General features: G+C 41.7%; 3 protein-coding genes and 2 non-coding genes across 10 annotated transcripts; 1 reads left to right on the top strand and 4 right to left on the bottom strand.

Annotated features, from left to right (window-relative positions):
* Positions 1 to 270: 270 nt before the first annotated feature.
* Positions 271 to 63,576, bottom strand: PUS7 (pseudouridine synthase 7). Of its 3 annotated transcripts, none has more exons than XM_064374649.1 (16): positions 63,360 to 63,576; positions 52,180 to 52,612; positions 49,773 to 49,857; positions 49,541 to 49,642; positions 46,218 to 46,362; positions 39,023 to 39,134; positions 35,887 to 35,964; positions 25,890 to 26,018; positions 24,978 to 25,103; positions 14,979 to 15,040; positions 13,650 to 13,810; positions 11,309 to 11,435; positions 8,953 to 9,054; positions 6,005 to 6,134; positions 2,660 to 2,751; positions 271 to 1,709 (listed from the first exon to the last, which is right to left on the bottom strand). In XM_064374649.1, exons 2-16 carry the CDS (start codon positions 52,578 to 52,580, stop codon positions 1,573 to 1,575), a joined length of 1,989 nt encoding a protein of 662 aa, XP_064230719.1. In that variant the 5' UTR covers positions 52,581 to 52,612; positions 63,360 to 63,576; the 3' UTR covers positions 271 to 1,572. The 3 variants fall into 3 exon arrangements, with proteins under 3 accessions (XP_064230719.1, XP_021528795.1, XP_021528801.1); XM_021673120.2 differs by lacking the exon at positions 63,360 to 63,576 and adding an exon at positions 40,798 to 40,815; XM_021673126.2 differs by lacking the exons at positions 2,660 to 2,751; positions 63,360 to 63,576 and adding an exon at positions 40,798 to 40,815 and having other exon boundaries at positions 1,622 to 1,709.
* Positions 63,577 to 72,573: 8,997 nt separating this feature from the next.
* On the top strand, positions 72,574 to 105,925 carry RINT1 (RAD50 interactor 1). Of its 2 annotated transcripts, none has more exons than XM_064374617.1 (15): positions 72,574 to 72,750; positions 73,212 to 73,257; positions 75,994 to 76,175; positions 81,462 to 81,703; positions 84,937 to 85,110; positions 85,217 to 85,366; positions 86,826 to 86,982; positions 87,713 to 87,819; positions 87,910 to 88,135; positions 89,207 to 89,344; positions 91,579 to 91,778; positions 99,979 to 100,193; positions 101,565 to 101,745; positions 101,818 to 101,936; positions 103,709 to 105,925. In XM_064374617.1, exons 8-15 carry the CDS (start codon positions 87,736 to 87,738, stop codon positions 103,899 to 103,901), a joined length of 1,356 nt encoding a protein of 451 aa, XP_064230687.1. In that variant the 5' UTR covers positions 72,574 to 72,750; positions 73,212 to 73,257; positions 75,994 to 76,175; positions 81,462 to 81,703; positions 84,937 to 85,110; positions 85,217 to 85,366; positions 86,826 to 86,982; positions 87,713 to 87,735; the 3' UTR covers positions 103,902 to 105,925. The 2 variants fall into 2 exon arrangements, with proteins under 2 accessions (XP_064230687.1, XP_012311726.3); XM_012456303.3 differs by having other exon boundaries at positions 87,709 to 87,819.
* On the bottom strand, positions 101,302 to 119,913 carry EFCAB10 (EF-hand calcium binding domain 10). Of its 3 annotated transcripts, none has more exons than XM_012456306.2 (5): positions 119,757 to 119,913; positions 106,106 to 106,270; positions 105,908 to 105,995; positions 104,027 to 104,070; positions 101,302 to 101,903 (listed from the first exon to the last, which is right to left on the bottom strand). In XM_012456306.2, exons 1-4 carry the CDS (start codon positions 119,899 to 119,901, stop codon positions 104,034 to 104,036), a joined length of 435 nt encoding a protein of 144 aa, XP_012311729.2. In that variant the 5' UTR covers positions 119,902 to 119,913; the 3' UTR covers positions 101,302 to 101,903; positions 104,027 to 104,033. The 3 variants fall into 3 exon arrangements, with proteins under 3 accessions (XP_012311729.2, XP_064230698.1, XP_064230696.1); XM_064374628.1 differs by having other exon boundaries at positions 106,106 to 106,157; positions 119,797 to 119,913; XM_064374626.1 differs by lacking the exon at positions 101,302 to 101,903 and adding an exon at positions 103,423 to 103,700.
* On the bottom strand, positions 108,536 to 108,675 carry LOC135274595 (U4 spliceosomal RNA). The gene has a single exon (XR_010342382.1). It is a non-coding gene; the product is annotated as a U4 spliceosomal RNA (small nuclear RNA).
* Positions 114,988 to 115,092, bottom strand: LOC135274280 (U6 spliceosomal RNA). The gene has a single exon (XR_010342122.1). It is a non-coding gene; the product is annotated as a U6 spliceosomal RNA (small nuclear RNA).
* Positions 119,914 to 120,137: the final 224 nt, after the last annotated feature.

The raw sequence follows: 120,137 nt of genomic DNA, 5'->3' as shown, positions 1-120,137 counted from the left end.
ACTCCCATGGAGCAATGCTCCTGGTATGGGAGCTCTTTCCTATTTATTTCTTTTCTATTCCAGAAAGCACACTGGAAGATGAGTGAGTGATTCCAATGTAAGAATAACCTGGAGTCCAGTCCAATACAGTCAATTAAGCATAGCATTTGACTCATTATCCTCATACTTCACAGCTGATCACAAGACATTTTGGTTTCAACATCATTTCTGATGAGGATTCCTCATTCATTTCATTTAGTTCCTTACCTTCAGTCAAGGTCAAGATTCTTATCTGCACTGATTTCATATATTTATTTGACTTATTTACATAACCAGTAGAAAGGAGATTTTAAAAATATTTATTACATTTGTTTCTAGAAATCATAGAAAATAAAACTTGATACAATTATGATACACAACTTTAGAAAGGCGTATCTATCCTTTCATACCAGAGAAAAGTTTATGCAGTGTCAGACACGGAAATACCAAAGCCACTGGTGACAAAGGGCAAACAAACGCTACTGATAGATGCTCTTGTACATTTCTATAGTTTTCTTCTCTACCGTTATTTATTTTATAGCAAATACCAGTCCAGTGGAAAGAGTTCTGAACATAAAAGGCACCTAGAGTAAAAATTACACCTTCACTAGTAAAAACAGCTATACACGATTACATAAAGAAAAAAAGCCCGGCCGGCACAGTGACTCACACTGGTAATCCCAGGAGTTAGCCTCCGCAACATGGCAAAACCGTCTCTACAAAAAAAGACAAAAATCAGTTAGGCGTGGTGGTGTGTGCCTGTACTCCCAGCTACTCAGGAGGCTGAGGTGGGAGAGTCACTTGAGCCTGGGAGGTCTAGGTTGCAGTGAGCCAGAATTGAGGATTGCAGGATTGCACTGCAATCCAGCCTACACTATGGAGTGAGACCCTGTCTTGGAAAAAAAAAAACAACAAAGGATAAAAGAAAAAGGTTCTATCAATGCAAATCTCCTGCAAGGCATTGATAATATAAATGTAAAAGCCACTGCAACTAAAGTCTATAAATGCTTGCCTGAATCTAGTACATAAGCAGGATAATGATGATCACTGTTTACAAATTTGTAGATGTTTTATTATCATTTAAATCAGCATGAGTACTGTATTAATATTCGTGGGTGGCAGTTATCAAATTATTTACCCACAGTCCAGATTTGTTTTGTTGCACTTGCTCTTAAAATGTACGGTTGTATACTCCATCATAGATGTGTCAAAAACTCCTGCTGTCTTTTGAGAATGGAGCAAAACCTAAACCTGATACTTTAAACCAAAGTCCTTTTTTTATTATTGTAAAGCTGACATCTCACTCTGATTGAAGCACCTGAAGTTTATTTGGACCAATTCATATTCTGAGCTAAAATTAAGAACCTCAGGATTTGTGTACATGTACAAATATTGCAAATTATTTCTTTAAGCTAATAAAAAGTTTAAAAAATACAAATTATTTTTTATTACAAAGATTTGAAATCCATATGAATCTGAACTAAGCCAGAAATGCACAGGGAGCCAGGAAGCAAACACTTGTGTGCATTTGCTGATCTGTGGACAAGGTACTGCTCAGCGAAGCCAGGTGGTATTCAGCTGCGTCTGGTTCTTGATACTGGTATCCATTTTTAGCACTTCTCGAATGGCCATGGTGGCATATGTAGAAGGGGGTAGAGAAAAATCCATTTTCAAAGCCCTGTATTTGCCTTCTGCCAGGCAAGAAAGAAGAAAACAGTCAGAAAATGAAGGCAACTGCAGAAAGACCAGAGAGTGTCACATAATCTCTACACAAATACAAAGAACTGTGCTCCTTTCCTTAGACTCTGTTTCCCAGGAGGCCTCCGAGAATGAGACTATTAAGAGATCTGTGAGTGTGAACCTGCGGAACGGTTACGGAAATTCTACCCAGGAGCTTTCACAAAAGGGCAGATGACAGAAGAGCACAAGAGAGAAATGCATGTAAAGTTAAAAAATAATAATAAAAAATTATGGCCTGGGAAGAAAAAACAGAAAAAGGAATGGCAACAAGAATTTAATGATGAGAATGCCAATTTAATTTTTTTTTTTTTTTTGAGACAGAGTCTTACTCTGTCGCCCAGGCTGGAGTGCAGTGGAGCGATCTCGGCTTACTATAACCTCTATCTCCCAGGTTCAGGTGATTCTCCTGCCTCAGCCTCCCGAATAGCTGGGATTACAGGTGTGCACCACCACATCCGGCTAATTTTTTTTTTTGTATTTTTAGTAGAGACAGAGTTTTGCTATGTTGGCCAGGCTGGTCTGGAACTCCTGACCTCAAGTGATCCACCTGCTTGGCCTCCCAAAGTGCTGGGATTACAGGTGTGTGCCACCATGGCCTGCCACCAATTTTTTAGACTCTTCCTGAATTTTCACTCACCTTTGGTAACTCCCTGTAGGGGTTGGGGAGAAAGACTCCATCACCTAATATCACAACCATCTGTAACACTCATTCATTTTCAGGAGGATTTACCGGTTTGATTTACTAACCTCCAGCCATAATCATGAAAGTAAGGTCATAAAACACAACAATGAAATCATGGGTGCTGGTAGTGGCTGTAAGAGCAGTTTTCAAAAAAAATTAAGTTTTTGTTTGAGAAAATATTTCAAAGTCGACACAGAGCTGATGACTGAGTAAACTTACCAGAAGCAAAAACTGGTGGTGGCTTCCCTTCTAGGTTGTCCACATCTGTGTTGAAAAGTGGAATTTTGGGATCATCATATGCAACAACTTCCCTTCAAAATGTATGAATAAAGGTAAGTATGAATGTGAACTTTCATACTAAGCCACTCGCCATCATTTGTTTAAGAAAAACACATAATTTACTGTAAATAATTACAGTTAGGACTCCTGAATAACAGAGCAGGGCCAGATTTTATACTTAAGTTTTGCATACATATATATAAAATTTTTTTTTTTTTTTGAGATGAAGTCTCACTCTGTTGCCGAGGCTGGAGTGCAGTGGCACAATCCTGGCTCACTATAACCTCTGCCTCCTAGGTTCAAGCAATTCTCATGCCTCAGCCTCCCCAGTAGCTGGGACTATAGGTGCCTGCCACTATGCCCAGCTAATTTTTATATTTTTAGTAGAGATGGGGTTTACGATGTTGGCTGGGGGGGGTCTCAAACTCCTGGCCTCAGGTGATCAACCTGCCACAGTCTCCCAAAGTGCTGGGATTACAGGTATGAGCCACTATGCCTGACTCAATCCAATTATATTATATTAGTTATTTAAAAACATACAACTGGGGCCAGGTGTAGTGGCTCATGTCTCTAATCTTAACATTTTGGGAGGCTGAAGTGGGATGACTGACTAAGCCCAGGAGTTCGAGACCAGCCTGGGTAACATGGTGAAACCCCATCTCTTTATATTAATAATTAAAATTTTTAAAATGTACAATTGACAGTTCTTTTTAAATGAAGTTGATAAGTAGTAAACTTCACTTTGCACAGTCGTGACCAAATCAATTATGGCATTTACATTTTCTCCAGAGTGGGTGCCACAACCAACAACATCTTGTTACTAAGGAAGAACAGTTCTCTGGAGTGGGGAAGACAAGGTCCAACCATGTGGACCTCTTGCCATAATCCAGAGAAGAGGAGGGAAGAAAGATGGAGACAAGAAGGAAATAGGGAATGAAAGAATTTCCAGGGAATAAACAACTAGTTCAGGATTTCATTTTATTTTATTAATATTTTTTTTTTTTGAGATGGAGTTTCGCTCTTGTTACCCAGGCTGGAGTGCAATGGCGCGATCTCGGCTCACCGCAACCTCCGCCTCCTGGGTTCAGGCAATTCTCCTGCCTCAGCCTCCTGAGTAGCTGGGATTACAGGCACGCACCACCATGCCCAGCTAATTTTTTGTATTTTTAGTAGAGACGGGGTTTCATCATGTTGACCAGGATGGTCTCGATCTCTTGACCTCATGATCCACCCGCCTCGGCCTCCCAAAGTGCTGGGATTACAGGCTTGAGCCACCGCACCTGGCCCAGGATTTCATTTTAAAATTATCAGATAAAGCTTTAGGTAATACTAGGTATTAAAATTTGTTTTTGAGACAGTTTCGTTTTGTCACCCAGGCTGGACGGCAGTGGTGTGATCATAGCTCACTGCAGCTTCTATCTTCCAGGCTCAAGCAATCCTCCCACATTGGCCTCCCAAACAGCTGGGACTACAGGTGTACACCATCACACCCAGCTAATTTTTGCATTTTTTTGTAGAGACAGTCTTGCTATGTTGCAGAGGCAGGTTTCAAGCTCCTAGGCTCAAGTGATCTTTCCACCTCTGCCTTGCAATAAAAAAAATTTTTTTTTGAGATAGAGTTTCACTCTTGTTGCCCAGGCTGGAGTGTAATGGCTTGATCTTGGCTCATGGCAACCTCCGCCTCCCAGGTTCAAGTGATTCTCCTGCCTAAGCCTCCCAAGTAGCTAGGATTACAGGCATGTGCCACCATGCTGGGCTATTTTTGTATTTTTAGTAGAAACGGGGTTTTTCCATGTTGGTCAGGCTGGTCTCGAACTCCCGACCTCAGGTGATCTTCCTGCCTTGGCCTCCCAAAGTGCTGGGATTACAGACGGGAGCCACCACAGCCGGCCATAAAATATTTTTAAATGAACTAATACAAGTAATCTTTTCCTCTCTGGAAATACGATGTTAAAACAACCAGAGCAGTGTTTGGAACTCACAGCTAATTCTAAGTAAGGTAATTTGCTCAGGGATAGCTCTTTAAGCAAATCTAAAGTTTTCAGAAATAGGAAAAAAGTTCACTCTGTACAAACTACTTCAATAATTCAGTGAAGCCAACAAAATGTAAATGAATTCACTTTCTGTAACTGTTTATATTCAAAACAGCCTCCTTATTTCTTTTCTTTTTTTAGAGACATGGTCTCACTATATTGCCCAGGCTCCTCTCAAATACCTGACCTCAAGCAATCCTCCCACTTCAGCCTCTCCAGTCTCTGGGATTACTTATGAGCCACTATGCTCAGCTTACCGTCATTTACTTCTTGATGACTTGAAAAATACATAGTAGCAGAAGCAGTAACAACAGTAATAATAACAATAATAACTAACACTTATGAAACACTTACATGCTGGGTTCTAAGCACTGAAAAATATAGTCATGCACTGCTTAACAACAGGTACATGTTCTAACTCTTGTCAGGCAATTTCATCACCATGTGAACATCAAAGAATGTACTTACACAAACACAGATGGTATGGCCTACTACACACCATGGTTATAGAGTATAGCCTATTGCTCCTAGACTACAAACTTATAAAGCATGTTACTGTACTGAATACTGAAAGCAACTGTAACACAATGGTAAGTACTTGTGCATCTAAACAGAGAAAAGGCACAGGCTGGGCGTGGTGGTTCACGCCCATAATCCAGGTGGGAAAACTGCTTGAGCCCAGGAATTTGAGGCTGCAGTAAGCCATGATTATAGCACTGCATTCCAGTCTGTGCGACAGAGAAAGAACTTGTCTCTATTAAAAAGAAAGGAAAAGAAAAGAGAAAAGAAAAAAGGTAAGGCTGAGTATGGTGGCTCAAGCCTGTAATCCCAGCACTTTGGGAGGCCGAGGCAGGAGTTTGAGACCAGCCTGGCCAATATGGTGAAACCCTGTCTCTACTAAAAATACAAAAATTATCCAGGTGTGGTGGCGGGGTGCCTATAAGCTCAGCTACTCCGGAGGCTGAGGCAGGAGAATCATCTGAGCCTGAGAGGTGGACGTTGCAGCGAGCCAAGATAGCGCCACTGCACCCCAGCCTGGGTGACAAGAGTGAAACTCCATCTCAAAAAAAAAAAAAAAAAAAAAAAAAGTAAGTAAAAATATGGTTTTATAATCTTACAGGACCACCATCATATATGCAGTCTGTCACTGACTGAAAATTATTTGTGCAGTACATGACTCTATATAAGTGAAGCAAGAGCTTACAACTTATATAGTAGTTCAGTTCTATTTCATTCCAGATTGATTACTCACCAGCTAACATTCTGAGGACGAATAATGATCTTTCGGTAGGCCCCTGACAAGGAATAATCTCGGATTTTGTGTCTCATGTTGTCAATATCAAGATTGTCAGCTGTGAGCATTTCCCTGTAGGCTTCTCGAACTAATATAAAATATAAAAAGTTAACTGAAATGCAGCCTGTCAGCCAAGTTATCTTGAACTATATTACAAATAGAGTAACATGTAAGCTCAGTTAGATTGCCCTAATAAAATTAGTCACCTTAATTTATAATCCAAAATCTGTTCCCTGGAATCAATATTTAGTGACTGAGTAACTAGAACTAGAGGATGTATTCAGCTTTGGTTTGGCCAATTTGTAAGTTATTTTTGCAACCAGTCAGGGTACCTGTGGTGTAAGCTTCCCAGGCCAACTACAAAAGGCCATTTCATCCGAAGTTGCTAAACTACATTTTATATGGGCTGAGAGTTGGAAGACACTATATACGGAGGCTTCAAACTCTCTGTGGAAGGGCTAGTTATAAATAAATGTATAAAAATAAGAGACCTTGGAAAACCATCTGGCTCAACTGCGCACCTGATGTAGAGTCTTTTTTATAACACTCAAGAGAGACGGTTTTCCAGCCTTTGCTTGGGAAATACTTCTTCCTGAGACATGCAATTATTAGAAAGTTCTTCCTATTCCAAGCTGAAATCCATTTTCTTATAACTTGTGTTTACTGCTTTGGAACACAGTAGATTAACCGTCCTCTTTCACATATGGTCATAAGTACTGGATCTTTCAGCCATACCTCTTTACACCAAACGATGCTTCCCACAGCTGTCCCTCCTTTAACATTTCTGTATATCCCATCAAACCTTTTATCTGACCCAGGATAATAGGTTCGTATACAACAAAAACACCAGATATTTTAAACTTTTTATACAAACTACTATCAAACTGGGCCTTTTCTATCAGCATTTGGTCACTGGGAATAAATGTGGGAATTTACATTTATTCCTATTAAATGCCTTCTGCAGTTTTTTTTAACATCTTACTAAATTATTTATTGCAAACTTGCCCCTCTATTACAACTTCTGCTAGGCTTCTACTTATTCAGTAACTAATACAAGACACTGAATATGAGGTGTCATACATATTGGATAAATTATTGAACAGATAAATACAAATACAATGAAATCGAGTTTTAAAAAGTAATACTGCAATAGAATATTATGCAATTCTTAAACACATTTTTCATATAATTAATATTAACTATTTTGTACAACATGCAAATATAACAAGCAAATTTCTTTTTTTTTTTTGAGACAGAGTTTCGCTCTTGTTACCCAGGCTGGAGTGCAATGGTGCGATCTCGGCTCATCGCAACCTCCGCCTCCTGGGTTCAGGCAATTCTCCTGCCTCAGCCTCCTGGGTAGCTGGGATTACAGGCACGCACCACCATGCCCAGCTAATCTTTTGTATTTTTAGTAGAGACGGGGTTTCACCATGTTGACCAGGATGGTCTTGATCTCTTGACCTCATGATCCACCCGCCTCGGCCTCCCAAAGTGCTGGGATTACAGGCTTGAGCCACCGCGCCCGGCCCCGCAAATTTCTTTAAGTTACTCATAAACAATATTGGCTAGAACAGGGTTCCTCACTACACACTAAGGACAACAGGGATCCCTAAATCAAGCACTGTCAGATACCAGGTATGCATATGTTACATACCCAGAAACCTGAAATATCACCCATCCAGTCTACAAATGGCCATCCTGGTTAAAAGGTTTTCATGGATGGCTTTGTCAAAGGCTTTGCTGAATTTATGTTCTCATTGGTACCAGCAAAGTTCCTGATCCCGAAAGGTTTAAGAGAAAAGACGAAAATAATGTTTTCTTTCTTATGATGGTTGATTTTGAGTGTCAACTTGACAGGGGTAAGGGATACCCCAGCAGCTAGTAAAACATAATTTATTTTCACTGTTTCAGTAAGCACTGAGCTCAGGCTTCTTCTGAGAGGGAAATCTAGGCATTTGATTAGAGTGACCGGACTATGCCAGGTGTGTCGGTGAGGGTGCTTCTAGATGAGACTCGCATGTGAGTTGGTGGGCAGAGTGGAGAAGATCTGCCCTCAAGGTGGGTGCACACCTCCAGTTGTCTTGGGGCCTGGATAGAACATAAAGGCAGAGGAAGGGTGAATTCTCTCCCTCTCCTTCCCAGAGCCAGATGCCCTTCTTCACCTGTCTCTGGATGTCAACTTCAGGTTCTCTGACCTATGGACTCTGGGACTTATATCAGTGATCCCCCAAGTTCTCAAGTCTTTGGCCTCCAAATGAGAGTTATATCATTGGCTTCCCTTGTTCTGAGGCCTTCACACTTGGACTAAACCATGCTACCGGCTTTCCCAGTTCTCCCACTTGCAGATGGCCTGTCGTGGGACTTCTCGACTCCACAATCAAGTGGGTCAGTTCCCTGAACAAATCACCCCGCCCCTGCTTTTATTTTTTTTGAGACAGAGTCTTGCTCTGTTGCTCAGGCTGGAGTGCAGTGGCGTGATTTCAGCTCACCACAACCCGTGCCTCCCAGGCTCAAGCCATCTTCCCACCTCAGCCTCCCAAACAGCTGGAACCACAGGTGCGCACCTCCAGGCCCAGCTAATTTTTTTTTTTTTCAGTAGAGACGGGGTTTGCCAGGTTGCCCAGGCTGGTCTCGAACTCCAGAGCTCAAGTGATCCACCCATCTCAGCCTCCCAAAGTCCGGGGATTACAGGTGTGAGCAACCATGGCTGGCCTGTTTATTTTATTTTATAATTTCAACTTTTATTTTAGATTCGGAGGTAGAGTTTCTTAATTTAAATTATCCATGTGAATGCATCCCTTTCTGGGAGACTGTCATAAATAACTCAAGTTTATACATGTTTGATATAGTAGCTTCATTATGTTAAACTTGTTTTAACTATTTTCCCCATACAGGGAACTTACTTTTATGCTTTGGGTAGATAACATCGAAACCAGGCAAGGGCATCACCACATCATGGATAGAGTAATTATTAACATCATCTTCCTCAATATAGGTGGGTGTGGCTGTAAATTCACAAGTGAACAATAAATTAAGAAAATAGGCAACATTTTTATGAGGTCAATCTTCTAATTATACACATCTAAGCATGTCAGAAGTTCAAGTTAGTACAGGTTCAGTGGCCTAGAAAGCTTAAAGAAATTAAGCGGGGGCCAGGAGCAGTGGCTCACACCTGTAATCCCAGCACTCTGGGATGCTGAGGTGGGCAGATTGCTTGAGCCCAGGAGTTCCAGACCAGCTTAGACAACATGGCGAAACCCCATCTCTATAAAAAATGTAAAAATCAGCCGGGTGTAGTGGCAGACACCTGCAGTCCCAGTTACTCGGGAAGCTAAGGCAGCAGGGTCACCTGAGCCTGGCAGGTTGAGGCTGCAGTGAGCTGTGATTGTGCCACTGCACTCCAGCCTGGGGGTTGGAGTAAGACCCTGCTTCAAAGGGAAAAAAAAAAAAGAAAAAAAGAAAAAGAAATTAAGTTTGGAAACATATCCTTCTGTCTTTTCTGCTTTACTGAAGAAATAAAAATCAAGGATTTAGAAAAAGTAAAAAAAAAAAATTGTTTTTTGAGACAGAGTCTTTCTCTGTCACTCAGGCTAGAGTGCAGTGGTGTGATTAAGGTTCACTGCAGTCTCGACCTCCTGGGCTCAAGTGATCCCACTGCCTCAGCCTCCTGAGAAGCTGGGACCTTAAGTGCATGCTACCAGGCCTGGCTAGTTTTTAAATTTTTTGTAAAGATGGGTCTTACTTTGTTGCCCTGGCTAGTCTTCAACTCCTGGCCTCAAGTGATTCTCCTGCCCTGGCCCCGCAAAGTACTTGGATTACAGATGTGAGCTTCTGTGCCCAATCTAAAGTAAAATTTTCAATGAAAATTTAAAAACATTTACCTCTCAGCTACATCCTCAGTTTTTTGGAATGCCTACTATTTAAAATCAAGAAAACATTTTGAAAAGCCATCATACTACAAAATCGTATTTGCAATGGCATCATAAATGGATGCATTTTGCTAAAAAAAGATAAACAATTAAAAAAAAACAGTGTGTACTTAAGAGGATAAAACACAGCAGCACCCAGGATATTAAAATACACTGAATGGGATCAACACGGCATGAGGAAAACTTGTTAAATCAAGAAAAATAATTTAAAATTTCTGAACAAAATTAGAAGCTTAGTGGGTTTACAGGGTCTGCCTGCAGATGGGCAGACTATGTATTCAGCTAATAGATGGTAGCCTAGTATGCCAGACACACATGGAATTTGGAATCAAACAGACTGGACTCTGAATCCCAGTTTTTTCTGTTTTAACTAGCTGTGGAACCTTGGGCAAGTGACTAAACCTCATCTGAAAAACAAAGAAAATACTTCACAGTAACACTGGGGGCTCTAAATGAAAAGACACAGGTACAGGGCTTAGTGCCAAAGCCTGGCACACAGTACAGGCTCCATAGCAGATGGGATATTAGCACTGTCTTGGGAACATTTTGGGTACAGCATATACTAAATGCCCATTCTATCATAGCCCACATGCAAAGTCAGTGGCAGTCTGGTGTTGAGTTGAAGAAACTCTTTATGCCTGGCTGACAAGATACATCCAGAGGTATATTTATTTGCTAGACCTACATAAAAGTTTCGAAAGAGATTTCAGCTATCATTTAGCTCAAATCCTATTTGAGTTGAGAAAAGGGAGGCCCAGAGAGAGGTGGGGTTCGTGGCTCAAGCCTGTAATTCCAGCACTTTGGGAGGTTGAGGTGGGCAGATCACCTGAGGTCAGGAGTTCGAGTTCAAGGTGCTTACTCAAGCAGATGTGTATTTTTTCTTTAAAGATACAGATAAAAACTAACCAATGTAAGTTACTAGACATGTTTTTTTTTTTTTTTTTTTTTTTTGAGATAGAGTCTCACTGTGTCACTCAGGCTGGAGTGCAGTGGCGCTATCTCAGCTCACTGCAACATACACCTCCTGGGTTCAAGCAATTCTCCTGCCTCAGCCTCCCATGTAGCTGAGATTACAGGCGTACACCACCACACCCGGCTAAATTTTTGTATTTTCAGTAGAGGCAGTGTTTCTTCATATTGGCCAGGCTGGTCTCACCTCCTGACCTCAGATCCACCCACCTTGGCCTCCCAAAGTGTTAAGATTATGGGCATGCGCCACCACGTCTTGCCACATCTCTCTTAATTAGTAGCTGGGCTGGATTTTAAAGCCACTAATGGCAACTAACTGAACCCTAGCTTGGTTGAATAACAAAGACATTTGCCTTTTTACCTCCTTTGAGAACAAGGTCCCCTGGAACAGGTTTCAGCCCATAGTCTTCTATCCTCTTGCTTACCATATTATTCCACACGTAGCTTTGGTAGCTATGAATATACATCAAGCGATTATTTCTGGGTATCTGGAGGGAAGAAAAAAATAAGCAAGAAAACATATTCTGAATATAAAAAGTGTTGTACTTTTTTTTTTTTTGAGACAGGGTCTCGTTCCATTTCCCAGGCTGCAGTGCAGTGGTGCAATCTCAGCTCACTGCAGCCTCCGCCTCCCAGGTTCAAACAATTCTCCCACCTCAGCATCTCGAGTAGCTGGGATTATAGGGGCATACCTCCATGACCTTTTTTTTTTGTATTTTTAGTACAGACAGGGTTTCACCATGTTGGCCAGGCTGGTCTCGAACTCCTGACCTCAGGTGATCTGCTCACCTTGGCCTCCCAAAGTGCTGGGATTACAGACGTGAGCCACCACACCCAACCAAAAAGTGCTGTACTTTCTACCTTGCTTGTTCAGTGGTAATCCTAGTATAAGAAACTTCTACTATATTTATTTATTTATTTATTTATATTTATTTTTGAGACAGGTTTTCACTCTGTCGCCCAGGCTGGAGTACAGTGGCATGATTATGGCTCAGTGTAGCTTCAAACTACAGGCTCAGGAGATCCTCCCATCTCAGCCTATTGAGTAGCTGCAACTACAGGTGTGCACTACCATGCCTGGCTAGTCTTTTGTATTTTTTCTAGAGACAGGGTTTTGCTATGTTGCCCAGGCTGGTCACAAACTTCTGGGTTCAAGCAATCCACCAGCCTCAGCCTCCCAAAAGTGCTGGGATTATAGGCATGAGCCACTGTGCCCAGCCAAAACTTTTACTTTAATCTCTCATTTTTCTTTTTTTTCTGCTACTTTAACTTCTCATTTTTTTTCCTCTACTTTAATCTCTCATTTTTCTTTCCTTTTTTTTTTTTTTGAGACAGGGTCTCACTCTGTCACCTCGGCTGGAATGCAGTAACACTATCTTAGCTAATTGCAACTTCCGCCTCCCAGGTTCAAGTAATTCTCCCATGTTAGCCTTCTGAGTAGCTGGGTGCACGCTACCATGTCTGGATAATGAGGGTTTTTTTTTTTTGAGACAGAGTCTCGCTTTGTTGCCCAGGCTGAAGTGCAATGGCGTGATCTCGGCTCACTGCAATTTCTGCCTCTCAGTTTTAAACTATTCTCCTGCCTCAGCCTCCCAAGAACCTGGGATTACAGATGCCTGGCATTTTTTGTATTTTTAGTAGAGATGGGGTTTCACCATGCTGGCCAGGCTGGTCTAGAACTCTGGACCTCAGGTGATCTGCCTGCCTTGGACTTTCAAAGTGCCAGGATTACAGGCGTGAGTCATTGCACCGGCCTGTTTTGTATTTTTAGTAGAGACAGGTTTCGCCACACTGGCCAGGTTGGTCTCAAACTCCTGGCCTCAAGGGATCTGCCTGCCTCAGCCTCCCAAACTGATGGGATTACAGGTATGATGCACTATGCTCGGCCATAATGTTTTTTAATTTTTTATCTTTTTTTGTTTTTTTTCGGCCATAATGTTTTAAGAAAAGTTTATAAATTTGTATGGGGCCACATTCAAAGCCGTCCTGGGCTGCATGTAGCCCACAGGCTGCAGGTTAGACAGGCATGCCTTACATCAATGGCACAGTGTGCAAACTCAAGGAATTTACACATCAATTTTTGAGCTAACAGTGCTTTTTTTCCCATAATGCCATGGAAAGAGAGAACCTAAATTATTGAACTGACAACTAATTTCATGCACTCAGAATTCTGCTTTCTTTGTGCATCTGGGAAAAGACTTAGTTTAAGGGTTAAACTTTAACATGTCCTGGATTATACATATCCAAATACTGGCATGGGCTACACTTGCTAGTATGGTACTTCCTACTCTTGAATCACCATGATGAAACCAGACTAAAATGCAACTATTTAGACTGCCTGCTGTTCAATCCTTTTACTAAAGCAGTTTATAGTTCTGGCGATGGAATGATCAAGAAATGACTGTACAATAGATTCTGAATTTCTCCAATACCAAGAGACTTAATTTAAACAGAATTTCCACTGAAGATTATGGTTTCCACATTGATGCTTTTCTTGTGCCCTCAATAAGTAATGCCCGCATCCACTCCCTCATCACCACTCAGGGTCTGAGCAAAGACTACTCAGGTCAAACAGCTCAGAGATCACCTAAGAATCCTTATTTACATTCTGCTCTTTCAAAATTTAGTAAAATCCTTAAGATGAAGTTTAAAAAGCATTAAAACACCTTAAGCCATTGCCTGACTTCACAAATTGCACTCACTATGCCAAATGCAGAGACTATATTCTTCATTCCATATTTTGAAAGTCCTCGAAGCAGCTGCCCTTCCACACACCTTTTGACAGGTAGTTTTCTGAGGGCAGCAGTTGGGTCTTTGGTCTTCGCCCATTCTTCTCTGCATTTAACCAAGTAGCCCTTTTCAGCTGAGGGGGAAAAAAAACTATGAATAAATGACTTACCCAACAGACAGACTTCCATAACTTAAAGTACAGTTCACAGAGAACATAAAATTAGAAATGCTATTTGATATAGGTGCTGTTTAGAGCTTCCACTCATCTGAGGAAGTGCAAAGACGGGAAATGTAGAAAGTTTACAGAACTATTTGGCTTTATCAACATGCTATCACCCTCTGGTCAACAGTACAAGCCATTTAACTGTTCATTATCATAGCTGATTTAACATGACCAAAAGTTGCTAGTACTTTTTTCCTTCTCTCTTTTTCCATTGTAATGTCAAGTTTAACGGGCAGGGTGTACTTGCCTTAAAATTAGATAACTTCATCTTTTTATAGTTTGCAAATGAATCATCAAAGTGAGCATAATTATATTGACAATCAGTAAAGCAGTAATTAAATCTTTTTTCATTCAATGTGATTTTAGAGATATTTTCTGGAAAATTTTTGGTGAATTCTTCACACTGCAAATCCTCAAGATGTTTTTACCAAGTTTTTATATTCTATTATACTATGTTTTAACAAAATAACCACAGGTGAAATGTTTTAGATTTATATACACTCATATTTAGAAATGAATAAAGAAAAACGTATTTATTTTTAAAATATATTTATTGTTATGAATTAATACACTGAACGAGCTAAAGAGCTAAAATAGAGGCCAGGAGTGGTGGCTCACACCTGTAATCTCTGCACTCTAGGAGGCTAAGGCGAGTGGATCACCTGAGGTCACGAGTTTGAGACCAGCCTGGCCAACATAGTGAAACTCCGCCTCTACTAAAAATACAAAATTAGCCAGGTATGGTGATACATGCCTATAATCCCAGCTACTCAGGAGGCTGAGGCAGGAGAATCACTGGAACATGGGAGGCGAGGTTGTAGCATTGCACCCCAACCTGGGAAATGAGACTGAAACTCCGTCTCCAAAAAAAAAAAAAAGCTAAAATAGGATGTAAATTATAAATCTTAAATACATACATAAAACTGTTGAAACATATACATAAATGTATACTTTTATTGTAAAAACAAATAAAATACTGAAATAATCCCAGTTTGCACAAATGCTTTTATTCAAAGCAATTTCATGAATACCTAGCCATACATTCTATTTATTTTCTTAACATGAATTTTATTCTCACCTCCAGAGCGGGGTTTCAATATTAAATCCATGACTTCTGTCCAGGAATTCTGCAGTATAGCTCTAAAATTAAACAACATTTATTTTACTTAATTTTGCATGAAGATAAACTTTATATGCACAAATCTCTGAAAAGTCAACAAATCACATTAACTATATATTGAAGCCTTGACCTCCCAAGCTCAAGCGATTCTACCAGCTCAGCTTTCCCGCCACCCTGATGGTAGCAGGAACTACAAATGCACACCACCATACATGGCTAAGTTCTTAATTTATTGTAGAGATGGGGTCTCACTATTTGTCTTAAAATTCTGGGCTCAAGTTATCTTCCCACCTTGGTGTCCCAAAGTGTTGAGATTACAGGCGTGAGCCACTATGCCTGGTCCTACATTATCTTATTAAACTTAAGAGTAAGCAGAGAATCTAGTATGATGCAGATTTCAAATGTAAAAGGACTTCTACCAAAATAACTTTAAAAAAAAGAGAATAAAATTGAAAACATAATGCTTACCCATAATATTTAATATCATTTCAGTTTAAATGTGTTAATAGTACAAATACTACCTAGTCATGCTTTAAGTAGTTATACATGTTATTTATTTATTTTTGAGACAGAGTCTCACTCTGTCACCCAGGCTGGAGTACAGTGGCATGATTTCAGCTTACTGCAACCTCTGCCTCCAGGGTTCAAGCGATTCTCCTGCCTCAGTCTCAGAGTAGCTGAGACTACAGGCACCCACCACCACGCCTGGCTAATTTTTGTGTTTTTTTTTGGTAGGGGGGTGGTTTCACCATATTGGCCAGGCTGGTCTTGAACTCTCGACCTTGTGATCCACCCGCCTCGGCCTCTCAAAGCGCTGGGATTACAGGGGCCAGCCACTGTGCCCATCCCACATGGTATTATTTATATAAATCACAGTTAACTCTTTATGTGTGAAAACATGTTTGAAACTTTGTGTGAAACTCGTTTGATTTCTCCATGTTAATACCTTCTTGGTATTATCTAGGCAATAGAATACAATTTGCTCTTCTATATTATTCTTGTCAGAATGGAAATATCTTGATTATCTGATGATTATAAAATTTATATATGCTTTTTAAAAATTTTTATTTTTTCAAAGATGGGGTTTCACCATGACGGCCAGGCTGGTCTTGAACTCCTGACCTCAGGTGATCCACCCACCTCGGCCTCCTAAAGTGCTAGGATTACAGGGGTGAGCCACCACGCCCGGCCCATATGCTTTTTTTAAAATTTAATTTTAATTTGTTGAGATAGTCTCCCTCTGTCTTTTAGGGTGGAGTGCGGTGGCACAACCTTGGCTCACTGCAACCTCTGCTCTTGGGCTTAAGCAATTCTCCTGCATCATCCTCCGGTGCAGCTGGGACTACAGGTATGAGTCACCATGCCTGGCTAATTTTTTATTTTTTGAGATGGAGTCTCACTCTTCTGCCCAGGTTGGAGTGCAGTGGTGTGATCTCAGCTCACTGCAACCTCTGCCTTTCAGGTTCAAGCGATTCTTGTGCCTCAGCCTCCCAAGTAGCTGGAATTATAGGATTGGGCCACCATGTCTGGACAATTTTTGTATTTTTAGTAGAGAAGGGGTTTCACCATGTTGGCCAGGCTGGTCTTGAACTCTTGGCCTCAAGTGATCCACCCATTTCAGCCTCCCAAAGTGCTAGGATTACAGGCATGAACCACTGTGCTCAGCCCATTTTTATATTTTTAGTAGAGATGAGGTTTCACTATGTTGGCCAGGCTGCTCTCAAAACTCCTAGCCTCAGGTGATCTGCCACATTGGCCTCCCAAAGTACTGGGATTACAGGCGTGAGCCACCATGCCTGGCCTATATACGCTTTTAAAAAACTGAACGGTATATAAGGCAGGTTACATGTTACTCAATCTCTAAGAAATGAAGCACTGTTAACACTTCAGAGTGTATTTTTGACCTTTTTGGTGAATCTGTAAGTATGTAATTCTTCCTTTAACTTTTACTGTATTATTGCTATACTCTATCTGAAAATTTTTTTCCTTTAAGATTTCTGGTCTTGGAGTCTTACTTAGCAAGACCTTTCTCTATCAAAAGAACACAGGAATCCCCTTCTAGTAATTTTTCTGTTTTTCTAGTTAATTATGTTTCTTCTTTTTCATATTGAAGTTACATAATAAAGGCCATTTCTGGATATTAAACTGTTTAAAATGCTATTTGGTATATATTGATGACATCATATGGATTTTCAATCCAACAATGTAATTACATCAACAGATTTCCTATTGCTGGCCATCCTCACAGTCCTGGAACAAGCCATGTTAAATCAGTCTTTAAATCATTCCTGGGGTGATAAATTATTTACTTGGATAATCCTTTAGACAATATTGACAAAAAGAGTAGAGTACTAGTTGGTACTAGGCACTGGTCTGCCAGATATAATAGACATAGATTTTTACACTTAAAAACCTTGGTTAGGCAGGGTGTGGTGGTTCATGCCTGTAATCCCAGCACTTTGGGAGGCTGAGGTGGACAGATCACAAGGTCAGAAAATTGAGACCATCCCAGCTAACATGGTGAAGCCCCATTTCTCCCAGAAATACAAAAAAATTAGCCGGGCATAGTGGCACGTGCCTGTAGTCCCATCTACTCGGGAGGCTGAGGAAGGAGAATTGCTTGAACCCAGGAGGTGGAGGTTGCAGTGAGCCCAGATCGCGCCACTGCACTCCAGCCTGGGCGAAAGAGTGAGACTTCGTCTCAAAAACAAAAACAAACAAGCAAGCAAACAAAAAACCTTTGTTAAGTATCAATTACAGCTTGCAGGCCTAATCTGGTTGTCCACCTAATTCTGTAGTTTTATTGGAAAACAGCCATGCTCATTGATTTGCATACTGTCCATGGCTGCTTTTGCAGTGTTAACTCCAGAGCTCAGTACCTGCAACAAACATTAAATGACCCACAAAGCCTGAAATATTAACTACCTGTTCCTTTATAGAAAACCCTTTGCCACCACCTGACATAATAAACAGTTTCTTTCAGTTTCTACCTTTTTTTTAGACGGAGTCTCTCTCTGTTGCCCAGGCTAGAGTGCAGTGGTGCGTGGTGCGATCTCACTGCAATCTCCACCTCCCTGGTTCAAGCGATTCTCCTGCCTCAGCCTCCTGAGTAGCTGAGACTACTGTACACCACGCCCAGCTAACTTTTCTGTTTTTAGTGGGGTTTCACCATGCTGGCTAGGATGTCTCAATCTCCTGATCTCGTGATCCACCTGCCCTGGCCTCCCAAAGTGCTGGGATTACAGGTAGGAGCCACCACGTCCGGCCCTAAACTGTTTCTTAACTGCAGGACTTTTCAACACCTTTAAGATGCCACCATATACTGTAAAGGTTCAGTATACAACGCCACATTAAATATAAACAGATCTTTACAATGGGCCATCCTACTTAGCACACTACACATTAAGGTGTTTTGTACTTTTCTTACTTTATCTTTCCTTCTTCTACCTTCTTTTATTTTACTGTGGTAAAATAAATATAACATAAAATTTAGATTTTTGGCTATTTTTAAGTGTACAGTTCTGTGGCATTATGCACATTTACATTGTCAGGGCAACCATCACCACTGTCCACCTCCAGAACTTTTCAATCTTCTCAACTGCAACTCAATACCCATTCAATAAAACTCCCTATCTACCCATCCCCCTAACCCCTGGCAGCCACCATTCCACTTCCTGTCTATGGTTTTGACTACTCTAGGAACCTCATGTAAGAGAAATCACACCATATTTGTCCTTTTGTTACTGGCTTATGTCAGGTAACATAAAGTTTCCAAGGCTTTTCCATGTGAGAGCATGTATGAAAATTTCCCTCCTTTTGAATTACTCAAGCCTGGGAGGTGGAGGTTGTAGTGAGCCAAGATTATGCCACTGTACTCCAGCCTGGGCAACAGAGCAAGACTCCATCTCAAAAAAAAAAAAAAAAAAAAAAAAAGCAAGCAAGCAAACAAACAAAATCCCTCCCTTTAAAGGCTTACATACTCCATTGTATGTATATGCCACATTTTGTTTGAATAAACACTTGGGTTGCTCCTACTTTTTGGCTATTGTGAATAGTGCTGTTATAAACGTGTGTACAAGTATCTGGTGAGTTCCCACTGTCATTTCTTCTGGGTATATACTGAGATGTGGAATTGTTGGATCATAACATAATTTTTATTTATTTTTGAGACACAGTTTCACTCTTGTTGCCCAGGCTGGAGTGCAATGGCATGATCTCGGCTCACCGCAACCTCTGCCTCCCAGGTTCAAGCCATTTTCCTGCCTCAGCCTCCCAAGTAGCTGGGATTACAGGAATGCTAATTTTTTGTATTTTTAGTAGAGACAGGGTTTCTCCATATTGGTCAGGCTGTTCTTGAACTCCCGACCTCAGGTGATCCACCCACATCGGCTTCCCAAAGTGCTGGGATTACAGGTGTGAGCCACCACACCCAGTCTATATTTACTTTATTTTTTTAGACGGAGTCTTGCTCTCTCACCAGGCTTAAGTGCAGTGGTACGATCTCGGCTCACTGCAACTTCCACCTCCTGGGTTCAAGAGATTCTTCTGCGTTAGCCTTCTGAGTAGTTGGGACTACAGGCGCTCGTCACCACACCCAGCTAATTTTTGTATTTTTAGAAGAGATGGGGTTTCACCATGTTGGTCAGGATGGTCTCGATCTCTTGAGCTTGTGACTAGCTAGCCTCAGCCTCCCAAAGTGCTGAGATTATAGGACTGAGCCACCATGCCCAGCCTATATTTAATTTCTTAAGAAATCACCATACTGTTTTCCACAATGGCTACACTATTTTACATCCTCACCAGCAAAGCCCAGGTTTCTTATTTCTCTGCACCCTTACCAACACTTATTTGTTTTCATTGTTTTGTGATGGTAGCCTTCCTAATGGATATAAAGTGGTACCCATGGTGGTTTCAATTTGCATCTCCCTAATGACTTGTGATGTCAAACACCAATCTGTGTATCTTTGGAAACACATTTATTCCACTCCTTTGCTCATTTTTGCATTTTTTTTTTTTTTTTGGTTGTTGTTGAGTTTTAGGAGTCATTTAGTCCTTTATACATTCTAGATATAAGTCTTATCAGATATATGATTTGAAATATTGTCTCCTATTCTGTGGGTTATCTTTTCATTCCATTGATAATGTCCTTTGATGCACATGTGTTTTTTGTTTAAAGTCCAACTTATCTATTTTTTTCTTTTGTGTGTTGCCTGTGCTTTTGGTGTCATATCCAAAAAACCACTGACAAATCCAGTATCATGAAGCTTCCACCCATGTTTTCTTCTAAGAGTTTGTGTAAGTGCAGCTCTGCTCTATGTTTAGATCTTTGATCCACTTTGAGTTTATTTTATTTTTGAGACAGAGTTTCACTGTCACCCAGGCTGAAGTGTAGTGGCGCAATCTTGGCTCACTGCAACCTCTGCCCCCCTGGGCTCAAGCAATTCTCCTGCCTCAGCCTCACAAGTAGCTGGGATTACAGGTGTACACGCCACCACCCCCAGTTAATTTTTGTATTTTTTAGTAGAGATGGGGTTTCACTATGTTGGCTAGGATGGTCTTGAAAGCCTGACCTCAAGCAATCCGCCCACCTCGGCTTCCCAAAGTGCTGGGATTACAGGCGTAATCCACCATGCCTAGCCTATTTTAATTTTATATATGGTGTAACTTGTAAGGTAAGGGTCCATTTTCAGTTTTTTGCATGTGGATATCCAATTTTCCCAAAAATTATTTGTTGAAAAGTTAGCCTTTCCAATTTGAATGGTCTTATCACCCTTCTCGAAAATCATTTAAACAGATGTGAGGGCTTACTTACTCTACTTTTCTTTCTTTCTTTTTTTTTTTTTTTTTGAGACAGAGTCTCACTCTGTCACCTCTGCCTCCTGAGTTCAAGCGATTCTCCTGCCTCAGCCTCCCGAGTAGCTGGGACTATAGGCACATGCCACCACACTCAGCTAATTTTTATATTTTTGGTAGAGAAGGGGTTTCACCATGTTGGCCAGGCTGATCTCGAACTCTTGACCTCAGGTGATCTACTCACCTCAGCCTCCCCAAGTGTTGGGATTACGGGCGTGAGCCACTGTGCCCAGGTCGCTTTCTTTTTTTAAAAGTTTTTAAGGTATTCAATAATTCACATACCATATAATTCACCCATTGAATTTTAAGTGTACAATTCAATGGCTTTTAATATTTTTAAAGAATCGTGGAGCATTACAGAATTTTAGAACATTTTTATCACCCCCCCCCCAAAAAAAAACTCCTATCCCACTGGCAGTCACTCCCCATTTGGGCTGTTCCAGCTCTTTCTCTATAGATTTGCTCACATTGGAAATTTCATAGAAAATTTCTTCTGATTGTGGTTTTGAAGTAAAAAAAAGAAAAAAGAAAGAAAGAAAAAACAAAGAAATGGATTCATTCACTCATTCACAGGCAGGGTCTTGCTCTGTCACCCAGGCTATAGTGCAGTGGTGGTACACTGTTCACTGCATCCTCAAACTCCTGGGCTTAACTGATTCTCCTGCCTAAGCCTCCTGAGTAGCTAGGACCAAAGGCAGGCAGCACCACACTCAGCTAATTAAAAAAAACTTTTTTTTGTAGAGATGGGGCCTTGCTATGGTGCCCAGGCTGGTCTTGAACTCCTGGCCTCAAGTGATCCTCCCACCTTGGCCTCTCAAATGGGGTTACAGGCATGAGCCACAGTGCCCAGCTTACTTAGCAATATGTTTTCAAGGTTCATTCATGTTGCAGAACGTTATCAGTATTTCATTCCTTTTTATTGCTAATATTTCATTGTATATTATTTTATATTATATATTCCATTGTATATTTTGTTTATCCATTCATCAGTAGGTGGACCTTTGGGTTGTTTCCAGTCTTTTGGCTGCTATAAACATCTGTATAAATTTTTGTGTGAACATATAATTTTCAATTGTCCTCAGTATATACCTAGAAATGCAACTGCTGGGTCATATGCTAACTTTGTAACCTTTTGAGGAACTTCCAGGCTATTTTCCAAAATGGTTATACCATTTTACATTTCCACTAGGAATGTACAGGGGTTCCAATTTCTCCAGTCCTCACCAACACGTGTTATTCTCTCTTTTTTATTTCAGCCATCCTGGTAGATATGAAGTGGCATCTCACTGTGGTTTTGATTTGCATTTCTTAAAGATTAGTGATGATAAGCATCTTTTTGGGTGCTTATTGGCCATTTGTTTATGTTATTTTAAAAAAGGTCTGGCCGGGCGCGGTGGCTCAAGCCTGTAATCCCAGCACTTTGGGAGGCCGAGGCGGGTGGATCACGAGGTCAAGAGATCGAGACCATCCTGGTCAACATTGTGAAACCCCGTCTCTACTAATACAAAAAAATTAGCTGGGCATGGTGGCGCGTGCCTGTAATCCCAGCTACTCAGGAAGCTGAGGTAGGAGAATCGCCTGAACCCAGGAGGCGGAGGTTGCGGTGAGCCGAGATCGTGCCATTGCACTCCAGCCTGGGTAACGAGAGTGAAACTCCGTCTCAAAAAAAAAAAAAAAAAAAAAAAAAAAGGTCTATTCAGGCCGGGTGCGGTGGCTCAAGCCTGTAATCCCAGCACTTTGGGAGGCCGAGGCAGGTGGATCACGAGTTCAAGAGATCGAGACCATCCTGGTCAACATGGTGAAACCCCGTCTCTACTAATACAAAAAATTAGCCGGGCATGGTGGCGCGTGCCTGTAATCCCAGCTACTCAGGAGGCTGAGGCAGGAGAATTGCCTGAACCCAGGAGGCGGAGGTTGCGGTGAGCCGAGATCGCGCCATTGCACTCCAGCCTGGGTAACAAGAGCGAAACTCCGTCTCAAAAAAAAAAAAAAAAAAAGGTCTATTCAGACTCTTTGCCAAGTTTTAGAATGGGTTGTCTTTCTGTTCTTGAGTTGTAAGAGCTTTCAATATTTTAGATACAAGTCATTTTTCCACCTATACAATATAAACAGAGTTAGTTTTTGCCTTCAGGAAATTCTATGGTGTTAACAATGGGTTTCTTTGAAAGCAAGAGATATTCTTATGCTGTAAAAACAAATGATTTGGAATTCTGAGCTGACAGTACTGACCTTTGGGCATGCTATGTAATTTTTGTTGTGGGATAAATTTGATCTCATTTTAGTTATTTACGTTTGTTTACATTATCTTTGAAGTACAAAATTTATAGGGTTCCACGGCTGTCCTTCTGCCAAATTAATAACAAATTTATAAGCTGATACAGCCCTCCCTTAAATATTCTGTCCCGTAATACAAATCACATTTTTATTGTTTTTGTCAATGCCCTCTGACATTAGCAAGGTTGAAAACATATTAGCACTCACTATATTCTAGGCATAAAAATAGATGTGGCCTCAACATCATTTCACTTCATTTTCATCACCTTCTGAATTGGTATTATCATCTCCATTCTACAGATGAGTAATTTGAGGCTCAGAACTCAAGTCTGATTTCACCTGAGCTTTTTCATCTTCTCAATACTACCTCAAAGAGGCAGAGGAAATATAGATTTTTATCATTTTGCACTTTTAAAATCACAAAAACTAATGCAACTTCACATAGTTAGCTGCTAAAACAATGGACTGGAAGCCAGGAAAACTCTATTTCCAAACTACAGCCAATCAACTAATGAGTTCAGACAGTCCTCGCTAAGCCTAAGTTTGCTAACCTGAAGGGTCTGAAACACAAGGCAGAATATGAACACTCAAATCATTTCCAACCTGTAACTACTACAATTCTAACTGAATAACTAGTTTATGTAACACAGTCTCTGCTGAGCAACAGGATTCCAGAAGTACATTTATGAACCCAACTATTTATTGATGGGATTCCCACTGTAGCTTAGTCTAGAGGGATTCTTATTAGTTTAAAAGTAAATCAGAGTTCTTAAACTCCATGTCACTAATTTTATCCTTTATTACTTTCCTTAAAGAGTGAGGGAAGGGGCCAGGCACGGTGGCTCACACCTCCCAGTTAGGGAGACCAAGGCGGGCAGATCACTGGAGGTCAGGAGTTTGAGACCAGTTTGGTCAACATGGCAAAACCTCGCCTCTACTAAAAATACAAAAATTAGCTGGGCATGGTGCATGCCTGTAGTCTCAGCTACTTGGGAGGCTGAGGCAGAAGAATCACCTGAACCCAGGAGGCAGAGGTTGCAGTGAGCCGAGATGGTGCCACTACACTGCAGCCTGGGCAACAGAGCGAGACGTCATCTCAAAAAATAAAAATTAAAAAATACATAAAATTAAGAGTGAGAGAAGGGCGTATCAAATTTAACTTGTTAACACAGATCATAAAATATATCACCTCTGTAGGGCTACTTTGGGTCTGAGTTACCCAACTGATTACTGTGGAATCACTTACTGAGCCAAGACTTACCTGTTAAAAAATAAAAATAAAAATAGGGCCGGGCACAGTGGCTCACACCTGTAATTCCAGTACTTTGGGAGGCTGAGGTGGGTGGATAATTTGAGGTCAGGAGTTTGAGACCAGCCTGGTCACATGGTGAAACCCTGTCACTACTAAAAAGACAAAAAAGTTAGCTGGGTGTGGTGGCAGGAGCCTGTAATCCCAGCTACTCAGGAGGCTGAGGCAGGCAAACTGCTTGAACCTGGGAGGCGGAGGCTGCAGTGAGCTGACATCACACCACTGCACTTCAGCCTGATCAACAGAGAAAGACTCTGTCTCAAAAAATAAAAATAAAAATAAAAATAAAAATAGATCCCCTGGATGGGTTACCAAGAGTGGTAGGAAAGCTCAATTTTCAAGTCATATTCTTTTGAACTCTGATTTTTTACCTTGTGCATGCATTATCTTAAAAATTATGAGACTGTAGTTCGTTTACCCCAGACATGAGAGAACGTAGAAATAATTAAAAATGCCACCACCAACAAATCCTGCTTCTTTTATGAAAAATCTCTTTTTGATAAAAGAAATTCAATACCAACCTTCCAACCTGATACGTAGGGACAGCTGTGGTTCCAAATCTCTGCATTCCATAGTAGTTAATAAATCCAATCTCCTTGAGAGAGTTCATAGCTTGCTGTACTTGGTCATCAGTTCCTGTTATATTTCTACAGGGACCCAAATTATCCAGAGAAAAAAAGTCAAACGTTCAGGGAGGCAGATCGTAAACGACTAGTGTAGCTTCGTGTCTTTCGTTCACTCCCCTGCAGCTTTCTCTCTACCTCCTGAGGGCTCTTTCTTTTTTTAAAAGTTGTGATAAGTGATTTATAATGTAATTTACCATTTTAGCCATTTTTAAGTGTGCAATTTGGTGGTATTAACCCATTTATGCTGGAGGTTGTAATTTTTTGAATTTTTGCAATCAGACTTTGGGGATGATCTTGAGCAGTATGACAGAAATAACCCTTACATACTTAGCATTCCAATAATGGAACACCAGGCATAAATGGGTTAACTACATTCACAGTGTTGGGCAACCTTCACCACTATCTACTTCCCAAATTTTTTCATGTTCCCAAAATGAAACTCTGTACCCACTAAACAGTAACTTTCCATTACTCCTACCCTTTTCCCCTGTAACCACTATTCTACTTTCTGTGTCTATGGATTTGCCTATTCTAGGAGCTTTGTCTTAAGTGGAATCACAGGCTCAGTGTCTTTTACCACAGTATTTGAAGAAAACGGTGTCTTTCCAAAGGCTGTGCTAGGTTTCCAAGGGGCAAGGTGTCTGTATTTGCTCTCCCAGCCCTGCCAGGCCCTGCCCTACCGTCCCTTGCTGCCACTCCTGTTTTGTTAGTACCAGCTCACCAGGACCTTATGACCAATGATGAGTAACAGACTCACAATGCCCCAGCCAGACCCTCTGGTCTACATTCCCACCTGCAGGTCTTTACCTGAGAACAACAGTGAAGTGGTTTCCTTGAAGCTCTCCCAATTTCAGAGGCTTTTTCTGATAGCTGAAATTCCCTAGCTTAAAGTTCATCAAGCACTTATTCAGGTGGGCAAGTCTTTGTGCAGTTATTCTTAAAAAAAAAAAAAGGAAACGCAACAAAACAAAAAAAGAGTAGAAAGAAGATCGTAAGATATTGATTGTCTGCCTGAAACAGTACAGGAAACAAGATACAGCACAGCTCTGAGCCCCCGAAAGGAAAAGGCACTGCAGCACCTGAGGTGTGCATGTCCTTCTCTTCTCTCTGCATTCTTCCTTCAGTGTAATGGTACGTGCTCCTGTTGGAACTATGTACTCCTGGCCATCCATATTTTATATACTTAAGACCTCTTATTATTTATAGGCTGATGAGTAACAGAAAATATCTGAGGAATTTTCTTTTTCTTTTTTTTGAGAGGGAGTCTCGCTCTGTCGCCAGGCTGGAGTGCAGTGGCATGATCTCGGTTCACTGCAACCTCTGCCTCCCTGGTTCAAGCATTCCTCCTGCCTCAGCCTCCAGAGTAGCTGGGACTACAGGCGTGAGCCACCACGCCCAGCTAATTTTTGTATTTTTTAGTAGAGACGGGGTTTCACCTTGTTGGCCAGGATGGTCTCGATCTCTTTACCTTGTAATCCGCACACCTTGGCCTCCCAAAGTGCTGGGATTACAGGTGTGAGCCAACGCGCCCAGCCTATCTGAGGAACTTTCTACTTTTTGTGGGGTGAGAGGTGAGGAAACAAATGGGTACAGGGACAAATCCCATATAAAGAATGGTATTAAGCATTTTTTTTTTTAAAAAGGTTATTATTTTTGTCTATCAGAAAAATATTGTAAACTCGTTATAGAAAACTTGGAAAATACAACAGAGAAATGGAAAAGAAATTCATACTTCTATTGCCTGAAAAAATTTCCACTGACATCTAACTTTGTATTTCCTTTCTTTTTTTAAAGACATGTTATATATAGCTGGAATTCTGCCCAAACCTATACCATGCTGCTATCATTTAATATATAGATATTTCCTGTGCTATCAAATTTTCATTAGAAATTCCTTGTCTTCTTCAATAGGAAATATATGTAGAAAAACAGAGCACTGAAAAGCCTTTCTCCCCTTTTTATCTCTAGTGTCACCACTGGCAGCCAATGTTGTTGTTGTTGTTGTTTTTTTTTTTTGAGACAGTCTCACTCTGTCATCCAGGCTGGAGTGCACTGGCACGATCTCAGCTCACTGTAACCTCTGCCTCCCGGGCTCAAGTGATTCTCCTGCCTCAGTCTCCCGAGTAGCTGGGATTACAGGTGTGCGCTACCATATCAGCTAATTTTTGTATTATTATTATTATTATTTTTGAGACAGAGTCTTGCTCTATTGCCAAGGCTGGAGTTCAGTGGCGTGATCTTGGTTCACTGCAACCTCCACCTCCTGGGTTCAAGCAATTCTCCTGTCTCAGCCTCCTGAGTAGCTGGGATTACAAGTGCACACCACCACACTGGGCTAATTTTTATATTTTGTATTTTTAATAGAGATGGGGTTTCACACATGTTGGACAGGCTGGTCCCGAACTCCTGACCTCAGGTGATCTGCCTGCTTTGGCCTCCCAAAGTGTTGAGATTACAGGCGTGAGCCACTGTGCCCAGCTAATTTTTGTATATTTAGTAGACTGGTTTCACCACGTTGGCCAGGCTGGTCTTGAACTCCTGACCTCAGGTGATCCACCCACATTGATCTCACACAGTGCTGGGATTATAGGCATGAGATAAGTTCAAGAGATTCTTCTGCCTCAGCCTCCCGAGTAGCTGAAAATACAGGTACATGCCACCACATCTAGTTATTTTTTTTTGTATTTTCAGTAAAGACAGGGTTTCACCATGTTGGTCAGGCTGGTCTTGATCTCCTGGCCTCAAGTGATTCACCTACCTTGGCTTTCCAAAGTGTTGGGAGTATAGGCGTGAGCCAGTGGGCCTGGCTGTCTTCGTTTGTTAGGCTTCCAGGATCCAACTGAGGATCATACATTGCAGTTGTGATGTCTGTTTGGTCTCCATTAAGTGATCTGTCTAGACTTGTTTTTTCATGACATCTGGCTCTTAGAAGAACCCAGGCCAGCACTTTTACACATCTTTCAATGTGGATTTGTCTGACTGTTTCTTCATGTAAACATTTTTGGTAGAAATACTACTTAGGTGACATGGCCCTTTTTGATGCATCACATCAAAAGGCAGAGATTGAGTTTGTCCATCACTAATGATAACTTTAATCATTTAATTAGGATAGTATGTACTAGATTTTTACACTCTAAGAGTCTCTTTCCCTTTGCTTTTAATCAGTAATCAGTGGGGAAATACTTTTGAAATTGTGTAAAAATCCTGTTCCTCCATAGTCTTTTACCCAATTATTTAGGTACCCAAGCATGATTATTGGCTGAACTGAATATTACTGTGTTGACTGAAACTGTGTTTTTATATTTGTCATTCTTCTGTAAAGGAAAACTATGTAGGGGCCAGGCACGGTGGCTCACACCTATAATCTCAGTACTCTGGGAGGCCTAGACAGGCAGATCGCTTGAGCCCAGGAGTTCAAGACCAGCCTGGCCAACACGGCAAGATCCTGTCTCTAAAATTAAAACAAACAACTATATAGAGAAATTTTCGTTAAATTCATGAACCTTTTCTTCTTTAAAAAAAAAAAAAAAAATAGCATCCCGGCATGGTGGCTTATGCCTGTAGTCCCAGCACTTTGGGAGGCTGAGGCAGGTGGATCACCTCAGGTCAGAAGTTTGAGACTGGCCTAACAAACATGGAGAAACCCAGATGGGCGTGGTAGTGCATGCCTGTAATCCTAACTACTTGGGAGGCTGAGGCAGAAGAATCTCGTGAACCCAGGAGGTGGAGGTTGCGGTGAGCCAAGATCATGCCATTGCATTCCAGCCTGGGCAACAAGAGCAAAACTCCGTTTCAAAAAAAAAAAAAAACCTCTGGGACTTAAGTCACACTTAGGATGTTGCCAGAGTTTTTTTTGTTTTGTTTTTTGTTTGTTTGTTTTTTGAGATGGAGTCTCCTCTTGTGTTGCCCAGGCTGGAGTGCAGTGGCATGATCTCAGATCACTGCAATTTCCGCCTCCTGAATCCAAGAAATTCTCCTGCCTCAGCCTCCTGAGTGCCTGGGGCTATAGGCACACACCACCATGCCTGGCCAATTTTTGTATTTTTAGCAGAGATGGGGTTTCACCAGGTTGGTCAGGCTGGTCTCAAACTCCTGACTGCAAGTGATCCACCTGCCTTGGCCCCATTAAGTGTTGGCATTATAGGGGTCAGCTACTGCACCCGGTCAGAAGTTCTTTTTTTTTTTTTAATCTCAAATTTAAGTAGATTAATTCTACAGTTGCATTTTTATGTTTAAATTTATGATCCACTTGGAATTTATCTAGCAAAGGCAAGTGAGGTAGGGGAGCCACACTTACGTTTTTTTAAATGGTTACCCAGTTATCCAACATTTTTTGAATCAACCATGTTTCTCCACTAATCTTAGATGATACTTTCAATACAGACTAAATCCTTGGATGTATTTGGGGCTATGATTATTCTACCTAGTCATGTTCCAGTATGAAATTGCTCTAAGTGCTATATTTCTTTTTTCTTTCTTTTTTTTTTTGAGAGAGTCTCACTCTGTTGCTCAAGTTGGAGTGCAGCAGTGTGATCTACCCTTACTGCAACCTCTGTCTCCTGGGCTTAAGCAAGTCTCCTGCCTCAGCCTCCCGAGAAGCTGGGACTACAAGCATGCGCCACCACGCCCAATCCACCCTGGCCTCCCAAGGAGTTGGGATTACCAGTGTGAGCCACCACGCCTGTCCAAGTGCTATATTTTTTTTTCTTTTTTTTTTGGTGACAGAGTCTTGTTCTGTCACCCAGGCTCCTAGATCATGCAATGGCATGATCTCGGCTCACTGCAACCTCTACCTCTTGGGTTCAAGCAATTCTCTTGCCTCAGCCTCTCAAGTAGCTGGGATTACAGGCACCTGCCACCACACCTGGCTAAAAATTTTTGTAATTTTAGTAGAGACAGGGTTTTACCATGTTAGCAAGGCTGGTCTGGAACGCCTGACCTCAAGTGATCTGCCTGCCTTAGACTCCCAAAGTGCTGCAATTACAGACATGAACCACTGCTCCGAGCTATGTATATAGACTTTTGTATATTTTTCTTGTCTTATATAAGTTTTTCTTTCTTTTTTAGAGACAGGGAATTGCTCTGCCACCCAGGCTGGAGTGCAGTGGTGCAATCATAGCTCACTGTAATCCTGAACTCCTGGACTATGTGTGGGGACAATGGTAGAACCCAAGGGCATGAATTAACCAAGGAATTGTATCCCAAGGAATCTAGAAGCGGAAGATCAGTATGAATAGAGTGATGAACAGGAGGACAGAACTCCTCTTCAGGCAGTAACTACTGCTGTAGAAACTGATACAACAATTCAGAATCAGAAGCTGTCCTACAGAGAGTGTTCCGGACACTGCTTCCTAATGGTGCCACAGAAGTGCCTGGTAGCTCTGCTCTTTTTTTTTTTAAAGTTGAGATAAAGTTAATATAAAATTCAGAAGGCTGGGTGCAGTGGTTCATGCCTGTAATCCCAGCACTTTGGGAAGCCGAAGTGGGAGAACTGCTTGAGATGAGGAGTTTGAGACCAGCCTAGCCATGATGGTGAAACCCCACGTCTACCAAAAATACAAAAATTAGCCAGGCATGGTGGTGCATGCCTGTAAGCCCAGCTACTCGGGAAGCTGAGGCAGGTGGATTACTTGAACCAGGGAGGCAGAGGTTGCAGTGAGCCCCAAGATTGTGCCACTGCACTCCAGCCTGGGCGACAACAAGACCCTGTCTCAAGTAAAATAAAATAAATAAAATTCACCATTTTAACTGTTATAAAGTGTATACTTCAGTGATTTTTAGTATGTTCACAACAATGTGAAACCATAACCACTATATACTTCCAGAACATTCCCATCACCTGAAAAAGAAACCCTGTACCTGTTCAGCAGTCACTCCCATTTCCTCTCCCTCAGACCCTGGCAACCATTAATCTACTTTCTGCCTCTAAAGATTTTCCTATTTCTTACACATGATAGAAACAGAATCATACAATATCTGATCTTGTGCACCGGACTTCTTTTCCTTTCTTTCTTTTTTTTTTTTTAAACTAAGTCAGGCAGGAAAAGCACCTGATTTCTTAATGGAATTTTTTTTATGGTTTGTCCATGTTTTAAGTATATATCAGTATTTCATTTCATTCTTTTTTGCAGCTGAATAATAATACAAATTCTTGAATATACCTCTAAATGTCACTGATACTGCAAAACAGGAACTATACTCAGTGCTGGTTGGTGCAGGTGCTCCCCGAGAAATGGAATGAAACTGACAAAATCTTCATGATACTATTCACAGTTTTAATTGTGATGATCCCTGATGAAGCTTTCTGGTTGTAAATTCACAGCTAATTCAGTGAGTAACTACTAGGGAATATGAAAATCTTGCTTTTAAACATCAGGAACCAACTAACCAACATGTTGCACAGAAAATCTTTATTAACAAAGCCAGGGAAATACTGGCCCAAGTTCAGAAAAGAGACTGGCAGGAACAGGCAGGAAAAGAAACAAATCATTCTCAGTAAGAGTGTTCCTGCCTGAGATCCTGCTAAAATTCACAGGTGGCTTTAGAGTTTCATGAAGCTGAAAAGAAGTATTGCTTATCCCCAGGACTGATCGATCCAGCAATCATTCAAATGCTTGCATGGCAGAGTGGGTTTCTCTGGTTCATGAATTCCCACGGGAAAGGCCAATCTGCCTGGCCCCATGCATCCATTAGGCAAACTAAGGGTGTAGCCTGTATCCGTGAGATAAGTGCTTTGTGCTTTCAGAGTGCCAACACTTAGGTGGCTAATATGGTTTCTTACTAAGTCAACAGGAAGATGATAAAGTCAGCAAAATCTGGGGACAGAGCAGCGTCCTGATAAAGTGTGACACCTGCTGGCTGACCAAGAAAAAAAGAAATATTCTCAGTCTTTAACTATTCAGACTTTGAAAAATAAAATAATGAGATGCCATTTTTTTTTCACCCTCAAATGACTCCCCCTCAAATCATAACACTTTGCTGCGAAGACTCTAGGGAACTAGAATAAAGGTGGTAAATTGGTAGCACTTTTTTGCAGGAAAATTAGGCTCTGTTACTTAAAAAAAAAAAAAAGAAAGAAAAAGAAAGAGAAAGAATTTCTGTTTTGACCAGCAAATGCAAAGAAAAAAGACAAACGTTGGAATGTCATAATTCCTTTTAAGTCAGTAATCTCATTGCTAAGTTTATCTTAATGAAGTTATCACAGATGTATGCCAAGATTTAGCTACAAATATGTCTGTCATGGACTGCCTTATAATAGCAAGAAACAGGAAACAATGTAGCATTCAAAAATAGAGTAATAGTTTAAATTAGGATATATCCGTATGTTTAAACGTATTTTGCTATATACCTACAGGAAATAAGGTATGTTATCTATTGTTCCAAACAATATACTTAAGTATTTTTGTTTAAAAATGAAAAAAAGGAGGACCAGGCGCAGTGGCTCACGCCTGTAATCCCAGCACTTTGGGAGGCCAAGGCGGCGGATCATGAAGTCACGATATCGAGACCATCCTGGCTATGGTGAAACCCCATCTCTACTAAAATACAAAAAATTAGCTGGGTGTGGTGGCATGCGCCTGTAGTCCCAGCTACTCAGGAGGCTGAGGCAGGGGAATCGCTTGAATCCGGGAGACGGAGGTTGCAGTGAGCCGAGATCATGCCACTGCACTCCAGCCTGGCGAAAGAGCAAGACTCTGTCTCAAAAAACAAAAAAAAAAAAAGAAAAGTCTCTCAAGAAATATATACCATGTCGTGAATACGGTGATCTCTGAGGGAGTACAGTTATGGCAGACCTTTCGTTTTCTAGTAGTTCTTTCTGTGTTAAAAAGAAAATAAGCATGGCGCGGTGGCTCACACCTCTAATCTCAGCACTTTGGGAGGCTGAGGGGGGAGAATTGCTTGAGATGAGGAGTTTGAGACCAATCTGACCATCATGATGACACCCACGTCTCCTAAAAATACAAAAATAAGCCAGGGGTCGTGGTGCACGCCTGTAATCCCAGCTACTCAGGAGGCTGCGGCATGAGAATCACTTGAACCTGGGGAGGCAGAGGTTGCAGTGGGCTGAGATAGTGCCATTGCACTCTAGCCTGGGTGACACAGCGAAAGTCCATCTCAGAAAAAAAAAAAAAAGGAAACAAAACAAAATAAATCAACTTTTTTTTAATCAGGAGCAAAATTCACAGAGCCAGTCAGAAATCACAGGAGGTGTCTAAGTATTTTAGATGCCAAAGAGAAGGTAAAAACCTTCTGTTGTGACCTCTATCCACAGAGGATGAGAAAGCCTGCACCTTCAAACCCATGTCCCCCTACCCCCATTCTTCTCAGTTTCTGGGGAGCCCCTGGGCCATTACCCAAAAGATTATTTCGAATCTCCACTCTTTCAAAAGCTCCCTTACCCACTCCTGTTCCTTCACTGTCAGCAAATGACTCCACATTTTATATGCCACAAGGAGAAAGTAAAACCAGGCCACTAGGTAGGAACACCATCACCTTCATGTATTTACTCCTGCTCTCTTTCAAAAGCTTCAATATTTGCACACACCATCAGTAAAAGCAACAGTGAGATGAATGCTTTTATGACTACATCACGCTACTGTCCCAAGGTCAAGGAAGAAAAAGATCTGGAATAAACATTAGGATGCAACCAGTTCAACAACTACATTATTTCAGGTGAATCAGAAAACTGGTGGGAAAGAAGCCCAATTGTAGAGGATTATTAAGTAAACAGGAGATACTCCCTCAAATTCTTTATAAAAAGATAAGGGAATTCAAAATAAATATATGGGCCCAGCACAGTGGCTCATGCCTGTAATCTCAACACTTTCGGAGGCTGAGGTGGGTGGATCACCTGAGGTCAGGAGTCAAGACCAGCCTGGCCAACATGGTGAAACCCCATCTCTACTAAAAATATAAAAATTAGCTGGGCGCACTGGCACATGCCTGTAATCTTAGCTACTTGTGAGGCTGAGGCAGGAGAATCACTTGAACCAGGAGGTGGGGGTTGCAGTGAGCCGAGACTGTGCCATTGCACTCCAGCCTGGGTGACAGAGTGAGACTCCGTCTCAAAAGAAAACAAAAAACCAAAATAAATACATGTATTTAAGTAAAGGTAGTAAACACAAGGGATTTTATTTTTAATTGCAGTATGACTGACATAAACTGTACACGTTAATGTACAAGTTTTAGGCCAGGCACAGTGGCTTATGCCTGTAATCCCAGCACTTTGGGAGGTTGAGGCGGGCAGATCACAAGGTCAAGAGATTGAGACCATCCTGGTCAACATGGTGAAACCCCATCTCTACTGAAAATACAAAAACTAGCTGGGCATGGTGGTGCACACCTGTAGTCCTCGCTATTCGGAAGGCTGAGGCAAGAGAATCGCCTGAACCTGGGAGATGGAGGTTGCAGTGAGCCAAGATTGTGTCACTGCACTTCAGCCTGGTGACAGAGCAAAACTCCATCTCAAAAAATAAATAAATAAAATAAAATGTACAAGTTCTGACATGTGTAAGCCCATGAAATCATTACCATATTAAAGACAATGCATCCATCACCCCAAAAGTTTCCTTGCCCCTGTTATTTCTCTCTCCCACCATTCCTTGCCTCTGGAGGTGTACTAAGATGAAAGCCTAAATGTGTCTGACACCGTATAGCTGTTAAATTCATCCTTTCTCTTTTACCTTCACTGTGACTAACTGGGTTCACACCCCTATTCTCCCTCTCCAGAATATAACAATAGCCCTGGTCTCTGGTTTCATGTGTCCTGCTCCACCTGCAATCCACAATCCAGTCTCTACACACCACTCCCCCTGTTTAGATTAAGGTCGAGGTAAAGACCCTCAACCTGATCTAAGAGGCCCTTTGGGATTTGTATGTCCTGCCTAACTCCTAGACCCTTACTTCTTGCTATGCTCCCCTGAAACTAAAGGATGTGCCAGGTAACAAATGTGCTTTCGAATGTCTTTTCTTAAACTGCTTTCTTGGTTTGGAAAAAACAACCCTAAACCCTACCCAGCCCCAGGAACTCTCTACTCATCCTTCTAGAATCTAGACTAGTGCTTCCCAATCAAGGACAATTCTGGCCCTCAGGGAATATCTGACAATGCCTAGAGACATTCTTTGCCATCATAACTGAGCAAGGAGTTGCTACTGCTACACAGTGGGTAGAGACTAGGGATGATTCGAAATATCCTGCAATGCACAGGACAGTACCGCAACAAAGAATTATCTAGCCCCAAAGGGCAACAGTGCAGAGGCTGAGAAGACCTGATCTATATTAAAATCCAAGCATCCCATTTTCTGTGAAAGCTTTCCTGTGTGCTCTACACATCAAGTTCCATGCTTCTTGACAGGCATACGTGAACATCCAAAGGATATCTCTATTTCGGCATTTATCTTGCTGCAGGAGAAGTTCTGATTTACATGTCTGTCTACTCCACTAATTATAATTGCTTCAAAAACACAGACCATCTTTTTTATCTATACATCTCAGCTGTACAACAAAACAGCAGGTTCACTGTTTTGCAATTTTAAATAACATAGTTATATTTAACAATGAATGAACAAAAGAGAGAGAAAAGCATTTATTCTCTTGGGTCTATAAAAAAATCCTTTAAAAACTACACAAATAATACACGGTTCACAGATAAGAAGAAAAAAACAAAATGAAAAGTGATTTTTAAATAGGCAGAAGCACCATCTAAAGTTGAAAGAGAGAAACCCCACAAAGTAAATTTGAGAATTCTGAAAAGCAGTGCCAGAATTTTTACAGTATAAATTCTGTTATGTACTCTCTACTTACTTGAGAACAGCAATCTCTTGTACTGTTATAGCCCTTTTATCTTTGGTTCCCATGTAGGAGAATATGTTTGGCTTGACTCTGGTAAGACAGAAACAAGATCATCTAAAGAAAGTCACATACCATAATATCATAAGGAAATCCTAATTCTCATAATTAAGTTTTAATATAAACACTTAAAATCATAACACAGTAAAAGAAGAATGAAGAGAAACTTTATTTTAAAATAAATCCAGGGAGGCAGCTCATGTCTGTAATCTCCAGTGCTTGGGAGGCCGAGATGGGTGGATCACCTGAAGACAGGAGTTCAAGACCAGCCTAGCCAACATGGCAAAACCCCATCTCTACTACAAATACAAAAATCAGCCAGGTGTGGTGGAACGCGCCTGTAATCCCAGCTACTGAGGAGGCTGAGGTGCGAGAACCACTTGAACCCAGGAGGTGAAGAGTGCAGTGAGCCGACATCATGCCACTGCACTCCAGCCTACATGACACAGCAAGACTCTGTCTCAAAACAAAAAAAAGTATCTAGTCAAAAAAAAGTATCTAGGAAAACAACATAAATTCATATGCATACTAGAAAAGTAAATGACAGCCAGGTGTGGTGACATGCACCTACAGTCCCAGTTACTGGGGAGGGCGGAGTGGGGAGGACTGTCTGTGCTCAGGAGTACGAGGGTGCAGTACCCTATGACGGTGCCTGTGAACAGTCACTGTACACTACACTACTGCCTCGGTGACATAGTGAGACCTGGTCTCTTTAGAAAAAAAAAGCAAATGATGGCCAAATAATTCCTTTCTTAGCAGTATCAACATTTGTGGCTATTAGTAAATAACTGAGGTTTTTCAAAGACTTGGCTAGCTAGCAACAAAAAAGGCAACAATACACTTCTTACCCATCACCTGCAATTCATTACATTACCTAAGGCTGTGAAAGCAAAGAAAGCATTCTTTGCCATCATAACTGAGCAAGGAGTTGCTACACAGTGGGTAGAGACTAGGGATGCTGCGAAACATCCTGCAATGCACAGGACAGTCCCGCAACAAATAATTATCCAGCCCTGAAGGGAAAGAAAGCAAAGAAGAAATGCATTCTAGAGATACAATGCACCACTATGAAAATTTATCTTCAATTCTTAAAAAGTTAGTGTGTGAATTTTCCTAAAATGCTGCTACTGCTTTGTATTAAAAAAAAGCCAAATGAAATGCTAAAACTGGGATCTGAAGAGTTCTGATATAAAGATATAAGTAACCTAGTTAACTAAGAAGTATTTTACAAATTTAACCGTTGCATACGAGAAGGAAAAAGCCATGTAGATCTTTTTTTTTTCTTTTGAGATGGAGTTTCACTCTTGCTGCCCAAGCTGGAGTGCAGTGGCACGATCTCGGCTCACCACAACCTCTGCCCAGCATAACCGCCGCCTCCTGGGTTTAAGTAATTCTCCCGCCTCAACTTCCCAAGTAGCTGGGATTATAGGCATGTGACACCATGCCTGGCTAATTTTGTATTTTTAGTACAGACGGGATTTCTCCACGTTGGTCAGGCTGGTCTCGAAGTCCCAACCTCAGGTGATCTCCCTCCTTGGCCTCCCAAACTGCTGGGATTACAGGTGTGAGCCACTGCACCCAGCCGGAAGGATTTCTTAAACCCTGAGCAATCCTCAACTCCTAATCTTGATGGAACTCCCTCCCCACCCATCTATTCCTGTCAAGAATGGTCTGTTGTCTCTGGCTCAGGTACAGGCATAGTATCACAGACTCTCTCCCAGGAAATTAATAAACAGAGCAAAATAAATGTTACTTAATTGGGTACTGTGTATTATGGGCTGAACTGTCTCCCCGCCAAAATCAATCTGTTGATGCTCTGACCCCCCAGAACCTCAGAATGAGACTATATTTGGAGACAGGGCCTTCAAGGAGGTGATTACGTTAAAATGAGGCCATTTAAGGCAGGCCCTAATCCAATCTGACTGGTGCCCTCATAAGAGGAAATGTGGACACACACAGAGACACCAGGGGTGTACGTGCACAGGGAAAATGCCACATGAGGACACAGTGAGAAGGCAGCCATCTGCAAGCTAAGGAGAGAGGCCTCTGGAAAAAAAACAAACTTGCTGACACCTTGAGTTTGGGATTACTAGCCTCTAGAAGCATAAGAAAATTAATTTCTGTTAAGCCACCTGGTCTGTGTATTTTGTTAAGGAAGTCCTAGCAAACTAATACACTGTGTTACCATATTTAAGCTGAGTTAAATATATATTAGAAACCAAATTTCCACAGCATACAGACTTGCTGTGGTACGTAGCCACTTCCATTTTTAAGAAAAGCTTTGGCCCCGTGCCTACCCCCAGAGATCCAGCCTCTGCTATATTTACATTCCTGTGAGAAAATCAGACCGGACTCAGGTTTAGTCAGTCTCCAGGAATTGAGAGCTCCCAGTCTGGCAAGACCAACCTCTGCAACCACGTCAAAGGACAAGAATAGGCTTTCAGAAGAGAAAGTTAATTTTCGTTTTCAGCCAGATGGACTGGTAATTCTCAACTGCATGAGAATCATTTACTTACAGAATTTTTATCTCGAATTATTGGCACTACGCATGTGGGGATCAAAAAAATTAATTCATCCATTGCCTAAGACATCTATCCTTGCAGCCTGGAGCAGTGGCTCACGCCTGGAAGAAACAATGCATTTCCTATCCATGAATGGCGATTCTTAATGCCAGCACTTTGGGAGGCTGAAGTGTGAGGACTGTTTAAGTGCAGGAATTCAAGACCAGCCTGGGCAATATAGTGAGACCCTGTCTCTAAAACCTAATAAAATTAGCCTGGCATGGTGGCACATGCCTGTAATCCCAGCTACTCAGGAGGCTAAGGTGGGAGGATTGCCTGAGCCCAGGAAGTCAAGGCTGCAGGGAGCTGTAATCATTCACTCCAGCCTGGGTGACAGAGTGAGACTCTGTCTCAAAAAAAACAAAAACAACAACAACCAAAAAACAAAAAACAAAAAAACTATCATTGGAAGGTACACGTGCTATCTGTAATCTGTGCTGCTCCTGCTCATTTTTCCATTATCACGGAAAAAGGAATACACATTTCTGTTGTTGATTTAATTTTGTATAAGCATAACAACAGTAACTCACCTTAAGTATCTGGAGAGTACATTAATAGCATCCATGGTGTCTTTGTTTTCCTTGTATAGTACAAAGTGGCAGTAACTTCCCCTAGATTTTGGCCAAGAATGTTTTCTTGGATCTTAAAAGCAAAAAAAGTAAACATTATATACACCGTAATTAAAGTTATGGGTATAAGAGCTCATTTTTTTGCTATAGAACCTTTGAGTGGGAAATCAGTACTAGTCTGATAAAGAAATATTGGATATCCTCTCTGGTATCAAAAATAAAAATAAAAAATAAAAAGCAAAACAAAGAAATATAGGTTAAGTGGTTATAGCTGTGTGGACTACAGGTATTACAGTTTCTGCAATTGGACACTTAATGGTATCTATCCATATTTAAAACAAAAAGCTAAAATGTGACTGGGCACAGTGGCTTATACCTGTAATCTCAGGACTTTGGGAGGCCGAAGCGGGTGGATAGCTTGAGCTCAGGAGTTGAAGACTGGCTTGGGCAACATAGCAAGACCCATCCCACTAAAAATAGCCAGGCGTGGTAGTGCACACCTGTGGTCCCAGCTACTCAGATGGCCGAGGTGGGAGGATCACTTGAGCCCGGGGGCTGGAGGTTGCAGTGAACCAAGATCATGCTACTGCACTCCAGCCTGGGTGACAGAGTGAGACCCTGTCTCAAAAAATAAGTAAAAGAAAAGTATTTTTAATTTTAAAAAAGAAGAAAAAAAAATTAGCCAGGTTAAATGCTAACTTCTGAGCAACTAGTGTTACTTCAGTTTTCCAATCCCGTGTTAAAAAATGTAAGATTTAGGCCAGGTGTGGTGGCTCATGACTGTAGTCCCAGCACTTTGAGAGGCTGAGACAGTGGATCACTGAGGTCAGGAGTTTGAGACCAGCCTGGCCAACATAGTGAAACCCCATTTCTACTAAAAATCAAAAATTAGCTGGATGTGGTGGCGGGCACCTATAATCCCAGCTATTTGGGAGGGTGAGGCACGAGAATTGCTTGAACCTGCAAGGTAGCCGTTGCAGTGAGCCAAGATTGTGCTATTCCACTCCAGGCTGGGCAACAGGAACAAGATTCTGTCTCAAAAAAAAAAAAAAAAAAGGTTAGATTAAAGCTGCTCAAAGTGTTTTGTTTTGTTTTTAAAAAATACTTTGGGACAAATATGTAAGCCAAAACTGCACTTCGCAGATGTTGTACAATAACATTCATGAGTCCTGTGTGGCACAGAGCGACAGTTGATAAACACATCAAGTTCATTTGTTTACTGTAACTCCATCAAAGAAAAACAAAAAATACTTCATACAACAATTTCTAGAAAGAGTCCTCTTCTTTTAAAAATAATCCTCTTTCATGAACTCATCATGAATCCTTTACCTTCAGAGGCTTAAGATACTGCTGGTACTGAAGTTGGTACTTGGATACCTGGCTTCGTCAAGGCAAAAACACTGTTTGGTAAGTTAGTGATTTAAGCTACAATGAAAGAACAAAATAATCCATAAACCATTTCAAAAAACTGCCATAGCATGTATGCCTAGTGAATCACCCTTCCTTCTTGATAAATATGTGAGTTTTTTCTGTCTTGGACAGAAAAGTATTACAAGTATTTCTTTAGCTCTTGGTGTGAATTCCTCACAAGTTCTTCAGAAAATTGTTGAGTAGGAACATCATTTTCGAGTTTCCTTCCAGCTCACTATCAGTTAAGCTAAGTTGTCTATACTTAGCACTTGTGACAAAATCTTTGGCATTTCACTTTACGTACATGAAATGCCAAATGCTCTTACCTGCTGCAGTTCTGACCTCTGTCCAAATGCACAGCATAAAGATTACAAAAGAGCAATATTTAATTTATAATATTAAAGTGCTTTAGAGGTGAACATGCAAATGATCTCATGGTTTACACTGAGGACTTCTACAGCACCTGGGAGTTATGGGGTGGGTTAACAGCCATTTAGACATTAACAATGGAATGCTGTAGAGGCAAACAATGAACAACTAGAAAATTCTTCTACAGGTACAGCCTCCTTGTCTCAACGTCTTCACAATGAGCATGTTAGTTCATCCTCAAAGCTGCACTGTCTGAACCCCTGGGATAAAGCAAAATGTTTAAGACTAGATAGTAAATCCTTCCCCAAAAAGAGATTTGTTTTCTTAAATATGGGAGGACATCTACCAAATGCTATTTGTGATTATCTGTTTTCTTTGGTGGTTAGGCTACAAGTAATTATTGCTTTGCTTTGTATTTTTCTGCATTTCATTAGTTTCTTGCATTGAATTATAAAGACTTTTAAATTTGAAAAATGTTAAATATATATAGAAAACAGCAAGTTCTTTATAGATTCAAAATAATTTAAGAGATGACTTAAGACTTATGAATGAGTGCAATGTTCTGGCCTTGTCGTCATTCTTCGAACAAGCCATCTGGACGTAAGAGACATTTTTGAGATACAGCAAAATCAAATATGCAGTAGGTATAGGTATGTGGTGGGAAGAAATTACTGATGTTTTTGATTGTGATAATAGCTTGGGGTTTCAGTCCTTATCTGGCAAATACATACCGAAATATTTATGAGTGAAAAGCCATGCTATGTAAAATTTCCCTTAAAATGCTCCAGCAAGAAAAAAAAGGTAGGAAGAATAGATCAACAGAACAACAGAATGTTGGATAATCTTAAAGATGGTTTATGGGTACGCAGGTTCCATATACTATTTCCTCTATTTGTGTGCAAGTTTGAAAATGTCCACAATAAAAACTTTAAAAATACTTGTGATAAAAGTTGATGAAGTATACATACATTTTTCTTAATTACTCCTTCAGAGAATTCATAATTAAGTACAATGGCAAGAAATAAATGAAGTCACAAGACTAAAAAACTAAATGCTGCTATACCTTAAGAGAAACCAGGACAACGGGAGTGTGAGTTTTGGCTCACAAGCATGCATCCTCTATTTAGCAAATCCAAGCACTGAGCATGCATACAATTATCTCCTTTGCAAACAACAGATACAAGTATGCATTCTTTTTCTAAGTGCAATCAATATACAAAATTGTAAGTATATGCATTGATTAACCGGGAATATTTTAAATAACAGAAAATCAGTGAGTCTGAATTTATTTTTGGCAATTTCTATGACTTTATAAAATTCCACCCCCTAAGAATGCTAAGCAGCATATACTTAGCTTTATAATTTGAGTGAATTTAAAATAACTTGCAGACATTTTTGAGACAGTGATTTATACTGCAAATGCACAGAATTCCCAGGCTGGGTAATATGGTTCCTATTTGAAGAAGGCTGCTTCCACCCTCTGAGGGCCTGACAAGGCAGTCCCAGTCTAGTAAAAATGGAAACCAGATAAAAGGGAAACCAAGTTCAGGAAGTTTATGTATTGAGCGCAGAGATCTCCATGAATAAGGAAGGAAAAATGTTTGTAGCTGAGAAAGATGAAAGGATAGAAGCATGCGGAACATTCTTTCCTTCTTATTCAAGGTCATTCCCACCACTGCATCCCTGCACACCAACCTTCAGCTTTTTCAGGGACCCTACTCCATCCATTATCTTTATTTTGTTATTCTCCCTGAACTTTCACCATCCCTCTCCATTGTCTCTTTCCTTTTTCTAAATATTTTTTTCTTTTTATAGAGATGAGGTTTTGCCATGTTGGCCAGGCTGGTCTGGAACTCCATGCCTCAGGTGATCTGCCCAGCTAGGCTTCCCAAGGTGCTGGGATTACAGGCATGAGCCATCACAACCGGCCCTCCATTGTCTCCCTTGCGTATATAAATAACTCACAGCTCTTCCATCTTAAAAACCTAAAATATGTTCCCTCCTCCTTAATCATGTTCCCTTATCTTCTCCTCTTTGCAGGTTATTTGAAAAAGCAGTCTGTATACATACCTTCCATCTCAACCTACTGTGTAAACTGGTTTCCAACCTCATCATTCCACTAGAATGCTCTGGCAAAAAGACACCAGTAACTTCCATGTTGCTAAACTGATGGACAGATTTCAGAGTAATCATCTTGCTGGATCTACCTGTGGCACTTTCCATTGCTACAGAAATGGAAGCAACGATAGTCCATTGACCACTCTGATTACTGGGATTTCCTATTCCTGTGGATTCCAGAACACCAGCCTTTCCCAGAGAGCTTCTTTGTACCTGCCTGGCTCTTTCTCCTGAGTCTCTATGTATTCCTACATACAGGGATCCCTCCTGGGGACCATTCATTTCAGAAAGTATAGAGAACCTATACATATCACATGGCAGAATTTTCCTTTTTTATGTAAGTCGTTAAAAACTGTGTTCTTAGAGGCATTTGGAATGTATACTACCTGTCTCAAAATATAAATTAATTTGCCAGTAATGTTTTAATAGTTTAGATGGTATTTTCAAAAAAATACCACACGTACACTTTGGTAGGTAGAGCGATGTGCCCTATCAGACTGGCTTAACACATAAAATAATGTCTGAGTTTAAACAGTTGGTAATTTGTGGTGTTTGGGCATCATGATTTAAAATCTACCACATCTATGTTTTAGGATGCACAGTTCCATCTGAGAAAAGTTTAGGTTAAGAATATTGTTAATCACGGTGGCTCACGTCTGTAATCCTAGCACTTTGGGAGGCCGAGATGGGTGGATCACAAGGTCAGGAGATCGAGACCATCCTGGCTAACACGGTGAAAACCCGTCTCTACTAAAAATACAAAAATTAGCTGGGCGTGGTGGTGTGCACCTGTAATCCCAGCTGCTCGGGAGGCTGGGGCAGGAGAATCGCTTGAACTGAGGCAGAGGTTGCAGTGAGCTGAGATCACGCCACTGCACTCCAGCCTGGTGACACAGCGAGACTCCGTCTCAAAAAAAAAAAAAAAAAAAGAATATTGTGAATCTGCTAGATATTGCATAACCCACCAATGACAATTTCTATCAGTGTCTGGTAGTAATAGGGTCTGGTAGTAACACAGCTTAAAAACATTTGTAAATTGCAAAGCTTTGTAATGATACTTTAAAAGCTAAAGCATTCAAATGCTAGGCAAGATGGCTCAGGACAAGCTGTCACTGGTAGAGGGACATGAACAACAATATTTGGATACCAGCTCTTCCTCCTTTCCTGAGGATGTTCACTTTAGGCCACTCTCAGCTTGGGGAAAGTGGTGTCTGTAAAAGATAAATGCAGGCTCCTAAGGGCCTATCTGGGCCAGGGTGGCCTTCCATGAGGAGGTGGGAGAGAACAGCTCAGAAGGCAGAGATTTAGTTCATCCTTGAATAAACGCCACAACACCGCAATCCTAAGAAGTGTAGTTCTCTATACAAGGGGGGTTGATCCAATCTGACCTTCCTTCTTGCTTCTTTTTAAAGTGAGAAATTCCTATCTTACTGAAGGTGTCCAAAGGGAAATGGGGAAGGGTAGTTCACATCACATAGCTCAGTACTTCACTTGTAAAATCTTAAGGAAACTTTGTAACAACAAAAAATGGAAAGGTGGGTGTGGCACAAGCAGAAAAAATGTGGATAAAAAACACATGAGAGATCTGACACTGTGTTTATTGAAGGGGATGGGTAGAAAGACTGCAATGGCCGCTTTGGCCCGCAAATGCCCTCCATCCTCTCACAAAACCTAGCTTCCTCAGAAATGATGGTCACTTTCAAAAAGCCACCAGTCAAAAAAACAGTTTTTGCCTTTTCCAACCTGCTTCCTCAGACCACACCAAGCGCAACAAGACCTTGCCTTGTCTTCCTGCCTTCAAAATGGGCAGCACTGCTGACCAATGTGGGCTGTTTCTTAACAAGAAACAACTGCCATGCCCCCTTCCCAACTGGGTTCCCTGAGAGAAATAGGACCACGTGCCTCAAGGCATCGCTGTCTGTAGTGAGTCACCTCTCCTCTCCATCTAGTTACTAGCTGTACACCATCCTTGGGAGAACAGAAGCAACAGTTGCTCAAATCACTTTCCACTGGGCTTACTCCTCTTTGAGCAGCCTTGGCTGAAAAAAGGCTGCTCAGGTGGTATTTTATACTATGACCCAGACATTAAAGAAACATACAGCAACCACACCATTCATTTGTGGAGTGAAGAGTGATTAAGAACTCATGCCCTGAGCAGTGACAGGACACATCATCTGACTCTTCTTTTCAGTGTTCACTGAATACTGGCCTCTGATCTCCACCTGCTCCTCTGTAACTGCTCAGGTATCTTGCTTCTATAGCACTATCCGGTCTTGCTGACTTGCCTAGATTATTTCCTCAAGCATAGCTAAACTTTTTTCCTGTTCTCTTTTTTGTTATAGCCTCTCATTTCACTAGAAACATGGTTATAAGCAATCAAGGCTTCAACCATCACAGTATTATCTTTTGAATTAACCTAAAAGAATACTGATAGAGCCCTAATAAATCGTTTTTTTTGCTATATAGTCTTAGAATTTTGTTCCAACAAATACATCTAGGAATAACTGTTCATTAATACAGGCCATCACTGACAGGAGAAGAGGGTGAGGAAATAACTTTTTCTTGTTGTAATTTTCATTAAAATTTTGTCTGTCAATATGGTAGGTAAAAGAAAAAAAATTACCTAATTTTCCTTAAAGGTTATATGCAAATAAAAACTTTTGTGGCTGTGGAAAACACATTAGAACATAAATATCGGTGACTCATTGGCAATATGCCATGTCAAATGAATGATGCACAACAAAAGATGGGCTGCGACAAAAGGATGTCTTTGTATATATTTCCTATTTTTTATGTGTGACTGAAGAAGATAAAGTTGGAAAGCAAAAGTTCTTTCAATATAGGGGCCTTGCAAAAATATGCCACTGGAATAAGCAATTTTTGTTCATCTGAAAGCTTTATCTCCTCCATGAAGAACACAGAATGAGCAATAATCCTTCCATTTTCTTCTTGAATTGCCACTCAGCACGCTCTGCTCTTCAGGGAACATATCAAATCTCTAAGTCTCTCTCTCAGGCACCACTATAATTTCAGCAAATCTTTACTCACATAAAAGACCTTATGCCCCTTGCCAGACAGGCTGCAGGACTGCGCTGGCATCTGAAATGACAATACTCACCCTCTCTGAAGGAGGGACATGATCAATATTGTTCTCTGAGTGGCACTAGTGTAGCCCTAGAACATGAACAGGCAAGGCTAACAAGCAGTGGGGCCTGCCTTTCATGGCCACCTGGCAGGAGGAAGCCGCTCAGACACCTACTTGCCAAAGCCTTTTTCCCAGCTGCGTGGTAGGCTACAATGTACTTCTTCCCCTCCCTATCCTCTGTTTTTGTCTCTAATCCTGGAAACAGAGATTTGATAGCCTGATGGATGACGGTTCTTTTCTCTTTGGTGTCCTCGATAACCTATTAAAAAAAAAAAAAAGATAGCAACACCACTAAATTAACAAACATTAAATAGGGAACGAATACAGTGAATTAGTAAAAACACTGCTCACCTTATTAACTATGCAAAATAACAAGTGTCTGCATACGATTTCAGAAAAAAATTTTTGTTTTTTTTTTGACAGAGTCTCACTCTGTCGCCCAGGCTGGAGTGATCTCAGCTCACTGCAACCTCCGCCTCCTGGGTTCAAGGGATTCTCCTGCCTCAGCCTTCTGAGTAGCTGGGATTACAGGTACACGCCACCATGCCAGGCTAATTTTTGTATTTTTAGTAGAGACAGGGTTTTACCATGTGGGCCAGGCTTGTCTCAAACTCCTGGCCTCAAGTGATCCACCTGCCTCGGCCTTCCAAAATGCTGAGATTACAGGCGTGAGCCACAGTGCCCAGCCTTAGAAATATTTCACAGCTTCTCAATATTGCAAATCCTGGGAGCCTGTTGATGGAGCACATCCCTCTGCAGACACTGTACAAAGCACTCCGGTCATTTTTTATTTAATCTTTGTAATCTCCCCACATAACACCATTATATCTATTTAGAAGTGAGGAACTGTGTCTATGGTTATATCACTGGAAGGTGGTAGAGCTAGATTTGAAATCCAGACTATTGAACCCGGGGCCACCAACCCAGATACTCCCTCTCGGGGTCTCTGCTGGACAGACACCTCAGGACTTCTGCATGAAAATGCAAGCAAAATCAGGCCTTTTGGTATATCAGAAACGCGATCCCTTTGAACAATCCAACCTACAGCTGCTTCCTATTGAGTTCTATTCTAAATTATTTTATGAGGTTCTAGCACATGGGTTCACTGTAAAGAATCGACATAATGTAAACTCACTGGTTACATGATGTTTTCAGTTTGTGAGTGCATCTCATACTGAGACATTTTCCCTCTTTACTCAATATAACCACAAATGTGTGTGTATATGCTTCATTTTAAGAATCGAAAAAAAATCACAATACAATATTCATACTATTTGCAATGCACAAATATCTTCTATTTTATTATATTATATGTATTTTTGAGACAGGGTCTCGCTCTGTCGCCCAGGCTAGAGTGTAGTGGCGAGACCCTGGCTCACTGCAACCTCTGCCTCCTGGGCTTAACCATCCTCCCACCTCAGCCTCTCGAGTAGCTGGGACTACAGGCACCTGCCATCATGCCCACCTAATTTTTTTTTTATGTTTTGTAGAAATAGTGTTTCACCATGTTGCCCAGGCTGGTCTCAATCTCCTGAACTCAATCGATGTGCCCACCCTGGCTTCCCCAAGTGCTGAATTCCACGCAGCAGCCACTGTGCCCAGCCTTTACTTTATTCTGTTTTTTAAAAATGCTAGTTGAGATCAACCACTGCTAAACTGATTTCATGATCCATTAATGGGTTGTAACCTGCAAGATGAAAACATCAAGATATACTGCAGCTGCTACTGGCTAAACTTGATGATACTTCAACAAAATAAAACATGAAAAAGGTCCCACCAAACTACATTACAATTACATGTAAACCAATTCTTCATAGCAAAAAGTGAGTCTAGATCTGAAATTCCTGATAGGAATGAGAATCGTAGTTTGTATATATGAATACATAGTTAGACCTCGAAAACTCAGAAAGTCTTTTATCTTCATTTTACAAATGAGGAAACTTGCTCATAGTTTACACTTTTTAAAGGTAAGGACTTTGGGTAGATGGGAAAACATCAGTTTTTAAGACGATAGTAAATTTTACCACATGTATATGAAAATACATATTATAAGCCTAAGATAAACCTCTGCATTGTAAAAGCAAAGGAAATCTGAACCATTATTCTGGATTGCTCTAAAAACCTGCAAGGAATTTTCTTCCTGGCATTGCTAAAGATTTCATCTAAAGATTTTGTCAGTAATTGAAGATCTCTAACATTGTAATACCACACACTTTTGGCAAGTTCAGGTGCGGAGGGAGAAAAGGGGCAGATAATGAATTCTAAAAAGCTGCAGTAAATGTATTAACTAGGAGTGATGGAAGGGGGAATTTCAGATAACCAAAAAACCCATAGTTCACTAAAATGTGGTACAAAATTAATTTAACATAATTTTTTTTTTTGATATAGAATCTTGCTCTGTCACCCAGGCTGGAGTGCAATGGTACGATCTTAGCTCACTGCGACCTCTGTCTCCTGGGTTCATGTGATTCTCTTGCCTCAGCCTCCCAAGCAGCAGGGATTACAGGCCCACACCACAATACCCAGCCAATTTTTTTTGCATTTTTAGTAGAGATGGGGTTTTGCCATGTTGGCCAGGCTGGTCTCAAACTCCTGACCTGAAGTGATCTGCCCACCTTGGCCTCCCCAAGTGCTGGGATTACAGGTGTGAGGCATTGCGCCCACTCAACAAAAGCTTTAACAGACATTTACTATTCTACTCAGTAGCTGAGCTCTCCTTTTCTTCAATAGCAGAATCAAACCAGGATGAGCAAATAAATGCTCCCCTACTTCCTTTCCCCATTTCCTCCCCTTCCCAGAGCCCCAGCTGAGACCAAGAAACTGCCGAAGCCAGAACCTGACCTGGGTCACAGACCTGACAGGCAGCAAATGGTGGTCCTGTTAAAACAGACCCATCGTGGGCAGATCACCTGAGGTTCAGAGTTCGAGACCAGCTTGACCAACATGGTGAAACTATGTCTCTACTAAAAGTAAAAAATTAGCCAGGTATGGTGATGCATGCCTGCAAAGAAACAGACCCATGGTATAACAGTTACTCTGTGATTCTAAACAACAAACGTCTTCATTAATTTGTGGTCCCTGAAATTCTTTTTCAGAGATGGGGTCTCACTATATTGTCCAGGCTAGTCTTCAACTCCTGGGCTCAAGAGATCCTCTGGCTTCAGCCTCCAGAGTAGTTAGGACTACAGCCACATAGCACTGTATCCAAATAAAAATGTTTTTAAACAAAAATATAACTTTTGGCAGGATACAGTTTATCTGGGATACTAGCTATCTGTCCCATTAAAAATTTTTTTTAGTGTAATACCCTTGTTAGATCCAATAAAGCAATGTCACCCTTTTGTTAACCATTGTAATTTTTTCCATAAACACTTAACATCAACCCAAAAAGAAACCAAAACCCTAAAAACCTTTCCAAATATTTCTGCATTATTTACCTCAATGGCAACACTGGTTTCCTTATTTTTGAAGAGCTGGAGCTCTTCCAATTGCTGCTTTTCTTCAGCTGTCAAAACTGTAAATATATCTTCTGAAGGGTCCTTTAAAACAACCATGAGAACTCGGTGAATCATACACAGAATTCAAGTTTATTAAAGCTCTGTATTTCTGTATCTCTAGGAAATGCTATTTTTATACAGAAGGTGACATTTGCTAAAGAGCTACTTCTACCTCCTCATCCACTGGAATGGACAAGTCATTCAAATGGCTGATCCGTCCATCTTTTCCTATTTCATGAACAACGAAGTCAGAGTACCTGATGAAAAGAAAACATAAACTTTCAGATAATTAACACTCTGTTTTCTATTAATTTTAGGATAAAGTTCATCAATAGTAAGCCTTACTCTTGTGCAGAACAAGGAATTTTAAAAAATCGTCAGTGTAAAATCACATGGAGTTATTTTTTTTTTGAGATGGAGGCATTTTTTTTTTGAGATGGAGTCTTGCTCTGTCACCCAGGCTGGAGTACAATGATACAATCTTGGCTCACTGCAACCTCTGCCTCCTGGGTTCAAGTGATTCTCCTGTCTTAGCCTCCTGAGTTGCTGGGATTACAGGCATGTGCCACCATGCCCCGCTACTTTTTCTATTTTTAGTAGAGATGGGGTTTCACCATTTTGGCCAGGCTGGTCTTGAACTACTGACCTCAAGCAATCTGCCCAACTCAGCCTCTCAAAGTGCTAGGATTACAGGTGTGAGACACTGCACCTGGCCTTTTCTGTTTTTTTAATGAATGCTTAGCCACACCTTGGCTCAAGTTTCATATGGTAATTTAAGAAAAGACCCTCTTAGCTTCTAAAATATTTTTCCAGAGAAACACAAAAAACAAAAGCTTATTAACATTACCCTATAACTATTCAGACAGCTCCCACTAAATTAAGCCATAAAATATAATATACAGTAATTGAATCAGAACCCAGTGAGTCTACTTGAACTAGCCTGAAGCTTACCTTTATGTTAAATATTTTACAGGCATTATTCAAAATCCTCAACAACCCCAATGTGGTATATAATCTATTTTATTTTATATTTATTTATTTATATTGAGATGGGAGTTTTGCTCTTGTTGCCCAGGCTGGAGTGCGATGGCATGATCTCGATTCACCGCAACCTCTGCCTCCCGGATTCAAACGATTCTCCTGCCTCAGCCTCCCGAGTAGCTGGGAGTACAGGCGTGCGCCACCATGCCTGGCTAATTTTTGTACTTTTAGTAGAGACAAGGTTTCTCCATGTTGGTCAGGTTGGTCTCGAACTCCCAACCTCAGGTGATCCGCCTGCCTCGGTCTCCCAAAGTGCTGGGATTACAGGCGTGAGCCACTGCGCCTGGCTTTATTTTATTTTTTTCAGATGGAGTTTCGTTCTTGCTGCCCAGGCTGGATTGTAAAGGTGCAATCTCAGCTCACTGCAACCTCTGCCTCCAGGGTTCAAGAGATTCTCCTACCTCTGCCTCCGAGTAGCTGGGATTACAGGCATGTGCCACCACACCTGGCTAATTTTTTGCTATTTTTAGTAGAGACAGGGATTCTCCATGTTGGTCAGGCTGGTCTCAAACTCCCTACCTCAGGTGATCTGCCCACTTCGGCCTCCCAAAGTGCTGGATTATAGGTGTGCTGCGCCCATTCTATTTTATTTTATTTTTATTATTTTTTGAGACAGAGTCTTGCTCTGCCCACCATGCCCAGCTAATTTTTGTATTTTTAGTAGAGATAGGGTTTTGCTATGTTGGCCAGGCTGGTCTTGAACTCCTGATCTCAAGTGATCTGCCTGCCTCAGCCTCCCAAAGTGCTGGGATTGCAGGCATGAGCCACTATACCGGCCTGATCCATTTTTTAAATGAGGACGCTGAGGTTCAGAGAAGCTAAGTAACTACTAAGAGAACTAGATTTACACTGGGATCTACCTGGCTCCAAAGACTACCTTATTCTACCACAGCTGTGGCACATTCAAGTGAAAAAAAGAGTTTAAGATTATAAAACAAACTCAGGAGAACGCCTGAAACCATTTAAATGAATTTACTTATTTATTCTTTGAGATGAAGTCTCACTCTGTTGGGCAGGCTGGAATGCAGTGGTGCGATCTCCGTTCACACAAGCTCCACCTCCCAGGTTCAAGTGATTTTCTTGCCTCACCCTCCGAGTAGTTGGGATTACAGGCACTTGACACTATGCCCGGCTAACTTTTGTATTTTCAGTAGAGGTGTGGTTTCACCATGTTGGCCAGGCTGGTCTCAAAGTCCTGATCCCAAATCCTCCTGCCTCAGCCACCCAAAGTGCTGGGGTAACAGGCGTGAGCCACCACAACCAGCCAATGAATTTATTTGAGCCATGATGTTGCCACTGCATGCCATCCTGGGTGACAGAGTGAGACCTTCTCTCAAAAAAGGGAAAAAAATTAATTTAAATTTTAAAATCCAAGGCTATGTATTTATTCAAGCAGGTTTCCTTCATCCTATTCCTTTTGACCAGGAGTATAAACAATCCTTGGAGATAGAAAGCTAAATGGAAGAATATAAAACTGATTTCTTTATAAAGAAGGAACCTAATCAATCAAAATAACTTTATACATAAACTAAACGTACCTTTCTTTTAAGATTCCTGAGAACCCTTGATGAGAACTCACAAACTTGGTGATGCCTACGTCAGCCTCAGTGAGTCCATGCTTCATCATGTCTGCAAAACTCTCTGATTCCTCCTCCTCCTCACACTCCTCTGAAAGTCCATCTTCCTCCTCCTCTTCCTCATCTTCCAACTGAGCCTCAGAATTCTCTCCACCTTTCCCGGCACTGACAGTGTCAGGAGGCCCAGGCACGTCTTCACTGATGGACAGAAAGTCATTTTGTAGCCCATCTTGACCTTTGGTTAGATTGCATTCCGAGAACTTCTGTTTTTTTGTCTCCTCAGCTGGGACCCCACTGTCATTATCTTCGACAACAACGGCCCCACGTTTCAGCGACACACCAGTCATTTCTGTCATCTCCATCTTTAAGGCTCCAAGAAAACATTTAAGAAAACCTGTTAGGGAAGAGGAAAGAGTAGAAAGTAACAATCACCTACATAGAAGCTGGTTTCAGGCCGGGCGCAGTGGTTCACACATGTAATCCCAGCACTTTGGGAGGTTGAGGCAGGCAGATCATTTGAGATCAGGAGTTCAAGACAACAGGAGTTGGCCAACATGGTGAAACCCCGTCTCTACTAAAAATTAGTTGGGCGTGGTGACAGGCACCTATAGTCCCAGCTACTTAGAAGGCTGAGGCAGGGGAATCGCTTCAACGCAGGAAACAGAGGTTGCAGTGAGCCGAGATTATGTCACTGCACTCCAGCCTGGGTGACAGAGTGAGAGACGGTCTTAGAAAAAAAAAAAAAAGAAAAGTTGTTTTAGCAGAGAAAGGCACAGTTAATGCTGTTCATAGGATCCTAAAAACCATTTATAGAAATAATTCTTCCTGATGCTGGCATATACTTTTTGTGATGTAGAAAACCGGCACAATACTTCTGCATGGAATTTGACAGTGTGCATCACAAGCCTTAAAAATATGTATGCTCTTTGAGCCAGTAATACTACTTTTAGGGATTTATCTTAAGAAAATAATTAAGAAAGTGCTCAAAGTTTTAGCTCTAAGGATATTCATCTCTGTACTTTTTTCTTTTTTTCAGTGACAAGGTCTGGCTCTTTCATCCAGGCTGGAGTACAGTGGCATGATCATAGCTCACTGCAAACTCCATCTCCAGGGCTCAAGCAATCCTCCTGCCTCACCCTCCCCAGCAGGTGGGACTACAGGCGCATGCCACCATGCCTGGCTAGATTTTTTTATCTTTATTTTTTTTGTAGAGACTAGGTCTCACTGTATTGTTCAGGCTGGTCTTGAACTCCTGTGCTCAGGCGATGCTCTCACTCTGGCCTCCCAAAGTGTTGGGAATATAGGTGTGAGCCACCGTGTCTGACCACAATACTTTCATATTAGCAAAATATTAAGAACAATGAAGCTTGGCTGGGCTTGGTGGCTCACGCCTGTAATCCCAGCACTTTGGGAGGCAGAGGTGGGCGGATCACCTGAGGTCAGGAGTTCGAGACCAGCCTGGCCAACATGGTGAAACCCCATCTCTATTAAAAAAAAAAAAAAAAAAAAAGAGCAATGAAGCCTGGGTACATAAATTGAACAATACGTAGAAACATTGACAAGAAATTGGGAAAGGTGGTTACCTCTAGCATAGAGTCTAGAAGTGGTGGCTAGGGATGGAGGTGGAAAATTTGCTGTTCTCATTCAATACCATAGTTGTATCATTTGAAGCTTGTTTGATGTGTATGTATCACCCCTTTCAAAAAACTGATTAAGGCCAGGAGGAGTGGCTCATGCCTGTAATCCTAGCACTTCAGGGGGTTGAGGTGGAAGGATCACAAGGTCAGGAGTTTGAGACCAGCCTGGCCAATATGATATAACCCCATCTCTACTAAAAATACAAAAATTAGCTGGGCATGGTGGCAGGTACCTGTAGTCAGGTACTTGGGAGGCTGAGGCAGGAGAATTGCTTGAACCCTGGGGAGGTTGCAGTGAGCCAAAATCACGCCAGTGTACTCTAGCCTGGCTGACAGAGTGAGACTCCAATGCAAAACAACTACCACCAACAACAACCTGATTAAATATTGTATAACCACATTTACTGACATGAAAGCATACCTATAACATACCACATTTTTTAAAAACTGGGGATATGTCATGCAGGGGGTATAGAGTTTTAGTTCTGCAAGACGAAAAGTTCTAGAGAGTGAATGTCTTAACAATGTGAATATACTTAATACCACTGAACTGTACACTTGGTTAAAATGGCAAATTTTAATGTTTTTGACAGGGTCTCACTCTGTTGATCTTATTTGATGCTTTCGGTAAAATAAGGATAAAGGCTTTTTCTATGTTAATTATATACAAGATGCTGAAGTTAACATACTAATGAACCCCGTAAACTTATTCATAAAGAATGTAAATGAGCAGAAAATAAATATTCTAGTTCTCTAAGGCATGGTTAACAAGAAAGCACTTATACAAGCAACTACACCAAAATAATAACAACTAAATTTTAAAAACCCATATTTGATCTTGCCCTGTTGTCAAAAAATCAAGAACAAAAAGAAAAAAACAAGTACATGCAAAAAGTAAAAGCAAAAAAGGATTATGACCGGAGGGTAAGAGAGCTGAGACAGCAGGGACAGTGTGCTTACATGGCTCACAGGTGTTAAGAAGCTCCTAAAATGGCTCAGGGAGTGGCCAAGGAGAGGGACAAGGATAAGGCTTTCAAGTAGAAACAAAAAGAGGAGTAGAAGAAACTCCAGGGGCCAGAAGTGATAGGGAAGGGTCCCTGGTCACAGGTGGTATTAAGAAATCCAGCAAAAAACCAGCAGTTCTTTGTGCTTGAGGCAATGGTGACCCTGGGTTCCATTCCTGTTTACATCTGTATTCCCTGCCATAATATCTTTTGCCATCCATAGCTAGAATGAAGTATGGTCTTGGAGCCTGTTGTACATTTAAGAATAAACTTTCATTAAAAAAAAAGAAAAAAGTAGCTAGACAAGGTGGCTCACGCCTGTAATCCCAGCAATTTGGGAGGTCGAGGCAGGTGGATCACCTGAGACCAGCCTAGCCAACATGGTGACACCCCTCTCTACTAAAAATACAAAAATTAGCTGGGCGTGCTGGTACACACCTATAATCCCAGCTACTTGGGAGGCTGAGGTAGGAGAACTGCTTGAACTTGAGAGACAGAGGTTGCAACGAGCCGAGATCACACCACTGCACTCCAGCCTGGGCGACAGATTGAGACTCCATCTCAAAAAACAAACAAACAAACAAACAAAATAAAAACAAACAAAACAAAAAAGTATTATGGCAGCTACAAAAAGTAGGAGAGAAGGCACTGAACAAAATGTCAGTTAAAACAATTTCCTTTGAAAGACAAGAAACTAAATACAGGAAATGGAAGAACCTGAAACTGGAATAGAAATAGACCACAACTGTAGTTATTAGTATCTCGGGAGGTGGGGAGCTGGATAGGGGACAGCATTAGGAGAAATACCTAATGTAGACGACGGGTTGATGGGTGCAGCAAACCACCATGGCACGTGTATACCTATGTAACAAACCTGCACAATCTGCACATGTACCCCAGAACTTAAATTTTAAAAAAAAAATCTCTAATTCAAACAAGAAAGCACTTATTCTTTGTCCTAAACAGGTGTAGTCAAAAAAAGAATCCTGGTTTATGAAATGCTGATACGATTTCACTCTCGCCTTATAGCAACAAAACTACCCCCAGAGGTTTTGTATAAGTCAAGGAGACAAAAAGAGACCAGGGCTTACACAAGGACCAGGAGAACACGCCGAAGACAAAACCTAACCAAAGACTGCAACGCCTGGGCCAAATTTTGTGGCCTGAGCAAGAGGAAGGAAAAGCAGGGGAAGGGCCTTTGGAGTCAAAGGTACAGCACGTGCAAAGGCTTGGGGGCGTGGGAGCACACGGAGTGCTGGAAGATCCCAAAGAACTCACTGCCCACTGTGGGAGTTAGACACACAAGAAGAGTCTGGGGTTACAGGTCAGGAGGGTGCGGAGGCCACACGAGGCTACATGGAGGAGTCATATCCTGAAAACCAGACCAGCACTGGATTTGTAATTTAGAAAGATTCTGTGGCACGCCTTTGAAGAGAAACTGGGGTCAGGCTGGAAGACCAGGTAAGAGGGTACAGCTGTAATCTGGGCAAGAAATGAATATAATCTGATCTAAGGCTGAAGCAAGGGAGATAGAAGGAGACAATTTTTAAGAACAGCTAGGAAGTGGCAGCAGGGACAGGAGAAGGTGACACATGTGGGAGGAAAGAGGAAATACTTCAGGATGACTCGAGTTTCCATCCTTGGGGAACTGAGAGGATAGTGGTGGTCTTCCTGATACAGGGGCCCCAGAAAGAGGAGCCCACTCATAGTCCTGCGGTGTTGCAGGTACCTGGGGGGACATCCCACTGGAGACAACCTATGGGCAGTCATCACATTGTGTCACACATGCCCTTACCAAAAACGTGCAATGGCTCCCCAATGACCATAGAGGCTCCCCAGCTGGCATCATGGATCGACCAGGAGATCCTGATGCCTTTCCAGAGGCCAGAACTCTCAGTAGGGAGGAAAGAGTGGTCAATAGCAGCCATTCACACAGCTTGACACAGGGACTTCACAGTCAGCAAAATATTCACCTCCTGCTCTTATGCGGAAAAAAAAAAAATCAGGCCTCCCTGCTTCAACAATCTTGGAGCCAGATCTAGGTCTTGCTATTTACCAACTGGTTGACTTAACCTAAGGCTGTTTCTTTCTCTGTAAAAGTAAAATATAATGACTTGGCCAAAGGTCTGTAATAGTTCCTCATTTAACTGTTAGTCCTTAATATTTATTATGGATGATTTATACAGCAGAACTGTATTGTGTCTGGAGAAGTTTTTTTTTTTTTTTTTTTGTTAAAAAGCTTCTATGTTTCTTATTTTCTGGGCTAATAATTAACATGGTTCTCTCTTTCAAGTACCATTTAATTTTAAGAGACCCTCAAACACTGCCAATGGCACAAAATAAACAATATGAAAATAAACAGAATCTAAAAGCTGTTGGAATCTCCAAAACACTCGAAGCCTGGAGGAAAAAGTGACTGTGATCTGAGTCAAAGATGGTTAAAATTTCTGTTTCTCAGATTACAGATTAGCTCACTTTCTTATTTTTCCTGTTCTATACAATGATTAAAGATTCGTAATTAACAACCCTTGTTAGAGATGAACTTTCCCTTTGGTGTCCTGCTTACGCTTAAACCATATGACAGAAAACCCAGAACTATTACACCTTCTCCAATGTACCCTCCCCAAAAAGAAACACTGCCTATAACCAAATTGCTGTAACTATGTGCCAACCCTATATGAAAAACGTTGTAATTCTGCTACAAACTCCTGTCTCTATCTGTATAAAATCTAAAACTTCCCTACTTCAGAACTCTGACTCCATTCCATTGGAACTTGTGTTTCCAGATGGGCAATCCTCAAACTCTGCACTTGAATAAATTCTCTTTATATTAGATTCTGATACTTCTGATTATTTTAGGTTGACAACAGGCCTTTATGTTGCCAGTCTTTTCTTGATATTTGTGGACATTTGTCTGATCTCTTTTTCTTGATATATCTAACTGCAAAGGCAAGCTCATTAACTAAACTCATTTTTTAATTTCAAATGAAATTACATTTTTCATTTGTTTCAGTCAATGGCCCTATCACAGACAAAGTAATTTTTTTTTTTTGACATAGAGTCTTGCTGTCACCCAGGCTGGTGACACAGTGGCACAATCTTGGCTCACTGCAATGTCCAACTCCTGAGTTCAAGCAATTCTCATGCCTCAGCCTCCTGAGTAGCTGGGATTACGGTGTATGCCACCATGCCTGGCTAATTTTTGTAGTTTTAGTAGAGATGAGGTTTTACCAGGTTGGCCAGGCTAGTCTCTAACTCCTGGCCTCAAAAGATCTACCAACCTTGGCCTCCCAAAGTGCTGGGATTGCAGGCGTAAGCTACTGCACCTGGCCCAAATTAATTATTAAAATATACATAGTACCAGTGATTTTAAAATCACTTAATATATATTTTTCTAATTCTGTCCTATAGGCCTAAAAGCTGAGAGCATATTTACCAGAAGAACTGTTCAAAGTTCTGGACTAGGAGAGGCAAAACTCAAATTAGTGTCATTTTCATAAGCAGGAATTACATGAAAGATGAAATAGAATATAATTTTTTTTTTTTTGAGATGGAGTTTTACTTTTGTTGCTCAGCCTGGAGTGCAATGGCGCGATCTCGGCTCACTGCAACCTCTGCTTTCCTGGTTCAAGCAATTCTCCTGCCTCAGTCTCCCCAGTAGCTGGGATTATAGGCACCTGCCACCACGCCCAGCTAATTTTTGTATTTTTAGTAGAGACGGGATTTCACCATGTTGGTCAGGCTGGTCTTGAACTCCTGACCTCAGGTGATCCACCCGCCTCAACTTCCCAAAGTGTGGGATTACAGGCATGAGCCACCATGACCATCCTGGAGTATAATTTTTAAATTGAGGTTGGGGAGAGAAGAGAGAGGTGATCTTGCGAACACAGAAGAGGCCTGAGAGAATCTGGAAAGACAAAACGACCCTGACTATCCCAAGGTGAGAGGCTTGAGGAAATCAGTTTTGCAATCAGGAAAACCCAAGCATTCTACCTTGAATGAAGTTACTAGATGTAAAAAGAGGGGAGAGGGCAGTGCTATGAGGTTTTTGACATATTTAAAAGAAAACATTTTAAGGAAATGTGCTGCACAAATATACTACCCATGATGATAATGATGTGATCTTAATGGTGAAGTAAAACTCTATAAACCAGAAGCAATGCTACAATCAGGAAGAAAATGAACTCCTCTGGTACTTACTCCAAAACTTAAAATCCTTCACTTTTTTTTCCTCCCCTGAGATGAAGTCTTACTCTATTACCTAGGCTGGAATGCAGTGGTGTGATCTCTGCTCACTGCAACCTCCACCTCCTGGGTTCAGGTGATCCTCCCGCCTCAGCCTCCCAAATAGCTGGGAGTATAGGCATGTGCCACCACACCAGGCTAATTGTTGTATTTTTAGTAGAGATGGGGTTTCTCCATGTTGGCCAGGCTGGTCTTGACTCCTGACCTCAAGAGATCCACCTACCTCAGCCTCCCAAAGTGCTGAGATTACAGGTGTGAGCCACTGCACCCAGCCAATCCTTCACATTTCTTTGGAGGGAATGCTAAAACAATGGTTTCTGTTTCCTCTGCACTCCAAATGAGGCAAGTGAGAATAGAAACATTATAATTTTAACAGTATTTTAAAACGCTTTTCAAGCCAGGCAGGGTGGCTAATGCCTGTAATCCCAGCACATGGGGAGGCTGAGGCGGGTGGATCACAAAGTCAGGAGTTTGAGACCAGCCTGACCAACATGTTGAAACCCTGTCTCTACTAAAACCACACACATACACACACAAAAAAAGCCGGGGCCGGGCGAGGTGGCTCACACCTGTAATACCAGCACTTTGGGAGGCCGAGGTGGGCGGATCACCTGAGGTTGGAAGTTCAAGACCAGCCTGACCAACATGGAGAAACCCCATCTCTACTAAAAATACAAAAAAATTAGCTGGGCATGGTGGCACATGCCTGTAATCCCAGCTACCTGGGAGGCTGAGGCAGGAGAATTGCTTGAACCTAGGAGGCAGAGGTCGCGGTAAGCCGAGATCGTGCCATTGCACTCCAAACTGGGCAACAAAAGCGAAACTATCTCAATAAAAATTGAGCCCAGGAGGTCGAGGCTGCAGTAAGCCATGACAGTGCCTCTATACTCTAGCCTGGGTGACAGAGACCCTGTCCCAAATAAATAAATAATAAAATCCTCTACACCTACAACAAAAATTAGGCTTAGCATTTTCAAATTTTTAATATAACACTAGCAAAGTCCCTTGTTTATTTATTTTTGAGATAGGATCTCACTCTGTTACCCAGGCTGGAGTGCACTGGTGTGATCCGGGCTCAATGCAGCCTCGATCTCCCAGCTCAAGTGATCCTCCCATTTCAGCCATCCAAGTAACTGGGACTACAGGCATATGCCACCACATCTGGTTAAATTTTGTATTTTTTGTAGGGCTAGGGTTTTGCCATGTTGCCTGCTGGTCTCAAACTCCTGAGATCAAGTGATCCACCCTACCTTGGCTGGGATTACAAGTGTGTGCCACTGCCCAGGCCAAACAGTCCCTTATTAATTCCTCCAAAATAAACATCAGAAAAGCAGCCATTAGTCTTAATCCTATCAACATATTTCAAAACCATCCATAGCTTTCACTTTTTAAATACATCTTTCCTCCATCTCCTACAAGTTTTTCTAGCTCTCACGGTAGTGAGCATTTTCTTTAGGGCAGGGCACAGAGAACACGCTATATTCTTTTTTTTTTTTTTGAGATGGAGTCTTGCTCTGCTGCCCAGGCTGGAGTACAGTGGTGAATCTCAGCTCATTCCACCTCCACTTCCTGGGTTCAAGCAATTCCTCTGCCTCAGCCTCCTGAGTAGCTGGGATTACAGGCATGGGCCACCACATCCAGCTAATTTTTCTATTTTTAGTAGAGAGGGTGTTTCGCCATGTTGGCCAGGATGGTCTTGGACTCCTGACCTCAAGCAAGCTGCCCACCTCAGACTACCAGAGTGCTGGGATTACAGGCATGACAGCACCGGGCCTGGCAGGCACACTACATCCTAATATGCAAAAGCATTAAGTCTGAGGGTCATTCGTTCTGCAATTTTTTTTTTTTCTTGAAATGGAGTTTCACTCTTGTTGCCCAGGCTGGAGTACAATGGCGCGATCTCGGCTCACTGCAACCTCTGCCTCCCGGTTTCAAGCAATTCTCCTGCCTTAGACCCCCAAGTAGCTGGGACTACAGGCATGCATCACCATGCCAGGCTAACTTTGTATTTTTAGTAGAGACAAGGTTTCTCCATGTTGGTCAGGCTGATCTCGAACTCCCGACCTCAGGTGATCTGCCCACCTTGGCCTCCCAAAGTGCTGGGATCTGCAAATATTTATTGAGCAAGTATCCTATGTGTCTGGCGTTGTTGTAGGCACTGGAGGAAAAGGTAAATTTCCTGTCTTCACGGAGCTTACAATGTATTTGAGAATATATCTGAGAACAAAATAAAATTAATCTCAGTACACGCAAGCTCCAAACAATTAAAGCAGGGTAAAGGGTTGAGAGTAAGAGAGGTGCTCTTCAGTGATGCCTTATCTAAGGAGACTTCTGAGCAAAGACAAGGAAGAACCAGAGAGGAAAAGACGTGTGTGAGGCAAGTTCCAGGCAGCCCAAAAAGCACGTGCAAAGGACTGGAAACCACAGCAAAACCCCTAGTCAACAGTATGACCAGCTGGATTGCTCTCTCTCTCTTCTAGGTAAGGAAAAATGCTGTTTCATTAATACAGTACCTGCATGCCCCTGCCTCTATCAAAAGACATGTTCAAGGCTGGGTGTGGTGCCTCACACCTGTAATCCCAACACTTTGGGAGGCTGAGACAGATGGATGGATCACCTGAGGTCTGGAGTTGGAGACCAGCTTGGCCAACATGGTGAAACTTGGTCTCTACTACAAACAAAAAAATTAGCTGGGCGTGCTAATTAAAAATTAGTGGTGGCGTGGACCTGTAATCCCAGCTACATGGGAGGTTGAGGCAAGAGAATCGCTTGAACCTAGGAAGTGGAGATTGCAGTGAACCAAGATAGTGCCACTGCACTCCAGCCTGGGAGATGGAGCAAGACTCCACTCCACCTAAAAAAATAAATCATCCTTACCACTGTACTGAGAGGTAAAAAATAAAAATAAAAAAAATCAATACTCCTGTTTCTCTCTCTCTTTAAATAAATCACTTTCTAAAAAAAAAAAAAAAAAAAAAAAAATCAATAAATAAAGATATGTTCAAGGCCGGGTGTGGTGGTTCAAGGCCGGGTATGGTGACTCAGGCCCGTAATTCCAGCACTTTGGGAGGTCAAGGCAGGAGGACTGCTTAAGGTCAGGAGTTTGAGGCCAGCCTGGGCAACACAGCGAGACACTGTGTGGTGGCACATGCCTATAGTCCCAGCTACGTGGGAGGATTGCTTGAGCCCAGGAGTTCAAGGCTGCAGTGAGCTATGATCACGCCACTGCACTCCAGCCTGGGCAACAAGAGTGAAACTGTCTCAAAAAATATATATATATATAAAACAAGAACATGTTCACAGGGAGTTGTTAAGTACGTACTGTTGGCTACTTTCCTAATGATTGAAAACAATGATTGCCTAATCTCCTTTTCAATAGGGTTGTACAGTCCATTGGGGCATACTCATTTCACAGATGATTAGAGGCTCGAGGATGGGGGAGGGAATCCCTTAGTAACCTTTTATTTTTGGAATGGAAAAAAAAGGTGGTTTGACGGGACCAAATATTTGAAAAACTAAATTTTTTGCCAACCCTATTCAGCAGGCAACGAAGGTGTGCTTCTAAACCCCTTGGCACACAGCTGACTGGGAGGACTCGAGTTTCAGCCTGCACAGCAGGACCTCCATCCGCTCGTAAAGCTTTCACCCAGCTTGAGGGCTGGAGAAAGCACTCTTAGTCCGCAGCCAGTCCACTCCTACTCTGGGAAATGTATACAAAGCAAGCAGTCCCCAGAGCCCGCGTGGCGCACAGTAGGCTCCCAGTGAGGGGCGACGCAGGACACAGGGCGGAACACCTGGGCTGGACCCACAGAAGGCAGGCGGGGGGAAGCAGTGGCACCGTGAAGGGATTCAGGGAAAAGACCGGTTTTCTTCTGAGGGAGGGACAAGAGTTTAGGGAGCGTCCGGGGCAAAAAAAGGGAGGAGTGGGAAGAGGCCTCCCGGGGGACAGCGCCGCGCAGGGAGGAGGGGAGCGCGCGAGCCCGGCGCCCCCTGACGACGGGCCGGACAGAGGGCGGAGGGCGGAGGGCGAAGGGCAGGGGGAGCGGAGAGCAGGACGCGGCGCCTGCACCGCCGAAGCGCAGGACTCCCGGAGTTCCAGCCACGCTCCAGCAGGCGCGATCCGTAATGGAGGCGCCGCGGGCTCCGACCACTGCGGGGCCGCCTTCCCAGTCCGCACTGCCTCTCGGGGCGGAGCCCTGGGGCTGGGGCTGGGGCCCGAGGAGCCCCAGCGGCCGCAGGGAGGCCGCGCACTTACCCGGAGCCTGGGAGCGCGGGCGCGGCGTGGGCCGGGCGGTGAGGTAGCCTGCGCTCCGCTCGGGGCGCAGGAGGGCGGCGGGGGCCACTCGGAGGAGTCAGCGACTAAGGCGGCCGGGCAAAAGCAGCGCGTTCCGCGCCAGGGACCCGATGCGCTCGCGCGGACTCACCGGCGACCGGGCTCGCACACGTGCGGCGCTGCGACGCGCCGCGGCCCGGCCGGACCCGCCCTGGGGGTGGAGCCCGCTCCCCACCGCTGGCCCCTCCCCCGCCCCACCCCCTCGGAGAGGTCGGCGAGCCAGAGAGCACCCCCACGCGTACGCCCAGCCTGAGCGCGCTCACCCTGGACCTCCCACGCGGCCGCGCCTGGGTCGCACCTACGGCAAAAAGCGATTTCACCAAGCATCTAAGAGACCTTTAGATCTTTAAGAAGTCTAAGACAGCGATTGCCTCCTTTGGTGTTATTATATTCTAAGAAGTGTTTCCTCCACATGGTTGTCGCCTTTTCATGTTGCACTGACCACGCAGTTAACAGTAATGAAAAGAGAATCACTTTAGGGTCTAAATATTGTTTAGACCCTAAACAATATTTGATCTGGAAATGTAGTGGATCTAAGCGCACCATCTTGCTACTTCCTACCGTTCTAGCTTGATGGCTCCCCATAGGATCTGCTTCAAGAAACCTGATCATAGGTTTGTTTTTGTTTTTGTTTTGACAGTCTCCCTCTGCCGCCCAGGCTGGAGTGCAGTGGCGTGAACACAGCTCAGCGCAGCCTCGACCTCCCAGGCTCAAGCAATCCTCCCACCTCAGACTCCCGAGTAGCTGTGACTACAGGTACACCCCAACACACCCAGACTAATTTAAAAAAAAAATTTTTTTTTAATTTTATTTTTGGTAGAGACAAGGTTTCACTATGTTGCCTAGGCTCTGATAGTTTGGCTTTTTATTTTTCCTTTGTTTTTCGTTTTTGTTTTTGTTTTTTTTTTTTGAGACGGAGTTTCGCTCTTGTTACCCAGACTGGAGTGCAATGGCGCGATCTCAGCTCACCGCAACCTCCGCTTCCCAGGTTCAAGCAATTATCCTGCCTCAGCCTCCCGAGTAGCTGGGACTACAGGCGTGCGCCACCATGCCCAGCTAATTTTTGTATTTTTAGTAGAGACGGGGTTTCACCATGTTGACCAGGATGGTCTCGATTGCTTGACCTCGTGACCCACCCGCCTCGGCCTCTCAAAGTGATGGGATTACAGGCGTGAGCCACCGCGCCCCGCTCCTTTGTTTTTCAAGATGAAGTCTCGCTCTTTGTCCAGGCTGGAGTGCAATGGCGCCATCTTGGCTCACTGCAACCTCTGCCTCTTGAGTTCAAGCGATTCTCCTGCCTAAGCCTCCGGAATAGCTGGGCAGGACTACAGGCGTCCAACACCATGCCCGGCTAATTTTTTGTACTTTTGGTAGAGACAGAGTTTCATCATGTTGACCAGGCTGGTCTCGAACTCCTAACCTCGTGATCCGCTCTCCTCACCCTCCCAAAGTGCTGGGATTACAGTAGTCAGCTACCGTGCCCAGCCTCTAATAGTTTGTTTTGTTTTGTTTGAGAGAGAGTCTCACTCTGTTGCCGGGTTGAAGCGATTCTCCTGCATCAGCCTCCCTAGTAGCTGGGACTACAAGCACTCAACATCACACTAGGCTAATTTTTTTTGTATTTTTCGTAGAGACAGACTTTTCTTTTCTTTTTGAGACAGAGTCTTTCTCCGTCGCCAGGCTGGAGTGCAGTGGCGTGATCTCGGCTCGCAGCAACCTCGTGACAGACTTTTCACTGTTGGCCTGGAACTCCTGATCTCGAGCGATCTGCCTGTTTAGGCCTCCCAAACTGCTGGGATTACTGGCATGAGCCACCACGCCCTGCCTAATATGTTTTGCTTTGTTTTGTTTTACAAAATTAAATAAACTATCACCCATACAATTCAGCAGTTACACTCCTTGGTATTTACCTAAAGGAGAGGATAACTATGTTCATGCAAAAATCTTCACGTGTATCATTATAGCTGCATTATTCATAATTGGCAAAACTTAAGGACCAAGAAGTCCTTCTGCTGGTGAATAAACTGTGCTATATTCAAACAATGGAATATTATTTGGCACCAAAAAGAAATGATCTTAGCAATCCATGAAAAACCATGGAGGAAACTTAAATGCATATATATCGCAATGGTGCGATCTCTGCTCACAGCAACCTCCGCCTCCTGGGTTCAAGTGATTCTCCTGCCTCAGCTTCCTGAGTACCTGGGATTACAGGCATGTGCTACCACACCCAGCTAATTTTGTGTTCTTAGTAGAGATGGATTTTCTCCATGTTGGTCAGGCTGGTCTCAAACTCCCAACCTTAGGTGATACTCCCTCCTCTGCTTCCCGAAGTGCTGGGATTACAGGCGTGAGTCACCGCACCGGGCCTTAAATGCATATTACCAAGTGAAAGAAAACTCTGGGCCAGGCGCGGTGGCTCACACCTGTAATCTCAGCACTTTGGGAGGCCGAGGCAGGCGGATCACCTGAGGTCAGGAGTTCAAGACCAGCCTGGCCAACATGGTGAAACCCTGTCTTAAAAAAAAGAAAGAAAGAAAGAAAGAAAACTATCTGGACTGGTCACGGGCACGGTGGCTCATGCCTGTAATCCCAGCACTTTGGGAGGCCAAGGCAGGTGGATCACTTAAGCTCAGGAGTTCAAGAGCAGCCTGGCCAACACAGTGAAACCCGATCTTTACTGAAAGTGTAAAACATTAGCTGGGTGCAGTGGTACACACCTGTAATCCCAGCTACTCGAGGCTGAGGTAAGAGAATGGCTTGAACCTGGGAGGCAGACGTTTCGGTGAGTTGGGATGGAGCTACTGCACTCCAGCAGTAGTAGCTGCGCTCCAGTGACAGAGCAAGACTCTGTCTAAAAAACAAACAAACAAACAAACAAAAACACTAATCTGAAAAGGGCACTATGTTAATCCAACTAAATGACATTCTGAAAAAGGCAAGACTATGAATACAGTAATAAAATTAGTGGTTGCCAGGGCTTAGGAGAAAAGGAAGGATGAATAGGTGGAGCACAGAGAATTTTTAGGGAAGTGAAACTACTCTGTATGATACTGTAATGGTGGCCACATGTCATGATTCATTTCTTTAAGCCCATAAAATCTACAACAGCATCCCCAACCCTCGAGCTGTGGACCAGTACCAGTCACTGGCCTGTTGGGAACCAGGCTACAGTGCAGCATTCCTGCCTGAGCTCCACCTCCTGACAGATCAGGGGTAGGATTACATTCTGATAGGAGTGAGGACCCTATTGTGAACTGCACATGTGAGGGATCTAGGTTGCAATGCTCCTTATGAGAATCTAATGCCTGATGACCTGAAAACGGTTCATCCTGGAACCATCTCTACCCCCTAGTCCGAGGAAAAAATGCTTTCCATGAAACCAGCCCCTGGTGCCAAAAAGGTTGGAGACTGCTGATCTATAACAGCAAGAGTGGGCCTTAATGTAAAATACAGACTTTGGGTGATAATGTGTCAATGTAGGGTCATCAATTATAACAAATATACCACTTTTGTTGGGGAGAGGCTATGCACATGTGAAGTAGGAGGTATATGAGAAATCTCTATACCTTCCTCTCAATTTTGCTGTAACCTAAAACTGCTTTAAAAAAGTAAAGTCTTAAAAAAAAAATTCCTGAGAGGCTAGGCACAGTGGCTCTCATTTGTAATCCCAGCACTTTGGGAGGCCTAGGCATGCGCATCACAAGGTCAAGAGATCAAGACCATCCTGGCCAACATGGTGAAACCTCGTCTCTGCTTAAAATACAAAAATTAGCTGTGCGTAGGGGTGGACACCTGTAGTCCCAGCTACTCGGGAGGCTGAGGCAGGAGAATCGCTTGAACCTGGGAGGCGGAGGTTGCTGTGAGCTGAGATCACACCACTGCACTCCAGCCTGATGAGAGAGAGAGAAAAAAAAAATCTGAGAGTGCAGCCCAACTCTTCATAAACACATTTAGAGGAAAGATTTTTCACATTTCTTTGGCCGTTAGCCAAACTTTACCCTTTTTGCATTTCAGCCAAAACTGCCTAAGACAGAGTACAAGTGAAACATGCATTTTTAATTTTCTGTTTTCCAAAATGGGCAACTCTTTATTTTTTGGTTAAAATAACACAGAAGTGTTCAAAACCTCTTCCCAGTACCAACTTCCTCTAATAAACATTTAACTGTTGAGGCCAGGTGCAGTGTCTCACGCCTGTAATCCCAGCAGTTTGGGAGGTCGATGTGGGTGGATCACGAGGTCAGAAGTTCAAGACCAGCCTGGCCAACATGGTGAAACCCTGTCTCTACTAAAAATACAAAAATTAGCCAGGCATGGTGGCGGGTACATATAGTCCCAGCTACTCAGGAGGCTGAGGCAAGAGAATCGCTTAAACCTAAGAGACGTAGGTTGCAGTGAGCCGAGACATTACCACTATACTCCAGCCTGGGTGACAGAGTAAGACTCTCAAAAAAACAAAACAAAACAAAACATTTAACAGCTGAATGTTCTCCTTGAGTAAAAAATTCCATTCTAACGTGTCTATTATGTATAACCTACAGTATTCAGCTTTTAACTCCACCCCACCCTATAGATTGTAAGTGCCTATCACACACACTTTCTCTCTTCCTTCATCGTTATTATTGCCTACTATGCTGTCCACTCTGATGCCTTTCTCCATGCCTCAGATAGTAGTTCACTGTTTTCTGTGATCCCTCAGTCATTGCAAACATTTCTGTTGTCAAAACTATACATTTAATCTTAAATTATTTATTTCCCTGTATATTTCCTTTATCAGAAAGTGGATTTTTCAGAAGCCAAAATTTGGGTTTAGGACAATCTTTTTTCTCCTTTAATTTCATTTTTAATTGTTATCAGAGTAATTGTTGTAATTTAGAGGCAAATGATTCTGTGGACACTTTGTAAGGTTTGCAGTGAAGCAGCAGGGACTGTATTCCCACTTCAGCCCTCACTTGTTTCCGCCTTCTCAAAGGCAGTCATATTTCACCTCTTTTTTTTCCTTTCGATGGAGTCTTGCGCTGTGACCAGGTTGGAGTGCAACGGCATGATCTTGGCTTACTGCAGCCTCTGACTCCCAGGTTCAAGCTATTCGTTTGCTTCAGCCTCTCAATTAGCTGGGACTATAGGTGCATGCCACCATGGCCGGCTAATTTTTGCATTTTTAGTAGAGACAGGATTTTGCAATGTTAGCCAGACTGGTCTCAAACTCTGGACCTTAAGTGATCCACCCACCTCAGCCTCCCAAAGTGCTAGGATTACAGGTGCGAGCCACCGTGACTGGCCCATTTCACCTCTTTTAATTCATTATTTTGATATTTATCTTAATATCTCCATACAATGTGTTCGTATTATTTCTTGATTTTTCACTTTTAGGCATTATTTACTGAATTCACTTAATGGAAAATGAAGATTTAGCTCTCTTTCCTTCCCCTTTCTCCACCAAACTTTCCATCCTTTCATCTTCGCAGCAGAATTATATTGTACTTTTTTGTGGATTTATGTTTACTTCATTATGACTACGTAAATACCATTCACATTTTAGGCAAGTAAGAAACCATGATTACTTCTCTTCTGTATGGCTTTTGTTTTTCCTCTAGTTAATAATTAACTTAGTTTATTATTCATCACTAGGTCAAGCCCCCCCCACCCCCAATGATTGTGTAAGTCTCCCCCTTCCAGAGGTTTAGATGAGGTGTTCTATTAGTTTCATCTATCTCTGCCGGACCCTCCTGACCTGCGCTAATCTATGCCTGTTCCACAGTTGTTGTCAGGGCGTCTCTGTTGCTGTGTTGAATCTGGTTCCTATAGCCTATGTCTTCTTTATTCTTGGTTTACTCTCTTATTTTAGTGGAGTACAACCTTCAGTAGCTTCCTGAGAAAAGAAGTAAATGAAAGCTAAATTTTTTCAGATCTTGAATATGTTTTTATTCTTGACTACAAGTGTTAAAAAAACATTTTTATTCTAACCTCACATTTGATTCACAGTTTACTAATTAAGTACAGAATTCTATGCACGTGTGAGTTCAGGGGTATATGGGAAATCTCTATACCTTCCTCTCAATTTTGCTGTAACCTAAAATGCTCTAAAAAAGTAAAGTCTAGTTTTTGGCCAGGTGTGGTGGCTCATGCTTATAATCTCAGCAATTTGGGAGGCTGAAGTGGGCAGATCACCTGAGGTTAGGTGTTCGAGACCAGCCTAGCCAAAATGGTGAAAACCCTTTGCTACTAAAAATACAAAAATTAGCCAGGTCTGGTGGTGCACACCTATAGTCCCAGCTACTTGGGAGGCTGAGACAGGATAATCACTCGAACCTGGGAGGCAGAGGTTGCCGTGAGCTAAGATCTCGCCAATACACTCCAGCCTGGGTGACTGAGACTCTTGTCTCAAATAAATAAACAAATAAATAATAAAGGGAGCACTCACTTGTGAAAATGAGAAGGGTGAAAATAAATAAATAAATAAAAAGAGCATTCAGCGGCCAAAAAATATGACAGCAGAAATTAAAAGTCTCCTGGGTTCAAGCAAGTCTTGTGCCTCAGCCTCCCAAGCAGTTAGGATTACAGGTTCATGGGCCACCATGCCCAGCTGATTTTTTGTATTTTTAGTAGAAACGGGATTTCACCATGTTGCCCAGGCTGGTCTAGAACTCCTGACCTCAAGTGATCCACCTGTCTTGGCCTCCCAAAATGTTGGGATGACAGGCGTGAGCCACTGTGCCTGGCCTGTCTTCTGACTCTTGAACTTTTCATTTCTGCTGTTATGTTTTTTCATCTCTGAATGCTGTTTTTATTTTATTTATTTTTACCATTCCCATTTTCACTAGTGAGTGCTCCTTTTATTATCTATTTATTTATCTATTTATTTATTCATTTTTGAGACAGGGTTTCACTCTGTTGCCCAGGCTGGAGTGCAGTGGTGCAATCTTGGCTCACTGCAACCTCTGCCTCTTGGGTTCAAGCAATTCTCCTACCTCAGCCTCCCGAGTAGCTGGGATTATGGGCACCTGTCACCACACCCGGCTAATTTTTGTATTTTTAGTAGAGACGGGGTTTTATCATGTTGGCCAGGCTGGTCTCGAACTCCTGACCTCAGGCGATTTGTTCTGCCTCGGCCTCCGAAAGTGCTGCGATTACAGGAGTGAGCCACTGTGCCCGGCCAATGCTCCTTTTAAATAGTATCCTTTTCTCTCATATGTGGGAGCTAAACATTGAACAAGTTGAATTCATGGAGATAGAGTAGAATGATTGTTATCAAAGGCCGAAAGGGTAGGGTGGAGGAAGGCATAGAGTAGGGATGATTAATGAGTCCAAATATACAATTAGGGGCCAGGTGCTGTGGCTCATGCCTGTAATCCTAGCACTTTGGGAGGCCAAAGCAGGAGAATTGCTTGAGCCCAGGAGATAGAGTCCAGCTTGGGCAACATAATGAGTCACTGTCTCAACAAAAAAAAGTTAGCCAGGCATGGTGGTGCCAGTGTGTAGTCTTAGCTACCCAGGAGGCTGAGGTGGGAGGATCCCTTGAGCCCAGGAGTTCAAGGTTACAGTGAGTTATGATTGCACCGCTGCACTCCAGCCTGAGCAACAGAGCAAGAACTTGTCTCAAAAAGCAAACAAAAAACCAAAACCAAAACAAACAACAACAACGAAAAAAACAGGGTGACAACAGTTAACAATAATTTATTGCCTATTTTAAAATAAAGGGTGGACTTGGACTGTTCCTAACATAAAGAAATAAGTTCTCAAGGTGATTGATACCTCAGTTATTCTGATTTGACAATTACATATTGTATACCTGTATCAAAACATCATCTGTGGGTCAGGTGCGGTGGCTCATGCCTGTAATCCCAGCACTTTGGGAGGCCAAGGCAGGCGAATCATGGGGTCAGGAGTTCAAGACCAGCCTGGCCAACATGGTGAAACCCCTTTCTATTAAAAATACAAAAAAAAAAAAAAATTAGCTGGGTGTGGTGGTGTGCGCCTGTAATCCCAGCTACTCAGGAGGCTGAGGCAGGAGAATCGCTTGAACCTGGGAGGCAGAGGTTGCAATGAGCTGGGATTGCACAACTGCACTCCAGCCTGGGTGACAGTGTGAGACTCCATCTCAAAAAAACAAAACAAAAGAAAAAACATCAGATGTACACTATAAATATATATGATTATGTACCCATAATAAGTAATATAAAAAATAGTATCCTTTTCTTGTTTTATGCTTGCAATGGTAATTTGTAGCTCAGGGTATCGATTATATATCTCAGTGAAATATATTTGATTTTTCTTCTCACCATATGGTTTCTGTTTCCTCTGGGGGTTGCTTTTTTCCCCCTTATTTGTTTTAGTCTCTACGGTACTACCTTCCATGTTAGTTTGTTTATGAGGCTGTCCAGTTCACAGGTCCGCTACCCACCCCTTGCTGCTAGGTAACTGCCTTTTCTCCTCCCTGGTAAAAGACTGGGTTTTGGGCAAAATACGTGTTAGATGCTCTGTTCTCTTTATTCAGCTCCCAGAACGCTTCTTACCACCACTACATCCTCTAGGCAGGATATTAGCAGCCATCTCTAGGGACTCTTAACCAACCTTAAAAGAAAGATCTAAAGACTCTGACATTCATTGGAAACCCCCAACTAAAAATTCGAACAAAATAACCCTGCACGGAAGCTCCTGGTCAACAAGCCCCCTACATTCTCAGAACATCTGGATATTGTCTAAAATAGAAATTTAAACGATTCATATTGAATTTAAGGCGTAGATAGGCCGGGCGCGGTGGCTCACGCCTGTAATCCCAGCACCTTGGGAGGCTAAGGCGGGCAGATCACCTGAAGTCAGGAGTTCAAGATCAGCCTGACGAACATGATGAAACCCCATCTCGTAAACGAAAAAAAGAAAAAAAAGAAAAACAAAAAAGACTTAGAGAGAGGATTATCTTAAAGTTCCATCATTAACAGCGTCAATAAAGTGACTTTTACCGCGGTTGGGAGGGATCGAATCTCTTCTCTGGAGCGCCTTGGGGGCGGGTGCCCGCTTCCTGAGCTGCCGTTCCGACCTCCGGCCAGGAGGGGGAGGAATAGAGCACGGCCGGCGGCTGGGCTGAGAGGAAGAAACCAGAGGCCTCTCTGGGCTGAGAGGAAGAAACCAGAGAGACGTCAAGAGGAAGTCGCGGTGGCGCTGAGTCCTACGTCCTCCGAGGCTGAGCTGGTCAGTGTGTTGCTGGGCTTAGCGGACTCCACAGGTCACGCTGGCTGCGAATGGAGCCGAGGACTCGCGCGGAGGCGAGATGCTACCAGTCGGCGAGATTGGCGCCTCTCCTGCAGTCCCGGTGAGACGGCCCTGGCGTCACTGGGAAAGGACATTGGTGGCCCATTGGGGTGGCACAGACCTCTCGGGGGAGGTAGTCCCGGTGAGGTGGCCCTGTAAGCTTGTTAGGTTAGGCGGCTTAGGTTAGAGGCCCTTGCAAGACCGCCTAGAGGAGGTGGTAGTTCCAGTGAGGTGACTTTGGCGGCCCTGGTGAGATGACAGATCTCGAGGGAGGTGGCCCTAGTGGGCAGGCAAGGTAACTCCAGGTGCTGCAGAGGTAAGACAGACCTCCTGGGAAGGTGGCAGTGGTGGCACCAGGAAGGTGGCACTTTGGGGCACCTGATGTAGAGGGCCCTGGCCGCTCAGAAATGGGGAGAGCGTCTGGAACCTCTCTGGCCCCCAGTGGGTGCTCTTTGGGAGCCCGGTATGAGTTCCATCCACGACTTTAACCTTAATGTGTTTGTCACACCTGTTCTTTTCTAGTGCTGCTCTGAAAGTGGTGATGAAGGGAAGAACCTCGAGGAGAAAAGTAAGCCAGCTGCAAACACCTTAGCTCTTTCTTCCCAGCTGTCCTGCCCGATCTCTGCCTTACAAGGGTCTGCAACCGAGAGTAATTGGGGCCTGCCTGTGATTTTAATGAAACATCAACTTTTATTAAGCACCAGGAATTTGGAGGGGCTCATGATGTAGGACAGATGACCACCACACTAATTAGGTTCAAAGGAGGCAAATGCTAGTTGTTTAGTTCATCTTCAGTAAATTGGCAATTTAAAATTGCTCTGGGAAGAGCACAACGGATAACTTGGGTTCTGGATCTTGGACTGGACAGGAAAGGGGGAAAAAAGGTCGGTCCCACCCTTTCCTCCCTAAGACGGGAGTATATGCCTCCCTAAGTCAGGGATGTGGACTTTTGCCATTTTACTTTAATGGTAGTTTATTGCAAATCAAGGACTCTTTAGGGAGTTCTGAAGTGACGTTTTTTGGGAGATGAAGGGGAAAAGCATGTGATTACTCTCAGGGGATTTTTTTTATTCTTTTGCTATGGCAAACAGTTGGAAAGGAGTAGCAGTAAGAGAAAGGGTGCTCACATTACCACATGGCCCTTAGGAGTAAGACTTGCCTTTAACATGGCTGCTGATAGAATCTGCCTCAGAAAGAAGGCTTTAAGCAGTCCATAGCACATGACTGTCAAAGCTGCCACATATCAGCTCCTTTTTCTTGAAGGATTTGAGAGTGCCCTGTATCTTTGAGTTAAACCCTTCCCTTTCCACCTTTGCCTCATTTAGATGCCTCAAAAGTAGTTTGATGCCTACTGAGCTGTCATTTTAATAAAATAACAGATGTAGACTGTCATATTAAGGACTTTGTCCTTGTTCCTCTTTCTGTGGCTCAAACTGCTTTGCAATTAGGAGTGCTGTTTACAAGAAATAGAAAAAGAGACACGTAAAAACCTCCCATATCACTGGTGTGTCATTTAGAAGAATGTCATTTCACCAAGAATGCCACATTTGAATAGTTACATGTCAAGTAATTTTTTTTTTGAGACCCAGTCTCACTCTGTCTCGCAACTAGTGGTTGCATTAGTCATTTTGATTTTTTCCTACTAATTTGTTTTCTCATACTATTTTCTGCACTGCACTTTAGTGCAGTAGCAAGATCGCGGCTCACCGCAATCTCCGCCTCTGGGTTCAAGTGATTCTCCTGCCTCAGCCTCCCAAGTAGCTGGGATTACAGGCATGTACCACCACGCCTGGCCAATTTTTGTATTTTTAGTAGAGGCAGGGTTTCACCATGTTGGCTAGACTGATCTCGAACTCCTGACCTCAGGTGATCAGCTCTCCTTGGCCTCCCAAATTGCTTGGATTATAGGCATGAGCCACCATGCCCAGTGGGTGTAATTTTTTTTGAAAAAGTGAAGGTAGAATTTCCTCCCTAAGGTACAGCAACTTTAGCATTCACAAAACATTTCCTGCCTCCAATTGTCTGCAAATACACCCACAACTCACTTGTTTTACTTAAAATTAAAAAAAGACATTGTGAGCTCTGTACATAGTAGTAGATTATTATACATTAAATGTGTAAATCCAATGTGTATTGCACTTATTAAATGTCATCAAACAGGTAGTTTATTTGCCATGGAAAGAATTTCACTGTAGACTATATTATTTAGTGGTTGCATTAGTCATTTTTACTTTTTCCTAGTAATTTGTTCTCTTATTTTTTTTCTGTTTCTGACAAAGATATCTTCGTACGATGACATTGAAACTTAAAAACGTTTTTACTTTTTTTTTTTTTTTTTTTTAAAAGAGATGAGGTCTCGCTCTGTTGTCCAGGCTGGAGTATAGTGGTGCATCATGGCTCACTGCAGCCTCAATCTCCCAGGCTGGTCAAGCAGTCCTCCCATCTCAGCTTTCCAAGTAGCTGAGACTACAGGTTCGCGCCACCATGCCTGGCTAATTTTATTACGTGAAGTCTTGGTATGTTACCCAGGCTGTTCTACAACTCCTAGGCTCAAGTGATCCTCCTGCCTTGGCTTCTCACAGTGCTGGGATTATGGGCATGAGCTGCTGTGCCCGGCCCTTTTTTTTTTTTTATTTTAAAACAAGAGTTTTCCTTTGATGTTGCTCTAGACTATACCACTGGTTCCTTATACATTTTGAAAAGGTATTATGCCTTGTCTATTGAAACCTTTGGTTACTGGGTCACACTTTAGGAATTTTTCCTTTACTCTAATACTTTCCTCAGCTCTTAAGCATTTGCAGTAGTTGGTTGATAGAGTGCTTTAGAGCTATTCATCTGGTAATTTCTGTGTGTGTGTGTGTGTGTGTGTGTGTGATTCTTTAAATTATTAACTTTTTTTTTGCTTTGGTTTTGTTTTTTGAGACCAAGTTCCCCTGTTGCCCAGGCTGGAGTGCAGTGGCATGATCTTGGCTCATTGCCACCTCCTTCTCTTGGATTCAAGGGATTCTCTGCCTTGGCCTCCTGAAAAGCTGGGACGACAGGCATGTGCCCCCACGCCTAGCTAATTTTTGTATTTTTGCTAGAGATGGGGATTTACGATGTTTGCCAGGCCAGCCTCGAACTCCTGGCCTCAGATGATGCACCTGCCTCAGCCTCCTAAAGTGCTGGGATCACAGGTGTGAGCCATATTGCCTTTCAAAATTATTAACTTTTGAAGGTAGATACACTGCTTTTACATCTTTTATGTTGTCTTTAACTCTGCAGTACTTAGTGATGTTGAGTAATTGTTTTTCATTTGTTTTAGGTGACATAAATGTTGCAGTTCTTATTGGAAATAAACAAGTCAGTGAAGGTACAGATAATGGTGATCTCGCTTATGTGTCTGCATTCATAGAAAAGGAAGTTGGAAATGACCTTAAATCTTTAAAGAAACTTGATAAACTCATAGAACAGATGACAGAAAGTAAAATGCAGTTAGAAGAACAAGTAAGTATTGAACCTCACTGAAATAATATCAATGATATAATGTAAACATTATTATATATGGAATTATAAAGATACAGAATGTGACAAATAGTCTAATTATTGTAAACTGTTTAAGAGGATTTCAGGACCTACAGTGTACTACCTATTTTACAAATTATGTAAAAGACAAAGTTCCTGCTGATATGATTTGTCTTGAAAACATATTGAGACCTAACATTTTATATAGCTTTTCATACAGTGACTTTTTTTTCCCTTTCAATCTGTTTTTAGTGAACATAACAGTGACTTCTGAATTGCTTTTACAAGCAAATAATTTCATAGGATATAAAAATATATACCATGGTTTAAACACCATTTTGATTTTTTTTTTTTTTTTTTTTGAGGCGGAGTTTCACTCTTGTTGCCCAGGCTGGAGTGCAATGGCACGATCTTGGCTCACTGCAACCTCCGCCTCCTGGGTTTAAGTGATTCTCCTGCCTTAGCCTCCCACGCAGCTAGGATTACAGGAATGCGTCATCCCTTCTGGCTAATTTTGTACTTTAGGTAGAGATGGAGTTTCACCATGTTGGCAAGACTGATCTTGAACTCCAGACATCAGGTGATCCACCCGCCTTGGCCTCCCAAAGTTCTGGGATTACAGATGTGAGCCACTATACCCAGTCACATTTCAAATTTTAATAAATGCACATGTAGGAAACGTGAAAAGAAGTATAACATAATGGTTATTTCTGGATGGGTGGTTGACAAGCGATGTATTTAAAAAATATTTTTAGGCTGAGCGTGCTGACTCATGCCTGTAATCCCAGCACTTTTGGAGGCTGAGGCAGGTGTATCACCTTAGGTCCAGGAGTTGGAGACCAGCCTGACCAACATGGTGAAACCCCATCTGTACTAAAAATACAACAAAAAAAATTAGCGAGGTGTGGTGGCAGGCACTTGTAATCCCAGCTACTCGGGAGGCTGAAGCAGGAGAAGCACTTGAACCCAGGAGGCAGAAGTTGCCATGAGCTGTGATCATGCCATCGCACTTCAGCCTGGGCAACAAAAGCGAAACTCCGTCTCAAAAATAGGTATGTTTATGCATTTATAGGTTTTTTCCTTTTTCCTTTTTTTTTTTTTTTTTTTTTGAGACAGAGTTTCGCTCTTGTTACCCAGGCTGGAGTGCAATGGCGCGATCTCGGCTCACCGCAACCTCCGCCTCCTGGGTTCAGGCAATTCTTCTGCCTCAGCCTCCTGAGTAGCTGGGATTACAGGCACGCGCCACCATGCCCAGCTAATTTTTTTTTGTATTTTCAGTAGAGACGGGGTTTCACCATGTTTACCAGGATGGTCTCGATCTCTTGACCTTGTGATCCACCCGCCTCGGCCTCCCAAAGTGCTGGGATTACAGGCGTGAGCCACCGCGCCCGGCAGGTTTTTTCCTTTAACAATGAACATATTACTTAAATAATTTTTTAAAAATCCAGTGAGTATAAGCTTAAACAAAAAAAAAAGTAGGCCCCTTTACTTGGAATGGGGTGTTTGTCAAAGATAAAATACTTTTGTCATATAGCTACTAAATTAGGTTAAGTAAATTCTTTGTGGGTTATTTCCAGCTTTTTGGTCATCTTATGTTCTCCTGTCCCCATTACCTTAGGCCTCCACAGCTTCCTGTCTTCCCACCACACCTACTGCTAATCTCCAAGTTTAGCCTGGCTTTGTCTGTCTTTTCCACTCCTGCTGGCAGTTTGTTGTGGGCCCAGTTGGAGGAAGTCACAGCTGAGTAGATTGATGCCAACCTATGTGTGTGGTTTGCCACTCTGGCTGAATCTTCAGCTCTGCCAGCAGTCCTGCCATGGGAAGGTCCACTCCTCTGTACTCCCCTCAGCTGTTCTTCCAAATTCTCTCTGAGACATCTACTTAACCTGTCCCTTCTGCCCTTTCCTTTTCCCAAGCAGAAAAAATAGAGGCATAGTGTGAGTTTAGTAGCATTGAATTCGGTTTGTTGAATAGTCTATTCCACAGTCCACAAACTTAAATGCAATCTTTTTTTTTTTCTTTTGAGATGGAGTCTCGCCCTGTCACCCAGCCTGGAGTGTAGTGGCGGCGAGATCTCGGCTCACTGCAACCTCCACCTCCTTGGTTCAAGCGATTCTCCTGCCTCAGCCTCTTCAGTAGCTGGAGTTATAGACACCTGCCACCACACTCGGCTATTTTTTGTATTTTTTAGTAGAGACAGGGTTTCACCATCTTGGCCAGGCTGGTGTTGAACTCCTGACCTCATGATTCACCTACCTTGGCCTCCCAAAGTACTGGGATTACAGGCACAAGCCACTGCGCCCGGCCTGTGCCATCATTTTTTACCTCTTCATTTAGCAGAGGATCAGTCTAAGGCAGACCTTATACCCCAGGTTCTACCTGCCACCTCAGTGAATTTGTGTTACTCTTATAATTTTACCCTGTTTTCCTCAACCAGTTCTATCCCTTCAGCATACGGACATAGACAGGTCTTTTCCATGAAACCTAAACAAACAAACAAAAACCATTCTTCTTTTAGCAGGTATTAGTTCTTTCCTCTGGTTGTCAGGCTTCAGAAATAACCTTTGTTATCTATCTCTGCTTTCTAATTTGCTGTTCATCTTTGATCCACTGTAATTAGGCTTGTTTCCCTAATGACCACAGAAAATTTGGCTGAAGTTCTTTATTGAACCTTAAATTCAGCATGTCCAAAACTACTGATCCATTTTTTAGAGGCTTATTTTTCTTGTTTGGATAATGGCATCACAATCTGCCTGTCACTCAGAACTGAAGCCTAGGAGTCCTGGATTCCTTGTCATCATCCTCTGTCCCTATCACCAAGTCATCTGAGTTCTGCCTCAACATCTCTGGTGTCCATCCCTTCTTTCCCACTTTTTTTTTTGGAGATGGGGTTTCACTCTTGTTGCCCAGGCTGGAGTACAATGGCATGATCTTGGCTCACTGCAATCTCTACCTCCTGGGTTCAAGTGATTCTCCTGCCTCAGCCTCCTGAGTAGTTGGGACTGCAGGCATGCACCACCGTGCTCGACTAATTTTTTTAATTTTAGTAGAGATATAGTTTAACCCTATTGGCTAGGCTGGTCTCAAACTCTTGACTTTTGAGTAGCTGGGATTACAGGCTACTGTAAATTATGCCACCACGCCCAGCTAATTTTTGTATTTTTACTAGAGACAGGGTGTTTCCATGTTGGTCAAGCTGGTCTTGAATCCTCGATCTTAGGTGATCTGCCCACCTCAACCTCCCAAAGCGTTGGAGTTACAGGCATGAGCCAACATGCCTGGCCCCATTTTTCCCACTCTTGGTGACACCATCTTAGTTTAGGCAGATTGGGAGCTTCGTAGTAATGCAGAATCTCAGTCTTACTTCAGACTTACTATGTCTGAATCTGTATTATAACAAGATCTCTAGGTGATTAATATGCATATTCATTAAATATAGCCTGTATATTTTATTGCATTAATCCCACTGTTGAAATTATTTGCCTGCAGCTGTCTTACATACCAAAGTGACCTTAAGGACAGGGGCTGTATCTTGTTTATCTGAATATTTCTAGCACAGTGTCTGGTACAGAATAAGTAATCACTGTTGATTGAAAATTATTCTATAATGTTCTTTGTATTTTGCTGATGACTAATAATAATTATATATGTTTTCCCACATACTATGAGAAAAGTTCATTTAATATATGCCATTTTCTTTCTTTCTTTCTCTTTTTTTTGGAGACAGTCTTGCTCTGTCACCCAGGCTGCAGTGTGGTGGCGTTAGCTCACTGCAGCCTCTACCTTCCGGGTTCAAGTGATTCTCCTGCCTCAGCCTCCTGAGTAGCTGGGATTACAGGCGCGTACCACCATAGCCAGCTAATTTTTGTATTTATTTTTTTGAGATAGAATCTCTCTCTGTCATCTAGGCTAGAGTGTAGTGGCACGATCTACGCTGTTATTTCTGCTTCCCAGGTTCAAGCAGTTCTCCTGCCTCAGCCTCCTGAGTAGCGGGGATGATGGGCGTGTGCCACCATGCCTGTCTAGTTTTTGTATTTTTTGCCATGTTGGCCGGGCTGGTGTCAAACTCCTGACCTCTAGTGATCTCCCTGCCTCGGCCTCCCCAAAGTGCTAGGATGACAGGTGTGAGTCATTGCACTGGCCAGTAAATGCCATTTCTAAAGGTATTGCTTAGATATTATCCCACCAAGTCAGTGGTTCTTAGCCTGGCCTTAATTCAGAATCACTTGGGGGATGTTGGCAAAATAGAGATGCCCAGCCTTTTAGAATGAGATCTTTGTTTGCTTTTTTTTTTTTTTTTTTTTTTTTTTTGAGACAGAGTCTCTCGCTCTGTTACCCAGGCTGGAGTACAGTGGCATAGTCTGGGCTCATTGCAACCTCCTCCTCCTGGGTTCAAGTGATTCTCCTGCCTTAGCCTCCCTAGTAGCTGGGATTATAGGTGCATGCCACCATGCTGGGCTAGTTTTTGTATTTTTAGTAGAGATGGGCTTTCACCATGTTGGCCATGCTGGTCTCAAACTCCCAAACCTCAAGTAATCCGCCCACCTCGGCCTCCCAAAGTGCTGGGATTATAGGTGTGAACCACTGCGCTCGGCCCTTTGTTTGCTTTTGAAGGAAAATATTTAGTAGGTAGAACATGTATTACTAAGTTTTCTCTCGCTGGATCCTCTGCTGAGCCTGTCGAGGCAGACCTCTAGATGCTTACTAGGGGCCAGCGTGTTAGGTCCCTTCCTATACATGTATGTGTATATGTATGTATGCATATATTTTTTACTTATTTTTTTTTGTTTCATTTACTGTTTTCAACACAAAGGCATACTTCTTCCTGACATTCATATGTATATAAAACAGTATTTTATGTTTGGCTTTGGTTGGTATGGGATGAAGAAATTAAACCTTTCTTTTGAAGGTTTTGATGGATGATTTCCAGGTCTGTTACAACAAATATGTATTTTGAAGGGAATGAACTAATAAAAAAGGTTGCATACAGCCTGGAAAACATAGTGAGACCTTGTTTATATTTAAAGAAAAAAAAGAAAAGCCAAATGTAGTGGTGCATATGTGTAGTCCCAGCTACTGGGGAGGTTGAAGTGGGAGGATGGCTTGAGCCCAGGAAGTCAAGGCTACAGTGAGGTATGATGGCACCACTGCACACCAACCTGGGCAACAGAGTGAGATCCCCTCTCAAAAAAAAAAAAAAATTAGAAAACTTCATCTGATTGCTGCTCTTCTTTCTCTCTTTCATTTTTTTTTTCTTTTATTTGTCAGGTACTTACAGTTTCATCAGAAATCCCTAAAAGAATTCAAAGTGCCTTAAAAAATGCAGAAGAATCAAAGCAATTTCTTAATCAGTTTCTGGAGCAGGAAACTCATCTCTTCAGCGCAATTAACAGCCATTTGCTGACTGCACAGCCTTGGATGGACGATCTTGGAGCCATGATTAGCCAGATTGAAGAGATCGAACGTCATCTTGCTTACCTTAAATGGATTTCACAAATTGAAGAACTAAGGTAAAATGGGCCTCTTTGTTCTCATAATTACTATTTTCCTTTGAGGCTTCTGTCTTAAAGAGTGCATGTGTACCATTAAATAATTGAGTTAATTAAAGATTATAATAATTAACCAGTTATGAAAATAGCATGATAATGCTTCTTTTCCTTTATTGTGAATGAACATAAACTTTTCAGGAAACTTAATTAGCATTTGAAAGAAGGTAATGTAAGTATGTTAAACTTAAGTCTCAAAACTGGAATATGAACACATGATAAAAACTATTCTTTGTAATGCCAGATTAATAAAACACATAGTTTGGTAATAGGTATTCCTATTTAATTTTTAGAACTGATCACTTAATAATGGATTGCTTTCTTTCTAATTTGAATATTTTTCAATGGGAATCATAAGAGGTACACAGTATTCTTGGATGAATAACGAGGTATTCTACCTCTGGGTAGGAAAAACAAGGAAGGCTTGACCTTTGTTCTTTTTGAGTTGAATAGCTATCACTGGTGGTTAATTGTATCTAGTTTTGCCTTTCAAACAACCTGAAGTAACATTTCCACCTAGATTAGTAGATTCTTTTGTTTCATGATAAGGTCCCCCAGTCCGCCCAAATTGTACTGTCCCATCCTTGGATTGTTTTAACTAGTACTTGTTGCAAAGCGTTCAGTAACCATTGTTGCCTAAAAAGCCTGAGGGAAAAAGTCATCTGAGGGTTTTAATGTTCTGTTTCAAATGTATCGTAGGTAATAATGTTATGTTTGTTATGGATATTTTATGCATTTATTTTTACTGCATACATTTCCCAAAATTTTAAAGAATGTAACATATCAGTACAGTATAGAAATCTTTGTTTTGCATATATGAGTTTTACATATAAATTGATATGCCTAAGATTGTAGTGTTGATTCTAGAAATTGACTAAAAAGTTTACTTTTTAGAGCATCTCCTTCTTATTTAGATAAATTATATTGCCGTAAAGTAATTTTTTAAATCTTGCTTTATTTTACTGCTTTTCTCCTTGTCCCTGAGAAAGGAAATACCATTAAGGGGCAATGTTAATAACTTTATTAAGTACAATAAGTTATTTGAAACCCTCACTCTTGTAGTAGCCAAAGTAATAGATTAACTGAAATAGGACTATGATTATTGATAACTTTTTTCTTTCCTTATTTTTTTTTAAATTTAATTTATTTCTCTTAAATTTTTTTTTGAGACGGACTCTTGCTCTATTGCCCAGACTGGAGTGCAGTGGCACAATCTTCTCAGCTCACTGCAACCTCTGCTTCCTGGGTTCAAGCCATTCTCCTGCCTCAGCCTCCTGAGTAGCTGGGACTACAGGTATACGCCACCATGCCTGGCTAATTTTTGTATTTTTAGTAGAGAGGGGGTTTCACCATGTTAGCCAGGCTGGTCTCAAACTCCTGACCTCAAGTGACCCACTTGTCTTGGCCTCCCAAAGTGCTGGGATTATAGGCGTGAGCCATTGTGCTTGGCCTCGATAACCTTTTCTGATATCTGAATTGTTTGTAAGGGAAATACGCTGAGGGATTTATGTTAGAAATGTAGATCAAGTTCATAAGCAAGTAGAGCACCGTTATTTTTTTCTCTTTAATAATGTGTTCTTTTCCTGAGGTCTTATAATAATATCTCTATTTCTAGCTTTCCTTTAGAGCTTCTGGGATTTTCTTCATCTCCAGATTTCTTCATAATGGCCTGATTTTATTCTGATGGACATTGTCTTTTTTAAAAGTAGTTTATTCTTGTTAGAATTAGTATCTTCATATTAGCTCTATTTCTTGGATACTGTAGGTATAGCCCTATCACTCTGAGTGAACCCTGTTTCTCTGGCTTTTCCTATGCTGTAAATGTCATTTATGCTTTAGTGTTGTGAGCAAATTTATTTCATTACATCCTTGAAAGCAGTACTCCTGCCAGGCATGGTAGCTCATACCTGTAATCCTAGCACTTTGGGAGGCTGAGCTGGGCAGAGCACTTGAGCCCTGAAGTTCAAGACGAGTCTGAGCACCTTGGCAAAATCTAATCTATGTTAAAGAAAAAAAATTAGCTAGGCGGTGTGGTGAGCACCCCTAGTCCCAGATACTTGGGAGGCTGAGATAGGAGGCTCGCTTGAACCCCAGGAGGCTGAGGTTACAATGAGCTGTGATTGTACCACTGCACTGCAGCCTGAGTGACAGCCTGGGTGACAGAGTGAGACCCTGTCTCAAAAAAAAAAAAAAATCAAATAAAAAAGCAATACTCTTATATTCTGTGTTTGTACATTTGAAATTCTTCTGTAATATTTGTACTTTTTTTTTTTTTTTTTTTTGAAGAGATGGGGTTTCACCACATTGGCCAGGCTTGTCTTGAACTCCTGACCTTAGATGATCCGCCCACCTTGGCCTCACAAAGTGCTGAGGATACAGGCATGAGCCACCATGTCTGGCCCCTGTACATTTCTTAAACATGGTAGTTTTTATTGGAATTACATTTCTTTGAAGTGGGAAATCAAGTTCAGCTAGGCAAAGTAGGTAAGAATTGAAGAACATTGTACTTGACCTTACCAGATGCTACCCATGTTATTCCCTTGGATTAAGATACTGAAGACTTCTGTAAAAGGCAGATTGATCAGAAATGAGTGGTGTCCACAGGAATGTGGCACAAAACAGGTCTGTCAGGAGGAGTAGGAAGGGAAAGGTCCTGGGAGGTCTCCAGAACATAGGCTACAGGCTGCTGCTTTTAGAAGAATGCAGAAGTAGAGGACTCTAGGCTCCCAGAGAGGCCTTGGTATCAGGTTAGAAAACAAAGGCTACCTCAGGGTGGTGCTTCATTCTTCCTTGAATATAACTTTATATAAAACATGAAGAGGAACTTATTCCAAATTTGAAATTATTCTGAGCAATCTGTTCTTTCAATTTGCTTTTAGCTGGGCATGGTGACTCAAGCCTATAATCCCAGCACTTTGGGAGGCTGAGGCGGGTGAATCATTTGAGATGAGGAGTTTGAGACCAGCCTGGCCAACGTGGTGAAACTCTGTCTCTACTAAAAATACAAAAAAATTAGCTGGGTGTTGGGGGGCACGTCTGTAATCCCAGCTACTTGGGAGGCTGAGGCAGGAAAATCGCTTGAACCCGGGAGACAGGTTACAGTGAGCCAAGATCACGCCTCTGCACTCCAGCCTGGGTGACAGAGTGAGAACTCCATCTCAAAAAGAAAAAATTTTTTTGCTTTACTTTGTTTACAGTGATAATATTCAGCAATATCTGATGACCAATAATGTACCAGAGGCAGCCTCCACTCTAGTATCTATGGCAGAACTTGACATCAAACTTCAGGAATCATCCTGTACTCATCTTCTTGGTTTCATGAGAGCCACAGTTAAATTCTGGCATAAAATTCTCAAGGACAAGCTTACAAGGTAGGGAATTTACTACCCATATTTTGTGGTACTTGCTTTCCAATGGGTATTTGGTGATCATTTGGTGGTGATGTACTCAAATGTATGTGTTACTTTTCTGTTGCAGTGATTTTGAGGAAATTTTGGCACAGCTTCATTGGCCATTCATTGCACCCCCTCAATCACAAACTGTTGGCTTAAGTCGACCCGCCAGTGCCCCAGAGACATACAGTTACCTGGAGACACTGTTTTGTCAGCTTTTGAAACTACAAACCTCGTATCTTTGTTGCAGTTGAAAACTTACTAAAATTTCTTCTTTCTAGCATGGATTTGTGGCTTGAGAGTAAAACCTTTTCAAAATGGCCAAGAAAGCCAAACAAGAATCCTGTGTTTGGACTTGGTCTGTAGATGCCCACCAAGTGGTGGACTGTACTCTTGGAAAGTGAATTGCATGTGGGTGGGAGGGCTGTAAGGAAGAGTTCAAGATACATGACTGATCCAAGTTCGTAGCACAAAAAGATCTCTTGGGATGATAGAACAAATGGGCAATTGGGAGGAAACCTTAGTAACAGTATTAATTTAATCAAATGATGCTTGAATTTTTTTTGTTACTAGTTTAGGAAAGTTTTATAGATAAATTCTGATAGCATTTTCGTGGGTTTTTTTCCCCCCAGACAGAATCCTCTGTCGCCCAGGCTGGAGTGTATGGTGTGATCTCAGCTCCCTGCAACCTCTGCCTCCCGTACTCAAGTGATTCTCCTGCCTCAGCCTCCTGAGTAGCTGGGATTACAGGCATGTGCAACCATGCCTGGCTAATTTTTTTGTTGCAGTTGTTAGAGACGGAGTTTTAGCACGTTGGTCAGGCTGGTCTTGAACTCCTGACCTTGTGATCCACCTGCCTTTGCCTCCCAAAGTGCTGGGATTACAGGTGTGAGCCACCAAGCCTGGCCAGTTTTTTTTTTTTTTTTTTTTTTTTAAAAGACGGAGTTTCACTCTTGTTGCCCAGGCTAGAGTGTAATGGCACCATCTCAGTTCACCGCAGTCTTTGCCTCCTAAGTTCAAGCAATTCTCTTGTCTCAGCCTCCCACGCAGCAGTGATTACAGGCATGTTTCACCATGTCTGCCTAATTTTGTATTTTTAGTAGAGATGGGGTTGCTCCATGTTGGTCAGGCTGGTCTCGAACTCCCGACCTGAGGTGATCCGCCCACTTCAGTCTCCCAAAGTGCTGGCATTACAGGCATAAGCCACTGCGCCCAGCCCATTTTTGTGTTTTGAAGACATGGTCTCACTCTGTCAGCCAGGCTGAAGTCAAGTGGTACAGTCACGGCTCACTGCAGCCTTGACTGCCCAGGCTCAATTGATCCTCCCACCTCTTCTTCCTGAGTAGCTGGGACTACAAGCATGTACCACCATGCCCGGCTACTTTTTGTTATTTTTTCTAGAGATAGGGTTTTGCCATATCGCCCAGGCATGTCTCAAACTCCTGGATTAAAGTGATTCGTCTGCTTCAGCCTTCCACAGTGCTGGGATTACATGTGTGAGTCACCATCATGCCTGGCTTTTTGTGCATTTTAATTGAATGTATATTCAATATAAAGTGAGATTACTTATTTGCATAATAATTACTGAGTATCTGATACATTTGTTGGAAAACTTTATTGCGTGTGTATACATACATATGTGTGTGTGTATTAGGTATACTTTTGATTCTTTTTCCTTGACTTGATTATGTCAGAGATGAATTACTTACTGAGCCAAAACAACTCCCAGAAAAATACTCTCTACCTGCATCCCCTTCTGTCATCCTGCCCATCCAGATTATGCTGACTCCTCTTCAGAAGAGGTTCAGGTATCACTTCAGAGGGAACCGGCAGACTAATGTGTTAAGCAAGGTGTGTTTTGCCAGCTCTTGTTCTTCATTTTTATTACTAGCAAATGTTGGAGTTTCTGTACTATTACTGGTTTAAGTTAAAATCTGACTCTATTCACTTTGTTTTTTTCTAAACGGCGAAATTCCTGTTTTGTCACTTCTCTTCATACGTATAATTGAGGACTTGTGTTCATATACTGTAAGAAAATATGGTATTTTTGCTCTTGGGCATCAGATGTTACCGAATTATCATTGCAAAACAAAGCAAAGCAAATATTAAGTACTTGGTATTTCTGCTCTTAAACCTGTATAAGACCTGTAGTTTTTGTAATGCAGACTAGCAAATTTTTTCTAAATTTACTTTTTGAAAATAAAACCATAAGAAAATTATATTTAACAATTATTTTCAAATGCTATTTCAAAAAATTTATAGGCCATCAGTTCTTTGTAATACTCATCATTTTGCATATTAATGAAGTGCTAGGTTTTAAATATATGTGACATTATAAATTTATGAGTTTATTGGCTTAAGTCACATTATTGAAATTTATTGGGAGTACATTGGCAAACATTTGATTATTAAGTCTTGCAGGAGTTAAAAATTCAGAGTAGAAATTGTGCTCTTACATACAGGAATTTTCAACTAATATTTGTAAGTGTTGTGCATATACAATTAAATAGATTCATGTAATTATAACTTTTTAATTGGAATGACTTAAGAATTCAAACTATTTTCCTCCTTCCTTAGCCAGAATGGTACTTCGCTCAAGTACTTATGTGGATTGGAAACCATACTCAATTTCTGGATGAGAAGATTCAGCCAATATTAGACAAAATAGGCTGTTTGGTAAATGCGAGGGTAAGAGACTCAGTCCTGTGTTTCTCTTTTAGAACTATATGTGTGCATGGATAACTTTTTATTTACACACCTGTTTTTATATTTTTTTAGCTTGAATTTTCTCGGGGCCTTATGATGCTGGTTCTTGAGAAGTTAGCCACTGATATTCCTTGTCTGCTATATGATGACAATCTCTTCTGTCATTTGGTGGATGAAGTACTCTTGTTTGAAAGGGAGCTACACAGTGTTCATGGCTATCCTGGCACTTTTGTTAGTTGTATGCATATCCTTTCAGAGGAAACCTGTTTTCAGAGATGGTTGACGGTGGAGAGAAAATGTAAGTGCTGATGTGGCCAGAGGGTAGGGAGATATGTCTGTTTCTGTGGATATAAATTTTTGATATTTTTCTTTTCCAGTTCTGAGTAGGAACTAGAGGCTCTGGAAGTTTCTTTGTCAGGGTTTTCTGAGTTTCCTTCAGAGATAATCTTTTCTTCACATGAAACTTCCATTTTTCCTGGAATTATACTCTACGTGTTTCTAGAGTGGAGTAGTAAAGCCAGTGGGGTGTATAATTGTTTTATAGATTTTATCGTAGAATTTTTTATTTTATTTATTTTGGGACAGACTCTAGCTCTGTTGCCCAGGTTAAAGTGCAGTGGCGCGATCTCAGGTCACTGCAGCCTCCACCCCCTGGGGTCAAGGGATTCTCCTGCCTTGGCCTCTTGAGTAGTTAGGATTACAGGCGCGCACTACGACATCTGGCTAATTTTTCTATTTTAGGATTGACAGCGTTACAACATGTTGGCCAGGCTGGTCTGGGACGCCTGACTTCAAGTGATCTGCCCACCTTGGCCTCCCAGTGTTAGAATATTTTATTTATTTATTTATTTCTGAGATACAGTCTTACTTTGTCACCCAGGCTGGAGTGCAGTGAGCTGATCATGGCTTACTGCAGCCTTGACTTCCTGGGCTCATGTGATCCTCCTGCCTTAGCCACCCCAGTAGCTGGGACTGTAGGTGTGTGCTACCACACCTGACTACTATTTGTTTGTTTTTTGTAGAGATGGGGTTTTGCTATGTTGCCTAGGCTGGTTGTGAACTCCTAGACTCAAGCAATCTGCCCACCTTGGTCTCCCAGAGTGTTGGGATTACTGGTGTGAACCACTGTGCTTGCCAGTAGAATCTTTTTGACTGTAGCTTAAATAGTCAACTGTTTTCAAAATTTGGGGATGGGGGTAAAGTATCCTGTTTAAAATAAAGCATTAATTAAGTCAAATTTAATACAACTAGTGGGAGATTGTAGGGTTTTTTTAATAGAAAAGCCATCATTCCTAAAAAATTACAAATTGAATAATTAGGAATGACTATAACTACTTAATTGATATAATCCTTTTTTTCTGCTTCTCAGTTGCTCTTCAAAAAATGGACTCAATGCTTTCATCAGAAGCTGCCTGGGTATCGCAATATAAAGATATCACTGATGTGGATGAAATGAAAGTTCCAGATTGTGCAGAAACTTTTATGACTCTACTCTTGGTTATAACTGGTAGGTATAAGTTTTTTAAGATACAACTTTGTTTTAAAAGTACTGCTTTCACATGGCATTTTTTAAAGTAGCTCAGTAGGCTGGATGCAGTGTTTCATGCCTAAAATCCCAGCACTTTGAGAGGCTGAGGCGGGCAGGTTACTTGAGCCCAGGAGTTCCAGAACCGCCTGGGCTACATGGTGAAACCCCTGTCTTCCAAAAAGTACAGAAGTTAGCCAGGCATGGTGGTGCATGCCTGTAGTCCCAGCTACTTAGGAGGCTGAGGTGGGAGGACAGTTTGAGCATGGGAGGTGGAGGTTGTAGTGAGCCGTGCTTGAGCCACTACACTCCAGCCTTGGCGAGAGAGTGTAACTCTGTCAATAAGGTAATCAATAAATAAGTGGCTCAACAAATTAATATTATATGATGGTTGTCTTTAAATTCAGTTTCTATACTGGTAGAAATCTAACAATATTCTAACTTTTGGGTTTTTAATTTAAGGATTTAAGCATTAGTGTACATGAAGGGAAACTTCCTGAATAGTTACACAAAAACAGTTAAATAAGAATTTAATTTTATTATCTAAACTCGCTTGTTATTGGGCATTTTAGGTGTCTTCAGTAAATGGTGATTGGCCTATATTTAAAATATTTTCTTGATTTTGATTTATCAAAGATTGCAGAAGAGAGTAAAATAATAAAGTAATTTTAAGGATTGGAATAGTAACAGAAACTTCCGTTATAGTGCAGGGATTCTCTGGCTGGAGGGTAGCCTAGCATCCTCTGGCCCTCGTTGGTCTTTAGGCATCACATTGTCCCATTGTGGGCCTGCTGGTTGTCCAGGTGCCACTGGGCCCTCATGGCTACCATCCCTGGCCCTCTTCACCTTCATCCACCAGCCTGTCCATTTCTTAGGCTTGTCTGGTAACCTGAAGCCCAGTCAGCAAATAATTGCATATTTTTAACTGTAAGAAAAATATGAAAAACACGAAGACAAAAACATTAAGGAAAATTTGTGTGTCTCTTAAAAACTTTTTATTGGGAAAATTTTCACACATACACAAAAGTAGGATAATATGATGAACTCTCAGATACCCATTACCGAAGTTGAAAGCAATTCCCACTTTTCAATTACTTTTTTCTGAAGTATTCTAAAGAAAATTTCAGACATCATGTCAACTGTAAATTATTTATGTTTTTGAGACAGAGTTTTGCTCATCACTCAGGCTGTAGTGCAATGGTGCTATCTTGGCTCACTGCAACCTCTGCCTCCCGGGTTCAAGCAATTCTACCTCAGACTCCTCAGTAGCTGGGATTACAGGTGCCCACCACCATGCCCAGCTAATTTTTTTTTTGTATTTTTAGTAGAGATGGGGTTTCACCATGTTGGCCAGGCTGGTCTTGAACTCCTGACCTCAGGTGATCTGCCCGCCTCGGTCTCCTGAAGTGCTGAGATTACAGGCGTGAGTCACCACGCCCAGCCCAAACTTTTGACCTCATGTGATCCACCTGCCTTGGCCTCCCAAAGTGCTGGGATTACAGGTGTGAGCCACTCCACCTTGTGTGTAAATTCTTAAATTTGTATCTCTGAATTTATCCAAGTTCTTCCTTTTTAAAAAAATGCCATTTATTTGTTGAATAAACTGTCTTTTTTTTTTTTTTTTTTTTTTTTTTTTTTTTTTTTTTGTGAGACAGTCTCACTCTGTCTGTTGTCCAGGCTGGAGTGCAGTGATGCAATCTTGGCTCACTGCAACCTCCACCTCCCTGGTTCAAGCAATTCTCCTGCCTCAGCCTCCCAAGTAGCTGGGATTACAGGCACACGCCACTAGTGCCCAGCTAATTTTTGTAGTTTTAGTAGAGGTGGGATTTTACCATGATGGCTAGGCTAGTCAGGAAGTCCTGACCTCAGGTGATCCACCTGCCTTGGGCTCCCAAAGTGTTGGGATTACAGTTATGAGCCACTGTGCCTGGCTGAAACTGTAACTTTTATATATAATTTACTCGTTTGCCTTTTTAAAAAATTGAGGCATACTTTACATACAGTGTAATGTGCAGATCTTAAGTGTACTATTCAATAAGTTTTGGCAAACATGCATACTTTTGAAAGTCATATCCTTAAGAGAGCTCAGAAATAAATCACACTTGACTAGTCAATTGATTTTTGACAAAAGCACTAAAGCATGACAGTGGGGAAAACTTGTAACTATATCTTGGATGGTACCATAAACCTTAATGTCTTAATAACTTTTTCCACAGACAGGTATAAAAATCTTCCCACAGCTTCCCGAAAGCTGCAGTTCCTGGAGTTACAGAAGGACTTAGTAGATGATTTTAGGATACGACTGACACAGGTGATGAAAGAAGAGTCTAGAGCTTCGCTTGGCTTTCGATACTGTGCAATTCTTAATGCTGTGAACTACATCTCAACAGTACTAGCAGATTGGGCTGACAATGTTGTGAGTTAATATTCTTTTATATTAAGTAATATATTACTAGTTTGAACTATTAATGCTTTTTGAAATTGAATCTATTGCAAGCAAAAATAAACATGCTAGATAGAATCATAGTGCCATAATTAGGAGGTGTAATTAAAATACACGTTTTTGTCAAGCAAATCTCAAGTACTTAAATAATCCTGATATTTTAATGTATTTAACCATTGGAAAAGCAAACCTTTCATGAAATAGTTGTTTATAGAGTGAACCATTTGGAAATATCGTATATGGTAATTGCAATCACAAGAAAAGCTAAGATTAAATAGTGATGTCAAAAGCAATAAAATCCAGGACTATAAGGAACATAAAAAAATGTTTAATACCTCTTGAATGTCTTCAAAACATGACAAATTATAAAGAACCATAAAAATAGGAAGGAAACATTTGAAGTTTTAATTGTTTCATACATTAAAAAACTATTTGGCTGGGTGCACTGGCTCATGCTCGTACTCCCAGCACTTTAGGAAGCTGAGATGAGAGAATTGCTTGAGCCCAGGAGTTGGAGACCAACCTGGGCAACATAGGGAGACCTCATTTCTCCAAAAAATAAAAAAATAAAAGTAGCTAGATGTGGTGGCACATGACTGCAGTCCGAGCTACTTGGCAGGCTGAGGTGGGAAGATTACTTGAGCCCAGGAATTCACGACCAGCCTGTGCAACATAGACCCTGTCTCTACAAAAAATAAAAATAAGTAACATTTTGTGTATCATATTTTCAAATATATGCATGAGTAAATAGAATAGGTAAATGAACTTTGTGGCTATCACTTGACTTCTTACACTAATTTTGTTTTATTTTATGTTTTTTTTTGAGGCGGAGTTTCGCTCTTTTTACCCAGGCTGGAGTGCAATGGCGTGATCTCGGCTCACCGCAACCTCCGCCTCCTGGGTTCAGGCAATTCTCCTGCCTCAGCCTCCTGAGCAGCTGGGATTATAGGCACGCGCCACCGTGCCCAGCTAATTTTTTGTATTTTTAGTAGAGACGGGGTTTCACCGTGTTGACCAGGATGGACTCGATCTCTTGACCTCGTGATCCACCCGCCTCAGCCTCCCAAAGTGCTGGGATTACAGGCGTGAGCCACCGCGCCCAGCCTAATTTTGTTTTATTTTTTATTTTTTTTTGAGATGGAGTTTCACTCTCGTTACCCAAGCTGGAGTGCAATGGAGCGATCTCAGCTCACTGCAACCTCCGCCTCCTGGGTTCAGGCAATTCTCCTGTCTCAGCCTCCTGAGTAGCTGGGATTACAGGCACGCACCACCATGTCCAGTTAATTTTTTGTATTTTTAGTAGAGACGGGGTTTCACCATGTTGACCAGAATGGTCTCGATCTCTTGACCTTGTGATCCACCCGCCTCGGCCTCCCAAAGTGCTGGGATTACAGGCGTGAGCCACAGCGCCCGGCTTCAGGGTGCCCTTAACAGTCACTCTTCTAAGATCATCTGTGAGAATACAAAAGTCAACTTGGGTTTGTACCAACTTGGGTGTTCCATAAAGTAAATTTCATGGCGGAATGCATTAACAGAACTAGGATGACAATGAAATGGTAAAGTGGACATTAAATGTCAAACTCACTGTACTGAATAAATCTGATAGTGACTGAAAATTTTGATATGAAATATTAAATATATAAAATATATAATTGTGTCATAAAAAACAGGAAGATGAAGACAAATGCAATTTTAAAGACAAAAATATACTGTTAGAAGGTGATAGGTAAAGTGAGAATTAAAAAATTACAAGGTTAAATAATTAGATTGATTAATTGAAGATAGGTGATAAATTCCACAGTATAATGGGAAAAACAATTTTCAAGTGTGTACAGATGAGTCACAAAGATGGACAAGGTAAATTAATTTAAAATTTCTGTGCATTATCAAATCTTAATGCAATAAAACGAAATAAAAGCAGAAATGAAATATATTAATTCATGGACATGTAAAAACATTAAATCCTTGGATTAGGAAGTAAGTCTAGAAAACATGACATATTTTAAATTATGAGTTTAAGAAAAAAAATTGTAGTATATTAATGCATTATATAGTACATTTTGTTATATGTAGAACAAAAATTTATGATTACTTCTAAAGCATTGTATAGAAGAAAATGTATTCCTCATAATACCTATTTTAATGTAAAAGAAAAAGCCAAACAAAAAATGTTTTTGTGTTAAATCCCAGGTAATAAGCCATATAAATAGGGAGCAAAAGTAAATATGATCGTTATAGATATAAACAAGATAAACACCTGATAAACACAATCATGGTTTATTCCTATCTGGAATCTGGCTGGGACTTAGTAATTATTTAGCTTTTTTTCTTTTTTTTTTTCCTTGCAGATGCATCAGGATTTTTTTTTTTTTTTTTTTTTTTTTTTTTTTTTAAAGGAATCTTGCTCTGTTGCTAAGCTGGAGTGCAGTGGCACGATCTCGGCTCAGTGTAACCTCTGCCTCCTGGGTTCAAGTGATTTCTCTGCCTCAGCCTCCCAAGTAGTTGGTACTACAGCTGCCCTCCACCATGCCTGGCTAATTTTTTGTATTTTAGTAGAGATGGGGTTTCACCATGTTGGCCAGGCTGGTCTCAAACTCCTGACATCATTCATGATCCACCCAGCTTGGCCTCTCAAAGTGCTGGGATTATAGTCATGAGCCACCATTCCTGGCCTAAAGCTTTTTTTTTCTATAAAAATGTTTTTATTTTTTATTTTTTTATTTTTATTTTTGCATGAAGGTCTCATAATATAAAAATGTTAATAAAGGTCTGATAATATAAAAATGTTAACTGAAATCCATGTGCATAATGTCATTCTGCTGAGCAAGGAAAATAAAACAGTTATTTTATAATATGATTATAAGATAGAGGGTAATGATCAATTTGTTTATAAAGTCAGCTAATCTGGCTGGGCGAGGTAGCTCATGCCTGTAATCCCAGCACTTTGGGAGGCCAAGGTGGGTCGATCACCTGAGGTCAGGAGTTTGAGAGCAGCCTGGCCAACATGGTAAAACCCCGTCTCTACTAAAAATACAAAAATTAACTGGGCGTGGTGTTGCACGGTTGTAATTCCAGCTACTTGGGAGGCTGAGGCAAGAGAACCCTCTGGAACCCAGGAGGGAGAGGTTGCAGTGAGCCAAGAATGCACTGTTGCACTCCAGCCTGGACAACAAGAGTGAAATTCCGTCTCAAAAGCAAATAAAATAAAATCAGCTGATCAAACCCTGTCTCTAAAAATACAAAAGTTAGCCAGGTGTGGTGGTGCACGCCTGTAATCTTCAGCTACTCAGGAGGCTGAGGCAGGAGAGTCGCTTGAACCTGGAAGGCAGAGGTGGCAGTGAGCCGAGAATGTGCCATTGCACTCCAGCCTGGACAACAAGAGCAAAACTCCATCTCAAAAAAAAATAAAGTCAGCTAATCAGCATACATACGTTCATTTTGTACTTTTTTATGTGTTGTCTCTAATTTAAGTAAGTACTTTATTCTCTCAGCACCCCCACAGCTCCATATTCTGTGAAGCATTTTTAGTAATGTGCAACAAATTGTTATTCTTGATTCTTGTGCCAGATTTTCAGCTTCAATGAAATTATTTGTAGAACATCATCAACTGTTTTATGTGGTGCTATAGTCTGTTAAGAAAGATGGCTGGGTGTGGTGTCTCACCCCTGTAATCCCAACACTGGGAAGGCAAGGTGACCTGGTCACTTAAGCCCAGGAGGTGGAGACCAGCCTGGGCAGCGTGGCCAGACCTCATCTCTACAAAAAATACAAAAAATTAGCAAGCATGATGGCACACCCCTGTAGTCCTAGCTGTTTGGGAGGCTAAGGTGGGAGGATCACTTGAGCCTAGGAGTTGAAGACCAGCCTGGGCAGCATAGGGAGACCCTGTCTCTACATAAAATTAACTGGGCATGGTGGGCATGCCCTCTGGTCCCAGCTACTTGGGAGGCTGAGGTGGAAAGATTGCTTGAGCCCTGGAGGTTGAGACTGCAGTGAGCCTTGATCATACCACTGCACTCCAGCCTGGGCAACAGAGGGGGACTCTGCCTCCCTCCCTCTGCAAAAAAAAGATGAATAAGCCATCATCCCTACCCTTAGAAAACGTATAATCTCATGCTGAATTAACTGGGTCCTCTCTCAGCAGAAAATAATCAAATTTCGGAATTGATTTTTCAAATTGTGAATGAATTGTGTCCTAGTGTGGTTATTATGTGCAAATCTTGCCGGGTACTGTTGCTCACACCTGTAATCCCAGGCTGAGGTGGGTGGATCACCTGATGTCAGGAGTTCGAGGCCAGCCTGGCCAACATGGTGAAACCCTGTCTCTACTAAAAATACAAAAAATTAGCTGGGTGTGGTGGCAGGTGCCTGTAATCCCAGATACTTGGGAGGCAGAGGTAGGAGAATCACTTGTACCCAGGAAGTGGAGGTTGCAGTGAGCTGGGATTGCGCCATTGCACTCCAGCCTGGGCAATGAGTGAAACTCCGTCTTAAAAAAAAAAAAAAAAAAAATTATATATATATATATATATATATATAATATATATATATGGTGCAAATTCTGTCTTAACCTCAAAAATACTTTAATCATTTTCACAGCCCTGTAGCCAGTAAATGCTTTATAAGTAAAAATTATTAAAGCTCTTGTATTGCATAATTAGAAAATGGACAAAGAATGGAACAGAGTTCACTTTCCATTTGTTTCAGGTTCTCTCCTGATAACTGTCCATTGCCAGATTGTACCAAGCCTGAAATATGCAGCCATTCAGAATTAGGAATTTTTCAGTTTTAGGTGACAGAAACCAGATTCAAACTGGCCTAACTTGGGGTGTGGGATAAGGTATAGGAGGTACGAAATTTAACTTTTTAAAAGGATTAGGCAGGGCTGTTCTGAAGTTGCTTATTTCTGGTTTTGTTCTGAGGCAGGCTCTGGACATGTGGCCACAGGTGGTTTCAGGCTCACATGGTCCTTCTGCAATTTCAAAGAGTGCTGCTTCTCTGATAGTTTTAGCAGAAATACCAAGGTGCCTCTCATACGTCCATCTCTGAATGATCACTAGTGCAGCCAAGGCATGGGATCACCAAGTTATGTGTGCATTCTTGGCATCAAAGGATAGGGCTGACAGCACCTAAGTTGTCTCAGAGTGGGGAAGAGGCAGTTCCCTAAAGGAAAATTGCGATACTGTTAAAAGAACGGGAAAAGTTGCAGGAGAAGTAAAAGTAAGTGATGCCCATGATACATTGCATGCAAAAAGATATGGGGTCGGGGTGCTCGGGGAGAGAGGCAGATGGGGAGAGAGAGAGATGATCTAGGTTCATGTGGGGTAGTCTGAATTTTAATAGTAAATGTATAAAAAAACCCAGATTTTATGCTTTGTTATCCATGAAGTCTTTGGGAAAATTCTAAATGGCTTTTGGTTTTTATTAATTTTTAATTAGTTTCATTTCAAGAACTTTAAAAGAAAAGCAACTGAAAATTCTTAAAAAAAGCATTTCAAGGGTAGCCAATTTTTTTTTTTTTTTTTTTTTTGAGACAAGAGTCTCACTCTGTTTCCTAGGCTAGAGTGCAGTGGTGTGATCTTGGCTTACTGCAACTTCTGCCTCCAAGGTTCAAGTGATTCTCCTGCCTCAGCCTCCCGAGTAGCTGGGATTACAGGCATGCACCACCATGCCCAACTTATTTTTTATTTTTAGTAGAGATGCGGTTTCACCATGTTGGTCAGGCTGATCTCGAACCTCAGACCTCAAGCGATCCTTCCATCTCAGCCTCCCAAAGTGCTGGGTTTGCAGGCTTGAGTCACTGTGTTTGGCCATCAAGGGTAGCCAAATGTCTGTTGCCCTTAACATGGCTTATTGTGATGTGTTTATTGCCTAATGCTATTCAGAGTTTTAGAAACAACAACCACCTTGGCAAGGTGATTTATTTAGTCATTTGTATTTTAGAAAAACAAAATTTCAGACCTTTATAGTTAATCTTACTCTTAAATGCTTATTGATAGTGTAATTTTAAAATTACTTTTATTTTTATTTAAAACAAGGCCAGGCATGGTGGCACACATCTGTAATCTCAGCACTTTGGGAGGCCAAGGTGGGCAGATCTTCTGAGGTCAGGAGTTCCAGAGCAGCCTGGCCAACGTGGTGAAACCCTGTCTCTACTAAAAATACAAACATTAGCCAGGCATGGTAGTGCTCGCCTGTAGTCCCAGCTAATCAGGAGGCTGAGGCAGGACAATTGTTTAAACCAGGGAGGCAGAGGTTGTGGTGAGCAGAGATTGAGCCATTGCATGCCAGTCTGGGGGACAGAACAAGACTCTGTCTCAAAAAAAAATAAAAATAAAAAACGAGTCTTTTTTTTTTTGAGGTAGAGTTTTGCTCTTGTTGCCCAGGCTGGAGTATAATAGTGCGCTCTCAGGTCACCGCAACCTTCACTTCCTGTGTTCAATGATTCTCCTGCCTCAGCCTCCTAAGTAGCTGGGATTACAGGCATGTACCACCATGTCCAGCTAATTTTTGTATTTTTAGTAGAGACAGGGTTTCACCATGTTGGCCAGGCTGGTCTTGAACTCCTGACCTCAGGGTGATCCACCTGCCTTGGCCTCCCGAAGTGCTGGGATTATAGGTATGAGCCACTGTACCTGGGCCATAGTGTCATTTTTTTGTTAAGTTCATGATTACCATACACAGAAGGTGAAAAATATTTTTCACTCTATGTAATCCACATGTGTGATAAAAATTCAAAAGCCAAAAAACTCTAGTGAAAATCTTAATTCTAATCTTCCCTAAAGCCAATCACTTTGATCAATTTCTTGTATATACTACTGAAGCTATTTATATAAATACTGGTGTGTGCATGTCAACATATGGTAACATACTATGCAAACTCTTCTGCTTTTTCCAGTTAACAATATATCTTGAGATTGTTCCATTTCAGAACGGTTTAACATTGGCTAGTGGGAATGTAACATGGTGCAGTTGCTATGGAAAACAGTATGGCAATTCCTCAACTGGTTTTTTGTTTGTTTTCTGACATGAGATCTCATTCTTTCACCCTGGCTGCAGTGCGGTGACACAGTGTCAGCTCACTGCAACCTCTGTCTCCAGGGCTCGAGCAATCTTTCCTTTTCAGCCTTCTGAATAGCTGGGACTACAGGTGTGCGCCACCACACTCAGCTAATTTTTAAATTTATTCTAGAGATTAGGTCTCACTATAAAATGATCCTCAGCCTCCTAAAGTGCTGACACTACAGGCATGAACTACCTACCATACCTGGCCTTTCAGACTGTTAAAACATACACATACCATAAGATCCAGCAGTTCCACTCTTCAGTACATACCAAGAGAAATGAAACATATGTCCACATAAAAACTTGCACAAGAATGTTCACAGCATTATTCATAATAGACAACAAGTGAAATTACTCAAATGTCCACCAGCTGATGACTGGATAAAATGTGGTATAGCTATATAAGGGAGTATTACCTGGGAATGTAAAAAAAATGAAGTGCTGATATGTGTTACAATATGGACAGACCTTGAAAATATACTAAATGAAAGAAGATAGTCACAAAGAATCATACGTTCTGTGATTCCATTTATATGAAATATCCAGAAAAGGCAAATCCACTGAGACAAAGTAAATTAGAGGTTGTCTAGGACTGGGGGCATTGGGGAGACTACTGGGGTATGGCGGCTAAGAGTGGGGGCTTTTCTTGGGGAGTAATGAAAGTGTTCTAAAATTGTGATGGATGCACAACTCTGAATATAGTAAAAATCATTGAATTATACACATTTATTTAGACAGAGTCTCACTCTATTGCCCAGGCTAGAGTGTAGTGGTATGATCTCGGTTCACTGCAACCTCTGCCTCCTGGGTTCAAATGATTCTCCTGCCTCGGCCTCCTGAGTAGCTGGAATTACAGGCACATGCTACCACGCCTGGCTAATTTTTGTATTTTTAGTAGAGATGGGGTTTTGCCATGTTGGCCAGGCTGGTTTTGAACACCTGACCTCAGGTGATCCACCCACCTGGCCTCCCAAAGTGCTAAGGTTAACAGGTGTGAGCCACCGCACCCAGCCGTATTATACACTTTAAATGGGTGAATTGAATGACACATGAATTGTGTTTCAAGCTGTTAAAGTATGTTAATGTTTTAACATGTTTTTGCTTTCAGTTCTTTCTACAACTTCAACAGGCTGCCCTGGAGGTATTTGCAGAGAATAATACTCTGAGTAAATTGCAGCTGGGACAACTAGCCTCTATGGAGAGCTCTGTCTTTGATGACATGATTAACCTCTTAGAGCGTTTAAAGCATGATATGTTGACCCGTCAAGTAGACCATGTGTTTAGAGATGTTAAAGATGCTGCCAAATTGTATAAAAAGGAAAGGTATGTCCTCTGCCTGAGTCAGCTCTTAACACCAGTTTGGTAAAAGTTAAAGATGGTACATGTGATCAGATTTCCAAGGTGTCTAGAAAGAACCTGATTTGGCCTTATGTACTTTAAACTTTATTGCTGGTAAAAATATTTCTAAAATATGTTGTCTTGGACTTTTATTTTTGAGACAGTCCTATTCTGTCACCCAGGCTGGAGTGCTGTTATGCAATCTCAGCTTATTGCAACCTCCACCTTCCAGGTTCAAGTAATCTTCCTATCTCAGCCTCCTAAGTAGCTGGGACTACAGGCGTTCACCATGAGGCCTGGCTAATTTTTGTATTTTTAGTAGAGACGGGGTTTCACATGTTGGGCAGGCTGATCTCGAACTCCTGACCTCATGCAATCCACCTGCCTTGGCCTCCCAAAGTGCTGATATTATAGGCATGAGCTACCACACTTGGCTCTCTCAGACATTCTTAATCAGAACTGATTATAATTTAGCTGTTTGTGAATACATATCAGTAGAAGGATGGTGTGTGGTCTGGGGTTGAATAGCCTAACCCATCTCCCATTTTGCACAGTAAAGTGCACCTGTGATACTTTTGTTGGACAGTTTATCCCACTACCATTCCTTGTGTATACCTGTGTTACTTCCGTCTTGGAAAGCAGGCAGTATCTTTTTGTCCTACCATAGTCCCTACCACAGAGTGCTTATAATCTGTTATTAGTCATGTTTTTACTGAAAATGAGAGCATAATATTAGCTGATGTCTTAATTAAAATGCTAAAGTCAGGCTGGGCGAGGTGACTTATGGCTGTAATCCTAGCACTTTGGGAGGCTGACGTGGGTAGATCACTTGAGGCTAGGAATTCGAAACTAGCCTGGCCAACATGGTGAAACCCCATCTCTACTAAAAATACAAACATTAGCTAGGTGTGGTATGGGCACCTCTAATCCCAGCTACTTGGGAGGCTGAGACAGGAGAATCAATCACTTGAACCCCAGGGGGCAGAGGTTGCAGTGAGCCAAGATTGAGCCACTGAGCCTGGGCAACAGAGTGAGACTCTGTCTCAAAAAAAAAAAAATAATAATAATAATAAAAAAATGCTAAAATTGACATTTTAAATTTTAATTTCTTTATATCAGTATTTCACATTAACATTTGGGGATATTTTGGAAATAGCCTCATATTAAAGAGTAATTGAGAGAGAAAATATAAATACAGGTACTTTATTTTCTGATAGAGGTTTTAATGTTGGGCTGTGTATTTTTCTTATCCAAAATGCCGCAGCACAGAACACTTCCTCAAATTTAAAATGGTTTAAAAACTTTAAAAATACAAACTGATGAAAATTCTGTGGTAAAAATGAATGTTTTTTCCAGATGGTTGTCCTTGCCGTCTCAGTCAGAGCAGGCAGTCATGTCCCTGTCCAGTTCAGCCTGCCCGTTACTGCTGACACTACGAGACCATTTACTGCAGCTGGAGCAGCAGCTCTGTTTCTCCTTATTTAAAATGTTCTGGCAAATGCTTGTCGAGAAGCTGGATGTATACATCTACCAAGAAGTAAGTAAGAATAGACTATTTTTGGACTGTGATAATAAAGACAACGGTTACATGAATTCTTCTTTGTTTCAGATAATTCTTGCTAATCACTTCAATGAAGGAGGAGCAGCCCAGTTGCAGTTTGATATGACTCGGAATCTTTTCCCTTTGTTTTCTCACTATTGCAAGAGACCAGAAAATTATTTTAAACAGTAAGTTCAACATTTAACAATTAATATTCATGTATCAAATTGTTATAGGAGGCTAACTCCTTTTAACTTTAGGGTTCTGGAGATGTTGGGATGGGATAAGATCAGTGTAAGTTTTAAAACATTGTCTACTGTATGCTTACCGCACAAGGGGGAAACCAAAATGATAGAGGTGACCCATGACCTCAAAAAGTTGACCAGAACTAGGTGTAAGTTATATGTTGGGTTTTGTTTTCTAGTTTTTGGTTTAATGCTTCTATTTGCTTAGTTACCGGAGGAATAAACAGAAAATAAGAGCAAGTACAGTTGTGCCCTGTTCACAAAATAAATTACAAATATGTTTAATACCTAATAATAGGCTAGGACTGAAAGAAATTTGTTTCCTTAAACATTTGACATTAATTTTGGTTCTAAATATAATGATAAATATAAGAATTACAAATGTTTTCAGAATTAGTTGATTTGAAGTTTAAATTATAGGCCAAGCATAGTAGCCCACACCTCTAATCTCAGTACTTTGGGAGGCAGAGGTGGCTGGATTGCTTGAGGCCAGGTGTTTGAGAGCAGCCTGGGCAACATAGCAAGACTCCATCCCTACAAAAAGTTTTTTTTTTTTTTTTTTTTTTTTGAGACGGAGTTTCGCTCGTTACCCAGGCTGGAGTGCAATCGCGCGATCTCGGCTCACCACAACCTCCGCCTCCTGGGTTCAAGCAATTCTCCTGCCTCAGCCTCCCGAGTAGCTGGGACTACAAGCGTGCGCCACCATGCCCAGCTAATTTTTGTATTTTTTAGTAGAGACGGGTTTCACCTTGTTGACCAGGATGGTCTCGATCTCTTCACCTTGTGATCCACCCATACAAAAAGTATTAAAAAAAAAAAAAAGCAAGGTGTGGTGTTGTGCACCTGTAGTCCTAGCTACTTGGGAGGCTGAGGCCGGAGCATCACTTGAGCCCAGGTTGAGGCTGCAGCAAGCTATGATCATGCAATTGCACTCCAGCCTAAGTGACAGAGCAAGACCATGTCTTAAAAAAAAGTGAAATTTAAATTGTTTGGTTTCGTCAGGTTATAAAGCATTCATTTTAAACTTATGAAAGCTTATGTTTACATATTTCAGTATACGAATTTTTTTTTTTTTTTTTTTGAGATGGAGTCTCGCTCTGTCACCAGGCTGGAGTGCAGTGGTGCAATCTCAGCTCACTGCAACCTCTCTGCCTCTGCCTTCGTAGTATCTGGGACTACAGGTACACGCCACCAGGCACAGCTATTTTTTGTATTTTTAGTAGAGACAGGGTTTCACCCTGTTGGTCAGGCTAGTCTCAAACTCCCAACCTCAGGTGATCCGCCCGCCTCGGCCTCCCAAAGTGCTGGGATTACAGGTGTGAGCCACTGTACCCGGGCAACTATTTGTTTTTAAAATTTATTTTCATGTTCTTTCTGCTTTTATTTTATCCCTTATTTTTGTCTTTTCCCATATTCTAATCTACTTAAAGTTATACCTATATTTAATAGAGTGTTGATATGCAGTATTGTATTTAGAGAAATGGATAGATATTGAAATAGGGATCCTAGTACCTTATAGTAAAGAAATATAAACTCTGCACCTGTGTAGTCTTACCATGTTAACTTACCACGTTAAAAGAACCAATAAATCCCTATTTTTATAGTGAACATGTGGACCAGCAGTGCAGAGGAGCTGTTTAGATTCTCAAATTGTCGTAATATGGATGATGCAGATAATGTAGATCTCACTTCCCTCCTTTGTTTTCCCTAAACAGTATAAAAGAAGCCTGTATTGTTTTGAATTTGAACGTCGGTTCTGCACTACTCCTGAAAGATGTACTGCAGTCAGCTTCAGGGCAACTTCCTGCCACAGCAGCATTAAATGAAGTTGGAATATACAAACTGGCTCAACAAGATGTTGAGATTCTACTTAATTTGAGGACCAATTGGCCTAATACTGGAAAATAATGTCTTTCAGAAAATGGTTTTTTTTTTGCTTTTTAAGAAGCCAGTTTGATTTCAAGTTATATGATGAAATTCTGAATTAATGAAACTGGAAAACTTTATAGAATCATTTATTATCTTGGACTTACAGTGTTACTAGAATGCTGACCATATTTCCTTAATCCTCTTGTTCCTAAGGAAACAAAAACAGAAAACGAAACAATGAAAAGTTCTATTTACAAATATAAATGCCAAGTATGTCTGTTGAATAAAAGAGCAGACATATTATAACCAACTTTCAATTTCCTGTGCTAATTAAGGGAAATTCTATTGTGGATAATCAAACAGTAAATTTTTTTTAACTCACTTTAGAATTCATATTTATAATTGAGGCTACTATATCTAGTTTGGGAATTCACTGTATTTCCGTAAGAAAACTGGCAAGATATAGTGGCTCATACCTGTAATCCCAGCATATTGGGAGGCTAAGGTAGGAGGATTGCTTGAGTCAGAAGTGCGAAACCAGCCTGGGCAACATGTCAAGACCCTGCTGCATGCCTGTAGTTCTAGCTACTTGGGAAGCTGAGGTGGGAGGATAGCTTGAGCCCAGGAAGTCAAGGCTACAGGGAGCTGTGATTTTGACACTGCACTCCAGCCTGGGTAAGTAAACAAGACCCTGTCTCTAAAAAACAAACAAACTGTGTGAGATGGTGAATAAAGAGGATATTTGTGGGAAATGAAAAATACTCCTATTTTAGGCCAGGCGCAGAGGATCAAAGCCTGTAATCCCAGCACTTTGGGAGGCCGAGACGGATGGATCACGAGGTCAAGAGATCGAGACCGTCCCGGTCAACATGGTGAAACCCCGTCTCTACTAAAAAAAAATATATACAAAAAATTAGCTGGGCATGGTGGCGCGTGCCTGTAATCCCAGCTACTCAGGAGGCTGAGGCAGGAGAGCCTGAACTCAGGAGGCGGAGGTTGCAGTGAGCCGAGATCGCGCCATTGCACTCCAGCCTGGGTAACAAGAGCGAAACTCCGTCTCAAAAAAAAAAAAAAAAAAAAATTTTTATTATTTATGTAACTGATGAGACAAAAATCTCAGAAGTTTTTTTCTTGTAACTTTTTCTTGACCTTGGGTGCTGTATTCAATAATAGTTTCTTGATTAACCTCAGAGTAAAAATTCTTTAAAAAATTGAGCTAGATTCCCTGGAAACTTTCTATAACTATTAAATTTTATTCCATTCATTTTTCTCTGACTTTATTTAACACTGGGTTAGTACTTTTAATCCTATAATATCTCAAATCTAAAATTATCAGACTAGCATGCAGCCTATGCTATTGACAAACATTTACTTTATAATTTTGAGGAAATATTTTGAGATAAATTCCATTAGGATATATTTTAAATAGAGTTTCCAGCTACTGTGTTGAGATCAAAGCGTTTGTTAGTTGTCCTAGCATATTAATGCTTCTTCACCTCATCCTTTGAGAATTGCTGGGGCTTCCCACTAAGAAAAGAATGGAGCAGGCTGGGCTCGGAAGGTCATGCCTGTAATCCCAGCACTTTGGGACTCCAAGGCAGGTGGATCACCTGAGGTCAGGAGTTCGAGACCAGCTTAGCCAACATGGTGAAACCCTGTCTCTACTAAAAATGCAAAAACTAGCTGGGCATGGTGGTGCGCATCTGTAATCACAGCTAGTCGTGAAGCTAAAGAAGAAGAATCACTTGAACCCAGGAGGCAGAGGTTGCAGTGAACCAAAATCACACCATTGCACTCCAGCCTGGGCTACAGAGCAAGACTCCGTCTCAAAACAAAAAACAAAAGAATGGAGCTGCCTCTGGAACTTACTGTTCCAGAGCTTAGAGACTTTACTGTTAGCCTTCCCTCGCCTCACTTTTCAGTCAGCTGAAAATTTCAAGGGAACAAAATATTTCTTTCAAAAGATAGCAACCTATTTTAAAAGGTATTGTATTTCAAAATCATGCCACCTTATTAAAATAGTTGTCATTTAACAATAAACATACACTTCATCCTTGAATTGATCCAAAGTGATTCTGTGTCCATCATCTTCTAAATCTTCATCTTCAGTGCACAGACCAAGGGTTTTTAGGGCTGTAAAATAATGAGAAGAAATGAAAATTTACAAAGTGAGAATGATTTTCTGCTGGAAAAAATTATGGAATGGCCACAAACTATTACCTCAATTTGTAGAAAGTACTGACCTTCTTTATACTGCACAAATGATATGGTGCCTCTGTTGGAGGAGTCCATCATCTCAAACATAGATACAACATTAGAGTTATCCATAAAGAAAGGGAATGCTACGCCTGTTACTTTTGCAATTCTCAGACGTTCCAATAGAGATATTAAATATTCTCTTGGTTTTTCTGCAAAAGAATAGTTCCAGCTCTTTCTGATATGAAATAAAAAAATGTTGCAAATAGAAGTAGTCATTTAACAATTATTAAACAGCTGTAGCAGGGGCACTGTACTAGGCACTGGGGACACAGGCCTTACTTTTCATAAAACAGTTCAGCAAGAAGGTAAGACATCGAAAACTTAAATAGTTACAAATACAAATGCCCTATCTCCAATGATTGAATAGAAAACTACAGAAATTGGACCTGGGCATGTTTTAGAAAAACTCCCCAAGTGACTATATATAAATTGTAGATGGGGTTGAAAACCAGAAAGATAGAGGGAACAGCATAATGCAGGAAAGAAGTTGGCCACCTAAAGAGCAGAGAAACTATAAATAGGCCAGGCGTGGTGGCTCACGCCTATAATCCCAGCACTTAGGGAGGCTGAGGGGGCGGATCACCAGAGGTTGGGAGTTTGAGACCAGCCTGACCAACATGGAGAAACCCCATCTCTACTAAAATTACAAAATTAACTGGACGTGGTGGCGCATGCCTGTAATCCCAGCTACTTGGGAGGCTGAGGCGGGAGAACTGCTTGAACCCAAGAGGTGGAGGTTGCCCTCAGCAGAGATCGTGCCATTGCACTGCAGCCTGGGCAACAGAGTGAGACTCCATCTCAAAAAAAATACATATGCATACATACATACATATATATGTATGTATGTTTTTTGAGAGAGATATATATACATACAGAGACTTGGAATAAATATGGTCTTTTAGGAAGTGTATGTACTCATTTCTGATATAAAAGCAGTATTTTGGATAAATAATATGCTATAGTTTAAGCAATTTTAAAAATGAAAAATCAAGAACAACCCACTTTTCAGAAATAATTCAGGACAATCATGATGAAAAGCAGCCGAAAGGAGTAGAGATAGAGCAGTTTGGATGCTACATACCACTCTTGCTGCTTGATCATTTTATCATTTCAATCTTAAGCTTCACTCATATATTTTTAAAGTTAAACAGTGACAGGATCTTGCTGTGTTGCCCAGACCCAGCTCAAGCTCCTGGGCTCAAAGCAATCTTCCCACCTCTGCCTCCCAAAATTGCTGATACTATAGGCATGAACCATCATGCTTGGACAACTCATATGTTCTTTAAAAATTTGAGTTACCGGGGGGTGGGGAGTTGGGGAGAGATAGCATGGGGAGAAATGCCAGATATAGGTGAAGGGGAGGAAGGCAGCAAATCACACTGACACGTGTGCACCTATGCAACAACCTTGCATGTTTTTCACATGTACCCCAAAACCTAAAATGCAATAAAAAAAAAAATTTGAGTTACATCATTACTGAGAATTTAATGTTTATAAAAGTAGACAGAAAGGTATAATGAACCCATCACCAACCAACTGTTAAAATTTATGGCCAATCTTATTTCACTCTAACCCTATCCACATCAATTTGTGAGGAACAAAATTAATCTTGTTTGTGCCTAATACAAGAAGATTTACAACAGCACAAACAACAGCTCAAACCATAGACATCTCGGTTCATTTTACACAATTCTGACTGAAACGGTCAAGCAAACTTTCCATTCAATCAGTGCCAAAACCATTGTACCAGATAAGCTGCAGACAAAAGCACAGCTTTCAATGGAAATTTTAAAACAAGTAGCATCAAGATCCTGAAGCGTTTCTTCAAAGAATTGAAATGAGATGAAAGTTCTACAGTATGATCCTGAAGAGAAACTCTATCAAAGGAGTGGGTACCAAGAGCTGACGTGGTCCAGTCCAAGCACAAGTGGACTGGTCAAGAACAAATGTATGGCAATAGTTTTTTGGGATGCTCAAGGTATTTCGCTTGTTGATTTTTTTGGAGTCCCAAACAATAACATCTGCTTATTATGAGAATGTTTTGAGAAAGTTAGACAAAGCTTTAAAGAAAAGCCCAGGAAAATTTTACCAGAATGTCCTCTACTGCAACAATGCTCCTGCTCATTCCTCTCATGGAACAAGACAATTTTACAAGAGTTTCAATGGGGTATCATTAGCATCCACCTTACAGTCCTCATTTGTCTCCTTTTGACTTGTTTTCTGATCTTAAAAAATCTTTAAAGGGCACCCATTTTTCTTTAATGATGTAAAAAAGACTGCATTGACTTGGGTAAATTCCCAGGACCCTCAGTTCTTTAGGGATGGACTTAATGGCTGGTAACATTGTTTACAAAATCATCTCAAATTTGATAGAGCTTATGTTGAGAAATAATTTTTAATCTTTTTTTTTTCCAGTCTCCGTAGACTGTCAAAAATTGCCAATGCTGACTATACTGCAAGTCATCACAGTGGGGTATTGGGAAGAGTTTTCAATTAGCAATAATCGCGCCTCAGATAAACCTCATTAGCTATGACACTGCCACTGTGCAAAGCTAATTTTTAATCTTTTAATTCCATTTCTCTATGAACTTTTTGAAGTCCCCTTTTACTTTTCATGAGAACATGTATAATCTACTCTGTTAGCAATGTTCAAGTATAAAATGTATTATTAGCTGTAGTCACCATGATATACAGTACATCTCTTGAACGTACTCCTCTTCTGTCTGAAATTATATGTCTTTTGGCCAACATCTCCCCAATAATCCTGCCCTCCAGCTCTTGATGACCATTCTTTTACTCTTTTTATGAATCTGACTGTTTCGGATTCTACGTACAGTTACGATCATGAGGTATTATTCTGTGCCTGATTTACTTAATGTTTTTCAGGTTCATCCATGTTGTTGCAAATGATAAGATGCCCATTTGTTTAAGTTGAATAGTATTTCATTGTCTATATATGTCACGTTTTCTTCATCCATGGACACTTAGGCCATTCTATATATTGTCTATTGTGAATAATGTTGCGATAAACACAAGTGCGGCTATTTCTTCAACATACTGATTTCATTTCTTGTGGATATATGCCCAGTGGTGGGACCGCCAGGTAAGTTCTATGTTTAATTTTTTGAGGAACCACCATGTTGTTTTCCATAATAGTTGTACTAATTCACAATCCCACCAGTACTGTACAAGGGTTCATTTTTCTCCACATCTTTGCCAACACTTGATATCTTTCATCTTTTGTTAGTGTTTTAGAGATGGGGGGGTCTCATTATGTTGCTCAGGCTGGTCTTGAACTCCTGGACCCAAGTGATCATCCTGCCTCAGCTTCCTGAGTAGCTGGGACCACAGGCATATGCCATAGTGCTCAGCCATCTTTCTTGATAATAACCTTTCTAACAGGTGTGAGGTGATAGCTCATTGGGGTTTTAATTTCCATTCACCTGACGATTAGTGATGTTGAGCACTTTTTCATATACCTGTTGGTAACTTCTTTATCTTCTACAGAAAAATGTCTATTTAGGTCCTTTACCTATTAAACAAAAATTGGTTATTTTCTTACTATTGAGTTCTTACATGTTTTGGATATTAACCCCTTATCAGATACATAGTTTGCAAATATATTCTCCCATTCCTTAGGTTTTCTCTTCACTCAGGTTATGTTTTAAAATCTTTATAGGCTTTCACTCCATCTTCATCCCTGGGAATTTATGTGTTGAAACCAGAAGTAGACTTTTAAATCTAGTATTGCACCTTACTTGTATAAGCAGGTTCCAGCAATAAATAGGCTACTAAAGGCAGTCACATTTTGTATGAAGTCTGTTTCTTCTTCCTGCACCATGTGTCAAACTCAGAAACTGGAAAAAGGCCAAGTTTAAATTTCAACTCACTATCTTTTTAAGGCTTGAATAAATAAATCCTGCTAATGGAACTTGGTGTACCACTTTGATGAAAACCCAAACCAGTTTTATTGTTGTGTATCCTTTTAGGCTGCATGAGATGTTATAATGTTTATGCTTGGATACTACAATTTATACTGTATTCTGCTTTTGAAAATGTTTTGAGCTGGGCACAGTGGCTCACGACTGTAATCCCAGCACTTTGGAAGGTCAGGGTGGGTGGATCACATCAGGAGTTCGAGACCAGCTTGGCCAATATGGTGAAACCCCATCTCTACTAAAAACTACAGCCGGGGCCGGGCGCGGTGGCTCAAGCCTGTAATCCCAGCACTTTGGGAGGCCGAGGCGGGTGGATCACGAGGTCAAGAGATCGAGACCATCCTGGTCAACATGGTGAAACCCCGTCTCTACTAATACAAAAAAAAATTAGCTGGGCATGGTGGCGCGTGCCTGTAATCCCAGCTACTCAGGAGGCTGAGGCAGGAGAATTGCCTGAACCCAGGAGGCGGAGGTTGCAGTGAGCCGAGATCGCGCCATTGCACTCCAGCCTGGGTAACAAGAGCGAAACTCCGTCTCAAAAAAAAAAAAAAAAAAAAAAAAAAAAAAACTACAGCCGGATGTGGTGGCAGGTGCCTGTATTCCCAGCTACTTGGGAGGCTGACGCAGGAGAATTGCTGGAACCTAGGAGGCTGAGATCGCACCATTGCACTCCAGCCTGGTCGACAGAGTAAGACTCTGTCTCGAAAAAAAGAAAAAAAAAAGTTTTGAAAATGCTCACAGCATAAATATATAAAGACAGAACCTTTTTAAAACATGAAAGGAAGATTCAAATATTACTAACCAACTATGTTACGTAAATGTAACTGGTACTATATGCCTGATACTATGTGAAGCATTTTCTATGGATAACTTCATTTACTCCTCACAACAGTCACTTGCTCAAGGCCACACAGCCAGTATGAATCCAGGCAATGTGCTTCTAAAGCTTGCAGACTTTACCACACTCTACTAACTAAAATATGGGAAGCATCTTCAATGGTCAAATCTAGTCAGTCATGATGGTCTCTACTGAGTTTTTTCTCAATAGCTTTCAAATTTCATTTTACTCTACCAGTCCCACAGCAATCTTTCTCATTTGGGTTACTATTAATATAATTGTGTTATTTAATGTATAATTTTATTAAAGCCATCCCCTAAAACTTCATATTCCCTCCTTATATTGCATAGAATTATCACTGGGAGAGGCTGACCAGCCAGCAACTATATATATGGTGTATATATATGTGTACATATGTGTGTTTATATATACACACTGTGTATATACATTCTTATATATATACAGTATATATGTTTACATATGTTTATATATACATTTATATATGTACTATATAATATGGAGTAATACTGTGTGTATATATATATACTGTGTATATATATGGTGTATATATAAACATATACATAAACATATGGTGTACATATACACTATATACACAGTATATATAAATATATATATACAGTATTACTCCATTTTCATGCTGCTAAAGACATACCCTAGACTGGGTAATTTATACAGTATAAGGGTTTAGTGGACTTACAGTTCCACATGGCTGAGGGGGCCTCACAGTCATGGCGGGAGACCTCACAGTCATGGCAGAGAGGAAGGAGAAGCAAGTCACATCTTACATGGATGGCAGCAGGCAAAGAGAGCTTGTGCAGGGAAACTCCCATTTTTAAAAACATCAGATCAGGCCAGGTGCAGTGGCTCACACCTGTAATCCCAGCACTTTGGGAGGCTAAGGAGGGTGGACCACCTGAGGTCAGGCGTTCGAGACCAGGCTGGCCAACATGGTGAAACCCTGTCTCTACTTAAAAAAAAAAAAAAAAAAATTGCCAGGCATGGTTGTGTGTGCCTGTAAACCCAGCTACTCAGGAGGCTGAGGCAGGAGAATCACTGTAATCCAGGAGGCGGGAGTTGCAGTGAGCTGAGATTGCGCCTTTGTATTCCAGCCTGGGCAACAAGAGTGAAACTCTTGTCTCCAAAAAAAAAAAAACAAAAAAAACCATCCAATCTCGTGAGACTCATTCACTATCAAGAGGACAGCATGGGAAACACTTGCCCCCACAATTCAATTACCTCCCACCAGCTCCCTCACATAATGCATGGGAATTCAAGACGAGATTTGGGCAGGGATACAGCTAAACCATATCATATACATACATATATATATATACACACACACACACACATATATACACACACACATATATACACATATATGTGTATATGTATACACATATATGTGTGTGTGTGTGTGTATATATATATATGAGACTCCATCTCAGTATATATATATGTGTGTGTATGTGTGTGTGTGTGTGTGTATATATATATATATATATATATATATATATATATATATATACTGAGATGGAGTCCCACTCCATCACCCAGACTGGAGTGCAGTGGCACCATCTTGGCTCACTACAACCTCTGCCTCCACAGTTGAAGAGATTCTTCTATGGCCGGGCGTGGTGGCTCAAGCCTGTAATCCCAGCACTTTGGGAGGCCGAGGCAGGTGGATCATGAGGTCAAGAGATCGAGACCATCCTGGTCAACATTGTGAAACCCCATCTCTACTAATACAAAAAAATTAGCTGGGCATGGTGGCACGTGCCTGTAATCCCAGCTACTCAGGAGGCTGAGGCAGGAGAATTGCCTGAACCCAGGAGGCGGAGGTTGCGGTGAGCCGAGATCGCGCCATTGCACTCCAGCCTGGGTAATGAGAGGGAAACTCCGTCTCAAAAAAAAAAAAAAAAAAAAAAAGAGATTCTTCTGCCTCAACCTCCCAAGTAGTTGGGATTACAGGTGTCTGCCACCATGTCCAGCTAATTTTTGTAATAGCTAGCAATTACATTTTCCAATATACCCTAACTGAGGCCAGGTTTTCCTACCAAATTATTTCAGATCAGGTCAGGTCTTGCTGTTAAATGATGTATGAAACTGTTGGTTTTCAGAGCTTTCACAATTTTGAAATTGAGAATGGAGGACTGCGTACCTGTTTCCTCAATAGTAATTGGCCAATCAAGCTGTATGGTCTTTTTTTCTGCAACTATAGAATTCCAAGGTTTTCAAACTGGGACAAATGTCTTAATACCAGGGCCTTCAAAAGACACAGGATAAGGCTAGCGTGTCTTCCTAAGCATCAATCATACCTTGGTGAGTAATATAAAACATTTATATTAAGAAATGGGTATATCTACAGAATAACAGATCTCATGAATTTTTAGGACAAAACAAATGACTTCAAAGGAACTTATGCCACCTCAGGCTAAGGTCCCCAACACTAAAAGGACAAGTCCACCCTCCTCTGCCATTGCTCTCCATCTGCCTCCTCTCCACTGTATATGTATTCTGCATGCCAGCCAACCCCTTCTTTAGCTTCATTACCTTCTTACTCCAGCTCAGTGTTTCTGAACCTACGGTTTCCTCTCCCCAACTTTGGTGTTTATAAAGATGTTTTAAGGACTTTACATTATTAAAGATGGTACACTGCCAGGCACGGTGGCTTACACCTGTAATCCAAGCATTTTGGGGGGGGTCAAGGAGGATTGAGGTCAGGAGTTCCAGACGAGCCTGACCAATATGGCAAAACTCCTGTCTCTGCTAAAAATAAAAAAATTAGCCCGGCGTGATGGTTTGCACCTGTAATCCCAGCTACTCTGGAGGCTGAGGCACGAGAATCGCCTGAACCCTGGAGATGGAGGTTGCAGTGTGCTGAGATGCACCACTGCACTCCAGCCTGGGCGACAGAGCAAGATTCCGTCTTAAAAAAAAAAAAAAGGTGGTACCCATTTAAAAAAAACTGATACGTTATTTATGTGATAGGTATATAATTAATGTGTGAGTATTCCCAGACTTCCCTTCCACTAAAGAGAGTTTTGTCTTTATCTGCTTAGATTCTCTTTCCCCCATAATGGCTTCTACTGGAAAATTCTGTTTTTGCCAGATAGGTTCAAAGCTTTTTGTGCTGGAGGAAAAAAAAAAGAATCTTCAAGATGCTAAATTGGTTGACATAATAAAGATCTGGGAGAAAAATGCAAGCTAGGGAGCAGGAGAGGGAAGAGTTGGATGGGCTGAGTGTCATGGATTTGTAACCTGACAGGCTCTGCAGCTGCTGTGGAGAATACAGCTGGGAACAAGGAGGAAGGACTTTTCAGTGGTTTTACTGTGGATTATGAGTTAAAAGTCTTTTTGATTCCTTTCAAATTACTCTTGATTGCTGGAATGACTGCACTTCTTTGAGTGTGATTTTGTGTTGTGACCGAGATGGCCAAATGAAGGCCTCTGTTTGTGTTTATTATAACTGTTTGAGATTCTCAGAGACTCTTGGGAAATTCATGCAGATCAGGTAAATAGGCTTATGTTGTGACTCAGAAAAATTAATTTTTCAGGCCAGGTGTGGCTCATGCCTGTAATCCCAGCACTTTGGGAGGCTGAGGAGGGCAGATCACCTGAGGTCAGGAGTTCAAGACCAACCAGACCAACATGGCAAAAACCCCGTCTCTACTAAAAAATACAAAATTAGCCGGGCGTGGTAGCGCGTGCCTGTAATCCCAGCTACTCGGGAGGCTGAGGCAGGAGAATCACTTGAACCCAGGAGTCAGAGGTTGTGGTGAGCCAAGATCGCGCCATTGTACTCCAGCCTGGGCAACAAAAGTGAAACTCTGTCTCAAAAAAAAAACCAATTTTTCATTCAGTTGATCCACTGGCTGCCATGGTGCTTTTGTCTTTTCAATCTATTTTTTGAGATAGAGTCTCGTTCTGTCATCTAGGCTGGAGTGCCGTGGCAGGATCTCAGCTCACTGCAACTTCTGTCTCCCGGGTTCTCCTGCCTCAGCCTCTTGAGTAACTGGGATTAAAAACACATGCCACCACAACTGGCTAATTTTGTATTTTCTTTCTTTTTTTTAATATGGAACGCTTCATAAATTTGCATCATCATTGCACAGGGGCCATGCTAATCTTCTCTGTATCATTCCAATTTTAGTATATGTGCTACCAAAGCTAGCACTAATTTTGTATTTTTAGTAGAGACAGCAGTTCACCACATTGGCCAGGCTGGTCTCGAACTCCTGACCTCAGGTGATCTACCTGCCTCGGCCTCCCAAAATGCTGGGATTACAGGCATGAGCCATGGTGCCCAGTCTGTTTTTGAATTTTAAAGTGTTTTTGTTTTCATATCATGTTTAAGATACCCATACTCAAAATAATTGAATGTTCCAGTTGGCCTGGGACAGTCTTAGTTTACTATGTTGTCCTGGCATAATTATTAATAGCACCTGTTTTCACTCAAAATATCCCTGGTTTGGATGATAACTCACACAGTCATCTTACCCATAAAAAACCACTAATGAAGACAGGAAATCTAAGTGTATGCCAGTGAGGGGCATCAAAATAACAATCTGGTAAATTCTCAAGAGAAACTGCAGTAGATTCATAAATTGCATTCTTCTGATAAAGATTATCATACAACATATCAAGATGTAAAGAAAATTAGAGAATCAAGCCAGGATGTCCAATATCCAACTAATAATTCCAGAAAGAAAGATATAGGTAAAGGAAAATAAGCAAATACTTCCTAAACTTGAAAGAAAAATGTCTCCGAATTTAAGAAGACCATGAAGTACCCAAAGAACAATCCATTAACAACAACAACAACAAGAAAACCATTCCAAGGCATGAAAATATTCAGGTCACTAGGGATAAGATAAAAAAAAAGTCCTAAAAAGTTTCCAGAATGAACTTGTCTCATACCCAGATCAAGAATCTGATGACATACGACATCAAAATTCTTCAGAGCAACATGAGAAATTAGAAGACAATGGAGCAATGCCTTAAAAATTCTGAGGGTAGTATGTTCCAACTTAAAATTGTATCCACTCTGTATTTTATTTTTTGAGACAGAGTCTCGCTCTGTTGCCCAGGCTGGAGTGCAACAGTGAAATCTTGGCTCACTGTAACCTCCATTTCCCAGGTCCAGCTGATTCTCCTGCCTCAGCCTCCCATGTAGCTGGGATTACAGATGTGCGCCATCACACCTGGCTAATTTTTATGTTTTTAGTAGAGATGAGGTTTCACCATGTTGGCCAGGCTGGTCTTGAACTCCTGACCTCAAGTGATCCGCCCGCCTCGGCCTCTCAAAGTGCTGGGATTACAGGCATGAGCCTTCGTGCTCAGCCTCCACTCTGTTTATTAAAGTTTTACATGTAGGAACTCACACTTTCATTTATGTGAGTTCCCAAAATCTTTACCCCTCAAAGTATACTCTCTCAGGAAGCCACTAAAGGACATGCTGCACCAGAAGAAAGGGGTAGAGCAAGAATCAGGGAGAGCTGGCAGTGCCATGAAACAGGCTCTGAGCACTAGAGAGAGGCGAGGAATTGTTTTAGGATCAGAGTGAGGGGAAGCCATGAATAACCACTGTGTAGCAGTCAGTGCAGACTGGAGCAGGAAGACACAGAGCTAGGGGTGCAGAGGTGGGATGGTGGTGGGGGGCAATTACCCAATGAATGCAAATGTAATGAGAGTAGAGCTGTATTGTGGCAAAAAAGGATATGGATGAACTAGTGATGATCACACAAATGGAAACCAAAATTTTAAACGTATTATTAACCAGGGAAAACAAGGGAAACATAATCAGCATAGTAGTTATGGATACTTGCCTAATATTAAAAATTCTGAATACTGAGGATAGCAAAATTGTAAATTTATCCAGAAGATGGGTGTGAGTGGCAACAGGTGTATGAGGTGTATGCTAATTTAAGATAGCCGCATTTTCATCTTCCACAGCATAAAGCTAATATCTAAACCTAGAGGGAGAACAACTAAACAGCAGCAATATAGGTCTGTTATTTAGAAATCTCAAGATAAATAGCAAAGAATATTGCTTGAACAGTTGAAATCATTCTGTACGGTAGAAGCTGGGGATGGCGACGGGAATGCTGTTGTTATTCATTATAAGCTTTGGAGTACTTTTCAGTTTTTAAACTCCATACATCCATTTTGATAAAAGTGAAATTGAAAAATAAATGTTGACAAATATTTTTATATAATGAATGTACCATAATATATCCCTTGTTACTATAAGGAAAAGTAGTATTTGTCTTTTTAAATTTTTTTTTGAGATGGAGTCTTACACTGACACCTGGCCTGACTAGCAATCTCAGCTCAATGCAACCTCCGCCTCTCAGATTCACCCACATCAGCCTCCAGAGTAGCTGGGTATAGGCATGCACCACCACGTGCAGCTAATTTTTTGTATTTTTGGTAGAGATGGGGTTTCGTCATGTTGCCCAGGCTGGTCTATGAACTCCTAAACTCAAGCGATCTGCCCACCACAGCCTCCCAAAGTGTTGGGATTACAGGTGTGAGCCATCGTGCACTGGTCCAACATTTGTCTTGATGTATAATATTAGGCTGGAGTGCAGAGGTGCAGTCATTGCTCACTGCAGCCTCAACCTCCCAGGCTCAAGCAAGCCTCCCACCTCAGCCTCCTAAGTAGCTGGTACCACAGACATGTGTCACCATGCCCCAGATAATTTTTTTAGTTTTAGTAGAGGAGAGGTTTCAGCTGTGTTGCCCAGACTGGTCTGAGAACTCCTGGGCTCAAGTGATCCTCCTGCCTCGGCCTCCCAAAGTATTGGGATTACAGGCATGAGTCACCACCTCCAGCCCAGACTGTTTTCAACATTACAGTACCAAGTGCTACCAAAAGACAGCAGTCACTTTTTCAAAAAATATATTTTTAAAAATTTAGTTTGATAGCAACTTTTCTCCAGTACATTCTCCCCCTTGCCCCCAGAGACGGAGTTCTTCCTCTGTCACCCAGGTTGGAGTGCAGTGGCATGATCTTGGCTCACTGCAACCTCTGCCTCCCAGGTTTAAGCGATTCTCTTGCCTCAGCCTCAGAGTAGCTGGGATTACAAGGGCATGACACCATGCCCAGCTAATTTTTTTTTTTTTTTTTTTGGTATTTTCAGTAGAGACAGGGTTTCACCATGTTGGTCAGGTTGGTCTTAACTCCTAACCTCGTGATCTGCCCACCTTGGACTCCCAAAGTGCTGAGATTACAGGCATGAGCCACTGCGCACAGCCTCCTCAGTACATTTTTTTTTTTTTAAAGGCATTCATTTATTTCTCTTCAATTTCTATTTTATCACAGAGTTTTGTTTTTGTTTGTTGTTTTTTGATACAGAGTTTCTCTGCTGCCCAGGCTGGAATGCAACGGTGCAATCTCAGCTGACGGCAACCTCCGCCTTCCGGGTTTATGATTCTCCTGACTCAGCCTTAGGAGTAGCTGGGATTACAAGCGCCCACCACTACGCCCGGCTAATTTTTGTATTTTTAGTAGAGACAGGGATTCACCATGTTGGCCAGGCTGGTCTTGAACTCCTGATCTCAAGTGATCTGCCTACCTCAGCCTCCCAAAGTGCTGGGATTACTGGCCTGAGCCACTGCACCTGGCCTATTTTTGAATTTTTATTTTTCTGAGATGGAATCTCACTTTCTTGCCCAGGATGGAGTGCACTGGCACCATCTCGTGCCTCGCTTTTTTTTTTTTTTTTTAATATTTAATAATGTAAAACAACTAGCAAGAACTTTATCACCCTATACATGATCATATTGGTTGGGTGTTTTTTTTGGCAAAGTTGGAATGCTTGGTATTTCCATTTCCTTACACAGAAGCAAATCGTAATTCTGGCATTTTTGACGCTCCATATGGAGGCAGACAAATTAAAATTCTGCACCCTGGAGAGGACATAAAACCATTTTCACCTTAATATAACTTTTAAATGATACATCACCCCCAAATTACAAAAGGATTCAAATTTTGTAGGGGGTTCAGATGTGTAAAAAAAAAAAAAAAGGGAGGGGGGACAGGAAAAGCGATCTCTAGAACATCTATCCTACCCTATCAATTGTTTAGTTGTCTTATCAGATTGAAAACTTCAGCCGTGTGCCATGGCTCACACCTATAATCCCAGCACTTTGGGAGGCGCAGGCAGGCAGATCACCTGAGGCCAGGAGTTCAAGACCAGCTTGACCAACATGGTGAAACCCTGTCTCTACTAAAATACAAAAATTAGCCAGCGTGGTGGCAGGCACCTGTAATCTCAGCTACTTGGGAGCCTGAGGCAGAATGGCTTGAACCCAGAAAGCAGAAGTACAGTGAGCCAAGATCGCGCCATTGCACTCCAACAAAACTCCATCTAAAAAAACCAACACTGCTGGGCGCGGTGACTCACACATGTAAACCCAGCACTTCGGGAGGCCGAGGCGGGCAAATCACCTGAGGTTATGAGTTCGAGACCAGCCTGGCCAACATGGCGAAACCCCGTCTCTACTAAAAATACAAAGATTAGCTGGGCGTGGTGGCTCACGCTCATAATCCCAGCTACTCTGGAGGCTGAGGCAAGAATCACTTCAAGCCGGGAGGTGAGGGTTGCAGTGAGCCGAGATTGCGTCACTGCACTGCAGTCTGAGCAACAAGAGCGAAACTCTGTCTCCAAAAAAAAAACCCCAAGAAGTCGTTTAATTGAAGGTCACAGAGTTAATAAGCAGCAGAAAGATTCAAGTGTCTGGGAGGCAGGGAGAGCGAGTGTGCGAGAGGGGGTTTCATGAGGAAAGCAAGCCCCGCGTGGAGGGAGGGCTGTACTGGGGCATAGGGGCGCTTACCCGGCCGGAAAAATAAAAGGGCGCTGGTGAGGTAGCTCACCAGCTCCTTGATCCGATGCTTTTCCAAATACTCCGCGGCTTGGAGCTCCCTGCTGCGGGTCTCCATTGCTCTGCGGTTCGCTGTTGCTAGGTGACCGCCTGGCATCTCAGCCACGCAACTCAGCCTCCCTCCACCCGGCGCGGTCACGTGATACATCTGACTCCCCTGTGGCTGCAACCGGGACCTGGACTTTCTACAGCTCACAGTTCAGTGCAAGCCTGGTGCTTGTGTCAGGGCAGAGAGAGCAGGTGAGGTGTGGACCACCGTCACCGTCCCTGATCCAGTTTGAGGGCTGGGCCTAAGTGCCTTTTCCCGTTTCTCTAGCACCTAGTTGGGTACTT

This window comes from Aotus nancymaae, unplaced genomic scaffold (assembly GCF_030222135.1).
Source record: "Aotus nancymaae isolate 86718 unplaced genomic scaffold, 86718_ANA_hifiasm-v0.15.2.pri h1tg000002l, whole genome shotgun sequence".
Taxonomy (NCBI): domain Eukaryota; kingdom Metazoa; phylum Chordata; class Mammalia; order Primates; family Aotidae; genus Aotus; species Aotus nancymaae.
This window is presented reverse-complemented; position numbering and strand designations above follow the sequence as displayed.

Excerpts from the sequence above, each read along its gene's own strand:
- PUS7 (XM_021673120.2), bottom strand. The coding sequence starts at position 52,580 with ATGGAGATGACAGAAATGACTGGTGTGTCGCTGAAACGTGGGGCCGTT. Across the intron at positions 15,041-24,977 it reads CCTACGTATCAGGTTGGAAG|AGCTATACTGCAGAATTCCT; the intron begins GTTGGTATTGAA and ends GTTTAATTTTAG. Across the intron at positions 11,436-13,649 it reads TAGTCTCTGCATTTGGCATA|ATACCCAGAAATAATCGCTT; the intron begins GTGAGTGCAATT and ends TCTTCCCTCCAG.
- RINT1 (XM_012456303.3), top strand. The coding sequence starts at position 72,709 with ATGCTACCAGTCGGCGAGATTGGCGCCTCTCCTGCAGTCCCG. Across the intron at positions 87,820-87,909 it reads GCTGTTTGGTAAATGCGAGG|CTTGAATTTTCTCGGGGCCT; the intron begins GTAAGAGACTCA and ends ATATTTTTTTAG. Across the intron at positions 101,937-103,708 it reads CCAGAAAATTATTTTAAACA|TATAAAAGAAGCCTGTATTG; the intron begins GTAAGTTCAACA and ends TTCCCTAAACAG.
- EFCAB10 (XM_012456306.2), bottom strand. The coding sequence starts at position 119,901 with ATGCCAGGCGGTCACCTAGCAACAGCGAACCGCAGAGCAATGGAGACC. Across the intron at positions 106,271-119,756 it reads CCTTTTATTTTTCCGGCCGG|AAAAACCAAGAGAATATTTA; the intron begins GTAAGCGCCCCT and ends ATTCTTTTGCAG. Across the intron at positions 105,996-106,105 it reads ATTTGTGCAGTATAAAGAAG|CCCTAAAAACCCTTGGTCTG; the intron begins GTCAGTACTTTC and ends ATTATTTTACAG.